The sequence below is a fragment of the Chanodichthys erythropterus genome, chromosome 9, assembly GCF_024489055.1.
Source record: "Chanodichthys erythropterus isolate Z2021 chromosome 9, ASM2448905v1, whole genome shotgun sequence".
In the NCBI taxonomy this organism is placed as follows: Eukaryota; Metazoa; Chordata; class Actinopteri; order Cypriniformes; family Xenocyprididae; genus Chanodichthys; species Chanodichthys erythropterus.
The window spans coordinates 36,791,918-36,912,864 of record NC_090229.1 but is presented as its reverse complement, the minus strand read 5'-3'; the positions used below and the strand labels follow the sequence as shown (position 1 = coordinate 36,912,864).

The 120,947-nt window shown below is 36.6% G+C and overlaps 2 protein-coding genes across 2 annotated transcripts; both read right to left on the bottom strand.

Moving 5' to 3' along the window:
- Positions 1 to 5,699: 5,699 nt before the first annotated feature.
- On the bottom strand, positions 5,700 to 16,355 carry tgoln2 (trans-golgi network protein 2). The gene is made up of 4 exons (XM_067395505.1): positions 15,845 to 16,355; positions 13,721 to 14,622; positions 13,532 to 13,615; positions 5,700 to 7,113 (listed from the first exon to the last, which is right to left on the bottom strand). Exons 1-4 carry the CDS (start codon positions 15,891 to 15,893, stop codon positions 7,111 to 7,113), a joined length of 1,038 nt encoding a protein of 345 aa, XP_067251606.1. The 5' UTR covers positions 15,894 to 16,355; the 3' UTR covers positions 5,700 to 7,110.
- Positions 16,356 to 38,731: 22,376 nt separating this feature from the next.
- On the bottom strand, positions 38,732 to 109,485 carry tcf7l1b (transcription factor 7 like 1b). Its single transcript, XM_067395504.1, has 12 exons — positions 108,705 to 109,485; positions 108,527 to 108,599; positions 106,057 to 106,184; positions 62,632 to 62,715; positions 52,849 to 52,981; positions 52,663 to 52,765; positions 50,184 to 50,267; positions 44,310 to 44,450; positions 43,910 to 44,069; positions 43,114 to 43,221; positions 42,279 to 42,330; positions 38,732 to 39,904 (listed from the first exon to the last, which is right to left on the bottom strand). The coding sequence occupies exons 1-12, from the start codon at positions 108,888 to 108,890 to the stop codon at positions 39,435 to 39,437; spliced, it is 1,722 nt and encodes a 573-aa protein (XP_067251605.1). The 5' UTR covers positions 108,891 to 109,485; the 3' UTR covers positions 38,732 to 39,434.
- Between the last annotated feature and the right edge of the window lie 11,462 nt (positions 109,486 to 120,947).

Genomic DNA, 120,947 nt, shown 5'->3' with positions numbered 1-120,947 from the left:
CTGGCGGCACGGCCGCCTGCGTTTCGGGGTCAATCAGGCCTGTTAGACAGCTCTGAAACCCTGGATGAACCCTGTATGGTTCAGTCAAGGTGTACCCCTATAGGCGGTGTTCAGAAGAACGGTGCTCTCAACAGATGCACCCAACACAGGTTGGGGTGCTCTTTGCAAGGGCAGACCGGCCTTCGGCTCGTGGTCTCATGAAGAAGCCATCTGCACATCAACTGCCTCGATGTTGGCAGTGATTCGAGCCCTTCGCGCCTTTTAGACACACCTGACGGGACGCAACGTCTTAAGTCCAGTCGGACAGCATGACAATGGTGTCATACATAAATCACCAGGGTGGTCTTTCGTCCAGCCGCTTATGCGCTCTGGCGAAGCGTCTTCTGGAATGGGCATTACCAAGGTTTAAGTCGCTCAGAGTGACTCACACAACCGGGAGAACAAACTTGGGAGCAGATATGCTATCCCGGAGCAATGTCCCCTCAGACGAGTGGATGCTCCACCCCCAGACAGTTCTCACGATCTGGGAGTTCTTCGGGAAGGCAGAGGTAGACCTCTTCGCCTCAGAAGACAACTCTCACTGCCCAATTTATTTCTCGAAGGAGGACATTGCGCTGGCTCACGTCTGGCCCAGCACCCTCCTTTACGCTTTTCCCCGATTGCTCTGATCTTGCAGATCATCAGATTAATCAGGGAAGACAAGCACAGAGTCCTCCTGGTGGCCCTGCTCTAGAGGAGCCAAGTTTGGTCCTCAGAGCTGTTCAGGCTTTCCACGAAAGCCCCGTGGCCGATCCCCCTGAGACGGGACCTCCTCTCTCAGGCGAACAGGACGATTTGGCATCCCCAGCCAGAACTCTGGGCTCTGCACCTCTGGTCCCTCGACGGGAGCCTGCTAACCTCCCCAGGGAGGTGCTGAATACCATTTCTCAGGCGAGAGCTCCGTCCACGAGACGCCTCTACGCCCAGAAATGGTCGGTCTTTGTTGACTGGTGTTCTACACGCAACATAGACCCAGTGGAGTGTGACGTATCTCCGATACTGTCTTTTCTCCAGGAGCGTTTGAGTCTGGGTTTCACACCTTCAACGCTCAAAGTTTACGTAGCAGCCATTGCAGCGTTTCACGCTCCTATTGCTGGCCAGTCAGTGGGACGAAACAACCTCCTGGTGCGTTTCTTGAGAGGTTCTAGGCGATTAAATCCTCCTCGTCCTCTCACTGTTCCCACCTGGGACCTCTCTTTGGTCCTCAGAGCTCTTAAAGGGCCTCCCTTTGAGCCACTGCGTTCAGCTGACCTCAGGCCCCTGACGCTCAAAACCGCTCTGCTACTTGCACTAGCATCGGTTAAGCGAGTTGGTGACTTGCAGGCCCTCTCCGTGAGCCCTGCATGCCTTGAGTTCGGGCCCAACGACTCCAAAGTCGTTTTGAAACCTAGGCATGGCTACGTCCCTAAGGTGGTCTTGACTCCATTCAGAGCACGGGTCATTTCCCTCTCAGTGCTTCCTCCCTCGTCGGACAAGCGAGAGCTGGAATTGGCCTGCCCCGTCAGGGCATTAAGGACCTACGTTGAGCGATCACAGCCTTTCCGGCAATCCGATCAGCTCTTTATCTGCTTTGGTGGCTGCACCAAAGGGTCTTCAGTCTCAAAGCAACGTCTTGCGTGTCGGATAGTCGATGCTATCACTCTTTGTTACTCCTCTATGGGCCTCAACTGCCCCATAGGAGTTAGAGCCCACTCCACTAGAGGAATTGCTTCCTCTTGGTCCTGGTCTAGTGGAGTTTTGATTAAAGACATCTGTGAGGCAGCCGGCTGGTCCTCGCCGTCCACTTTTGTCAGTTTTTATCATTTGGATGTCCCGACCTTACAAGCTCGGTCATCTCGGTATGATCCAGCGGCCTCTATTGAGCTCCGCTTCATGCCACTCTGGGAGTTAACTCCCCTTTTAGTAGTGTAACAAGGGTTCGACGGCTCCAGCCTTCTCACTTGTCCTCTGGTTCCCTCGCGGTGTCCAAGACAAGTCCAGTCGTTCCCTGCCGTGGCACGGCGCGGTTGAATTCGTTCCCCATACGCAGTACGAGTGAAGTATCGAAAGGGAACGTACTCGGTTACTAACGTAACCTCGGTTCCCTGAGATACGGAACGAGTACTGCGTTACATGCCGTGCCACGAGGCTGCGGCTTCAGTGTCGTCGCTTCAGTCGAATGACCTGAAATCCTATGGCGACGCGCCTGCTTATATAGCTACCCCGCCCATTTCGGCGGGAATATTCGCGGGCTTTGTCGCCATAGGCCGAGCGGCTATGCCGCGCCGTCATTGGTTCAACAACTTGTCTATGAGTGAACCAATGACGATGCAGTTACACTGCGTTATTGAAAAAGGCTTCAGTAACGGGGAAAAAGGAGACCTTTCCCCATACGCAGTACTCGTTCCGTATCTCAGGGAACCGAGGTTACGTTAGTAACCGAGTACGTTATGTACTGCCATTAAACCAGGAAGCATTCTTAAATAAATAATTTATAGGATATTATTATTATTATTATTATTATTTTTCTTGATAGTGCTAATAATGTTGCAGTTAATGTTGTATTAAATGTTGAAAGATTTATTATATTTTAGTTAGGCTAATTATATGGCATTTAGGTCAGTGTTATTTTAGAATCACTGATGTACTATTGTAGTTTGATAATATTTTGAATTAGATTTAAATTTTTGTTAAAGTTATAATAATTTTGTTGAAATTATTAGCTTTTGCTTTCTTTCTTCAATATGTTTGTAAAATGCAGCCATCCTCATCAACCTAACCAGCACTGTGGTAAACCACAAAACCTTCAACATAGTCTAACAGAAACTCTTTTAAATGTCATAGCCTACATAACTGAACATTAACAAGTCAAACACATAAAATAACACTTAATTTCAATATTTTGCTAACCCAGCCAAGCATGATGGGAATTATAATCCACCGCCCCAGTTTCACATGCTATCGGAATTATTGTAAATACGAGTTTCCTAGTTGGAAATTTGACATTAACACTCTCTCAGGTTGTGGAAGTTCGGGGATATCTCTGCCTTTACATGCTATTGGAAATTTCCGACCACTTCTGTAGGCATGAGCTCGTCGCATTCACTTGTCGTCGGAACGAACAGGAATCAAATCGAGGATACCATGGTTTATTCTTAGTTCCTGTCCTTGATTCTGATTGGTCAATAGCTGTATTTTATTCACAATAAAACATGGCAATCAGCTTCACCCAATGGTTCTGTGTATCACTATATAACACTCTTAGCAACGTAAATTGTTTGTTCTCAATTGATATTGTTCATTGAAGCTCACTGTATTATGTAGAAGAGTATTGTGAGAAAGAGATTGACTGAGTGAGCGAGTTTATTACCTGCATTCAGATTTAGCATTTTCTTTCAGGTTCATAATAAAAACTCTGTTTAAATGTCCGATGCGATATCTTGTCCTTTTAACAGTTAAGGGGATTTCCCATGACTGACAGCGCTAGTCAAAGCATTTGTCAGTTGCGTCTTGTTCCGTGTTTACAACAATTCAGTCTTTTCAATGTAAAAGTCTTCACTTACTGACTGACTCACTCATAAAGACAGTCTTTGCCGCCATCTAATGGCGTAATAATGTAACTTCTGTTGCTGGGACTATTTTTTCTGGCGGTAAGATAGCTTTTAGAAAAAGTTTACTTCATGAAAGTTGCATTGATACATATTTTTTGGCTTTAATATTTGTATTGTGTGGTAACCGTTTTATAAAAGCATTAAGGTACAAGAGGCTAGTGCTGTATCGTAAATAAGTTACGGCTTCGCATCGTGCCTAACAACGTCCATTAGCCGTGACTTATTCATGATACAGCACAGCCTCAAGTACCTTATTGCTTACTTAAAGCTAAAATTATATTTAGCGTCCCTTTCACTGACAACCATAAACATTTACCACACTATCTAGATAGTCTGCTTGCTGACGATTCTGTAATTTCGGTCAAAACATACAGTATGCGTCAAATGATTGTTCATATATGTAAATATGCAACACTTTAAAGGGTTAGTTCACCCAAAAATGAGAATTCTGTTTTAAATATGCTTTTTAGTAACTTTCTGGGCATTGAAAGTGTTAATTATCTTGCTGGCAATGGAGGCCTCGCCAAGACATCAGATTTAATCAAAAATAGCTTAATTTGTGTTCTTCAACTCACATCTCTTTGCTCTTGCATACACATAACACATTATCAATACATTAACATTTTTCAAATCCGTTAAAGGATTGTTACGCTGCAATATTTAGGTCGGCCGGAACCGAGAACATTTCCTATAACACTAGATATACCTGTACATCAGAATAAGAATGGCATCTACGCTAATATCTGTCTCTCTGCTTATCCTGAGGTTTGCCGGGTGCTGGATTCAGGCCGTATCCAGATCAGATGGAGAACCTGCGTCTGGACCTGACTACAACATAGCCCAGGAGACAATGGGCCTACAGATCCAGTTCTGGCTGCATCTATAATTCAGATTTTTAATCCCCGTATCCGCTTACATATATTTATATATAATCGATTTTTAATCTCTATAATAAAAATGTATAATTCAGATTTTGATCTCCATATCCATTTACATATATTATATATATCTTCCAAGGCGTTTTTTCCCTCCTAGGACTTTTTTCCCAGTGCTAGCACGCTGGGTTTTTCTCCTAGGGGTTTTTTTCCACCCCTGGGAGTCAGCCGACATTGGCTTAATGTAGCACCATCTTGTATATGTTACATATTACCACGCTTGCTTGTACAGTTTATTTTTAACCACTTCCCTTTTTCTGTGCTTCTAATATGTAAAGCTGCTTTGAACAATTACCAATTGTAAAAGCGCTATATAAATACATTTGACTTGACTTGAAGATGAACAAAGATCTTACAGGTGAAAAACGACATGAGGGTGAGTAATAAATGACAGAATTTTCTTTTTTGGGTGAACTAATCCTTTAACAAAAAGACAAGGAGATGTTGCTGTTGTGGAAAAAACTAATAAAGAATAACATTCACGGCAGCAATCGTTCTCTCCGTTTATGGCCCGTCCAACTCTGGCTTCCCGAACTTCCCATTGGAAAATATGACTTGAGAGGGTATTCATGTCCAATTTTTTACTAGGAAACTCGTAATTCCAATACGTGAAGGCAGCACATTTTTTGATACCCAAGTTCCATAGGTAAGAATAAACCTCGTGTTCATGGGTCCTATTCTTTCCGACAACAAAGCACTTTAACTTAAGTGGGACATTTCCGATAAAGCACATGAAAATCATTCTTGTAGTTCAAACACAAATTTCACAAAAAGTGGATTGAACACAATGAAATTAAGTTGGGGCAAAATGTATAGCAATTGTGTTGGTTTAGCTTATTTCAAGAATCAAAAATCTTTATTTTTTTCAGTGTAGTTTTTTTAAACTAAGTTTTACTTTAGTTATTTTATTACTTCAACTTAAACTAAGAGAAAATGAGAACCTTGGAGAACTAGCTAAAATATAAGAAGTTAGTTTTTTATATTGTATTTTATTTCAGTTAATGTTAATTTTATTATGAGCATTAACTATTTAAGTAATGAATTTTTTTATGGTTTTAGGTTTAGTCAATAATAACCCTGATTCAGGTGACAAAAATAGACGAGTCAGAGGAAAAAAAAAATCAAACCTTTATTTGATCAATTTTCTTTTCAGTGTAGAAAGAGTATCACTCGTGAAAAGATTGCAATAGTGGTAAAATATACACCACAGTAAATAGGTAAGTTAAACCCCGTCATATTTTGTTACCCAAGTAATAATTCAAAATAGGTTCTTTATTTCAAGAAAAATGGTTGTGCAAAGCCACTGGTTAAACATCAAATCACAGGCTCAACAGAGAATACACACAGTAGACACAACCAGAGTGACATAGCTTATAACACGGCACCCAATAAAATATCCTTTTCCCATCTTTAGGATCAAGAGGTGTATGAGTATCTTTCCTTTTGTTGCTCGTTTCTGGGCAATGTCTGGATTTGGCACAGGAGTCCCACTAAAAACATCTTTAAATTAATCATAAACTGCTGAAAAGAACAATAAAACAATCAGCTAAACAGTGGATTTACTCCGGAACAGGATGGCTTGTTTGAACGTCAAAGCTTTTTGATGAATGAAAGTGCATCTTGTCAGAATCGGAATCGGTTTTTCTTTCTCCAAGAAAGGGACGTTTAGAGGAGTTTTTGGACCATGGTGTTACAATGTAAAAGGTATAATTTATGGCTTTTTTTATTTTAAAACCTCATATATAATTGTACTTTTTTATAAAGAAAATGTAACGGTTTAACGGAAAATATAAATTTTATTTATAAATATATATTTTTTGTTGTGGGACCAGTGAAAAGGGCAAGTATGAATCTGAACTGAATAGCCAGCAGAAAATATCCTTATTGTTGAGCCCTGCGAAGATGATTTAGCATTCTTAGTGTGTTCAATATATGTAACGTAGGAGCATGTCAAAAGCACACTCCTTTACTAATCTATACTGATAGAAAGTGCAATTCACATTCCCTATAAATGTGATCAGCTCCAAGAACTCATACAGCACATCTCAGAGCAATTCAAAAATCAATCACTCCCAGTTTCCCATAAAACATCAACAGCTAACATATACTTTCAAAAATATATATTGTTTCCTTCTGTATGACACAATTCACCCAGCAATAAATTGAGAAAATAAAAAAAACAAACAAACAAGGAAACTCTACCAACAAGGCTCGGTAATTAAATAGAAAGAGAGGCCACAGATTGAACCAACATCTACAGTATGTACCGATTTAGGGAACATTATTTATGTAGTTAATTAACACTAAAAGATGAAAGATCATGACCCCAGTAATCTTACATCTACGACAGACTTTGTTTCCAACATACCTGACATGCTATGAACGGATGAGGACACGTCATTAATGTCATTTTAGATGAATTAGTGATGATTGCTGAACAATATTTATGAGTATTAATATATGCCGCATTATGAATAATTCAAGTTTCAAGATCACAGTTTAGATATTTCGGTTCATCCACTGCTGACTCATCTGACTGGGTCTTCTCACTGGAAAACAGAACACAAAAGACACAAAACATTTCATTTCAGTGGAAGAAAATTGACAAATTCCACACAAAAAAAAAAGTGTACATAATGTGCCATTTGCAGAGACTCATTATTTGATTACCTCTGATCAGTTTAATAAGCAAAATCAGACTGTTGTTCTAATGATTTAATTTAAACCATATAATATGGTGCAGTTCTTAATGAGGTTACATTATACTTTTTATTTACTTGCAATAGCTGAGTTAAACTTGCATTCGGGTTAAATGACAAACAAGAGCATTCATGATAAAGATAGGGAAAAATCATTTTAAAATCTACTTTAAAACACATTCTCTTTATGTTAACTTTTTAGATTCTCTAAAATTCCGCATTTGAAAATGTCATGTTGTGTAACCATGTAATGACATATTTTCCTCAAACACCTTGAATGCATTTGACAATATATAAATATATTTTCCTAAAAAACATTCTTTTTACAAATATTATTATGTTTTGGGAAGTCACACCACATGCCCTTTGTATGGAAACTTGTTTCCACCATGAAATGAAAAATAAAAAATAAAAAAAGGTAATTGCTAGTCTTTTTATCCCACAATTCTTCAGTTTTTCTCAGAATTGAGATCTAAACTCGCAACTCGAAAAAAAAAAAAGTCAGAACTTTGCAATTATCAGCAAAAAGCTTCCACACATTTTACTACCTGAACTAACCTTGACTTGTCTTAAAAAGGTCAAATATTTTAAGGGGGCATTTTCACAACACCATTTTCAACTAAAAATGAAAAAACTGTCTATGCGTTTAGCCATTCATTTACACAAAAACGGCATTTTGAGGGCCTGAAAGTGCAAACTTTTGAAAACGGGTTTCAAAGTGCACGTTTTTGAAAGCGATCCCGCTATCGTCTCTGTGTAAACTACAAAAACATTATACGTTCAGTCTATAGATGCGTAGTTTCTTTACAAAGTGACATCGCCAACTACTGGCCTGGCATGAATAATACCAGCGTTTTCATTCGTTTTTGCAAATCCATGCAAACAGAGACCGCTTTGACAGTGGTGTCATCTGTACGTGAAAGACTTTGTTGTGTAAACGTACCCTAAAGAGCTTTTCAGACTTGAAATAGTTAACCCTGGATCATTCTAAACCCCGGGTAAATGGAATCCTGGGTTATCTTGCTTCACGTTTCACACTGCTCACTGCTTAACAATTAGTCCTGGATATTCGTAAAATGACATTTCACAACTAAACCCAAGTTAACATTCTTATTTGCATATTTGCATATGTGTCAAGTCATTGATTGAATAAACGCAGCACGCGACCCGTTTACATAGCTCTAGCATCCTCGACACACAGAGCCATTGAAAAACAGGGTTGCCACATGCTTTGATCTCGCCGCCACGTGGTCACATGGTTCATGGAGCTCTCAATAGTTCCAAACAACTCCGCTCTGTCAATCTGTCTGAATGTGTTTAAGCAGGATCGATAGCAGCTTCACTGTATTTGCAGCATTTTCTGGTAAATATTAACACATAGCGTGCATTGATTACTATGCTGACGACATTTATTATGGGGGATGATAAAGAGACAACATTAGGCTAATATGTTTTTCTGGTCACACTTTAGATTAGGGTCCTAACCCTGACTATTAACTACAACTTTTGCCTCAAACTCCTAATTACTGCTTATTGATAGCTAGTAAGGTAGATGTTAAGTTTTTTTAAGGGATGTAGAATATTAAGTGTAACTTTCTATCTATTGAATAAATTTCCTATATTTTAGGTCAATAATATTTATTTAATATTTTTTAAGATTTAAAATTTAAGATTTTTTGATACTTAATAATATTTGTACAATAATTATAATCCATTAATGACCATTTTTCCAATACGTTTATTTTTTTATATTACAATTAGTGTAGTAGGCCTATTTAAAGTGGAACTAAGTAAGATTTGCGAAGCTCCCCCTACAGGTTCCTTCAGTGAATCACACTGTCGTAAATACTCCAAGCGCAGCTCTGGACTACAATGACTACAACGCTCACCAGCGCAGTAGTTTTGCAAATACAGTACAAGAAATCTCGGTGGAGGTGGGTCATTTTCGAAATTGTCTTATAAAGTCATAATATATACATTGTTTTTGTAAAGCATTTTGTCACTCTCGCGTGAACGTGAACATGAGGCGAGATTGTTTCGGGTCGGCGCAGCTCAACTTGCAAGTGCTGTTTTCTGGCGTAGACATGCCAGAGGGGGTTAGTGCTCGCCTCAAACACACCACTACAAGTCAATCAACCATCGTAAGAACTTAGAAAACTATTTATGAAGGTAAAAAAGTTAATTAGTTCTGCTTTAAGGTTAAAATAGAGTAAAGGTTTCAAAATTCCAATGCAAATTGGCTAATTAGAGACATCTGGTGGCCGGAAAAATAATATTCATATGTGCTGCCATGCTAGATGCCTGTATGTCTCTTTAATAAATGTACATGTATACTGTATAGCTCTAGACTAGTTGCTCAAAAGAGTATTTCCAGTCATAATAACTTGCATATTTTTTTTTAGGTTTTGCATTTGAAAATATATTTAGACATTATCAAACACTAGATTTTGATAAGTATAAAAAAGTTAGTTACTCACATCCTAATGTTATTTTATGATAGTCACATAAGCATAAATAATATTAATGAATGCAAGCAAATACTGAATTTAACCCAAGAAAGAAGCTTAAAACAGTGTTAAAAAACAAGGTAAGCAACTGCATTCAACAAAACTCTTTATTATGTAATATATCCAGTGAAGGGGTTAGATAAGATGTTTTTCCTTGTTCTTCATAGAAACTCATTCGACCTCCCACAGGGAGAGAAAGATTGCAGAAAGACTAAAACTGTCAAAAATATGACAACTAGCATCCGGTTAGGGTAGCTATTGAAGTGTTGCTCACGTTAGATATCTATTATCTCGCAATAAGCATTAACTATAGTGCTCTACATAAAATAACGCACCGACTAGATTCCCGAGAGGTCAACTAATGCGTTAAAATGTCAAATGTCACTCAACGGCATGCATGATGCTTGAGAAACTGAAACGAATGCAGTTCAATGCCAGAGATATCCAGTGTTTGGAACTATTGCTTGCCTCACGACACGCGTTACTTCCGCATTCCTATGGAAGTCTATGGGAGCGTTTTCAGTGGCTCTGGGCATATAGTGAGGTTTCTCTCTATGATATTATTTCCTGTTTTGTTTCTGCATGTTGGTCACACAACATGAATGATTTGATGGCTTTTTAAATATTAATAAGCATTTTTGTTAAATATATATAAGTATTTATTTTATTTTATTTTATTATTTTTCTTCATTATGATACTGGACAGTTGTATTACCCTGGAATTTGTGACTTTACCCACCCAAAAATAAATAAATAAATAAATAAATAATAGTGAAGTTTAAAGGCACAATATGTAAGTTGTCGTCACTAGAGGTCATTTTCAAAACAATAAAGGCGAAGCATGATGATGCTATGAAAGAGAGAAGAATGATGGGAGATGCAGAGAAGTATGGAATTCACAAATCATGTTCACAGATGAGGTAATGAATTAGTTTTTGTTTTACCTGCACGTTTGATCACACTATTTAATGTCATCGTAATGAATTTGCTGCAAGGAACGTGAAATGTAATGCTATATTAGCCTGTTACTGATGTGTGACTATTTGTCAAATGATTTGGTGGGTTAATGCTGCGCAGTTTTACATGTTTAAAACAATCATACTAAAAGTAAATTTGAACGAACCCACAGTATTTGAAAGTAACGGCTGAATATTTTTGTGCAACACGTATTGTATTTAATTTCACTGCCATAGACGTGTTCACCAGACTTGATGAAAAGCGTTACTGAAGTACAAACAATATGCAATATAACTATGTGTAATTTCATCAGCATAACCCACGCAGAATTATGTACAATTTATGCATTACTGTATCTTGCATTGTTTATATGTGCTATTATTGACATTTATATCTATTCAAATCATCTGTACATGACTATTACTTGTACAATAAATAATATATATTTGCTTAGCTGTCTATTAAAACATGCAAGAGTCTCTGTCAAGCTCTCTCAATCTCGAAAACGGCACGCCAATATTGATCCTTGCTTTATTTCTCCACTTGTCCAAAAGCGTGCTTGCCTTAGTTGACTTACGTTTACGTTTTTTTTTTTTTTTTCTGCACTCGCCAATGAATAATCGCGATCCATGATGACTGAACGATAACGGCTGCGTGCCTGATGCTGTATAACCAACACTTTCGCATTTTGTCCACATGAGTTGCAATAGTTTCTACAGGCAGAAACAGAGGATAGTGGGGATATTATGTCATTGATAGGTGACAATCCATTATCTCAAATTGGAATTTCTCTGAATTTACAAATCCTTTTGGGATAATGCAAGTACACAGCTGCATGAAATATATCACACTGTGGAAGTGATTTTGGGATATTTTATTAGAAAAAAGATTACTCACAAGAAGTAAAAAATAAACTAGTAGGTAACTAATTAAACTAGAGGTAACTAATTAAATATTTGAAAGGGGGTGTGGGAACATCCTTCCCCATGAGAAAATTGTGTTTTTAACATGTAAATGAAGAATTCTGGTGCATTTTTTGACAAGAAAATAAATAGAAAAGGCAACGTTGGTTCCAAGTAAAAAACATTTACTGACCGACTCAAATTTCACAATTGGATTGGATTTCAATTCAGGAGCTTGCGTTTTGATTTCGATTTGATTACCTTTGATTCAGTATTGATTAATTTGGGGCCTATCAGGTACAGTACATGGCAAATTCCCTCAAAGAAAAAAATATCTCTCAACTAATTCTGTAAACTATACAGGGAACCACAGTTGGTACATCATTATTTTATTAAAGGTTAAAATTAATTGATTTGTAAGCTACTTACATATATATTACACATAAAAAAAAGTTATTATAACTTTTAATAATACATTTTTAATAACATAATTATGTTTTTACTCGTTTTTAGGCTATATAAAACATTTAAATGGTGGCTTTCATAAAACGGATTTATTCAAACATGAATTCAATATTTAAGTACAAATACAAGGAATATGCGATAGCCTACAGTGCATATATTTAGCAAACTGCTCTTCTCTAAGTTCATTTCTGTAGTTGATTAATGCGTTTTTGGACACTGAACGGCTTTTCTGAGGTAAATGTGACGGTAAATGTGACATCTGTTTTATTGATGTTTTTCCATGATTGAAACACTCACTGACTGATTACATGAGACATGATACAGATTTCGCCAAGTTGTACTGAATCTTTCAACATACCTTCTGAGGTTCATGCATGTTTATTTCATGTTTTAACTAGTAAAGCGGAAGAGATGGTCAGTTCACGTGCACTCTGCGTGAACTGATGCGCTGTCAAGCGCCACAGAGCGGCAGAAAAGATTGCGACAGCTCAAGAAACATGACTTCTATGGTCTCACTCCAGTCTATGTCCATTTTTGATTCTTGTGAGGTTATTGTTGTGCTTGCTGACTCTAATTGCTGAAAAATATTTGAATTAATTATTTAAAAATGGTTTTGAGTGAATTCAATGACTCATTAATAAATACTTGTTTCATTGCTGGATGAATCAGTGTTTTTGAACAAATCAGTTGAATGAACGATTCAATGACAAATACATTTTTTAACAGTCAGTTGTCGCCACCCAGTGAAATTAGATGCATTTGATACAACCGTTATTTGACGTGCCAAGTTCATTTCATAAGGTAGTTTGTTCTATTAATAATTTTATAATATTATAGTTTAATATTAATAGTTTAATATTATTTTATAACATGTGATACTTTTTCAGGATTCTTTGATGAATGATGCTTTTATTCAGCACGGATCTGTTAAATTGATAAAAAGTGATAGTAAAGATTTATATTGTTAGAAAAGATTTATATTTTGAATAAATGCTGTTCTTTTTAACCGTTTATTCATCAATGAATCCTGAAAAAGTATCACAGGTTATAAAATAATATTAAGCAGCACAACTGTTTCCAACATTGATAATAAATCAGCATATTAGAATGATTTCTGATTTTCATGTGACACTGAAGACTGGAGTAATGATGCTGAAAATTCAGCTTTGATCACAGGAATACATTATATTTTAAAGTATATTCAAATAAAACCATCATTTTAAATTGTAATAATATTTCACAATATTCTTGATTTTTCTGTATTTATTATGAAATAAATGCAGCTTTAATGCGCATAAGAGACTTAGTAATGTTTCCAAACTTTTGACTGGTACTGTACGTAGAAACATGTTTTTCAATCATCGCATGTATGACATATTTTTGAATAAACTAACAGACAGAAGCGTTAACTCTCCGTGTGTACATATCGCTACTTACATGCTGGTCGAGTTTTTGGTAATCTGATGTTTTGGGTCTCCGTGAGCCTCTTGATCTCCGGCCCTCGACGACAAAAGCAATAATCTGTAGGAGAGGGTGAAAGGAAAAATAGGCATTTATTTGACATCTTTAAAATGCAGCAGTACAAACTAAACAACATCTCTCCAGGATGGAAGGAGGCGCACTAACCTTCCGCTTGTTGTGACTGGCAATATACAGCACCGCCACCAGAATGACGGCACACACCAGATAGGCGAAGAAGTGGCTGCTCTCTGCGCTCTCCTCGAAGTTCTGATTGACATTTTCTTTGTTACCGCCCCCGTTTACAATCTTGTGGTCAGATGCACCCTGGTTTGTACCATCAGTGCCATCTGAACCGTCATTATCAAAAACTCTATCGTCCTTTTGATCCTCTTCACTGTCTGTAGGAGTCTCAGGTTCAGACTGATTCTCATCACCCTCGTCAACATCTTCACCAGTTTCTGCATTAACATCTGCAATTCGGTCAGCTGTGGTCTGCTTCTTTTCTCCTCCATTTGGTTCATCTTCTTTATCAGGTGCAGGTGTGTTCTCCTTCCCTTCATCTTTTTTAGGATCAGCTTTTTTGTTTTCATCCTCTTTAGCAGCTTTAGAGGCTGCTTGTTCTACAGCAGCTTTGCCATCTCCATCTTTTAGGTCTTTCTTTGATCCATCTGTGCCATCTCCATCAGGTACAGGTTTGTCTTTAACACTTCCACTTTCTTTTGACAGATCTCCTTCAGCTTTAGCTGTGGGTTTGTTTTCTCCCACTGGTTTATTAGGGTTAGGTGGGGTTTGCTTCTCTTCAGCTGAATCATTTTTAGGAGTTTTAGGGGCAGTTGCCTGATTAACCTGTGTATCGTTCCCAGATGAGGTCTTCTCTTCTTTCTTTGAGTCTTTAACATCTGTTTCACCCAGTTGTCCATTTGAAGATGTTTTAGTTGCTTTATTATCATCATCAGAACCATTACTATCAGGGATATCCTTTGATGTTTGTGGCGGATCATCATTTTTTGTCTCACCCGATGTTACATGACTGTCCACCGGAGCGCCATTACTTCCATTGATGCAAACTGAAAAATCAGAGAATCACAAAAAAATCTTAAGTTTCAAGGGTAAATTCACCCAGAAATGAAAATAATGTCATTAATTACTCACCCTCATGCCGTTCTACACCCATAAGGCCTTCGTTCATGTTCAGAACACAAATTAAGATATTTTTGTTGAAATCCGATGGCTCAGTGAGGCCTGCATAGCCAGCAATGACATTTCCTCTCTCAAGATCCATTAATGTACTAAAAACATATTTAAATCAGTTCATGTGAGTACAGTGGTTCAATATTAATATTATAAAGCCACGAGAATATTTTTGGAGCGCCAAAATAAATAAATAAATAACGACTTATCTAGTGATGGCCGATTTCAAAACACTGCTTCAGGAAGTTTCGGAGCGTTACGAATCAGCGTGTCGAATCATGATTCGGATCGCGTGTCAAACCGCCAAACTGCTGAAATCACGTGACTTTGGTGCTCCGAACAGCTGATTCGACACAAGATTCATAGCGCTCCGAAACTTCCTGAAGCAGTGTTTTGAAATCCATCACTAAATAAGTTGTTATTGTGTTTTTTTGGCACACCAAAAATATTCTCATGGCTTTATAATATTAATATTGAACCACTGTACTCACATGAACTGATTTAAATATGTTTTTAGTACATTAATGGATCTTGAGAGAGGAAATGTCATTGCTGGCTATGCAGGCCTTACTGAGCCATCGGATTTCATCAAAAAATATCTTAATTTGTGTTCTGAAGATCAACAAAGGTCTTACGGGTGTGGAACGACATGAGGGGGAGTAATTAATGACATTATTTTCATTTTTGGGTGAACTAACCCTTTAAATGAAGCTGTTCTGAAGGCCCAAAACATAACTAAGACACTTCATGTGGGTTTTCGCCACCCGTCTGTCATTTTAAACTGATTTACTAAGAAATAGAGGGTGACTTTCAACAGGCAACACGTGTAAACAATGGCCTCGAACAGGAAGACACTGAAGCAGGAATGTGGATGATCCCGTCACACTCTTCACCACTTTTGCTTCAAATCTTGCAAAAGTGTAAAGAAATGTCTGTAGATGGCTAATGATTAGCTAACATGTGAAGCAATCTAACAGATTTCTCAGTACAGTGAAATGGTTGACAAGTAAACACGTCACGAGCTTCATCAATCTGTCAGCCAATCCCACATACATCATCTGACTAGCAGTGTAACTAGAGAGGAATACACTAACTTACCCTGAGAGAGGAAGAGGACAAAGAAACACAGCGTTATTGAGCGCATCATGGCTTGATTTGGTGATACAATAATTCAGGAGCACGAGACTGACAACCAACGCGATTCCGGTACAACGCAGCGACTTCCGTGTTTACACAAAGAGCGTCGTGGTGTGATATGAAAATGCGGACTGGAATCTGGTGACGGATGTCTTTTAAAATGCGATTTATTTCAACGCTGCATTTTTGACATGCTATATATGTTTGTCATACTTACATGTTTGGTTTGTAAATACGCACCTAATTAAAGAAAATTAAACTTACACAAAGAGCACCGTGGTGAGATATAAAATGTGGACTGGATTCTGGTGACGGATGTCTTTTAAAATGCGATTTATTTCAACGCTGCATTTTTTACATGCTATATATGTTTGTCCTACATACCTACATGTTTGGTTTCTGCAGTTTTTACATGCTATATATGTTTGACCTACGTACATGTTTGGTTTCTAAATACGCACATAATTAAAGAAAATAAAATTTACACAAAGAGCACCGTGGTGAGATATAAAATGCGGACTGGACTCTGGTGATGGATGTCTTTTAAAATGCGATTTATTTCAACGCTGCAGTTTTTACATGCTATATATGTTTGTCATACATACTTAAATGTTTGGTTTCTAAATACGCACCTAATTAAAGAAAATTGCATTTACACAAACAGCGTCGTGGTGAGGTTTAAAATGCGGACTGCATTCTGGTGACGGATGTCTTTTAAAATGCGATTTATTTCAACGCTGCATTTTTTACATGCTATATATGTTTGTCATACATACTTACATGTTTGATTTCTAAATACGCACCTAATTAAAGAAAATTAAATTTACACAAAGAGCACCGTGGTGAGATATAAAATGTGGACTGGATTATGGTGATGGATGTCTTTTAAAATGCGATTTATTTTAACGCTGCAGTTTTTACATGCTATATATGTTTGTCCTACATACTTACATGTTTGGTTTCTAAATACCCACATAATTAAAGAAAATTAAATTTACACAAACAGCGTCGTGGTGAGATATAAAATGCGGACCGGACTCTGGTGATGGATGTCTTTTAAAATGCGATTTATTTCAACGCTGCATTTTTTACATGCTATATATGTTTTTCATACATACTTACATGTTTGGTTTCTAAATACGCACCTAATTAAAGAAAATTAAATTTACACAAAGAGCATCATGGTGAGATATAAAATGTGGACTAGACTTCAGTGACGGATCATTGAGTTCAAAAAGTCCTTTTAAAATGCGATTTAATTCAATGCTGCAGTTTTTACATTTTATAGTTAAATCATTTAATGTTTACATGTTTGATTTCTAAATATGTACCTAATTAATTATAGACAATGCCATTATATTTGATATCATTTTATGTGGGAAAAAAAAAAAAAAAAACTATAGAACTCTAGAAAACTCTAATTTACTCTATATTCTGTGGAGACCGGGGCAAGTTGTCACAAGCTTCATCTGAGAGACTATGAGGCAGGGTTATTATATCATACACTAAATTAAATAAAATAAACATATAAGTTGAAAAATTCAAAATGTTGCATTGCCAATAAACTGGAATGAGTTTGAGATGAAGCACTAAAATTATTAACTGTAATTTATTCAAAACTAAAACTAAACTGAAATATAGACCTAAATTGCAATATTTATAAAACAAAGTAATAAAAAATTACAAGCCCATTTATATTATATTATATTATATTATATTATATTATATTATATTATATTATATTATATTATATTATATTATATTATATTATATTATATTCTTACAATAACTACTTTCAATTATATCATTATCTCTGTTATCCATACTAAAATTACTATCTATCTATCTATCTATCTATATATATATATATATATATATATATATATATATATATATATATATATATAAATTACAAGCCCATTTATATTATATTATATTATATTATATTATATTATATTATATTATATTATATTATATTATATTATATTATATTATATTATATTATATTATATTATATTCTTACAATAACTACTTTATCCATACTAAAATTACTATCTATCTATCTATCTATCTATCTATCTATCTATCTATCTATCTATCTATCTATCTATCTATCTATATATATTATTTATTTTATTTTTTTTATTTTTTTTTTTTTTAATGAGCACAATAAAAGCACCCTGACTTACTGTACATTCAAACATTTTTATAAAATATTCAGAAAATAATATGAGTGATGGATAGCCTAACTGTTTTGAATGATGTACTGAACAAGTCAAGTTAGTTGAGGAACACATCTATTATGATGGAATAAATATGCTTAATAAGCGAAAAAAAAAAAAAAGAAGGAATGACTATTAATGTAATAATTATAATTATTATTTATGTTTTGTTGCAAACATTATGCTGGACGAATCAAATTCCTGTATGAGGCCAATTCAATTTAACTCCAATCCCATGAACTGATATGGAGGTAATTCTAAAAGAATTCCAGCTCTAGAACCTCATAGGAGCGCTCGTCTCTCTTTCAGATCATGCCACACCCATAGGGCGTCAAATGTCACTCAATGGTTTGACGAGTATGAAAACGATGCAAGATATGTGTCACCAGATCAGGGAAGTTTACAGAGTGGCTAGAAAGCACAGACTGTTCTGTTTGTTTGTTCTGTTCCCACTATTGACACAGCAAATGTTTAGACAAATGTCAAACAGACAAGTGTGATTTCTTCAGTGATATCTGTCAGGTGATGGGTTTAAAAAGACTTCCCAGGTGGGAAAAAGTACTTGAATGCACTAAAAAATACTTAAATACAAAAAAGACATTATTATTTGTTTGTGCTGAATGAAAAAGTTATACATTATAAATCCACTAATCAAAAGTATATTTGTACTTCACTAGTAATTCAGTGCACTTAAAAAAGTATACCAAATACTATTAATAGTTAAATTGATTTTTAGTGCATTGAAATATACTATACTACCGATAAAATATAGTTTTATTAGTGTATTTCTTAAAAGTGTGCTTTGAGTGCTTTAAAAATATGTTCAATCTTAATAGACTTTTATATAGTAATCCTAAATTTAAATTAAATTGATTTTATTAAAAAATATATTACTAATGTACGAGAATACATTTTCCCAACTGTGGTACTTAAGTACACTTAATATAAATGCACTAATTAGTACTAACTCTTAAATTGATTTTAAGTATAGTCAGATAAAGTGAACCAAATATATAAAAGTGTTTTACTGAACGCTTTAGTGGATTTTTATCTATACTGTCACTAGTTCTATATGGATTTTCATGAAAAATAAAACATGCAGACTAAATGTGTACTAAAATTCACAATTTAACAGTAAGTATACGTTTAGCATAACATACGTAATATGCTATATTTTATATATTTTAATGTTGGGGGAAAAGTGCTACTAATGACATATTTATGATTGTACTTGTCACAGTTCGTGGGTTCACTGGTTCACATGTTGCTGCTGATGAGCTGATCAGGGTCAGCTGGGGCTCATCAGCTGCACTCTTTAATGTCTGTGCATTTTACCCTGTGTTGTCAGATTGTTGGTGTGTTCGTGCAGTGTTAGTCCTGGCTGTGTTTGAGTCTCTCGTTCCTGTTCTGGATATTCCCTGTTGAGACAGTTTTGGATTACCTGCTGGACTCTTGTCAGAGGACTGGTTTGCCCATTGCAGTCTCTGCACCAGGCACCTGCAGAGGGGAGGGCTTTGGGGCTCGAGCCCCTGCCCTTTTTCGAAATTTATCAAAAGTGCCCCTCTCAGCAATGATAATATTGTGGTCAATAAAACAAAATGCATTTAAATTATAATTAATATTTGGTTTGTCTCATTTTATAAATCAAATTGCATCGCTGACAAAATGGATGTTAACGCACTGCACAAAACCATGCAGCAAACACCATTTACTATTTGATGAAACTATCATTGTTAATGAAGCCCAAGTGCCACCTACAGGCCTATTAATGGTGACGTGAAAAGAACTTTATTATATTACCATTTTTGATAATTATGCGGCATTATGAAAAAGGTCTCTTAAGCTCATCCTGCATTTATTTGATCAAAAACAGCAATATTGTCAAATATGATTACAATTTAAAATGATGGTTTTCTATTTTAATATATTTTTAAATATAAATTATTCCTATAATTTATGCTGTTCTTTTTTAACGGTTTATTCATCAAGAATCCTGGGGGGAAAAGTATCACAGGTTATAAAATATAAGCAGCACAACTGTTTCCAACATGTGACTCTGAAGACTGGAGTTATGATGCTTAAAAATCAGTTTTGCTTCACAGAAATAAATTATATTTTTAAGTATATTAAAATAGAAAACCATTATTTTAACTGTAATAATATTTCACAATTTTACAGTTTATTTCTATATTTTTAAATAAAAAAATGCAGGCTTGATGAGACTATATATATATATTTACATTTGAGCCCCTGCCCCTGAACTCACATAGCACATCCCTGCTCTGCGCTACCAAGCAATACTTTGCCCTCTGCGCCCACAACACCTGACCCTTGCTATCTTTCCTGCTGCTATTTTTGTTAATAAACTGATATTTGCTGCTATTTCACATGACAGTACTATTTAAATACACCATTAACATATAGTCAAGAATATCATATAAAGGGAATATTAACAAATGAAATGAATTATTTAATGTATAAAAATATGTGGGCAATACATTATAAATACATTTTGTATATGTTTATCATATATTATTCTTATATTTTAAATAATTCATAAGTGTATTTTCGATGTCTGATGAGTTTATTTAAACGTGTATGAAAGATGGGTTCAAGTTTACTACAAGTGGTAACTAAATACATAAAAAAACCAATGTTAAAAGCACATTTTAGTTTATATTCATGGTGTCTCAAAATAGTACAGTTGAGTACACTTAGATGTTCTTAAGATTATCTGAAGAAACACTAAATAATTTTGGTATATTAAGTACAAAATTAGTGCATGAAAATAGAGCACTTTAATATGAAAGTGTGAAATAAAGTGTATTTTAGTGCACCTGGGTTAAAATGCATCAAATTATTTTGCATATTGGCTAAATTATCTACATTATTTTTTAGGTTTTATATATTATTTAGATTCAATATCAGTTTTACATAGACAGTTCTTGTATTTATTACTGTATCCTAAATGTTCTAACAATGTGGAAATCCTATAAACATTCATTGTCAGAGAACTGCTCACATTATATAATAATAATAATAATTGTCAATTCCAAAAAAAAAAAAAAAAAGTACAAAAAATAATAATGTGCATGTACTTCACTGTTGTTGGTCAGTCTATGGAATAACTTACCAATTTCAGTTAGAATTGCTTCATCTTTAACAAGTTTTAAGTATCTGCTTAAAAAACACCTTTTATCAATAGCTTTCAACCAGGTATAATGTTTGTATTGTGTTGTTTTGTATTGTATTGTACAGCACTTTGAATCAACCAGGAGTTGTGTTGAAAAAAAATGTACTTGTTGATAAATGAAAGGTACAAGTCTGGCCTGTAGAGGGCGTTGTAAGACCATGAATTTATCAAAAGTTTTTAGTTCACTGGACTATTCTGACTAAATTACACCACCAGTTCAGCTCTTCTTCCTTTCTCTCTCTCTCTCTCTCTCAAGAATAAGACCCTTTCAATTAGGCTGTGCTGAACTTCAAATGCTTCAAGAAATGCAGTTCATTTGAATTAATCATCTCACTCATGAACACAATGTTGGAGGCTAAGAGTGAAATGTTTTTAAAACTGATTGAACTTCAGCTCAAACTCGAGCATGCATTGATATTGCTCTCTGGAGACAGAACCAGCTCCTCCTACAGGAGAACAGAACAGACTCTGAATCGAGAATGAGCCAGACTCGGTCGAAACACAACGCCAATCTCTGAAATATGTGTTTCTGACAGAAGAAGAGCGAATGTGAGAATGCAAGCAGTCCAGCAGATTTATAATGCTTTCTAGTGTCTCTTTCACAGCAGATGTCCTCTTTAATTTTAATAACAAAACTGACCGCTTTATGTTTCTCCAAGTCTTGTGTCTGGGTTCTTAAAGGAATAGATCAGCCAAAATGAATCAGTACTAACCCTCAAGTCGTTCCAATCTCTCTGCCTTCTGTGGAACACTAAAATTTTGCATATTTTTCACGTTGCTTTTGTTATACGGGAAAGCGCAGCGTTCACATTCTGCCTTATATTTGCTTTTGTGTTCTGGAGAAGAAAGTCATATGGGTTTGGAACAACAAATGACCTCTTTTTGTCTTTTTTTTTTTTTGTATTGGGAAAAAACCACCACATAAAAACTCCTTTGTTATTCTCTTCCCCGTTCAGACCACGTGCCTGAGATTATCTTTTCCAATGTAAATATGTTCAACAGCAAAACCAAATCTTTATCTTGTCTGACCTTAACGACTGCCATGAATAATTTGTTAACAGCAACCAAAGATCTCACACAACATGCAAATCATGTTAATGTTAATCAATGTTTTACTCCTCATCTGGAGACAAAACCCCTGCAGCCTCAAATACTCCTAATTATAGTCCTGACATTTAGTACGGGAAACGATCCCTCTTACTCTTCATCTGCGTTTCCTTCTTTAAGGTCAAATGGTCGTAAATAAAACATTAAGAGAGGCAGTCTTGGGCACGTGGCCAGGTGATACCTGTCTCCATGAGGAGCTGCCAACTGAGACACGGCCAAATGCAATGAGAGTGTTGATCAAACAATCAATGCATATGTTAGCAGGAATGCATACGGTCACTGTCCATCACTGCAGGTGCAACAGCTGAGGGAAAGGGTTTAATGCCAAGGACACCAAATCTGATGTTCCTCTTATGACAGACACCCTTCCAAAATGATGAAGGCAGCTCTATATTTTCATTTTTAAAACCCTGTTTCACAAGTTCGCCTGCCCATTCAGTCTGAATGGTTAATGGTAAAACAAATTTGGCTTGCTGTCCTCGAAGGAGGCTCAAACCCAAGGCTCGGCTTAAAGCTTCCTGAAGCAGTGTTTTGAAATCGGCCATCACTATGTCTTTATTTTGTTTTTTTGGCGCACCAAAAATATTCTCATGGCTTTATAATATTAATATTGAACCACTGTACTCACATGAACTGATTTAAATATGTTTTTAGTGCATTAATGGATCTTGAGAGAGGAAATGTCATTGCTCCCAATGCAGGCCTCACTGAGTCATTGGATTTCATCAAAAATATCTTAATCTGTGTTCTGAAGATGTACAAATGTTTTACGGGTGTGGAACGGCATGAGGGTGAGTAATAAATTACATTATTTTCATTTTTGGGTGAACTAACCCTTCAAGACAAGTCATTTCACTCGGCGGTCATCTCTGAAACGCCTCTCGGGCATTCAAGTGCAGCTCCTATCTCTTTGAATGGGGAAACATCAAATTCTCCAAAGCTGCCAAGCTTTCGATTAAATTTCATATTTGAAATCACCTGTCACCTGAAAACTGTCTCATAAATTTCGTTTCAGAATGCACGAATCATGACGAAAAACGGTATTTTTCAGGCTGGATCAGGCTAATGCGCATGCGCAGGCCTAAATGCGCATCTATTGTGCCTCATTTCGGAGTGTTTCTATAGAAACCGGAGCTTCTAACGGCCGTTACAGTGACGCCATGACTTTACCATTTGGCGATTGGCTTTTATTTAGAAGGACTTATTCCGCCATATTGTGCGTTCGTGATGCGTCTTTATCGTGTTATTCTATAGTCTTTTGACTGTATGCAGAAATGAGAAACCTTTGTTATTAGCGACACCGCTGGCCGTTGAGTGAACTGCAGCCAGCAACGTATAGAGTCTGGGAACGTGACGTCAGCAATGCATTGCATTCTGGGACTTTAGGTCACGGACAGTACAGTAGAGACTGGGAAATAGTGGAGGAAGATGTTAAAATTTATATTATACAGTTAAAAACATATTAGAATGGTGAACGCTGGCTGTGGTATGAACTATCTGCATATACTGACCAGCGTGGAAAACGGATGTGAAATGAAGCGCCATTTTGTCCCATTTTCGGGACATTATAAAAAGCTTAATGTGGCGTAATGCTGGCGTAATGTGTAAACATCATACTAATAGCCCAGAATTTGAACGCAATGCGTTTAATTTCACGTTAAACGTTCTCCTCCCATAGAAACTATGTACAGCAAAGCAGATGAGCCCAGAATATGAACAGAACCCGTCTTATTACACGTTACACTGTCCATTAAGTGTTTTCTTTATGAGAGCAAAATGCTTTTGTTAAATGTGCTGCGTTCATATTCTGGGCTCATCTGCTTTTCTGTAGTAAACACCAAACTAATAAAGCATACTAAGTTTTGTTTGTCTTAGTAAATTAAGCCACGTTAAGCATGTTATAATGTCCCTCATTTTCTGCCTTCCAGCTTAGAAACGACACAATGGTGAAAGTGAAACTCAATGAAAATAAACTTGACCAAAATGTGGCTTTGTCATTTGTATCTATTACAGATTCATAACTTCTGATCTGTTTGAATATGTACGTGCACACCATTAATAATGTACGAAAACACGTTTAGAAATGTTATTTGTGAAATAGCTCATTGCGATCACTCTCTGTGTTCATAAAGCAGCACATCTTTGATTCATGGTTAAGCTAAGAAATCATGTATTTATTCCATTTAGGTCCAGTAAAACTTACTTGGTGTAGCGACTCCACAATATAATTCATTTCAGAGCTGCATTACAGATGGTCATGTTATCCCTTAATGCTTTAACATGAAGAAATCAGGGCGATATGATGATATGCTGGCTGACATCAATCTATATTGTGTTTATTATTTTATCTGGCAGATATATCGGTGCCACTTAGTTATTAAAAACTGAAATAGAGAAATCTCTTTTGTCCTGTGTGTGGTCCGATAGAAGGCGTCAGTATGATTTCTATGTGTGTATATATCGTGTCCTGGCCACACGACTGAGCGATCGAATGAACACAAGAGATTCAAATATTAGTCCATTTATTCTCAGCAAGTACAAGCAGCTCTTTAAAAAAATAACGTAATTACAGTCGTTTTTTCATCTGGTGAGTTGTATTTATTGTCATTGTACCATAGACTGTAAAAAAAGATGGACGACGCGACGTCGCTTCCTTCCATTGTAATGAACTGAAGCCAAAATGGCCGACCGAATGGGCGCTGACATGTTACGCAATACGTAAGTTTGGAGCCTGGGCATGCGCAGAAGGAACCGTCAGTGGAGCCGGAGGCGGAGTCGCGATATCAAACTTCCGCCCAGACGACTGCGTCATCATTCATGTATTTTAAATAGACTATAAAAATTATATACAATTTAAAATTCTACCTATAAAATAATAGGCTATTCTATTTCTAGAGCAATAATACTTTTAAAACAGCAAATTCAGTAGATAAAATCAATATAATATGCCACTAGAAACAACTCTAAATCGTCAGAAACGGTCCTGCCATTTTAAATCAAGTTCAACTAATGTGAGATCGATTGCTGTAATTAGAGTAAGCTATCATTAGTTTTGTCCTGCTAATTATTATTTTATACCCATAAAAATAACAAGTAACTGCCAGATAACGATCACCTGCTTTTTCCCGACATTGTTAACATTAGGTGTGTTATCTTAACTAATAACATTTATTAATTAGCTTATAACACCCATATTTAATGTTACAGAAAAAGGTTCAGTGATCCGTCAGATCCTGTAGGTCGGTTAGTACAGTTTACTGCTGAACAACTCATTTTGTTGGTGTTAAATAACAAAGAAATCGAAAATTAACAGTTAGTTAATACATCTTCAATCTCCCCTCGAAGCTCCGACAGTCCTCAGACAAGCTGTCAATCAACTTAGAATCATGACGACACGCCCCGTTTTTATAGCATCAAATTGCTAGCTAAAATCTAAATCATCACAAAAACGAACAATTGAATATATATCAGTGTGATAACAACCCAGCTAACCAAAATACGTGACTGTTACGTAACTGCAACGTAATTTGGTGACCAAACTTTCGTCGTGGCGACGTAACTAGTTACGTCGTGGCAACCGGAAAAGTGAAAGGTGCCTATACGTCGCCACAACGTAACTTTGTGACGTTGCCAGTTGGTAACTGCGACGTCGTGGCAACGTTGTGTATCAATAGTTGTGTGTTGGTCATCAGTTGGTAATTCTTATATTTATTTATTTTTCTATGGGCGGACATGCAGTAGTTTAACCTAATTTATGTCCTCATTTGCCCAAACTAATGTAAAGGCTATTCCAACAGCTGTGAACGATGAATGCAGACTCGAAATGAATTCAATTCATTTATTTTGAAAAACACACAGAACATGAACAAAACTCCAAATAAAAATAATGAAATACACTCAAACTATAAATAAAAACATATAGCCTACAGCGAAACATAAAATAAAAGCATTCAAGACGTTTTGCTCTCAGTATCATTAAAAACATATGCTATGCTAACGTAACATTTTGCTAACATATATTTCAGACGATCAAGGAAATCACAGAGGTAAAAATATTAACAAAAGTACTTAAAGTAGACTGTGGGTAATGTTACTTAACCAATCTGACGCAGTTGTTGAACTTTATTGCTATAAAACTGACGAGAAACACGGAGAAACGTCGACGCTGTCCTCTCCAGCAGCTTGAATGTTTTCCCGGTTGCCATGGCAACTCTAACGGCCACCTGCACTAACGTAAACATAACAATAAAAAAAGGTTTTGCGTCTTTCCAAAGTTAACTTTATACATTTTTATAAAAGCCATTTATTCGTTGTCACCTCGGAAAAATAAATTCTTCTCTCAGAAAAATTAACTTTACACTCTTATCAACATACTGTGGGCACACGCGCACTCCATTTGTGGAGGCGCGCGCTGTATGTCACGTCACTATATATAAAAAGCAGTCATCCATACTCTGATTTGGTGAAAAGAAACATTTTTTTTTCTTAAGGGGACATTTCAGTCTTGTGTCTGACATTTAATTACACGTTTTATATTGCAAATTCTGGTAATAATAACATATAAAGAATGTGTAAATGATGGTAATGAAATTACGAGCACATGACGTTGCTGTTACGTTGCCAGTAAGTCATGGAATGACCATTATATTACGAATAGAGGACGTATCTGGAACGTCCTTGGTAATCTTGTAACGTTAGGAGAACGTACTGACGACGTTGTGAGATGGTAATTTGATGGTAATATTATTACGGGCATACAACGTTGTAGTTACGTTACTAGTAAGTCATGGAATTACCAATATATTACGAATAGAGGACGTATTTGGAACGTTCTTGGTAATCTTATAACGTTAGGAGAACGTACTGACGACGTTGTGAGATGGTAATCTGAAGGTAATGAAATTACTGGCATGCGACGTCGTAGTTACGTTGTCAGTTAGTAAGTCATGACATTACCAAAAAGTACGAATACATTACGTAACTGTTACGTCGTGTGTTAGCTGGGAACTACCTTAAATGACCAAAACCATTTTTCATAAAGTTTTATTTGAAGCAGAATTTATTTTTAAGTTTTCACTGAAGTCTCATTCGACTGCATTGAGAGGGCAGTGTTTATGACCTGTACTGCATCCAGCCTCCAGGGGGCGATCAAAGAGCCCGTGGCTTCACTTTTCAGAACGTATGAGACACACCCGCATTGTACGCACAGCGTGACCTAAAACATGGCGGCGACTACCCAGAATGCAACGCGCAGTGACGTAGTTTGCCAAGCTCTATTGCTCGTGCTCATAACGTGATTCAGTGCCCCGATATACTCACAGAGAAGTTCTTTTCATTCTTGCCAAGTTCGCTTAGAAGTAAAAATAAGTTCCCTTTGCAGTGATATACTGTTAATGAACATCCAGACGCTGAGAGCAACATTTAGATACGCGCGCTTTCTTCTCGATAACAAAATAAACACAACAAAAACGACTGAGTAAACAGCAGTCCAGAAAGCATCTGATCATAGCGATGTGGATATGTTTGAACCAGCTCTGTGATTCACCGGCATCACGTCGAGAGATGAGGTAATTAAAATTACAATGATTATTTGAGACTATACTATATATGGCTATGTGAGACTATATCTTGAATTAATCCCTTTTCCTACAGCACAAAATGGCTCTTTTGGGATTATCCTGAACATTAAGCTTTCATTTTATGTGTCATTGAGTGCCTCTCGGGAGCGCGCGTAACCGTCACATCAATTCGATTTTCCCGGTAAAAACGTCCTTCTTATAAAAATCAATATACAGGCTTTCGTAGGAAGTCTGGGAAAGTCTCGATGTTCATACATTGGCAATAAAAAAGATTAATACATGAACATTATTACATATAGCCCCTTTTAATGTTAAATATGAACCTTTCAATTCAAATGATTTGTTTGTAAAGCATTTTTTACTGTAAATATTGTAAAAAATACATTATGGAAAAATCATTTTCTTTTCTTACCACTTTGTGGGCCCCTGTACTCTAGTGTGAAAACCTCTTATAGTATTGATATTTGTGTGATATATATTTATTACCATACAAAAAATGCTGGGTTAAAAACAACCCAAGTTGTGTTGAAAATGGACAAACCCAATGATTGGGTTGTTTTAACCAAGTGGCTTGGGTTAAATGTTTGTCCAACGTGTTGGGTAGTTTTATTTAACTCAACTATTGTTTAAAAATGACTATATGGCTGGATTAAAATGAACCCAAAATAGGTTGGAAATTAAAAATCAGACAAATAATTATTAGAGGAAACAATAATAATCAAAAGATGAACATTTATTAATAAGCAGTTTAACAACAGTTGACCTTATTAATACATGTTCATTCATTTAATGTCCAACATACTTTGGGTTCATTTTAAGCAAGCAATACAGTCATTTTTAAACAATAGTTGAGTTAAATAAAACAATCCAGCAGGTTGGGAAAACATTCAACCCAACCAGTGGGTTAAAAGAACCTAACTGCTGAGTTAAAACAACCTAATCACTGGGTTTGTCCATTTTCAACCCAACCTGGGTTACTTTTAACCCAGCATTTTTTAGAGTGTATTTCAAATACACAACCAGTCAAATGTTTAAACTCTTAACTGAATCATGAGCTTAAACACTTTATATATTTCAGGTTTCTGTTTCAATGCATGCAATGTAATATGTTACTATTTGTATTACTATTATTTATTTATTTTTGAGTAAATTAGTGAGTTTAAGTAGTTAATAAAGGAAATGCAGCCAACATGTGCGCAAAGATATAAACTGCCCATGAACCTGACAGTGAACCGTTTCTATGAATTGACAAGATCCAGCATTCAGTCCTGAAATAGAGTCAAGTTTTCAGCCTCACTTCATAGAAAATTATTGATGAAGCCATGAAAGGCTACAAACTCCCCCTCACACTGAACCTGAAGTCATATTCAGCCTTCAGTTCCTGTCATGACACAGTACCGCAAGTTTCATCAATTGTAGGTCAATGACTCTGCCTCAACCACATATGAATCGACCGTTCAGTAATCAGAAAATGGAAACGTCGCTGTTCCTCCTCTTTTAGAGACTGACAATCAGGCTGACGGTCTATTAATTTGGCATTGCACTCCAGACCTCCTCAAGCTGATTTATGTGTTCTTTTGTCTTAATATTGATTGTCGGAGTAGAGGAATGTAAACACAATGTCAAGTGATTCAGACACATCAAAGGCCGAACCTGGCATGAATTCAGGATCAAAGCCGAGCCCACGGCAGAAGCTTGGCCAGGGGCCAGTGCGCTCTAATGAGCTGAATTAACATGTATTAATTCTGACCTTGTGAGGAGCAGACAGATGTCTCTTATGAGAGAGAGTGAGTTCATCACACACTTTGTTCAATGCACACATTTAAAGGAGAAGGTCTCCTGATTATTAAAGTCGCAATCCTCCAAATGACAACAGATAAATGTTAGACAATTTTTGTACAACAACAAAAATAATGTAATCTTTTCCAAAAACAATAGACATAAATTAAAATATTTTAAATTTTATATGCCTGATATTTCTTATAACAGAACATATATTACAGCAAAAATTAAACAAGAAAGCTTGCCATATTGTGTTTGCAAAAAAGTTTAGGGTCAGAAATGTTTCTTGATCATCAAATCATCATATTAGAATGATTTCTGAAGGATCATGTGACACTGAAGACTGGAGTAATGATGCTGAAAATTCAGCTTTGATCACTAGATATAAATTACATTTTACTATATACTGACATAGAAAACAATTATTTTAAATTTTAATAATATTTCACAATATTACTGCTTTTACTGTATTTCTGGTCAAATAAATGCAGCCTTGAGAGAGACTTCTTTTAAAAACATTTTAAAAAATCTAACCAAAATGTTTGAACAGTAAATTCTCTGTATTAACTTGTTTTTATTATCATATTATTATCTATATCGGTATTGTAATATTTTCTAGTATTGGATATCAGCATCTGCCATCTGATTACCTGCAGCCTCGTGCCTATATATATTATTGTTGAATAAATCTATTTATATTATAATAGAATTTTTTTTTTATTTTGAATAAATAAAAATTTGGGATTACATTTTCAAATATTCATAAAAAAAAAAAAATCCTAATTAAAATTATATATATTTAATTATAATTTTATAAATATCAAAATTGAAAGATGTAAAATCAGAATTCAGAGGAAAAAAAAGTCAAAATTCCTAAATATTTAGAATTAAATATATTTTTTAATTTCATAATTAAATACATATATGGATCAATGACGTGTCTTTTTTTGTCCAAAGGTCTTAATAGTAATAAAATACAAAGATATGACATCCGAAGTATCTAAGGTAGTACAACTAGATCTCTTTTATTGAATCCAAAAGGTTTTAAATTATATTTTGCTACATATAAAAGTATTTTAAAGATTTTGAAGTGTCAAAAGGTCATTCGGTTTAACTGTCCAAAGCCCAATACAGCCATTTCATTTGTGATTAAAACATCTTAAAATGTAATAAATGTATATATTTTTTATTCTGGCATGATTTTTATAACATCATATATCAGTATAGTGCAAAATGGTATTAAAATTATGTGTAGAAGTCGTTGCTTTATGAGAAAGAATGTCCGGAAAAATTAATTTCATTGATGTCATTCGGAGTAACCAATATAAAGGGACAATTTTGGATCAAGTCATGTGGTCAATATCGTGTGAAGTATATCGTGAAGTAAAGTAACTATTTGAAAAATTAATGTTTTCACTTGATCATACGCATGTCCCGAAACATCAGGTCATTCGGTACAACCGCTATAAAACATGGAAAATGTTGTACTATTTTAAAAACTTGTACTAAATATAAAATGTTTGACTGTCATTTTGCTAGATATCAGTCTGTTAGCATTGTTTGAAAATATCATAATTCGGTATAACTTAAAGTGTCAGTTGGTAAAACCAAAATTTTGGTCAAACTGAATGACTTTTTTGGTGACAAATTTTGTCCATCTTGTAAAAAATGACAAAAACAGTGTTAATTGATTACAAAAACTGCATAATCTCATCGTTAACACTTAATAAAACTTCAAAAAGAATTATATCTCCATTGTTTTTTTTTACACTTTTAAAACCTTATTCATCAATGACCCATAGATTTAGTTATAATCATAGAAATTTATAATTAAACAATGAAATATTATACTATATATAAATATATGCTATTTATGAGGACAATAATAAATGAAATAAAAACACAAATTACTATAAAATATGTAAGAAAAAATACCATTACTGCTTAAAATACTAGCAAGGCATATTCAGCATAGCAGATATTTTATAATAAAATGGCTGCCAATGCAATGAAGTGCAACACAATTAAATAATGTCTGAACTCATCAGGTAAACACAAAATTGTGCTGCGCCTGCAACTCCAGCCGAGTTAACAAGCACTTTTCCAAGAATTGACTTGGAGAAAACAAGCTTGGGAGAATAATCACAGATATCTTTCTGCAGCCAATCTCTCTAACAGGCCAGTCATATTAAAGTCACTCAGCCCGGCTCGTGTGGGTCACGTAGTGTGTGTGTGTGTGTGTGTGTGTGTGTATGTGTGTGTGTGACGGTGGGCGTATGGAGAATAGGCCAGCGCATCAGAGTCCTAGCCTTAAGGAGCCAGGCTTTCTCTGTTGTCTGACAACTCATTACCTTTAATTTGGTTGATGGGTCTAGAGCTAAGGGTACACAGAGACACGGGGCCCCAGAGAGCATTGCAGGGCCCGAGATGATGCAAGCCATATTTCTCGCTTCTCTAATGACTGCAGAGCAAAATAAAATATAAGCTTTTGTGTGCATGTGTGTGCGTGTGACTGACAGGTCTGTACCTCACCTGAGGGCAGAGAGGGAAATGAGCACTCAACGTGTGTCAACCTGTCTGTCTGCATGCGCGCACACGCACACACGCGCACGCGGCGTGTCATCTGACAGAGAGGCCAGAGCAACAGTGTGCTGTTAAACCGCTCATAGTTGAGTCATATGGGAACCAACGCACACTGTAAGACATCATTAAGCAATTAGTGATAATGATGCGTTGGATTTCCTCATACTCGACTTGATTGGCTGTTGCTGGCAGTGTGAAACACGTCGTTTAGCTTCCTCTCTGAGCTGGCCTGAGTCTTGTTATGGCACATTAATATTATTCCAGCGTACACGCGGATGCGCTCGTGATAGGCGGCTCAGTATTTTAGCGTGGTGGTTGTGCACAAATGAGCATCAGCGGTGCTAATTTTGTCCCGTTTGAGACTGATGCTGAGATACGGAAGCTTGTTTTCAACACGGAATAAAAAAACTAAAACAATTCTGACCTTTTTTTCCCTCACAATTCTGAGGAAAAAAGTCTTTAAAAAAGAATTGTGAGATATAAACGTAGAACTCGTGATTCTGAGACAAAAATATAATTGCTAGATGTTAAAAGATGAAAATAAAAGATGTTAACTCAGAACTGTAGGTTATAAACTTACAAATGTGAGAAAAAAAGTCAGAATTATATGAAATAAAAAGTTGCAATTACCTTTTTATTTTTTATTCCGTAAACAAAAAAAATATTGCAAGATGGAAACGTGGAATTGCAAGATGCAAAAATGTGCATTTTTTAAAAGATATAAACTCAAAATTCTGAGAGATGTTAACTCGCAACTATAAGTTATAAACTCACGATTCTAAGAAAAGTCCAAACTGTGAGATATAAACTTGCAATTGTGGGAAAAAGTCAGAATTATATGAAATAAAAATGTGTAATTATCTTTTTATTTTTTATTCCGTAAACAAAAAAATTAAATTGCAAGATGGAAAAATGTGCATTTTTTTTAGATTATAAACTCACAATTCTGAAACAAAAATAAATTTTATTAACTCGCAACTATAAGTTATAAACTCCAAACTGTGAGATATAAACTCGCAATTGTGGGAAAAAGTCAGAATTATATGAAATAAAAATTTGTAATTAACTTTATATTTTTTATACTGTAAAAAAAGAAAGGAAAAAAAAGAACAAAACAGAATTGTAAGATGGAAATTTAGAATTCAGGGAAAAAGTCAGAATTGTAAGAAGTAAACTCAGAATTATGAGAAAAAAAGTTGAAATTGTGGGAAGTAAACTCAGAATTCTTACAAACTCACAATAAGTCAACAACTTGTGTTTTTTAAGATATAAACTTATAAGATTTATAAACAATTTTGAGAAGTCAAACTCGCAATTGCAAGAAAAAAGTCAGAATTCCGAGATAAAAATTTGCAGTTACCACAGTTACGCAATATTTCATAAATAAAGTGATAAATTATGGATTACTTTAACAATGTCTCTACTAACTTTCTGGGGCTTGAAAGTGGTAGTTGTGTGACTGTCAATGGAGGGACAGAAAGCTCTCAGATTTCATCAGAAATATCTTTGTGTTCTGGGGCCGGGTGCACCAGCTGGACGTAAAAGGTGGGTGTAAGCCCACGCTGAACTTAGTTACGTCCAGCTTTCCAATGAATATTTACACCTGTTGCACTGTATGCTGCGTCAAAGGAATGTGCACTCAGAGGTAAACATGCATGAGAAGCACATGGCGGAACGAGTGAAGGAGACGAGCTGAATGAAAAGTGCACACTCACTCTCTGACAGCAGAGGGCGCTGATGGAACAGCAGAAATGCAGCGGTTACCCCGGAAACAAAGCAGCTGCTCTACTGAACAGTTTTTAAAATGCTTCAAATAGCCATTTAGTTTTTTGTATTTACAACATTTCTTAATTTCTTAGTTAAAGTTTAATAACATTACTAAAAGTTGTAACTATTATTTAATGATCCTGAGTTAAAGCTAACATTAACAAAAAATAATACCTACTGTAACAAATATAGCTATTGTTCATTCTTAATCTTAGTTAATGCGTTAACTAACGTTAAATAATGAGACCTTATTATAAAGTGTTACCTGTTGTTCTTTATCATTTTTTTGCACTTTAATCTGTTTGAAACATTTTACTTAATAATTTGTGTATTGTGTTGTTGTATTTAAATGTTCAGAATTATTGTTATAAGAAAAAAATTCTTACACCTGTTAAACTATGACAACACTTTTTTTGCAACCTATTTCAATATCGTGATAATACCGTATACCGTGATAAAAGCTTCAGCAATTATCACAACATGAAAATTTGATACCGTCACATTCCTATTCCAATCCAAAGGGAGTGAAGTTCGAAGGACACTATGAACGGCATAGGGAATAAGGGAACATCAACGCATCAAAGGCCCTGTCCCAAATGGAACAGTTCATGTGCACTTACGGTCTTGTGGACTTACAATGCTGCTGCGCGCGCCTGTCCATTAAGTCCACAAGACCGTAGGGTGTCCCATTTGTCATTCTAGGTTTCAGAAGGGTGCTCGCGAGCTTAGTCAAAGCGGACTCGTAAGAAGATTGCGAGGGGTTTAGGGTTCCATTTGGGACAGGGCCACAGGAAGAGGAGAGGAAAAATCACCCAACTGTCATTGTGAACCGTGTAAAAGTGGGGAGAAACAGCTGTAGCTCAGTTATTCTTTTATTTTACTTTATTTACCTCAGGAGGATTTATTGTGCAGCTGCATGTGGAAAAAACAGCGAACGAGATGAGACCGCTGCAGTTTAGCTATTAAGACCATGGATTACAAACACATTTACACTTTGTTTAAGGGTTAGTTCACCAAAAAGTGAAATTTCTGTCATCATTTACCCTCACCCTCATGTCGTTCCACACCTGTAAGACCTTTGCTCATCTTCAGAACACAAATTGTCCCTCTATTGACAGTCTATGTAACTACCACTTTCAAGCCCCAGAAAGGTAGTAAAGACATCTTAAAGTAATCCACAAAATATGAATCTCCAACACACGTTCACGTAACAATGGCTGCTCTTGTGTCAACACATGTATGTATCGCGGTGCTCTCATGAACACGTTAGAGATCAATATTTCATAAATAAATTTTTTTTTTTTGTGTGTGCAAACTTGCGTGGCTTCATGAATTTGTGGTTAAACCACTGGAGTCACATGGATTACTTTAATGATGTTATTGCATGACAGCTTAAAATCTGTTAACAGTCAATTAAATATAATTATAATTATAAATACAATTAAACATCTAAGTTTTGAGTAAGCAATAAGGTGAGAGGCTGTGCTGTATCGTGAATAAGTCACGGCTGAAGGGAGTTGTTAGGCACGATGCGAAGCCGTAACTTATTCACGATACAGCACTAGCCTTGAGTACCTTAATGCTTTTATAAAACAGTTACCACACAATACAAATATTAAAGTAAAAAATTATGTATCAATGCACCTTTCATGAAGTAAACTTTCACTAAAAGCTTTCCTACCACCAGAAAAAATAGTCCCTGACCGTGAACAGCAACAGAATTACATTATTACGCCATCAGATGGCGGCAAAGACTGTCTTTATGAGTGTCAGTCAGTAACGAAGACTTTTACATGAATTGTTGTGAACACGGAACAAGACGCAACTGACAAATGCTTTGACTAGCGCTGTTAGTCACGGGAAAACCCTTTAACTGTTAAAAGGACAAGATATCGCAGCGGACATTTAAACTGATGTTTTATTATGAACATAAGACTGACCTGAAGGAAAATGCTAAATCTGAATGCAGGTAATAAACTCGCTCACTCGATCTCTTTCTTACAATACTCTTCTACATAATACAGTGATCTTCAATGAACAATATCAATTGAGAACAAACAGTTTACGTTGCTAAGAGTGTTATATAGTGATACACAGAACTGTTGGGTGAAGCAATCATAGCTGTGTTTTATCATGAATAAAAGTGTCCTTGAGCTCTGGAAAGGTGCTATATAAATAAAACTTATTATTAAAACACAGCTATTGACCATTCAGAATCATGAACAGGAACTAACCGTTATATATATATATATATATATATATATATATATATTAGATAGGCTTACATAATTTGTTTTGTATATGTATATTATATGTAATTTAAATTAAATTATGATAATTATTTTATATCTGTTGCAGTGTGTATGCAGGAAGAAGAAGGCAGAAGGTGCGATCCAATAAACGGTTTAATAGCAAACTCAAAAACTCAACATTGCATAACAGAGATCGGATATCAACTGAAAACCAAAGTACAACAAACACAATCAAGAATAATTGAACAAACAGCTGGTAATGAATGAATGAATGACAACTAAGGAGTGGCGGGAAACTGAACAAACAAAGGAACAAGGGAACCAATGAAAATCAAACAGACGTGTAACAATCATAATCTGCTCGTTGCAGGCCGCTCCAAATGAGCGATTATTGTCAGTGAAGTGCCCTTCAACGGATATCCCGAGCGTGGGGGAGCAGTGAACACTGCGTAGGGACCCTGTCAATCGGAACACACCTAGGGTCTCACTGCAGTGTTTTTGAGGGGTTCGACACCCGTCATGGCGCTCACGTGGCACTGCCGCCGCGGCTCCCCTCAGGAATATATGAGGTCTGTCAAGGGTGTCACCTCCGCCCGTTCCCCAGCTGAGGGGGAAGTGAAGGGGAGCGTTCTTGGCATCTCTGGCCGCTTCTAAAGTCCCTAAAAAGCAGAGGACCCTACCTTGTGTATTTTTCACTAATTGAAAAGACTAATGAGCTCCCTGGAGCTCCATCCTATTACCGCGCACTTAATTACAGCGCCAGCAGCAGCTCCAGCCAAACCACAAATAAAGACGCAATGCGAGAAAGTGCGAGAAAACGAGAAGGCAGGGGTTGACCTGCTTTTTTGTCGTTGTTTTGGGACTTTGCATTCCAGGAAGGAACAGATGTCTATTATTTTTTTTAAACCGTGTTTATTTTTGGCAGAAATTTTTGTTGCTCTGGCTCATCTGTTTATTTTCCAGTGCGGTTTGCCTAAATTCCACCTATTAAAGATTTAACTCGAATTCCTCTTATATCAGCAGGGTTTCTCCAGCAGCTTATTAAGCCTTCACTCTGGGCTCTAGATGTTGTTTTTAGAGGATTACAAAATCCCAACATTTTGAGGTAACATAATAAGGTTCTTCCCACAAATATGGTACATTTTGGTGTTCCATGACTTTAAAAAATCATTAGAGGAACTAATCTAATATTTTTAGTTGTGAAATATTAGATAATTATTTATCCAATAAAATGAAATGTATTTTGTTTTTTTTTTATGGTGTATTTAGAAGGTCTTGCCCTTCTTTTGTCAATGGGTCAAAGACATTTAGATGTGCGCATCAATAGAAATTTAAAAAAAAGTATTTTATATACATAGAAAGTGCATTAAATGCAACTAAAATGTTTCAAATAAGTTTTGGGAGAATAAAATGTGGGTGAAATAATGTTCCATTGTCATTCAGTGTAACTTATATTTATGTAAAAGTTGAAACAACATAATTATTCTGACCTGTATGTATTAAAATATATAAAAGAATAAGTGAGCATACTTAATTTTATTGCATTTTAAATGAATAAAAAATTCTTGCTGACAAATGGGCAAAACCTTGGATAGTGGCAAAGTTTAAAAATGTAAAATTACAAGTAATTATTCTTTAATATGACAAATAGATACTTCTTGTAAATATCCCTGACAAGATTGTTACACTGAATGACATTTTATTGGGTGTCTTCTGTAAATCATGGTAAAAATTTAATTTTAATTTCTGCTCAGAAAAAAGAACAAGCAAATTAAACAGGATCCATTCTTATATACTGAAAAACAACAATTTAAAGCTGTATTACACTTATTGTTTTGATGCTTTAAAACCCTTTTTCGTCTTTGACCCTTATACATTCAACAATTTAAATCATACAATGTAATCATTTTAACATATTCAATTGATAGTGAATACAAATTAAATTTATATTTGAATTACTTTATATTCAGCACATTTTGAGTGCAACCCTGTTACTAAATGATTTTTCCCCATTACAATTTTTTTTTAAGAAGACAGGAAAATAAAACAAAATTTTAAACAAAATGTAATGCCAAAGTTACTGCCATTTAGTACAAATGCATTACCGTTTATTCATTTCTTCAAAAAAATCTTACTTTTATTCAGCAAGGATACATTAAATCGATCAAACGTGACAGTAGACATTCATAATGTTACAAAAATATTTCAAATAAATGCTGTTCCCTTTCAAAAAAAAAATCCTGTTTTTAACACTGATAAGAAATGTTTCATGAGCATCAAATCATATCAGAATGATTTCTGAAGGATCATGTGACACTGAAGACTGGAGTAATGATGCTGAAAATTCAGCTTTGATCACAGGAATAAATTTTAAAATATGTTCAAATAGAAAACGGTTCCTTTAAATTGTAATAATATTTTACAATATTATTGTTTTTACTGTATTTTTTTAATCAAATAAATGCAGCCTTGGTGAGAAAAGACTTTTTCCCCAAAACATTTTACAAATCCTGTTTTTAGTGTATTTTTCATTTATGGGAACTAACTAGCTGACAGCTAAATTTAGGCTACAATTCAATCTTTTTTTAAAATTTTAATATTGATAGAAAAAAAAAAAAGACAACAACATCCATTTTTAGAAACAATTTACAAGTTTTATTTATCAAGTTCACACACTTCAAAACTGGGGTAGAGGGGGCCATTGCAAAGAGGTCTAATAAATTGCCAGAACTATGAATTAAACTCCAAAAATCTACCATTAATTACAGGCAAGCTTAAATTTTTTTGTTCCTTCTCGTCTTTTAAAAGTAGTTTTTAATACATGTATTCTTTATACAAGATTACTGAATAAATGCATCAAATAAGAAACCAGTTCCAAAGTAGACATTACAAAAAATACATTGTTTTATACAGACACAGAAAAGCAGATGATCAAATATTGACCAATAATATTTATTTCCTTTTCACTTATCAAAAAAGTTAACCTGACATCTATTTCTCCAAAAAGGTAAAAAGCAATATACAGCATTATTTAAAAGACATTAAGAAAGAATTGCTTTAAAAGAGTCAGTCAGCTGATTTGGTTACCAACGAGAGTGGCTGGGATTGGAACAAAGCATGATGGGAGTGAAGAGCGGCCTGATGGAACGGGGAGGGCGGAGAGAGCAGGGAGGGATGCAAGGAGGAGAAGGGGAGTGGCCGAGAGAGAAGAGGCGGAGTTGACTGACTGCCTGAGGAGCTGGTTGGGAGAGAGATGCTGGGCTGGGAGGAGGATGATGATGATGATGAAGAGCATGAGGAGGGGGGTTTGGACAGAAGAGGGAAGTGAGGCTGATGGTGGCGATCGGGTTTGGTGGTGAGCGACAGCGGCTGGGCCTGCTCGGAGTGAGTGGGGGCCGGAGCGGCGGGCGAGGCCAGGGCCGCAGAGGGCGTGGCTGGGGAGTCCAGCATGCTGCCGTGGGAGGAGCCTGGGCTGTCAATCATTTTCTCCTGAGGGAGGTACTGCATGCACGGCTTCTTGTTCCGTGCCGAGAAATCTGAAAGAGGACGGAAATCGCACAAGATCAGTGCCGGCGGGAATTTATAATACAGTTTTTCACCCCATTTACAGGGAGAAGATAGAAACAGTGAAGTCATGATACACTCACAGAAACCTCAACTGCAATTTCATCACAAATATTATATTTACAGACATTTTTGGGACAAATTAGTCAGATTTTCCCACCAAATTCTCATTACTGCAATGCGTCTGGAAATTTTAATATGCGGTCACATGATACTTTTCACTTCATTTGTATGTGTGTGAATGCTAAAAGACCAGAAAAGCAAAGTTCACGCAAAGATGATTCGCATTTTGCTGCGTTTAGTAAACTCCGGGTTTCCATCCAAACGTGAAGCGAATAAAAGAACAAAACAAAAATGGGCTGTTTCCATCAAGTTGTTTGAGCGAATGACGGTGGTATTGTTAAATAATCGTACAGTCAATAAAACACCATCAGTGGAAACAGCCGATTAGTCATGTGGGTTTAATTTATTTGGCAAATGTGTTTTCATCTTCCATTATTCGCATTAACTCTTTTTCACACAAGTCAAAAACCACCTCAAGCGAGCAAAATTTTTTTTTTTTTTTGCAAAATCAGATCTTCATTAACGGACAGCAGTGTTTATATTTGGGTGGAGCAAAGTTGTTATTTTGGGGTTTTTTTGGCGCACAAAGTATTCTTGTCGCTTTATAACATGCAGGCCTCATGTAGCCATCAGATTTCATCAACAATATCTTAATTTGTGTTCTGAAGATGAATGAAGGTCTTACGGGTGTGGAACGACATATAGGTGAGTAATTAATGAAATTTTTTATTTTTGGGTGAACTAACCCTTTAAATTTTTTTCCCCTGTAATTTCCATTATTATTCAAGGCACAGTATGTAAGTTTCGCCACTAGAAGTTGCTTATTCAAAACAACAACAAATGCGTAGCTTGATGGTGCCATGAATGAGCGTGGAATCATGGGAGTTGTCTTGTTCATCCCCACAGCTGATGGAAAGCAATCCGACGGGACTCAGACTGCAATCATGTATTAAAGTGGACCTATAATGTCTCTTTCACAAGATGTAATAGTCTCTGGTGTGTCCAGAATGTGTCTGAAGTTTCAGCTCAAAATCCCCCACAGATCATTTATTAGCTTGTCAAATTTGCCTCTATTTGGGTGTGAGCAAAAACACGCCGTTTTTGTGTGTGTCCCTTTAAATGCAAATGAGCTGCTGCTCCCGCCCCCTTTCCAGAAGAGGGCAGAGCTTTAACAGCTCAACAACAACAAAGCTGGAGAATCTCACGCAGCCAAAATGATGAATGACAAATAAAGCTCTTTATAATTACGCTGTTAGCCACTTGACAGAATAGTGTTTCAAACATGGCACTCGCGGGAAATCAAGAAAACAAGCGTTTCAAACAATAAGACTTACTGTGTTGAAATCGAGGAAAATGCAGATATGACGTCATTGACAGGTGGCGTAATGACACGAGACATCACTCCGTTTAAAATAGTGTATTTCTCTGGATTTAAACATTCTTGGAAACATTTGGGATAATGCAAGTACGCAGTCAACAAAATATATAACATTGTTCTTAGTGGTTTATGGATATTTTAATAAAAAAATCTTACATATTGTGCCTTTAATGGTTCACATTAAATTCTCAATGTAATAGTAATTTTATATATAGTCAACAAATTTAATTAAATATTTAAACTAAATAATATTATATAAACATTAAAAAAAAATCTTGCATAGTATTAATGAGAATTCAGTGGGAAATGTACTTAATTGTCATGTTGCTTCATTGTCTTTCTGCAAAATATAATTTATTTCTTCTGATTTTAGACTGAAATATGAATTTGACATGTTCTTCTTGACAGTTTTCATGAGATTCACCCATACAATACTGAACACAAAATGGAAATGGCGTCATGTGTCGATTTGTTGACGTCACGGTACTCAAACTGTGGATGAGATCACAACGCTGACACGGCCGTCCGAGGAGCCGTTCACACAGGACACGGCCTTGAGCGCAACAGAGCATTATAAAGCCTCCTAATAAACACTCAGTGCGCTTCTATCTCACCCACACGTCCATCTGAGCGTTTCAGAGCTGACACTGATTCACTGTACTGACACTGCTAATGGTGCAAGATGATGGAAGCACAGAAAGAAGTCCATTTGTAGTGCAATGACTGCTCAACAGAGAGGACGTCCTGTGTGAATGGCCCCTGAGCCTGCAGACGTACTGTACCTGCCTGCGCTAGCACTGCACCTCATAAGCTGCATGTCAGCAAGGAGGAGAGAGCGGGGTTAGAAACGCACAAGGCGAGAGAGAAAAGTGTGTGAGTGTGTGTGTGTGTGTGTCCGTCCTCACCCTCTGCTGTTGAGTCTGTCTTATTATCTCTCTTCCTCTTCTTCCGCTTGCCCTGGAGTTGATATATACAGAGAGAGAGGGAAACAGAGGGCGAGAGAGATGGAAACAGAGATACAGAGTCAGAAATACAGAAGGAAGTCAAAAAATACTGTGAGGACAAATGCAGGTTTAAAAAGCAGTGCAATTTTATAATAATAATAGTCCACTTTCTGTGAATTGGGTACAAAATAGAGCCTGAAATTCACACACAATTCGGTGAAAGGTGTGAATTTATTTGTATATCTTTATTAATTAACTACATGTACTTTCTATAGAGTTACGGTTAGGGATAGGTTTAGGATTAGTTGCAATTATGCATAATTAACTGTTATTACAATGGGAATCACCTTAAACTTGCCATAAAAACTTTAACAAATGTATTGCTAATTAATGTTAACAAATGCATTGACAAATGTGAACTTGCTACCAAAAACACAAATTGTGTGTAAAAATGCATGAATGAATATAAAAGGTGCAAATGTTATTTTTTTTGGGAGAACAAAAACTAAGGATTGTTATTTAAATTTTTTGTAATTTTTAAAAAAATCAATAAAATTTTCAAAATTATGATTCATAGGATGACCTATTTTGGCCATATTATATATATATATATATATATATATATATATATATATATATATATATATATATACACAGATATTTTATGTTTAACAAAATAAATTTGTGTTTTATTAAAAGAAGTCATGGGACACCAAAGTGAACCACATTCACAGAAAGTGTCAAATGTGAGTGTAAGGCTGTGTGCGCGCGGTGGATCCTGAAGCGTCTGACTCACGTAGTTATCTCGGGCTGACCAGCCAGGGTAGAGTTGAGAGTGCAGCTGCCTCTCTTTCCTGGCCAGCTCGTAGTATTTGGCCTGTTCCTCTCGTGATAGTGAGTGCCACTGCAAACACAAACACTACAGTCAGCCAAAGGGCAAACACACACACACATATATATACTGTACATACAGGCAGTGCTTACACGACACACACACTAGTGTGAACACACACCCCTGTCTTGTGTGTGTATATGCAACACGTGTGTAAAAATAGTCACTTAAACACTAGTGTATGAGGTCCGGGAGATGTTTTTAATAGACGTCTCATGTAGAGGTTGGGGGAAAAATCTATAAAGCACAGTATTGAGACATTTTGCATGTTAATATTGTATCAGGACACGGACGGCAAGCATCAATCTTTTATCAGGGCCTGAATTTCAGCACAGGATTGTGGGTAATGCATATAATTTTACTCATTACTGCAGGAAAACTTCAAATCAATATGATTTCTTTTTTTAAAACCGTAATTTTAGAAAGCGCTTGATTTATTCCAGCGATCAAAGCTGCATTTTCAGTCACATTATTCTTCAGACATCATTCTAATATGCAGATTTTTTTTTTTTTTTTTTTTATGAATATCAATGCTGAAAACAGTTGTGATGCTTAATATTTTTCTGCATATTGACTACACAATTTTGATTCAGGAAACATTTTGGACCACATTCAATATCAGCATTTGTTGCGATTGGTTCACTCAAAATGGATATTAATGCAATGGCGTAGCGGCATCACAAACACACTGTTCACTCACCCTGCGGCCGAGGATCTGGTTGATGGCGGCACTTTCTTTTAGCGTGCACTCGGCCACCACTTTGGCCCTCATCTCCTTCATATAGAGCATGAAGGCATTTAGAGGCTTCTTTATGTGAGGTTTCTTCTCGTCCTCTTTCTTAGTCGGGCCTGGAGACTTCCTGTAAACATACACCACAGGTGCATCAGTCATTGTACTGGATGCGAGGGAGTGACATTGAGAACGACGGATGTGGAGGAGTGTGGAGAGTTGGTAGACAAAACAACGATAAACTTATTTTTCTCCCAAATGATATTTGGAGGTGAGAGTGTGGAGCTAATGCTATTTAGTTGAATGGAGCATTAATAGGATGCCTGTCCATTTTGAAAAAGCAAGAAATGTGTTGTATGCTTGTGCTTACGTGTGAGCCGCTGGGCTGAGTTCTCCGTTGGGTTCTTGTTTGATAGCCGGAGAGACAATGGCTGGGTGAGGGATGCCTGTCTGATGAAGACCGTGAGGATGATGAGGAACAATATGAGGAGAAAAGCGACTGGACACCAAACTGTAAAGAGAGAGAGAGGTAAATTACCATTATTGCCTATTGAGACCAAGGAAATCACATCTCCTATCTTAAAAGATTTTGGACTTTGTGACCAGTGATATACTGTTAGTGAACATCCAGACACTGCTGAGAGAATTAATATGTAAATATGTGCTGCGCTTTCCTCTCAATAACAAAATAAACACAACAAAAATGACAGTGGTGAGAAAACAGCAGTTAAGAAATCATAGAGATGTGGATGTGTTTGCAACAGCTCTGAAATTCAGCCCTCTACACACTTTGTCAGTGTTGCTTTCAATTAGAATTACAATCAAGGCTCTGAACCGGTTCAAAACAAAAAACAGAAATGAAATTTTAACAGGAACAAAAACAAAATCAAGTTTAAACATTCTGAACAGAAATGCTTTTTGAAATGACTTGGGCTGCCCCCTAATAGATGATTAACCATTAGTCGACTAGATGAGGCTTGGTCGACCAAGACGGTTAACCGCAGAAAAATAAAAACTCCACAGGAAGTGGCAAAGTCACGCAGTCCGTGAGGGAGAGTTCGTTCACGGCAGGAAATTCAAACATTCGCCTATCATTCATCGACCTCAATTATGGCTTATCACTTGAAAAATGTAAGTAGTAGCAACTGTACAAGTCTGCTCGCTCTAATGTTAGTCTAGTCCTAGATAAATGTGCGCTATTATTTAAGGTGCATATCCAAGTGTTTGTGTGGAGAGCAGTGTTGGGCACTTTAAAAAAAGCAATTAGTTATAGTTACTTCTCACAAATAGTAACAGAGTTAGTAACTGAGTTACATCATTATAAAAGTAACTAATTACCAGGGAAAGTAACTATTGCATTACTTAAAAAAAAAAAAAAAAAAAAATCAAGTATGTCAATTAACTTTGATGCCCCCAATATTAAATACAAGTCTAAAAATAAATTATTTGTTTAAATAGGCCTATGTTATTTTTTTTAATTTGTCTATTTGATTATGAAAAGTGAAAAACATGAGTAAGATAGGATACATCATAAGATGCGCAATATATCGGGAGACATGGAGTGGGTCAAACATGATTTTGACCACTTCATTAAGTTTTGTTTTGTAGAAAGCCTCTCTTTAAAGTGAATTTCGTTTTGTAAAAATTGTATCTTAATTTTAATCAATGTTTCATCAACCAATTGCTAAGATTTAATAAATAAGAAGCAAATATAGCAGACAATATAATCATGACATGGAGGTGTCGGCGCGATCACTTGCATGTGAACTGAAGCACGTCTTATAGATAAATGAACCGAAACTCAGTGAATAGGCTGCTTGCCTCACAGACATGAGAAATATATCTATAGAGAGCTTGAATTGTCTACTTTCAAACAAAATAATAACAAAACGAAAAGATTATGTAATCCGAATGAAATGAGCATTCTCTAAGCGCGTCCACGGAGATGATGAGAGTCAGCAATGTCAACATCTTTGCAGCCAACACTGATTCAGAAAAGTTTAGTTTATTAATAAATCGGGCTGGGCGATATATCGCATGCGATTGTCACACGCATTTCGTCAGTAAAGCCGGTTCCCTGATTACCGCTAAATCTCCATCACCTGCTTTCAAATGGAGCGGCATTTAATAGACAGAGCCGTAGATCACTGACAAGCTACGCAATATTGCGTTCATTATCACAGATGAATCGTCTTTGATAATGAACGCGATATTGCGTAGCTTGTCAGTGAACTACGGCTATATCGCCCAGCCCTATTAATAAACAATTAAATTGTATCCTTTTTGTCACATTCATAATCATTACTTTTGCCGGTTCTTTATGGCAAGCTTTATGCGTGCACTTGAGTGCTACAGCCTATATTACGTAAACGCTCATTATTATGGTTTATTCTCTCCAGTATTTAAGAAATTAAATTCATTTAAATGTGATTAGTCAACTAATGGCTTAAATGAACAACTACTAGTCGACTAGAAATAACTCATTTCACATATTTTCGATCCAGCATTTCACAAAGGTTTGAGCTTGCGCTCCGCTCCCATGCTCTGACACAGACACACACAGAGCATCGTACATTATTATGAGTGTAAAATTATATTTGTGTATGACTAACCTGTACTATTTCTTAACAATAAAACGTTTTGCAGGTCTATCTAGTTACACACCATTAGCATGTGTCCCACCCCACCACACACAACAGAGAAAAAAACTTTGCAGGTCCTATGACTCAGAGAGAGCCTACTCGGATGAAAACCGCTTCAGTGAGCTCAATTATAGTAACGCAGCACTTTTTTGCCAGAAATGGTAAAGGCATTGTAACGGGGGGAAAGTAATTAATTTAATAATTAATAATTTAGTAATTACTGAAAAAAGTAACTCCGTTAGTAATGCCGTTATTCCCATTACTGGTGGAGAGTGCGCTTGCTGCATGACATACATGCGCCGGTGCGATCACTTGCATTTAACTTAAAATACGCCATAATTTTGGTCATACAGATAATAGTAATGCAAACTGTAAAGAGTCTACTTTTATTTCTGTAAACTTACAATAACAAAACGTTGTGCTTTTGTAAAACAATGAAAACAATCAGGATGCGATATCTGCCGTTTCAGTCTCAGTGAACTTGAGCGTGTAATAAAGCGTAAACTTGACTCACAGATGAAAAATATATCTATAGAAAGCTTGAAATGGTTATTTTTAAATTAACCAATTCAAATGGAAAAAATAAATGTAATCCGAATGAAACATGCATATATAGGTGCAATAAATTAAAATATTTAGACACAAAATGATATTCAAACTCACATTAGATGCTTTTAACATTAAATAAAGCACATAAACAGTACCTGAGATTATCATCATCATGCCATACTTTGTGTTGTTGTTCCAGTCTCGACGTCGCGGATGGTTAGGACACGGTGTTACGCACGGGCTGTATTGGCTAGACAGCAATTACCAGACTGAGACACGCTTCTCCGCTCCGCAAATACATAAAACCTTTCCCTTTGCACACATTGTGTTTCGAATAAAGAAAACGCAGTACTTATTCAAAGAACTAGTTTATCATTTACCCTTGCACTGCAAACGAGCAGAGACAGTCTCAAAAAACACGAGTGATGCTCACTGCAGAGCCAAATGAGGCGGTGGAGCTTCTGGATGAGGTTTGCCGACAGTTTGAGGATCCACTCGAGTTACAAGGTTTAGTCACAAGCTCTTAGTATAAAGTGTAATTCAAGCTCTGGTATAAAGTATAGGCTAAAAATAAAATAAATAACTGGTATTTTTTCTAATCAAGTTTTTGGAACGGTAATGGTACAGAAGGAACGCATGAACAAATGTTTAAATACTGATTCTGCTCGGAGTGAAGCGACTGATTTTTTAAATTTTTTTATTTTCTCTCCATTCTTTTTTTCCAGAAAGCTATTTCGGACAATTCCAGAAGCGAACTTTGTTTTCGCCTGATTTTGTTCACAATGGCATCACACTAGTTCTAAAAATCCTCTTGAAGTATATCAGGGCCTTTAAACTAGGGGTGTAAGAAAATATCGATACACATGAATATGGCGATATTATGTTTGGCAATACTGTATAGATTCTCAAAAACGCTGTATCGATATTTATTTATTTACATCCCAGGTTCGTGGCTTTGTGTTCAGTTTAAACCACAGACTGTATAAAACTCAACCGCTAGATGGCAGTTTTATCTCAGAACGTAAACTGACGCGTAGCCGGAGAAGCATGAGGTGCATCACTAGCGTTAGCAAACCCAGCTCACAAGACGATAGAATTATTCCACTCCAGCGACATACAGAGCTGAAATGTGGACTCATTTTGGCTTTAACTATAAAGAACCCACTAAGGAGATCGACAAGAGTCAGTTGTTTGCAAAATATGACATGTTAAAATTGAATCTGAGAGCTCACTTAACATCCCGACGCGACCCACGCTGCTGAGAGGCATTTAGATAGAATATGTAGTAACGTTATGTATTGCTGGTTTTCCTCTCAGTAACAAAATAAACACAAAACAAAAAATGACAGCGGTGACAGCATAAAGAAAGCATCTGATCATAACAATCATGTGAATATGTTTGCACCAGCTCTGTTCAGCAGGTTATTTAAATAACACTTTATATATTAGACTGTACAGTATTAAATATAAAACAGATATTTAGTCATGAAATGGACTATGCACTAGTTGTTAAATAGTTTAGAAATTAAAAACTGTTATACTGTGAACCTTTTAAAAACCTATACACAGAGAATCCTGCAGTACTTTACTATTTTCCCTTAGATTGCACAAAATAGTGATTATTGATATAAATGCAAATGATACTGTAATGATTAAATACAATAAAGTTGTTTGTAAGGTTTTATGCATATGGTGGAGTGTTCTTTATGACCGTTTTTTCTAAAATTGCATCCTTTTTCTAAAAAAACCCCAAGAAATATCACAATATATCGCCTTTCTTACAGTATCGCAATATATCGCATCGTATTGTATCGCCAGATTCTTGGCAATACACAGCCTTACTTTAAACATCCCTGAACAGCATACACAAAGACTCGGGTCTTAATGCTGTGCCACAACACACTCTTATTCCTGTTCAAATGTTATATATGGTCCAAATAAAGCACCAGCTAAAAAGCTCCTTTATCTGCTCCTGTTACAGGTAAAGTGCTGGGTTACTGTGGTAACAAAAAGTGTGCCACACTCAAGTCCATTCCCCCCTTACCAAACACATACGCCACTTTCCAAATTCCAAGGAAACCACTTCCTATAACCAGATGAATGGAACACGGTTCTGATTCCAGCGCTGAGAGCTTCTACTGAGGTGAACACAATAAAGAACTGTCGTCATCCAGAACCGGAAAAAATGACTAATGTTTTCTCTGCCCTCCTCTTCAAACCTCAAAAAGACAATTTAGACTGAAAGTATGACTTTCAGATATCTGCTTTAAGGTGCATTCACATTTACATTTGTTCGGCCAATTTTCGTCAACAAAATCAATTTTATTAGAAATCTGAAATTTTGTGTGAAGATTTCCCCACGCAGATTTCACAACAGGTTCAAGTTGACAAACAGAAAGCTACTTGTTTTCAAAGTGACTGCTGTATGAGCTTCGCATATTGCTCAACAATAGACCTTTATTTCTCACAAAATATTACCAGAACTTCTTGACTGTACCATTAAATCACAAGGCTATCTTTTTACTGTAAAGCAAAACCTTTTCCATTTAGGACTAAATGAAGGAGGGATTTAATCAAACACTATGAATAGGGCACTTCTCAAATTAGCTACAGAAAGTGTAGCCCACAAACACCAATGAAGAGACAAGCACGGCTGGGCTTGCACTTGTACTGACAACCGTTGTAAAGGTCTGGAAAACGGGCTATTGATCACTATGAACTCCGTATGAATAATTCAACAAATTACTCACACACACACACACAACAAGAGAAGCTCAGTACAGATGACTTTTATTTAATCCAGTGCTTCCACTATAGGAAGAGCTGTTCTTCATCAATTCAGATCCATTTCTTCTTGAGCGATTGTGAATGAACTCCAAACAGACATGGTTTTGCAGGAGCAGTGTAAATAACGCAGCTGACGTACAGAGGTAAAATACACTCTCACTCTCATCCACAGGAGTATGTGTGTGTGTGTGTAATGAACCGGAAATAAAAGTGTAGTGTGAAGAATGACATGGTATGGGAAAATGAAACTGGAAACACACACTCACCTGGACATGGATGCGTTCATGGCAAGAGTTGGGTAAGGGTGACGGAAACCACCAGCGGTGATGGGGTACATGTGTTGACCCTGCCTGAGATGAACAGAGACAGAAAGAGAGTGTGAATCAGTATGAATCAGACAATATGATTACTGTCTTCTGTTGAGCTGCTTTATAGCTGAATTTATTTTGATTTATAATTGAAGAATTTTGCAACATTGACACTCAGAATAGGTTGTTTGCACATGACGTCACAGCAGCAGCGCGAATGAGTCTGGAGGGCAGGGAGTGATTTTTCTATATAGGAAATCTATCAAAAACTCAAAATTCGTATGTTCTGCGTCGTTTAGGGTTGCTCAAATCGATAAAATCGAGAACCCAGAAGGTGTTTATATCGTTTACATAACTTATACCGTTTTTTAACTTTAAAAGTTGTCGCCTTTAATAGCGTTTTGCGTCTGCTGATACTGAAATGAATATGGATACCTGCTTACCTTATTTGTTTTTGACTTGGTTAAATATTCACATTCTTCATGCTATTGTTTGAGAGAAGCTATTTTATCCCATTTAATGGTGTTTTCACTTCAGTTTTGTAGTATTCCGTTCACAATGTTGATCTGGTTACCATGAGAGCAGTGTCACGCGCTGCTGCTTCAGCCATCATAGTAGAAAATGTCCAAATAAATGTTTAACAAGCTTACAGAAGTCGATTCAACAACAAAGATAACACTTTCAACTATGTGATTATTTTATTGAGTGAGAGGTAGTGGGTTAAATCAGTGACATTATTAAATTTGATATACGTCTTCCCGTCACCTCCTCAACCTGCTTCCCTTAATAATGTGTTTTTACACGTATAAAAGGCAACAATCGTATTACACAGTCCAGTTTTTTCTTTGAACGATGATGTGAGCTCCTGTTGCAATTCTCGATTCAGCATAAATTTATTTATCTACAATGGCGACATTTTTCACAATCGCGACAGAAAATCAAAAATACTTCCCTAACTTCACTAGCAGAAAGGCAGCGCGATATAAACAAACCCAGATTAAATATGTACGCAACGTGACGGCAGCTTTACATCCTCTATATCTACCAAAGTCTTTCAATTCAGTGGAAAAGTCACTCATCTTCATAACATAAAGATCACATCCAACATATGTTGTGATTTTCTGTTTATAACTTTCTAAACCAGCACAGAAAGGACTTTTCTCCATCTCTTCCATTCTAATTTCACTGCTTGCCCTCCAACGGTATTTTGCGCGTCACCAGAACCACGTGATTGCAAACAATCTATTGTGCTGAACCCCAAAACTATTGTCTTCTGTATAGATGCAATTAACTGGTTTCATAATTGATGAACCTAACAGGCACTGAACTAAATCAACGCTGAAATGACTTGAGCTGAATAATGACACTATTATCTTTTAGAGCTGCTTTATAGTTGAATAATTGGCAAATTTTGCGACATCAACATTGTTATTGAACAGAATCAATAGAGCTGCATAGATCTGAATTGAACTTTCAATAACTGAACTTTACAGTGATTGAAATGAACCGAATCAACTAAACCAAATCAACTAAACCAAATCAACTAAACCGACCTGAGCTGAATAATGACACTATCTTTTAGAGCTGCTTTATAGATGAATAACTGACAAATTTTGCAACATCAACATTGTTATTGAACTAAACTGAATCAATATTGAACTGAATAACGGCACTATTGTCTAGCTGCATAGAGCTGAATTGAACTTGTTTCATAATTGATTAACTTTACAGTTATTGAAATTGACTGAATCAGCTAGACTGAATCAGCTAGACTGAATCAGCTAGACTGAATCAGCTAGACTGAATCAGCTAGACTGAATCAGCTAGACTGAATCAACTAGACTGAATCAACTAGACTGACTTGAGCTGAATAATGACAATTTGTAGAGTCTTTGTAGAGATGGATTATAGCGGAATAATTTACAAATTGTGCAACATCGACATTGTTATTGAACTGAATGACACTACTGTCTTCTGTAGAGCTGCATAGAGCTGAACTGAACTTGTTTCATATTTGATGAACTTTACAGATAATGAACTGAACTGAATCAACTGAACTGACTTGAGCTGAATAATAACACTATTGTCTTTTAGAGCTGCTTTATAGTTTTTGAACTGAACAATCATGACACTTTTGTCTTCTGTAGAGCTGCTTAGAGCTGAACTGAACTTGTTTCATAACTGATGAACTTTACACAGTTATTGAACTGAACTGAATCAACATTGAACCGACTTCAGCTGAATAATGGCACTATTGTCTTTTAGAGCTGCTTTACATCAGAATTTGTCTAATATTCTATGAAGTTTGGATCATTGATTCATTGATCCTGTTTATCACTGTTAAGCTGCTTTAAAACAATCTGTGTATACAGTACTATAGAAGTAAAGGTGGTTTGACTTGAATCAGGGTGTATGGATAGTAACTAATAAGACTCACTGTGGGACGAGCCACCCCAATGGGTGCGGGATCTGCCCCATGGCCCCAGGGGACAGTGGGTAGTAGGGCGAGAGCTCTGAGGGGTGAGGGGTCCGAGGAATACCTGGACCAGAGGTACACAGTCAGTAATTCACATGATGGAAGACAAAAACACAAGTTAAAACGTGCAAGTAGATTTAGTAATACCTGTCTTTGGGTCCAGTATCTCTGGCGAAAGATGGGTTGGAGGAGTTCCTGGAGAAAAGTGTTCATTGCTGTAGGTGATGAGGGGGGTCAGGGGGTGCATGTGAGCATGCTGGACCACCGGGACCTTATTAGACTGAAAGAGAGAGCGAGAGAGGGTCAGATCGCGATGATTTAGAAATCCAAAATCAACCCTTTTTTCAGCATAAGCATCACTATTACTCGTATGTAAGGTTAGTGACAGCAAATAATTTAATAATTTAAGACCAAGTCAGTAAATCTACACGGTGCATCCATGCCCACACGCTTTTTTCCTGTGGTATTTGTTCCAGAAGTATTCCTCTCATATAGGGATTTAAAAAAAAAAAAAAACTTTGTTTAAGAGTTACAAGGCATGAACCTAAACAACCAGCCACGAGGTGAATCACAACATTACACACTTTGTTTTGAAGCAAAAACGTATTTTAAAATCGATAAAAAAAAGAAGGTACAAGGTACTTAATCGCTTTAGTGAGGGAAAGAACTACAATCCCATGAAGCAGTGCGAATGACAGTTGAATGCAAAGAAAAAAAAAACAAGGAAAGAAATACAATGAATTAAAGAAGCTGATATGAATTACATTTATTTAAGTAGTTTGAGAGCGTAGAAAAAAAGCTGTTGAAAGCATCATGATTCTCTGATTGGTCGAGATTTCTCTGCAGAATCATGGGTAATGTAGTTTTCAATCAGGAGTTCCGTCGTTCAACAATTATTTAAAAAATAAGTTAAAATCATATGGTCTGATGGCAAAAATCACATACCATGGATTCACATCCTCTGAGCTCACAGTATAAGTCATTGTTCAAAATCAATTCCCCTTTGGAGAAAATGAATGTGATTTTTACTTCCAAGAACCCGACTGTGGCAATACATTTCACATTTGCATACGACTCGAACACTTGATGCTGTTAGATACCCATAAAGCACTGTTTACTCAATTAGCATCTTTGTTTTTAGGCTATTTGTTTTATAGCTTGTAATTAGTTTCTTTGCCCTTTATTTTACTACAGACAGTTTGCTTGTCTTCAATAATTGAGAACCTGAAGCAATGACACTTAATTGAGAAATACTTGTCACTGTTTTAATTGAATTTGTTGTGCATTTAGCAGAATGTGTGTCCGATGTAAAACCACAATGGTTCTTGGGTAAAAAGAGGCCAGTGGTTGCTCATATATGAGGATATTTATCTGTATGTGTGTGAGACAAGGACTGCACGATATTAAAGAAAATGTGATACGCTTTAATTTGTTAAATAAAGCAGGATGCAATACGATAATGTACAAAAAAATGTAAAAATCAAATGTAAAAAAAAAACGTTATTCTTCATGGTATGAATTAAATAAACACTGATTCTTATTAAAGCTCTAAAAGTTATTCAGTCAAGAGCAGTGATTGATTTTCTCTGTCTTTTGTTGTTTGATTAACATTAATGACAGACTGCAGCAGGTTTATTAGGCTGCTGTCACTTTACGACCGAATGCACGGATCCAATATACTGTTACACATCCACTTAAGACATAAATGACTGCTTATGTGAATACTCCCCACGACAGGCATTTTGACATAAGTTTGTGTGTTTTCGGCAATAAGCTACAAAAGAGAACTGAATTTGTGATTGAACACTGTCCGAGAGTTGCATGCGAGTACCACATTGAGTTCTCTATTGCGCATAACATTTTTTTAACATTATGCATATCACACATATGTAACAGTCATGGGTTCAGACTGCATCAACCTAAAAGTTTGACTTTTCTAAGTATTAAAATCATTCAGTTATCACAAGCCATTGTGATATGCATATCACAAATTGTACATTTGATCTATTTTGATATATTGTGCAGCCCTAATGACAAGCATGAAGCAATCTGGCCATGCACCAAGGAATGCTGGAAGAGCTGAGCGCTGTGCCAGACAGCCTCACACCCAATGCCACACCAAAGCCCTGTGTACACAAAATATACCTGACAACCTCTCATATAACTGTCGCTCAATGCACTGACAACTCCAAGATAACACATAACACACACCAGTAGATCATGATATACATGCACAGCATGTAATTATAACACTCATTTAAGGTAACGAAACCCAAATCTCTGCAAACTAATGAAGTTGCACAAAGTAGTTCACATTTGACTGTTTGTTAGTAAAAGCGAGTGAGATGTTGTGGTTCGGGCAGCACATCTGTAGGACTGGGGAATGACTGCATCAATATTTCATCACCCTGAAAACATTGCTGAAACCACAGCGAACTGATTTTGGAGTTTGGGTGTGAGCAGAACTGCTTTAAGAGGTGTGGAGAGACACTATAGACCACCTCACTCATTTATATTTGCAGTCACTTCACAACCTTTATTTCTATCACTACGTGGTGGCAAAGATAATGTCGAATATCAAAAGTACTATGTATTATCGGATGTTACAACATTAATTTTATTTTTTAATGTTACAACACTGATATGCCCGTGTAATGCAGAGTAAAAAACTAACAATAAGGATATTGAAGTCACTAATTATTTTTGATGTTATAGCCTATCACAGATAAAATGGCCAGTTTTTAAAATATTGTGAAAAATAAAACTCAATTCAAATATTAGACGAAATTTAGAAGTGAATTTAGGCATTATTGGATAAACGTATGGATATTCATTTTGAGATCTGCTCAAATATTACATTTAACAGTGAATCTGACTATTATTTAAAACAAAAAGTCAAAGCAATGATTATAATAAGCTAAAAATAAAAAAATAAAAAAATAAAAAAATCAAGATCTCTAACTGAAATTCTCCCACTCGACAACACTGGTTCCAACAATCTATAAAATCCTTAGAATATGAAGTAGCCTTATTTTAAAAGCTTGATTTCTAAACCGGAAAAAGACAAATTAATAAAATCTTAAAGCTCCATGGGTATTTTCAATATACATTTACATAATTTTATTGGGTAGAAATTGCAATTAGAAAATATATTTTTTAAAATCCTTATGCAGTAAATCACGAACAACTGGAAAAACTATTTGATTATTGTTTATTTACAATGGAGGCTTTGGAGTCGAAATGGTTGAGAACCACTGCTCTAGTTCATTAAATGACAACAAAGCTGTGAGTACAATTATCCAATTTTGTCTGATATTGTTGATTGATTAACTATAAGACCACCGGGAATGTGTACAGATATCTTACATTCTGATGTCCTGATCAAAATCCTGTCAATAGGGGGCAGACTACAGTGGGGACGGTCGATCTGTGGCGCTGAAAGACTCAACAGCTTTTAAAATTCACTAACAAGCTGTCAACTATTCCCAGACTGCCAAGTTGAGGGCATTATGGTATTCACCATGTACAGGACACGAGTGTGAGAGAGTACGTATAAATACCAGAGCTAAAGGAAAGCTAAATAGTATTAGTGTCAGTCTGGAGCTGGCAGAGGGTTTGCGCAGACTGAATCCATGACGGTCTGGCCAAGAGGGCACGGCTCTGCTGGGACGGGCAAAGGAGACCGGCCTTCAGTTGGCTGTGGAGGCCGTGTTCAAGAGGGTAGGAGGATTTTGCTCAGCCAAACATGATTCTGAATCCTTCACATCTGAGATAAATTACTAGGCAAACAGCCCCTAGGTACAAGAGTTACCAACAACCTCCTGAGTTCTGTGTGTGTGTGTGTGTGTGTGTGTGTGTGTGTGTGTGTGTGTGTGTGTGTGTGTGTGTGTGTGTGTGTGTGTGTGTGTGTGTGTGTGTGTGTGTGTGTGTGTGTGTGTGTGTGTGTGTGTGTGTGTGTGTGTGTGTGTGTGTGTTTCTCTCTCTCCTTTCCAGTGGGAGGTTCTGAGTCTTTGTGGAGTCCTTTCAAAAAAAGGAGGAAAGAAAAAGAAAAGGAAAAAAGGAGAATGCATGGCATGCTGGGATAGCTGAGGCTTGTTTGTCACCAAGGCAGGAAGCGGATGTAAGAGTGGGCAGAACATGACATCAGCATTTAGAGGCAAGCACACACACACACACACACACACACACACACACACACACACACACACACACACACACACACACACACACACACACACACACACACACACACACACACACACACACACACACACGTACGTCGCCATCTAAATTGCAGAGGCTTGTATTGTTTTTATATGCAGCTAGTTATAAATACTATAACCTAACCCTAAGAGAAAACTTTCTGGTTACACTTTATATTAGGTGTCTTTAAATACTTATTCCCAAAATAAATAGTTAGTTTTAAATAGTTAATAAATAAGTAGATTTTAGAATTGTTATTATTAATCCTTTTTTAAGAAGGAAAGAAGGCAGATTCGAACCTGTCTTGCCTGCATGAGCAAGTCATGGACCACTAGGCCATGGGACGAGACCCTCAGAATGACCTTTAAATCCACCCTATTTAAACGTTGGCTGAACTGAATTGAATCAACACTGACTCGAGCTGAATAACAACACTTTTGTCTTCTGTAGAGCTGCTTATAGCTGAAATGAACTTGTTTCATAATCAATGAACTTTACACAGTTACTGAACTGACTTCTGCTGAATAATGACACTATTGTCTTTTTTAGAGCTGCTTTATAACAGAATTTGGATCAGAATTTAAAATTAAGGTGACTTGACTTAATGTAAAAGCTTGCATATACATTTTTACATGCCACTGACATCTTTTTTTCTGGATGGGACTTTATGAGTGAGAGAGACAGAGGATCATGGAAATGTACAACTGTTTCTTACTTCAAGAGCCACAATTCTCCACTGAGTTGTATTGAAAAACTCCCACGCAGTCGGTGGTTGGTTGTGTACAATATGGATCCCAATCCTCAAGCCACAAAGCTTTCCCATCTGAGGCCTCGTCGCTATGCTAACTTAATCAACTGGCCTAGCTTATCACATGCTGACACACACTAAACAGTGAGGGCCCTGTTGTATTCACATAGACACACACACACTAAAGGTGGTGCAGCAGAATACCAAGCAAACCTGTCTCCTGAATTATTGAACGTTCAGGAGTGAACAGAATAACACATTAGCATACTGACCTTATGGGCTCAATCTGACAAAGCTTAGCATGCGAGTGTATTTGTGGGAGGATGAATACTAACAGCGGATTGTCCTGTTTGTTTAAATCTAACTCTTTTGTTTTGTACAATCTTCAGGTTATACAATCTTCTTATAAATGCACTTGTAGTTTGCATATGTGCAATATAAAGTAACAATTATGAGAAAGTGTCAACTGTGAGATATAAAGTTATTAAAAGAATATGCAATTTAGTCACAATTACAAGAAATTCTTACAATTGCGACAGTTTCCTGTAATTAACTTTCACGTAATTTCCCTCATATCTGCTACTTAATTTCCTATAATTACACTGATAATTTGCATGATACATAAAGTAACAATTTTGAGATATAGTAGCAACTTTTAGATTAGTTGTTATTACAAATGCGAGACATTTACAATTTCGAGTTTCCTGTAATTGCAACTTTGCATGATTTCTCACATCTGCCACTTAGTTTCCTTTAATTGCACTTGAAATTTGCATACATGATATGTAAAGTAACAATTATGAGAAATAGTTGCAACTGAGATAGTTATTAAAAGAATATGCAAGTTAGTCACAATTACAAGAAATTCTTACAATTGCAACATTTTCCTATAATCAACTTTCACATAATTTCCCTCATATCTGCTACTTAATTTCCTATAATTACACTGATTATTTGCATATGTGATATACAAAGTAGCAATTTTGAGAAATAGTTGCAACTTGTAGATTAGTTGCCATTACAAGTAAATGTGAGACATTTATGAGTTTCCTGTAATTGCAACTTTTGCATAATTTCTCTCACATCTGCCACTTAATTTCCTTTAATTGCACTTGTAAGTGCACTTGTAGTCGCAACAGAGATATAAAGTTGTTGTTACAAGAAAATGCAAGTTAGTCACAATTACAGGAAATTCTTACAATTGCAGTTTCCTGTAATCACAACTTTCATGTAATTTCTCTCATAAATGCAACTTAATTTTTATAATTGCACTTGTAATTTGCATGTGAGATATATAAAGTAACAATTTTGAGAAATAGTTGCAACTTTTAGATAAAAAGTTGCTTTTACAAGTAATTGCGAGCGATTTTCCTATAATTACAACTTTTGCATAATCTGCCACTTAATTCCCTTTAAATCACACTTGTAATTTGCATATGTGATATATAAAGTTACAACTTAGAGAACTAGTCACATATGAGATAAAAAGTTGCTATTACAAGAAAATGAGAGTTACAATTATGACATTTTTACAATTGTGAGTTTTCTGTAACCGCAATTTTTGCATAATTTCCCTCATATCTGCTACTTAATTTCCTATAATTACACTGATTATTTGCATATGTGCTATACAAAGTAGCAATTTTGAGAAATAGTTGAAACTTTAAGATAAAAAGTTGCTTTTACAAGTAATTGCGAGCGATTTTCCTATAATTAAAATTTTTGCCTAATCTGCAACTTAATTCCCTTTAATCGCACTTGTAATTTGCATATGTGATATATAAAGTTACAACTTAGAAAACTAGTCACATATGAGATAAAAAGTTGCTCGAAAATGTGTTACAATTATGACATTTTTACAATTGTGAGTTGTGTGTAATCGCAATTTTTGCATAGTTTCTCTCATAAATGCAACTTAATTTTTTATAATTGCACTTGTAATTTGCATGTGACATATAAAGTAACAATTATGAGAAATAGTTGCAACTTTTAGATATAAAGTTGCTATTACAAGTAAATGCGAGACATTCTTACAATTGCGAGTTTCCTGTAATCGCAACTTTTGCATAATTTCTCTCACATCTGTTACTTAATTTCCTTTAATTGCACTTGAAATTTGAATAGTCGCAATTGTGAGATATAAAGTTGTTATTACAAGAAAATTTAAGTTACTCACAATTACAAGAAATTCTCATGTCGCAACTACAAAAAGAGTCACAATTGCCTTTTTTTTTTAACCAAGGCAGACGTGCTTCCATAGATTGCAACAATAAATTCTAATGGCCGAAATATTTAATACAATTTAATATTTTTTCTTTGCTGAATAGCTAACAATTTCAATAATGATAAAAAGTCAACCTATGATCAACAAGATGGATACACATCTATCACATTAGAACTGAGCTCCATCTTGAGTATCTTACATGTGATATTTTTCAGGTTCGCAATGGACACTTGATGTTTGGTGATAGTTTTCGCTCACCGGAGCAGGTCGTATTCATGGCGCCAGTCTGCTCTTTAAATAAAAACCATAAAGACACACCAGAGCTCACCCCTCAGTCACCCTACTCTCACCTTGACGCAAATTTCCCTCATCGCAGTCTGACGTTCAACATCAGATGTTGTTCTCAAACAACCCTCCAGCCAACGCCAAGGTTAAGCAAAAGCCAGAGGGGCGTCAGGGTGGAGGAACGCCACAGGAAGGAAGACTGCGTTCTCATACACAGCTAATTTGATTGCCATTACCCATCTACACTTCACATTTTCTGCTGATCCCCTAATGCGAGTGCATGCATTTTATAACGTTATATTAAGTAAATACAATAAAGGCCTAATGGCCCGGCTGGGTGGTGAAACAAGGCATGCTGTGTTTTTAAGGATTATCCCATGGTGCTTCAGAGGTTAGAGAGAGTTCAGGGGTTATTGTGGCAAAGCGAGTCTGAACCGGGTAGCGGAGACTGAAACAAACACACACACTGAATGCCCTCTGGCTGCCAAGAGTCAATGATGACATTGTCAGTCATCCTTCTGTATTTATTATGTCACAATTTATTATGTCTCCCTGTCAGAGGGGATTTCAGACTAAGTAAGAGCAACAAATCAGTCATTAAAAACCACTAATAGCTGCTAAGTAGCTGAACCGTTCTTTAAAGGCTGGAAATAACTGGGTATTATTTAATGGGTATAATAATTGGGTAACGCTTTAATCGGTTTCATTACTTTATTTAGTCACGCAATTTAAACTCATTTATTATCAGATAGAGGAATAATCAAATTGTTCAAAATGTCATGAGACTTTGATTCACATATTTTTAATGTATGAAAAACGTCACTCTTCCGCCCACTCTGCATAAACCGGTTTAGTACGGGTCAGTCTGCCTGCCTCGCCATCTGAGGTTCCTCATGTTGTGTGTTTGCATGTTTCATCCTGACACATACATACATGCTCCACCACAGCAAGAATGTAACGCTCTGTTTAAATTTATCAACCTCTCATCAGCTTACCAGAGGTGAATCAAACCTCACACGTCAGCTAAGGACACAAACTACCACCATGCAAACCCTCTGAACTCCAACCAGCCTGACTGGATTCACACAGATCTGGCCAACAGGGAAGTTTGTTCTTATCCCATAGCGATCACTGCACACCAAGGAGTGGCAAAGATGTACCACGTGTTCTGGTTTGAGCCAGAATCATTTTGGAAATATAGCTTTCATTACTTGTAATGTACCTGCAGGCAACCAAAATTGATTTTAAGACTTGATTTAAAACTTGACTTTAAGTGACCATGTGGAAAATTAATTCATTTTGTTTTCGAACACATTGTAGGTAGGAAGAAGTGGGCTTTTTAATTTGTCCTCTTCAGAAAAGCTGTTCTTAGTGCACACCAAACAACAGCACTATCAATCGCTTTGCATGGCCAACTGCATCAATTACACAAATCAATACAAGCTCAGGTAGTCAATAAAGATCAGCTGACAACACCCATTAAAAACCATCTCATAGATTTGGTACATCTGCATGTGATTAGCTTAATTGCAGCACAACCTTGTATACGTCAACAAAGAGAAGTGTGGCTCATCACGGGAAGATCAAGTTTGATTAAAGATTGAGGTCTTTTTTTTTTTTTTTTTTAAATGCACGGATGATTAATTCACTATAAAACCTGTAAGAAAATAATTAAGGATCAATAACAGGATCAGTTTTGATTCATGCTGACTTTAAATGGCATAGTTCACCCAAAAATTAAAATTGTCATTATTTACTCATCTTCATATCGTCCCAAAACCATAAGACTTTTATTTCACTTCAAAACACAATTGGAGATATTTTTATTATTACTTTTGCCCCTCCGTTGAAAGTCCACGCAACCAAAATTTTAAAGCTTGAAAAAGTACATCAAGACATTGTAAATGTAATCCACATGTATTAAGTGTTTTATTCTGAAAAGATACCATTTAATTTATTCATATAAACATTGATCAACGCACATACAGAGAGCACATCTAATATGAATAAAATCCTATATTAAATCTCTTCAGAATACAACGCCTGATTCATATGGATTACTTCACATGTCTTTATGAACTTTTTCAAGCTTTTAAGTTGTGTGGACTTACAAAATGATGACAGAATATTAAAAACATTTGTGTTTCAGAGATGAATGAAAGTCCTATGGACATGAAGGTGAATTAAATGACAAATTTTAATATTTGTGGTGAACTTACCCTTTAGGTTTGACAACCAGAAAGTTTTGAATTGAGTGTCTTAATTTCAGACAGTATATCCATTCTTGCATTATTCAAAACCATCATCATTTTTGCGAAATGCTTGAAAAGTGCATTCGTGTCATCTCTTTGTACAATAACTGTCTGTTAGTTTTAGATTTTTCTATCTGATACAGTGACATTGTCTTAATACTTTCTGTGGCCGCTGTGTGTGTGTGTGTGTGTGGTGTGTGTACTTGTGAGATACTCACTAAGTGTCCTGGAGTAGGTGACCGTGAGTCTTTGAGTGCTGCCGTGCCTGGAACATCCAGAATAGGCCATTTCATCTGCAAATACTGTGAAAACAATGAAAAAACACAGATTAGACACTAATACTATGTTTTAATTCACATTTCCTTTTACAGTCAGCATGAAACACAAGTCTTTTCTTCCCTATTGTGACGTATATTTGAGTTAAATGGCTTCTGGAACAAGAACAAATGTAGGGCAGGGCTTGATTTTTTTTCTCTGTGGGGAATTAATTGGATGGTTGTGCTTTGCTATTGGTGGATGTCATGTGAGTGACGGGTTGTTCCGCCCTCACGCCAGTAAACACGTCAGAGAAGAGATGTCACTGCAAGAGGGAGGGAAGTTATGGTAACACTACTTCGATAGTCCGCTTTAGACATTCCACTATCTCTAAGGAACTTTGCAACTACGTCAACTAACTCTCAAAGTACGTCAACTACATGTCAACTAACTATGAATATGTCAACTACATATCAACTAACACTAAAAGTACATCAACTACATATCAACAAACTGAATACGTCAACTAGGTCAACTAACTCTGAATTCATCAACTAACACTCAGAGTATGTCAACAACATGTCAACTAACTCTCAAAGTACATGTCGACTACATGTCAACTAACTCAAGTACATGTCAACCAACTCTGAGTACGTCAACTACATGTCAACTAATACTCAACTACATGTCAACTAACTCAAGAGGACATGTCAACTACGTCAACTAATACTCAAGTACATGTCAACCAACTCTGAGTACGTCAACTACATGTCAACTAATACTCAACTACATGTCAACTAACTCAAGAGGACATGTCAACTACGTCAACTAATACTCAACTACATGTCAACCAACTCTCAAAGTACATGTCGACTACATGTCAACTAACTCAAGAGGACATAACTACGTCAACTAATACTCAAGTACATGTCAACTAACTCTCAAAGTAGATGTCAACTAACTCAAGAGGATGTGTCAACTACGTCAACTAATACTCAACTACATGTCAACCAACTCTCAAAGTACATGTCGACTACATGTCAACTAACTTAAGAGGACATAACTACGTCAACTAATACTCAACTACATGTCAACTAACTCTCAAAGTACATGTCAACTAACTCAAGAGGACATAACTACAACTAATACTCAAGTACATGTCAACTAACTCAAGAGGACATGTCAACTACGTCAACTAATACTCAACTACATGTCAACCAACTCTCAAAGTACATGTCGACTACATGTCAACTAACTCAAGAGGACATAACTACGTCAACTAATACTCAAGTACATGTCAACTAACTCTCAAAGTAGATGTCAACTAACTCAAGAGGATGTGTCAACTACATGTAAACTAATACTCAAAGTAGAGGTCAACTACGTCAACTAACTATCAAGAGGACGTCAACTATGTCAACTCATTCTCAAAGTACATGTCAACCATGTCAACTAACTCTGCTTAATATCTGTTAACACGTTTTTGATGGTCCCCCAAAAGACATTTTACTGACTATAAGTAACATTGCATGGACTTTACATCAACTTATTCTACTTACACCTAACCTATCAGTCTACCAATACTCTCATGAGAGTATTGTGACATGTAGTTGCAAAGTTACTTATAGTTAGTATAATGTCTAAAGTGGACTATCGAAAGTGTAGCCAAAGTGATTTTGATTAAAGATTACAAGGGCATATTAATTAAAAAGAAATAAATGATGTGCACAGATAAATCATTTGTGATGAATACTGCATATTCCACAAAAAAAAGGTCAATTTTGACTTCATGGTGACTTTAAAGCTCAATGGAAAAATTCTTGTACAAAACAGGTGCAGAAACTTCACCTCAGTGGGTGGCAAAGTTAACCAACACGTTTTGTAAGACCTGTTTGCAAAAGCACCTTTTAAAACAGAGCAGTCTGTGTGTTTGTGTGTCTAGACAGGTTTTTTCTGATGACTAACTGTGATTGAATGAGTGAAACAAATGTCAAATTGAAAAGAGACTTAGAATCTTCCAGCATGAGATCTGCCTCTCAGAGGGTCATAAATAAGTCGAACGGTCAGCCGAGAGCAATTCTTCTGGCAGACACCTGTGTCTGTATCTTGTACGTGTGTGTGTGAGTGTAATGGAGAGAGAGTGTGAGTGTGAAATCTGTGTTTGTTGGAGAATGTGTTCCTCCCAGAGCCCAGCTGTGGGCTTCTATCGAGTGTGTGTGTGTGTGTGTGTGTCTCGTGTAGGGACAGCTGAGAGGAAATCCCATGGAGAGAGGTGGGAAAACTGGACCGTGGTAAAAACACAGCCACATCTATAATGCTCAAGTGAATAGCCCTGCACTTCTGACCTCTCTCTGTATCACTTTAACTATCAGGAGCAGAGCTAACACCATCCCACTCTGTTCGTGCGGCCCGTGTCTATTCCACAGGTGCGCTGATGGTCACTAATGCACAATGCGGCTTGTAATGAATGCAGAGGTTGTGCTCAGATCTTCTTGTTTTGCTCCATTTGGTCTTATGGTCAGAGCTGAAGTCTCAATGGAGTTCAGTTCAGACATCTGGTTTGTATATCAGTTTTTAACTGCCGGATACAGCAGATTTTCATGTGCACGAATTTCTTTAGGCTGCTCAGGAATTTAAAATTCATTAAAAACATTTAGTCGAAGTTAATATTCTCATACTAGTGTTTGAGCAGAATGCATTAAAGCGCATCAAAACTGATCCTGTTTACTTTAACGCGTGTTCCTGCTCCTAAAGGTACATTGGAACAGAAAAGTGTGTGGGATTTACTTTGAAATTACTTTCACTCAGAAATTGCTAGTAAATTTCACAAATAATTACAGGGAAATGACATGTAAAGTACAATTTTGAAATGGTAAATGGCTGATAAATGGCTAATATTAAATTCTGTCTATAAATAAATACATACATATCAAAAATTAATAGTTTTTAATGCTACAATTTAATTTAGGATTCACTTTATAATTGAAAATATGAAAGACGCATATTGATATTTGATCAATATAAATGAACAAAATTGAGTGATATATCATTCAACCTTAATAAAATGCTCTTAATTAACTATTTTATGACAATTTTATGCCTACTGCAATGTCCTATTGCAGTTAGGGGTGCATGATATATCAGCCACCATATCAGTATGGGCCGATATATGTTCGTTTTTAATGTTATCGTTATCGATCTGATAGGTAAATTTGGCCGCTATATTAAAGCCCATAAATAATGGATTATTTCCTTCAGCTGAGACACTTCAGACACTGTTCACCATGATGGTTTTGAATTGCTTGAAATATGATTGGAATCACTTTGAAAAGGAAAAATACAGTTAAGTGCAGCGTACAGCGCAAATCTGACATATAGACTACAAAAAATTATAATGAGAACATAATTGTGTGCTTGAGACATGGCTTTTAAATGGTGACACTTTTGTTTTTGTAATCAGGCTCTCAAAAATTATATAAAAATTTGGATTCAGATTTATAGGCCAATATATCGGTTTTGGCTTTTAAATATAAAGAATTATCGATATCTGCCAAAAGACTTATCGCTGCACACTGATTGGATGATGGCCTCTCTTAAAATCAAACCAATTGTGTTTCTTCTTAATGTTTATAGGTTAATTATCCACATTGTTTGCGCAATCAGCATCTGACTTAGTCAAGACAAACTCTAAGCACAAATAAACACGCCACACCATGTTAATATGATGTAAACATGATAAGTGGATTCAATAAACCGATCTTGGATGTCGCTCATGACCGCAAATCCAGCCGGAAAATGTGAAGCCTCATCCGTGCTGCTAATGAATTAATGTGGGGTCCGGTCCACTTTTACATCTTTGACCTTGCTTTCAAACAGAGCGATCATAGGAAGGAAGTTTACACGGCTATGGTTAAAAATGGAAAAGACATTATAGCACAAAAGGAAGAGGGGAGGGAGTGGGAGCGACAGAGAAAGAAAAAAAAACACTTTCAGGAATGAGTTTTGTCTGAACAGGCCAAGGGTATTGTTTCCTGACAGCTGGGTGAGTCGGGGGGGCAGATCGGGCCCCTCGTTCCCATCCACAAGAGAGGAAATTCTTGGGGTCGACATCAGTCATCTGCCCTACTATCCCCTGCCACACACACACACACACACATCCCTAAAGCTGATGTTAGGGAAGGAATACAGGGCCACACAACTGCTAAAGAGAAACAGAAGGCCGCCATTATTACTCTCTTTAGTTGGTCTTGTATTATCCCACACAGGACTCCAGGCCAAGATATAAACACTCACAGATCTACATATTAAGTCATAAAAAGTATTGTTAACATTACAGTGGCTTCCAGTAAAGATGCCTCGTTCCAGTTAAGGTCTCTAGATCTGTCTCCGATCATTACCAGTGCTTTAAACTACATTTTACATTGATTCGACATAAAATGCTACATTCTTAAGCCTAAAAACACATGGTTTAGTGAAAGAAAACTTGAAACTTTGAGATTTCCATAGTGACATTTTTGATCAGTCAAATAAATAAATTCAATTCACATTTATTTGTATAGCGCTTTTCACAATTCATATCATTTCAAAGCAGCTAGAAAGAAAATGCACGTCAACATGAATGATATTTTATCAGAGGTGAGTCTGTGCAAGTTATGTAATTTCAGAAATGTACATGTACAAATCACGCAGTTAGCTAACAATCTATTAATTTAAGGCAGAATCAACAATTAATAAATATTTAAATTCATTTTTTAAATTTAAGATTTCCATTATTGTGCCTCTTTCAAATATGTTCAATGAATAAATATTTAACTTGTAAATTTTGGTCATTTTTAAAATTTAAGATTTTCACAATAGCGACTATCAAATATGTAATTGTAAAAAAAAAAAAAAAAAAAATTAAATGTTATTTGGTAATTTTTTAAAATGTAAGATTTCCATGATGGGTTACTTTTTAAAATATGTTAAATAAATAAATGCACTTTTTTTTGTGTGTCATTTTTAAAATGTAAGATTTCCATAGTTATGACATTCAAATGTGTAATGTAAAATAAATCATTTTTAAATGTAAAATTTGGTCATTTTTAAATGATTAGATTTCCATAATTGTACCATTTTCATTTGAAAAATTCTCAGCAGGAAATTATGTAGGGCACAATTTAGTCGAATGGAATATCACTAAATTATAAAACAGAGAAGTGAAAGAAGACATTGTTTCAGAGGTGGAGAACGTTATATTTGGAGATTAAAGATTATAACAGTAAAAAGAATGACAAAACATTTTTCTAACAAATACTTAAATATCTAACAGGCATGAATTAAGAACAAGGATGTTAAATGTTCTCTATATGAAGCGCCTGACGGAACCCTTGAAGGTTCCATTTAGAACCTTTTCTTCTAAGAGTGTGATGGCTGCAGTTGACTTTGATGATTCCAAGAGCACTCGGAATGTGTCCAACATCACAAGTTCACCCCCGTTTTCAGCTAAAATTAATTCTTTTCTACTTTTTTGGGCTTTTCAGCCATTTTCAACACCTCAGCCCAACACAATTCCTGTCGCTGTTGCACGCTGGCATCCTGTCCATTTAGCACTTGAGCTCTATCCAAACACTGGTGCCGCTGTGGTCAGAACCTTGGCCCACTAAAACTATCCTCAAGTTGGCTCAGAGCGAGAGAAAAAAAGCCCTCTCGTGCTGGTCAGCAGAATTCAGCTCCTAAAGACAAGAGTGCTTAGAATCGGAAAAGTGCTTTGGGCGGAACGAGAAAGTGGAGCGTTTCTGCGCTGCAATCCTTTAGTAAGTGTTTACAATGACATGGGACTGAAACACACACAAACTCAATTTGCCAATTATCTTTTACAGTACACTTCAGGCGCTGTGCTAATGTGTTGCAGGTGCCCTTGAGTTGAGATTAAAACAAGACAGACCTGGCATGAAACAGAGTGACTCAGAAGAGGAGAGCGAAGGAGGAGCACCGCAAACATCTGTCAACCACTGCATTGAGATGATATGAACATGATCTTAACATGTTATCAAATGCATCATATGGATTATAAATGGACAGTCCTGGCTTTGAAAATAGGCAGCAAGGTGCATTTATACACAGTTGCACAAATTATGTTACAAGGTACACTCAAATTTTTTTTTTTTTATTTTTTTTTTTTTTTTTAGGATTTATGCATTTCAATTGATAGTAAAATTCCATCAGATTGAACAGAATAATCCTCATGTAAAAATATGTAAGGTTTATTTAATTATTCAATTAAAAATGAAAGGATTGTTCAATTCGATTACATTTTACTAATAATTGAAATGCGTAAATCTTGAAAAAAAGGCCCAAACTTTTTTTTTTTTTTTTTGAGTATGGAAGAATTGTTTATTGTGATTATAATGATATATAACATTATTTTACACTACATTATATTATATTTTGGCCTTTTAAAGCAAGCTTGAATATTACAATCTGGTATATATAACAAATTGTATTTACTACTGTTATTATTATTTTTTTATTTTTATTATTATTATTATTATTATATATCATGAGTATCTGTGGTACACAAACTATATTACAATGTCTAGGAATTGTTTATAGTGATTAATTATATTATATTATATTATATTATATTATATTATATTATATTATATTATATTATATTATATTATATTATATTATATTATATATTTTTTGGCTCTGTAAAACAAGCTTGAGTTTAAAATCTAGAATATAAAATCAAATATATTTACTTATATATGTATTATTATTATTATTATTGCAAAAGTAATTATTTATTTACTGAATATCCACGATAAACTATTACAAGGTGGAAGAATTGTTTATAAATGATACATTTTTATATTACATTATATTGCATCATATTTTGGCTCTGTAAAGCAAACTTGAATTTTACAATCTATATATAAAATGAAATGTATTTACTACCGTTATTAGTATAATCATCACTATCATCACAAATGTAATTATTTACTAAATATATGTTACACAAACTATATCACAAGGTGTAAGAATTGTTTATAATGATAATGTTTTACATAACAAACTATATTATATATTATGTTATATTACACTGTATATGTATATACATATGTAAATTATATTATATTATAATTACACTGTATATTAAATAACCATGGTTTACATGGTTCTTGTAGTTATTAACAATTAACAATGGTTTTGCTACAAAAACCATAGTTTAACTATGTTTTTTTTTTTTTGCGGTTAAACAAATGGTAGTCAAAACATATAATTTTGACTATGATAAAACCATGGTTAATTTTCATAAGGGATCATCATTATTACAAATGTAAAATGCTTTTGCTGACGCCGCATTATATTTCTAAACGGAATCAAACATTCCGATGCATTTGGTTGCTGGAACATTTTCCACCGTCGCATTAGAGACCCAACATTGTGCCTAAAACTTTCTCGCCAAGCCGCACAGACTCCATGCAGTGGGTCCCCGTTTCCTCATCCTACATAGAGTCTCAACTTCAAAACTAGGCCTCTCACAGGCCGTCATCCTCCAGCTATCTGATCCATTTCTCTCTCCTCTCTAATTGTCTTCCAGCTCTCTGCCTCGGCCTCCAACGCTCAGAGCGAACATCAGTCGAACGCTCTCCTAATGAGAGGCAGAACACAGATGCGACAAAAGGTGGTGGAGAATTTTCCAGAGAAAAGCCAAGCACCAGGCCCTTTGGTTTGGTGAACAGAGAGAATATGGCATATGCTCTTGGGCCCGCTAGGTGCCAGCGCCAGAGTCCAATTGTTCGGCTCCTTTCACAGAGAGAGACGCGAACGGGGGGCCAGGAGGCTTTGTCAGCTCGGAGGAGACGAGGCAGCGCTGCCAGGGATGCTGTGAGGCAGATGTGAGGGACATTTGTTACTGAGGGAAAGCGCGGCAGCTGCCAACAGCACCCAAATAGAATCGGCCTGACAAACTTACAGCTCTGCTGTCGAGGTAATGAGGAGCTGACATGCTTTCAATTACTCGCTCGAGATCTGTGCCGCTCGCTTCAGAAAGTTTTTAGGCTAAAAAGTTAAGTCTAAAAGCCTGGGTGATGATGAAATCTGTTTTAAGTTTTACCATCACCCTTTAATAACTTTAGCTTCTTAATGCACATACTTCAAATAAGTTATTACAGTTGTATTTTAATATGACAACACTGGCTAGGTAAGTGATAGGGAGGGCACATAAATAGCACAATTTCAAACACAGTGGTAATGCAAAGTGCTTTACATACAAATGACTTTAAAAAGTAACGAGAGCAAAAATAAAGACTAAAGAGAGAAAATATTTAGCTGGTTATACTGTGTTTTGTTGTACATCTAAACTCAATAACCAACAAAAATCAGCTCATTTTAAAAAGCAAACAGCATTTACATGCAATTTTGGTGATATCAAAATCATTAATAGATACACTACCGTTCAAAAGTTTGGGGATTTAAAAAAAAAAAAGGAATTCATACTTTTTATTCAGTAAGGATTCATTCAATTGATCTAAAGTGACAGTAAAGATATTTATAATGTTACAAAGGTTTCAATTTGAAATACAGTCTAAAAAGTAATTCAGGTTACCTGTTACCACTTAAAATAAAACTTAAATGCATGGTTGCAAGTTAAAAAAATTTATTTATTGTTTTAATTAAACCTTTTAAAGTCGCAAACATTATTTGAAGAGTTCTGTTTACATAATAATGTTGATCATTACATCAACTTAATATCGGCTGTAATTTAAACTCAAATTTCTGTTTATCGGCTTTTAAGAATAAATGTTGAAATTAAGTGTAAATTTATTTCTTTTAGTGAAGGGAAAAACCTGTTAGTGTTTAATGCCGTTACGTTTGACATTTAAAAGAGTTTCTGTAATATTGAAGTTTTTGTGGTTATCATTGTGCTGAAGAGTAGAAACATGAAGGTAAACAATAATGACTGCGCTAATGCCAGTGACAATAATATCTTACTTGTTCATTAAATAAGTAAACATGTTCTATGATATCTGTTGATTTGAACTGAAATAGATTAATTGGCTCCAGAGCTACAACTCTGTAGTTGGAGTGACTTAATTTTTTGAGTAATCAACTTAAAAATGTGTGTTTATGCTACAAATTAAGTTCCTCTAACTCAATGTAGCTTGTTGGTTGAACGTAAATTCACTCAAAGTTATAACTCAAAGAAATTGATGCAAACTGTTAATTTTTTGTTTTGTTTTGTTAAGCCAACACATTATTTTTTAAGAGTGTAAATGCTGTTCTTCTGAACGATATATTTACCAAAGACTCCTAAAAAATGTATCACGGTTTCCACAGAAAGCAGCACAACTGTTTTCAACATTGATAATAATCAAACATGTTTGTTGAGCAACAAGTCATCATATTAGAATGATTTCTGAAGGATCATGTGACACTGAAGACTGGAGTAATGATGCTGAAAATTCAGCTTTGATCACAGGAATAAAATACATTTTACAAGATATTCACATTGAAAACAGTTACTTTAAATAGTAATAATATTTCACAATATTACTGTTTTACTGTATTTTTGATTAAATAAATGCAGCCTTGACTTCTTTTGAAAACATTATAAACCGACCCTTTTGAACGGTAGTGTAAATAGATGTCTATCAAAATCAAATATTCAAGAGAACCAAGTAATAATGCTAAGTAACCACAGTTTTATAGTATAATTCTATTATCAAACCACAAAAATAATATAATGTAATAGCATACTTTTATTCTGCACAGAAAGTGATCATCTGCACACCCGTGGATAATGCCAATCACCCAGCGTGTGGCCTGTACTTATTTAGGACCCCCTGATGAACCCAAATGGGCCTCCCTGTGGCCGGTGTGTTAAAGTGTTAATCACATCTCTCAATCTGAGCAGCCCAGCACTGATAACACACACACACACACACACACACACCGTCCTGCCCCACATGACAGCCTATTGTCAGAACATGCCATCAGCTTAATACTAGTCATTTACACCTACTGTTAGTCTAACCTGACCACACACCTCACACAAAAGAGGCGAGAACAGCCGCCTGCTTCAAACCGGGCTCCTTTGTTTAAGTGTGTTGTGGGTAATTAAGCGATTATATAAATCATTCTTAAGCAAACAAGAAACAATCATGCTAATTGGAAACAGAGATTAACTATCAGTGAAACTGGGCTGAACTGATGCAGCACTAGATCAGCACACAAAGATCTGTCAGATCTAAAGGAATGCAACCAAACTTCAGAGATTAAACTTGAGCAATGATAGCGATTTGGGTAAAAGAGTCTGGCAGTCACAGACGAGAAAACACATGCTCGCTGGCACGCTAGGTGTAGGGTTAATAATAAAATCACCGGTCTATCTTCACTGGCCCGGATGCCGATAGATCCGCATCCCAGAGCGATTTCCCTGGACAGTAACACAATCCCATAGGTAAACTCTGCCACATTAGTGAGTCCGCTCAGCATGCAGGTATGTTTGTTTTGGCCGTTGGAGTTGTTTACCAGCGTGGCTAGACGAAACATTTCAATGAGACTATTTATTTATGCTTTCCACACCATAACAACGTCTGAGACTATTTTCCTACACGGTTCGACTGATTGTTCCAACCCAAAATTGATTCCACCTCTTTTTCCTTGTTCCACAGGATGATTTCCACGATGCAGAAAAATTTAATTTACTGTATATCACAGAATTTGGCAAAATTATAGATGAATAAATCAAAAGTATGGCTGTACATTTAATCAAATTGTGATCTGGACTAGTGAACTTCATCTCCAGAGCTGCTCGAGTCACATCACCAGCATTTCACCATTTCATTTCATAAAACGGCAACACTTTAGTTTAGGTCCAACTCTCACTACTAACTAGCTGTTTATTATCATACATATTAATAGGAAATTGGCCGTTTATTAGTACTTATAAAGCACATATTAATGCCTTATTCTGCATGACCATATTCTACATCTCTTAATTCTGAACAATACCTAAACTTAACTACCTTACTAACTATTAATAAGTAGTAATTAGGAGTTTATTGAGGCAAAATTTGTAGTTAATATTGTGAATTGGACTCTAATCTAAAGTGTGACCCATAAAACCATCATCAGATACATACAGAAACTCAAAAGTTATTTGACAACCCGTCAAAATAAAAGTTTGGTTTAACTTGAGGAAATTGTGACAGAAATACATTACTATTGCTCAAAGTAATAATAATAATAGTTTATTTAAACAGAATGTAAGGAATATCACAATTTTCTGTCCATATTTTAAATTGTAGGGTTGTGCAGAACTTTGTTGAAAGGAATTTGTTCAATTTAATTCGATTGAATTTTTACAACTTAATTAAATTAAGTTTTATGCATTCATTTGATTAATTGATAATAAATCTGTAATAAATAAAACACAGAACCCAGAAAAAATACACAATTTCTGATAAAATTAATTTCATAAGGAACTATTATTAATACACTTTTATTCAACTGTTCAAGTTTTATGAAAATCAATGGATTACACATCATTTTTGATTATTAAAATTGAATTAAACCATTAAAACGGAATACAGAAATGGATCTTATAGGGCTTGAACATGTTTGCGACCTACCGAAACTTTTTTTTTTGCTTTAAGTCCGACCGACTTGCCGTGTTAAGACTGACCTTTTTTTTTTTTTTTTTTACTCTTCAAACAACTAATACAAAAGCAATAAAATAATATTAATTATATTTTAGTAAGTATTGTAAATATATAAATAGCCTAGGCCTACATACAAACAAAGGATACGTTCTTTCTTTTAAATAAAAACCGTCATCTATGTTTACATTATTAGTTAACGGATGTCACACTATGGCCGGTGCGTTCGCTTCGTCTCAACCCGTTGAGAGGAAGACAAGGAGAGAGGAGACGTGCTGACAGATAAAATAATTACATGATTGTGATAGCCTACGTATATTTCTCTGATTTCTTCAAGCCGTCGTATTTAGGCTACCATGTTTACTATGGTAATAGCGCGCATAGTCTTGGTGATCAGAATCCACATCAGATCACAAACATAAGTTATTTGTCTGAAAGTGAGTTTTGAGCTAAAATGATTTTAAACGTCTTTAATGCTGGTGTTAGCTGATAACCTACATGTAATCATCGGCGCCTCCGTCTCCACACACAGATAAACTCCGCCTTTGCTCATAACCACTCCCTCCTCAAGCCCGAGCTGGCCCGCTTTGGACCAAGTTATTCAGCGGGCCGAAAAACCCGGGCCGTTGGCCCCGAGGAAGCCCCGATGAGGCACGATCAAGCTCCGGAAGTGACAGTGGAAACGCGACTGGCCCTGGCACGCACTAGCATGCCCGCTTTAGGCCCAACAGTGGAAACACGGCTGTGCCCGAAGGCACGGGTTGAAAGACCCAGTCAGTGACGTCACGATATGCTAATTTGTTTAAATTCATACCTAAGTAATCACCATCACCAGAATTTTACTTTTTTTTTTTTACATGGAAACTTGAAAAAAATATATAGGCCGACCTACCGACCCTTTATTTTTTATTTTATTTTTTTTTACTGTTACTGCAAACCAAAATATTTTTAAGGATGGCCTAACTATTAATTAGGAGTTCATTGAGGCAGAAATAGTAGTTATTAGTTAGTTAATAGTGAGAATTGGACCTTAAACTAAAGTGCGACCCATATGAGTTGCAAACTCCCCATACTTTATGAAACAATTCCCGGAGTTTCTTAGCAAGTTGACGGTCAGGAGAAGAGAGTCATTAGCTTGTCTCAAAATCTATGAGCTGCCTTCCTTGACAGCATTTCTGCATTTTGTTGGTGCCTTTACATATTAGGCCACCTACTAAACTCAAATCTAGTTTGGTTGCTCAATAGGTTGAGAGACGGACTGTTTTCAGACTATGTGCCAAACAACAAACTATAAGAGACACTGCAAGAAATTATTTTGAATATAGCATGCAACTAATCTGGTTGAATGCACACCTTTTCGCCAGCAAGATGGTGGTGCACTTCATCCAATTTCCCATTTTGCCACTTGTGGAGACATGACAGGAATGAGGGACATAAATGGGAAATGGTTGATTTAAACTGCATCACATGAGCACCATCCGCCACATTTTTGACAATTTCCTTCCTCTTTAAAATTTCCTTTAATGCATGAATGAATAAAATCAATGCCGAATGCTAAAAGGACGCAAATTACAACTATAGACTTCAAGTGTTTGGCTTGAGGTCACCATCAACAGTCCGACATCTGAAGTATGTATCTAGCACTAGAGTAATGGCTGCCATGTTTGAAGTATCCCTGAGTCTTTGGCCCGAGTGAAGTTAAGTGGCTTTGACAGGGCTCTGCTGCTCTCGTCGGGCGTCTATTGTGACCTGCGCGCCCTCCTTGCACTTCCATTCATTGCCTGAAAACACTAAAAACCAAGTCAAAGGTCAACCTGCCACGGTGCACACATTTCCATGGCAACATGGCCCTATTACGGCCGAGCTCACGGGCCTCTTAACACACTCTTGTGCACAAAAGAACTATTAGTAAGGAAGGACGCATGGAGATGCGTGTGAGCTTCTATGAGAGCAAGGGAAGCAGAGAGACGGGGCAAAGGTTTAACCGAACAATTGAGAGATTCCAAGGTCTGACCAGGACTGATGGATGGATCGGGCTTTTAAGGTAACCAACAGTCCATCAAAAGGGGCCAGGACAGCATGGAGAGCCCATTTCCCACTCTATTGAAGACCACTCTTGTTTATTATAGCTACGAAACAACAACGATCATTGAGAGCATCCTTTTAAAAAGCATGCCTTCATCTGTACACTTTAGCATGGATATAAGAGCGTACTTACAGTATCCTCAACAAAATGAAGTTTTTAGTAAACCATTTAGTGAACATGCAAAAAATGCCATGCTAAAATGCCTTTGAAACCATTTTCATATTAAAATAAATAAATAAATAAATAAATAAAAAGCAAAAGTTCTGGTGGAGATTTGCATGAGTTATATATCTGACATTATATATAATGGTTGGAAACTTGGATAACCAATTCTGATATTTATGCCCATGTTATCATATTAAACATGTCATTTCACTGCCATTCATTTTAAAGTGTCCTTATCGCATGGTTGTATCAAGGAGGAAATGTAGCCATGATTTGATCATCATCTAGAAGTGAATCAGAAGACACTTAAGACTTTATTTTTAAAAAGGAAAATAGCATAGTTTGAATAATACCATTTCATTTACTATAGAAGGGCTTTTATTCACACCACTCTCGTAGAAAGACAGACAGAGCTAATGGAGTCAAGCGCTATGGAATAATTGAACTATTGTATTCAAGAACACAACACAAGGTCAATCGAAACCTTACGCATAATCAGAAGCACAAGAAAATAATCGGGGCATCTGGCGAGAGCTGGCGTTCTGTCAGCGCTGAGGGCAGGCGGCCATATTGTTTAAGTCAATTACCAGCATGTTCTGAGATTTTTCAGTACCTGGCATATCTTGTTACAGATTCTTCTACAAATGCTAAGCTCACAAGAAGGGCAACATTTTTAACCCTTAATGATGATGGATAAAGACCATTAAACTATATTGATAGCTCTTGGGGAGAAACATGTACAGTACCAGTCAAAAGTTTGGAAACATTATATTTTTAATGTTTTTGAAAGAAGTCTCTTTTGCTCATCAAGGCTGTATTTATTTGATCAAAAATACAGAAAAATTGTGAAATATTATTACAATTTAAAATGTTTTTCTATTTTAATATATTTTAAAATATAATTTATTCCTGTGATGGCAAAGCTGAATTTTCAGCATCATTACTCTTCAGTGTCACATGATCCTTCAGAAATCATTCTAATATGATGATTTCTGATCAATGTTGAAAACAGTTGTGATGCTTAATATTTTTTTGGGAACCTGTGATACTTTTTTTCAGGACTCATTGATGAATAAAAAGATATCTATTCATTTAACATCCTTTTAATTTAACACATCCTTGCTGAATAAAAGTATCAGTTTCTTCCAAAAAAAGAAAGGGAAAAAAATTACTGACCTAAAACTTTTGAACAGTAGTGTATATAGTTACAAAAGACTTTTATTCATATTTTCTATCATCAAGCCTGCACTTGATGAGCATAAGAGACTTCTTTCAAAAACATTAAAAATAGTAATGTTTCCAAACTTTTGAACAGGACTGCATGTAAATACAAACACTTCTGGCTCAATTTACGTTTGAATGTGTGTCAGAATGCAATTTATGTTCAAAAAATATATCGGCATCAGCCAATAATCATATCAGATTTTATCAGTATCAGTCTGATAAGTAAATTAGGCTGATATATTTAAGCTAGGGGATGCATAATATTATTACAGCATGACATCGGAATCGGCTGATAGAGGCTTAAAAATGTAATCATCCGCCGATATGAAAAAAATATGCCGATATGCCTTGCCGATAAGATAATGTGTTGATTATGCGTTATTATGGTGATAATAAAAAGTGAATTTTTTTCCATATATGGTGTTGTTACCAAACAAAGGGGAAAAAAATATGTATATTGGTATCAGCTACCAGTCAAAATGAGTTCAAATATATAGGTATCAGCCAAAATGAGTTGAAAAATATCTGTATCGGTCCAAATGAGTTGAAAAATGTCGGTAATCGGCCAAAATGAGTAGAAAAATGTCAGTTATCAGCCAAAATGAGTTGAAAAATGTTGGTAATCGGCCAAAATGAGTAGAAAAATGTCGGTAATCGGCCAAAATGAGTTGAAAAATATCGTATCGGCCAAAATGAGTTGAAAAATATCGGGTATTGGCCCAAAAGAGTTGAAAAATATCTGGTACCGGGCCAAAATGAGTTGAAAAATATCGGGTATCGGCCAAAATGAGTTGAAAAATATTGGGTATCGGCCCAAAAGAGTTGAAAAATATCTGGTATCGGCCCAAATGAGTTGAAAAATGTCGGTAATCGGCCAAAATGAGTTGAAAAATGTTGGTTATCAGCCAAAATGAGTTGAAAAATATCACAAAAATCCAGTATTGTGCATCCCTAATTTAAGATAAACTATAGGCAGATGATTGTGAAATATTTACTCAGAGCCTGTAAGATTTGTATTTATGGCACACACACATTAATTTTTGCTGCTTACTTTTTTGTGAAAGTTATATTTTAAGTTTAATAAAAGAAAGTTGGCCATAGGCAAATACAGTTTCTTTGTTATAATGGTTCTGAGCAAGTTAGCTCAGTTAACCTTGTTAGTTAAACGTAACATTTATAGCTAGTTGTGAATAACAACAGATCTGGGTAAACAGATCCATCACAAAAATGCAAAAATGAACAATAAGAACATAAAACAAGTCAACACACTTGGCATGCATTGGGTACACATATTTGAATACTAGAATAGAGAACAATTCTGCTATAAAAGCAGTAACTTAATTTACAGCCTGACAAATTCTGTCCAGATGTGACCGTACGAGGCAACTTAATGGGGTTCATTCTACACGTCTGCTCAGTCAGCAACACAAATTATCCACATTTATAAAGCTTACACAGACTAAAGATTGCAAAATGATGCACAAGTATCACTTTAAAACCTCAACTTTAAAAAAAAAGCCTTCTAAAGGCCGAAAAAAGAGAAAATAAATATTTGCTCGAGTGTAAATCTGATCGTGCAGCTCCTCAATAAGGGCTTGTGCTACGAGAGGCTGAACACACACTGCTACCATTTAAACTGGTCTTTTCACTGCTATGACACATCATTTTAGAGAGAGAGACAGAGATGGTGGAAGGAACAGACAGGGCTAAATTAAACACATTTGTTTCTGCTCACACATACCACAAGCCTTATGAAAACAGAGCACTGATTGTGTTCGTTCTTAAGCCCCTCTGACAGAAACACACACAGCTGTCTATAGAGGGCTGGATGTATGTTTGGCTCAGCAGCAGAGGCATATAGAAACAGGTCCAGACCTCCTGTGTGCTCAGACTGAGCTTTACAACCCAACACAGCCTCTACACATCCACGAAACATGCGTACACACAGCAGTAAAGCTCCCTCACTGACTCTAGCGCCGCAAAAACATGTGTACTTGTAGTCACGCACATAAAGTCATGACAGAGAGAAAAACTATGTGCACAAATATGACATTTTTTTTAAACCCACATGTCTGTCTGTCTTCCACTGAACACAAAAAGAGACATTTTAGCTGAATGTCCAAGCTGCTCTTTTCCCATTTAATGAAAGTGAATGGGGATCACGGCTGTCAAGCAATGTTTCAGTAAATTATTTAACCCTATAAAGCCTAATGTATCATATTTCTAAGGCCTCTAAATTATCAACATGATCAAAATGTTGCTGAAAAACCTGTCTACACAATCTACTACAATGCCTTCTTTCATCTGATAAAATACCTTTTAGTATAGTTGTAAAAACATCCACCTTCAGCTCGTGGTTCATGTGTTTTTTGCTATGAAATGATGAACACTTACTGGACCGAAGCAACTTAGGTTTACTTCTTTATTCATGCATATTTTTTTAGAAAAGTCAAAAGTATTAAATATGATCCATCAGGTGTTTGAGAAACATTTATTTGTTCATCTCTCAATCATAATTGTATTGCATTAAGTGTTTCAAAACTACAGAGCTTTGATGACTGATATTTATATGCATTAGGGTTGGGTATCTATTGAATTTTAGCGATTCTGATTGCAATTTCAATTCTAAATTCTTATCGATTCCCAGTTTTGATCCCAATATGGGAAAAAAAAAATAAAACAAAGTCAAATATTTAGATATCAAAACATATTTATTCTGTCTTTTTGCTAAACATTCTCTTGCAGCTGAATAACATGAACAAAAATCAGCAGCCTGCAGAACAACCACCTAATAATCTAGACTAATATAAATAGCACAATTAAATACTTCAGAAACTGAAATCAAATATAATCTGACATTGCATCATTTTCGGTTAATACATAAAATACAGATGAATCCTTATTAAAGTTACAGAAGTTATTCAGTCAAGATCAGCGAATGATTTTCTTTTTCTTACTGCAGCAGGTATATTAGGCTGCGGTCACTTTAAGACCGAATGCACTGATCCAATATACTGATACGCATGCGTTTTCTTCAACTGTTTACGTTTACTTAAGACCTAACCGACTGTGTTTATGAGGATATTTTGACATGATTGTGTGTGTTTTTGTCTGTTCAAACACAAGAAGATGCAAAAGAGAACTCAATTCAGTATTCACACACTATATGTGACCCTGGACCACAAAACCAGTCATAAGTTGCATGGGTATATTTGTAGCAATAGCCAACACTGAATGAGTCAAAATTATGATTTTTCTTTTATGCCAAAAATCACAAGGATACTAATTTAAGATCATGTTCCATTAAGATATTGTGTAAATTTCCTACCATAAATATATCAAATTTATTTTTGTGAGTAATGTGCATTGCTAAGGACTTCATTTGGACAACTTTAAAGGAGATTTTCCCAATATTTTGATTTTCTTTGCACCCTCAAGATTTCAGATTTTCAAATAGTTGAGTCTCAGCCAAATGTTGTCCTATCCTAACAAACCATACATCAATGTAAAGCTTATTTATTCAGCTTTTAGATGTATAAATCCCAAAAAAGACGCGTATGACTGGTTTTGTGGTCCAGGGACACATATGAGAGATGGTTGAGTTCTCTTCTGCATCTTCTTCTTGTGTTCTTGTATTTTTTTCTCCAGTCTGAGCTCCATATTCTCAGTATATCATACTGTATGAGCCATAAAAGCCTGATGCATCAAATATGATACTCTACTAAACAGGTTCAAACTGATTTCTCTGACTTTTTTCATATTTTAGGCTTTCCCGAATTAAGTTTTAATCTGTTCCTCACAAAAGGCTATCATATAGCTTCAAAAGACTACTAAATAGAACTTGTGTTGTTTTGACTACTTTTATTTTTTATTTTTTTATTTTCTTTTTAAGACTTTGAAAGTTCTTGGTCCTCATCCAGTGATATTGTATGGAAGAGCAGCACCAACGTCCCTCAAAACGTGTTTTTCTTCCACTGATGAAACGTTAGAGTGAGTATGATGACAGAATTACCAGTTTTGGGATGAACTACTCCTTTTGTTACCCGCTGATCTCTTCATTCATGAGTAAGATAATCTTTATTCATAACGCCCAGGGCAAAATTTTTGGCTGTCAACACCAGTAGGCCTTCTTCAAAACACGCTCCATCATCGGTGTTGTTTTAGAGCAGAACAAACAGGAAAGCTCGCAACACAATGAGAAAAGCAAACAGCATCTAGCCCCAGTGACTGTGTGAGGTTTTGATGAAGTCCACAGAGGGTTTGCGTAGCATGGCAGTGGACCAGGTGGAGGGTCCGAGGGGTCAGGAGCCCTCTCACCTCTACACGGTTCAAAAACCTCACCCTAAGACAGGGATAATGGAGGGGAAACCAAACACAACCGGAATCGAGTTTTCGGAGAACGCGCTGGTCGAATGGAGCCGACTGTGTTCGTGACACGTTTGAGAAATTAGCTGGAAAAGTTAAACTAACAAGCTAACAAAGTCCATTGTTTTTATTCACAACTGAAGACTTTGAATTGGATTCGAAGCCTAGCGTAAGTGGAAATTCATTGTGTCGCAAGGTGGATTTGAATAGTGAGAACGTTTGGAACACAAATGCTATTTTGGCCTTATTTTTCCATCATCGGAGTCAAAATAAACGGACACTGAAGCACAAAAAAACTTTGCAAGTAGTCAAAGAATGAAACACATCCATGCCATAAACTGTAAACGGCTAATAAATACATTTACGTCAACACACTGGCATCCTGAAGGTCTCGTAAAAAAGCGCCAAGTAACTCTCTCAAAATCACTGCTCATGTGTTCATAACGTATTGGAAAAGAGAATATTTTATGACTTGAACTACCAGGATGAAGTCATGTAAAGGTGGAATTTGTTATTGTATAGAAAAGCAAGAATTTGTCACATTATTAAAATGAGGTGTGAACAATGGAGAAGGAATTAAGATGTCTAGAAGTTTTGATTCCTAAATTTCCTCAACACCCTATTACAGCGACAACTACATACAAACTACGATTGCACCAGCTTGCAGGTATTTACACCAAACCCATCCAGAGAGTCTGACTAAGAGAAAGAGGGCATGAAACACACAGTGAGACAAAGAATGGAACACAATGCGCTCATAGTAGAGGAACTGAGAAACCGAAGCCACACGAGACAAAAAAACAGCAGAATTTATAATGTAAACCTGCAAGATTTGGTCAATATCATACAGTAATTGTGATTTGAACTGCAATACGAGAATCATTTAATATCTTGTTTTGCTGTTGCTTAGATATCAAGGCTAAAAGAAGAAAAAGGCATAAAATCAAATTGAAATGATGAACAGGGTTTACAAAACTACAAACGAGCAAGAAAAGACAAATAAAGCTCAAAAAAAGTCAAGTTTTTCCCCAATGCTCGGATGCCAGTAGAAAGTTACTCTCTAAGGGTGAACACACTTGTTCTCTTTATTAATAATAACAATAATAATAATAATAATAATAATAAATAAATATAATATTATTTATATTATTATTATATTATATTATTTTTAATGTTTTTAAAAGAAGTTTCGTCTGCTAACCAAGGCTACATTTATTTAATTAAAAATACAGTAAAAACAGTAATACTATGAAATATTATTACAATTTAAAATAACTGTTTTCTATTTAAATATATTTCACAAAGCAATTTATTCCTGTGATGCAAAGCTGAATTTTCAGCATCATTACTCCAGTCTTCAGTGTCACATGATCCTTCAGAAATCATTCTAATATGATGATTTGATGATCAAGAAACATTTAATGTGTACAATTGTACAAAATATTTGTGTACAATATTTTTTTTCAGGATTATTTGATGAATAGAAAGTTCAAAAGAACAGTGTTTATCTGAAATCTAATCTTTTGTAACATTATAAATGTCTTTACTGCCACTTTTGATTGATTTAATGGGTCCTTGCTGAATAAAAGTATTCATTTCTTTAATTTCTTTTCAAAAAAATAAAAATAAAAATTATTACTGACCCCAAACTTTTGAACGGTAGTGTATAATGCTACAGAAGCTTTGTATTTCAGATAAATGCTGTTCTTTTGAACTTTCTATTCATCAAGGAATCCTAATAAAAAGAACTGTTTTCAGTTATAGTATATTAGTTATTAAGTCTTCAAGTAAGTTATTACTACTAGCTACAAAAAAATAAATAATTTATATGATGTTTTTTAGAAGTAGTAGTAGTAATAGTGGCAGTAATGTATATTTAACAATTTACTACTACTACTACTACTACTACTACTACTACTACTACTACTACTACTACTACTACTACTACTACTACTACTACTACTACTACTACTACTACTACTACTACTACTACTACTACTTTTATTTAATTTATTATTGTTATTCGTAGTAGTAGATAATTTTTTCAAATAATATTAAGACTTATAGTATGTTTAATACTAATAAATATTTTTTAATAAATTGCTGTTTATTGTTGTAATATTATAATAATTAGTAGTAGTAGTTTTAGTAGTATTAGTAGTATGTTAATTATAATTATATTGTTTATTATTATGAAATAAGTCATATTTAATATATTTCATAATGTTTAAGGGTAACAATTTTTCAATAAGGATTCATTTGTTACAACAATGTACAATACTTTAAGCATTTATCCATCTTAGTTAACGTTAATTTCAGCATTTAGGCTACAAATACATGATTAAAATCAAAGGTTGTATCTGTTAACATGACTTAATTAAAATATTCATGTTAGTGCATTAACTAACATTAACAGTTTAATAAATGCTGTAAAAATGTATTGTTCGTTGTTAGTTCATTAACAAATGAGACTTTAAAGTAACCATTATTTCTGCCGTGATTTCTTCAATTTGCAGAATTGAATTTCTTCAAACTTTTGAGGGAAAAGGTAGGAAAAACTGGCTGAAGAACTTTGAGTTTCAGGCTCCACATGAGCTTCATGACACTATGTGCCCTACACAGTCGTCATGAAGCACATGTCGAGAGATTTCTACAGCATATTCACAGCAAAATGGGCTGATGTCTTTAGCTCTGGCTTTCACCTTTAGCTCTTTTATTTCGAGGTCAGAAAGCATTTTGCATTCAAGGCTGTGAGCGGCTCACTTTTCTAAGGTTACATGAATACACTTCACTCTATTTAACTCTACTAACCAATTACATAGACACTCTGACATGAACGTCTTCAGAGAGCCAAACCTCATTTAGACCAAAGATATCAATTTGAAGCATGACAAGATCTAGACTTCAGGTGAACTGTGCAAGTGACAGAAGGATGTATTGAAATCAAGGTAAAGCTTCCACTTCAAATGACACAATTTCAACAAGACAAAGGCACATGCGATTTCTAAAGAAACTTCAGAAGAATCGGATGCAAGCATGTGTAAGGCTATGTGGGAACGACAGATTCATCTTCATGGTCATGTTATTGTAAAAACAAGAAGAGTTTTCTTCTAGAAAACCGTGATTGAGGAACACTGAACTGCAGTGAACCGATACATGAAAGAAATGTTTACAAAGATTAGTCGATTCATTGCGCGTCTCTACCCATCATGCTTTGTGCTCAGGAAAAGGCTTTGTGGGAGGGAAAAAAAAAAACAAACATTTATGTGGATGTTCAATCTTAAAAAGACAGATCGATTCAGACACACGTCTCGAGAAACCCACTCAGCTTCTGACCCTGAACCTTGACCTTTCACCGTTAACCTAAAGGGCAAACAAAGTAGTGACTGACAGCTAGTGTGTGTGTGTGTGTGTGTGTACAGGCCGTTGGCACTGGAGCAGCAGGCTGGAGCCCTATGAGGTGCTACATTCCCCCTGCGGCCCCAGCAGTGAATTCTCACTCAGTGAGACTAATTCTGGGTCAAAGTCTCTGTGCCATTTAATCACATTTGTTTGGCAACAATTCTGCATTAACCGAAACATGTCAAGAGATTAACTGCTAAAGAAAGAGCAGAAAAACAGACAGGAACGGAGAAAGAGGAGAGAGAGAGGAATGAGTTGTTATTAAAACAGTGCTGTTCCTGTTTAGGGTTTTTACTGAGCTTAAGCTAATATAAGTAATAACACAGCAGGGAACTGGAAGGGAAAAAACTATAAAACACAAGTGTGTTCCCACTGACTCAACTCCATGAGCATGTGCGCTATAATCTTATAAACTAAGGGTGCGTTTACACGACAATGATGTACTTCTGAAAAGTTTAACATACCGACGGCAATGTTGTCAAAACGATCCCCGTTCATAGGGATCCACAAAAATGGATGCATCATGCTGCCTGACCAGTAGATGGCGATATCAGAATTTGGCGTATGTAAATAATGCGTCTCCGCTAGTCGTAGTAGTGGTGCAATGAATCTACGCTCAATCAGTATCTTGAGCGGCACAAACACAGTCCTGTAGTTCGCCAGTGTAGTTTTGGTTGTCAAGTACTCACGCATGCACGAAATTTGCATGCGCATGACATCACCGTTATCAAATTCACATTTTTGTAGTTTACAAAGAGACTATAATGGTATCGTTTTCAGGCTGTTGTCATGTAAATGAATGGCCAAAGCCATTGACTGTAAAAAAAAAAGAAAAAAAGTTAGACGATGCATCTTCACTCTCTTCCAGAGTAGTAACTGAAGCCACCAGTGTGCCAATATGGTGCTGACATCTTGAGTCTCGAGTCTGCGCAGTAGTGAGCATGAAGTGCAGCCGCGATATCAAGGTCCCGCCCATACTCCCGCAGAAGCAGAACAACTCATTATGTTGGTGTGAAATAAACAGTTCTGGAAATGTAGTAATGAAAGTTAAAGCTCCAATCTCCTCCTGAAGATCTAGAAAAAAGTCCGTTGGTGCTTCAGTGATTACTTCGCTCAGAGAAGCTGTCAATCATGACATCAAAAAATGCATTTTTATAGCATCAAATAACTAAATCAAAGTTATTTAAAGAACGAACACTTTAACATCAGTGTGTTAAAAACTGCCTAAAATGACAAAACTCATCTTTGGAAATGAAATATTTGATGTGTAATTTGACTGTTTAGTTTGTCTCGCATCCCATTTCATTACATGAAGAGGGCAGGATTTATGACCTATACTGCATCCAGCCACCTGGGGGCGATATAGAAGCTTTGTTGTCACTTTTCAGGACTCGTGCGGCAAGCTTAACCAAAACGCATAAAAAGTTTTTGGGTGAAAACGGTGTCATGACAACATCGCAAAAGCAGCCACTCGTTTGATGCATTCAAACACACACATGCAAAATGATTACAATATTTGAAAACAGAAAGAGGCCAAATATTGGAGGATTTATCGGCAGATAAATCACTATTATCCAGACTTTTACAGTACCGTTCAAAAGTTTGGAGTCAGTAAGGTTTTTTGTTTTTAAAGAAATTAAGGCTTATTCAGCAAGGAGGAATTAATTTGATCAAAAGTGACATTATAATGTAAAGTATCCACAAACATATTAAGCAGCACAACCGTTTCCAACAAAAATAACTTTAAACTTTACATCAGAATGAAACTATTTTAAGTCTATTTTAATTCTTTCATAAGACTGAAGCAGGATGTTCAGTGAGTTTAGGAAGGGTTTTGATTATATCCATCAGGACTTGATTCAATCCAAAATGTGAAAAGTTACAGACTATAAATGTTGTCAGATGTCTGGACTGAAGCAGTTAAAAAAAAAAAAAAAATCCATCAGGGATTGGAGACGTCATCCGAAAAAGTAATTTTAGAGATGGTTGTAAAGTTGTTTAATTTTTTCTTTGGAATAACACACACTGATGAATCATGCCCAATCAATAAGACCAGTAATGTCTATTAAAGTAAACGGGATAAATTTTGATTTCAATCTGACTTTAATAGACACAAAAAAGAGGTCCAATGGCAAAAATAATATGCAGTATACATAATTTTTCAAATTCATATTTACCCTTTATGTTTGTATAATTACATCCAAGATTGAGGCATATAATTGCTACATAATTGAGTGAGTGGGAGTAACTTTAGTTTGTGTGCGTGCATGATGAGAAAAAGACAGTACTAGCAGTAAAGTTTAAATGAGAGTAAGGTGTATTATGTGTGTATGTGTGTGTGTGTGTGTGTGTGTGTGTGTGTGTGTGTGTGTGTGTGTGTGTGTGTGTGTGTGTGTGTGTGTGTGTGTGTGTGTGTGTGTGTGTGTGTGTGTGTAGGCCTGAGCTGTAAGACTCTGCGCTGCTGCTCTGGTTTCTTTGTCCTGTCAAACATGCCAGTCTAAAACACTCAAAGAGCCCATTCACTACCAGTGCTGCACTTGCCAACACACACACATACACACACACACACACACACACACACACACACACACACACACACACACACACACACACACTGTCCTTTCCTCTCTACACTCCAAAGTAACACACACATTCCTTTTTAAGTGCTGTGTGGACAACACACCATCTCCTGCTCTGCTAAAATGATCTTAGAAACTCAAATGCAGGCTAATTCCATCTTAGAAATTAACAATGGAGCGTCACGTGTGTGGGGAATCCCAGGGCCTGAACACACGCGCTAAACCAATCTTTATATCATAGGAAGTATGACAGGAAGAAACGGACCACTTTAATAATAAGTATTATTGCGTTTGTTTAACATAATTTGAGCTAAATAAGCAAAATTTATGATACCATTGTTCGCGGATTAAAAGTATAATTCTGGTATATAGGAACTGTGTTTGTTTGCCTACCAAGATGGCCGCCAAACCATTTCACTGGGGCACGAACCCAATTGACCCTTCGCAAAGACCCGCCCCCCTTAGTTACTGTTGCTTTGTCCGACAAGCCATGGCGCCGTCACGCCACACGCAGTGAAAAATACATCGCAGAGCAAAGAGGACACTGACAACACGTCGACAGACAAGACAGAGCAGGTTACTAAGGTTAATAAGTCGTGACAGATCGCCTCAGCTCAAACGGCTCGTGAACCGATCATCTCTTCCTACTAGTACATTTATAGCATCAAATAAACATGAATGAACATAAGAATGAATGTTGTTTAAAATGCAGAAAGACGCAATTACACACCATTTTTCTAGTTCAAATCTACCGAGGTTAATCTTCTCACTCCTGACTGCTTTGTTGGACAAAATGGTGGATTCAGCGTTATGACTGGTTAGATCGCTTGTCAATCAAACTCCCGGCGAAGGGTCAATTGAAATACCACTGTGCCCCAGTCAAATATTACTGATATTACCTTTTGAATGGAGACTCTTATACAGACCATAATCAATATTTCATCAATCATATTGCGCATTTTCTATCAACACTTTATAAATCGTAAATTGCAACGGCAGATTCGCGAATAAATCACTCCTTTGATCTAATATGTTTGCAAAAAAGTCTGAAATTTGCTCAGTTTGACTGATTTGGTTTGATTCATTTTGAACTGACTCAGTTTGATTCATTCGGGACAGTTCAAACACGCACTGAATCGTTTGCAGGGGTTTCTCACGTCAAAATCTAAACAGGATACATTTCCTCCAGTACGCAAGCTTCACACACAACTTATAAAGACATTTTATATCCAACATTAAACTTTTTGATGGGGGCATGTGACCCAAAATAAATACAGTGTGAACACAATCCAGCAGGGGCAGTGGGGAGTAATCAAAATCTTGTTCGGACCAACCAATCGAAGTGTAAAAGCACCCTGATATTTGTTCAAAGAATAAGTCAATGAGGTGATGGCAGTTTGATTGTGATGTTATTCTAGTTAACTGAATGCATTTCACCCAAGTCACACTTAATCCTGATCAAATCAGGAGTCCAGTGATGTCATTCCATGTGACGTACAGATTCACAACCACTTCCCCGTGATCTCACGGATCCAATGGAAATGGTGACTAGCATGATTTGATACTCTGTAAAGCTGCACAGAATGTCCGTCGACTGTTTGGGACTGTTGTTGTTGCAAAGCGTCTTGCCTGGAGCCGCCTTGTTAAACGAGCTAATCGTTTACATCTGGAGTTGCACGGAGAGGAGGGGAGGGAGTCGGGACGAAGCAGGAAAAACAGAGCAGGATATTCAGGAGGTGCTACATGAGCACAGAGGCATATCCTGTGACGATACCGAGAGCAAGACAAAACAAATAATGCGAGAGGGAAAGAATAGCTTCATTCTTTCTTCTACGTGTAACGTTGGAGGTGTCGTCTTATCATTAGTATGCTGGCACTGCTGTGCTTCAGCTGTCTTTGCGGGAGAATATCAGTGCCACGGCTCTCCAGTGTTTTCATGGCCTCCGTCTGACCTGTGGGCCGAGGAAGGCCCTTAAAACAAATATGATAGTGATCAGAGATCCTCATCTGGACGTGACTGTGTCCAGGAGCCAGAGGGCCACGTGTTTTCATACGATGACCTGCTCTTGCTGGGCAAGGAGACAACGCTGATAGTAGTGAAAGTAGAGGTCTGGGGAATGTTAGGCCAGAAACGTACTTTAAAGTCCACATGAAATCAAAATAGTATTTTTTTTGGCTTTCAGTATGAATATGTTAGCTTTACTGTTATCTAAAAGCTAGTGTGCTCCAAAACAATGACAAAATTCCTATTTAGGATATATAAGTGGATCAATGATTTTGATGACATAACTGCACTTCAGCTTCTCAGATTTTCTGTCCAATCAAATTCTCTCTAGAATCTGAAGCTCCGCCCTCCTACATTAAAAAACACGCTGAAGCTGCGGCTGAAATTGGTCATTTGTTCATACATTTACTAGTTACTACATGGTGAATGGCACAAAGTGCACTATATAGGGGATAGGGAACGATTCAGACAGTGTAAATATGCTTTCCATTTAGGCAAATGAAGTCTGGTTTTACATAAGTGTCACACGAACCGCAGCACACAGTCGGCTCCGGCCCGAAGACACGATAGCACAGAGCGGATCATATCCGCGAGTCGGAGCAGACCACGAAACATATCGAACCCAACTGAATTCTGCACAGAATGCTGTATTTTAAAGCGATATGGAGGAGATTGAGGAAACTGCGGCTTTACTGAGCTGTGATATAAACAAAAAACTATTGGCTAATTTAAAAAAAGGGGAGGAGCTGATCGATATGTCCTGCCCTGTCTTCCTGTTTCAGTGGAAATTACGTCAACACATTGAATAATGCTGTGTGTTTCAAGGCACTTTAAGCAACATAGACACCAATGCATGGCATTTCAAGTGGACAGTCCTGTTGTACATGATATGTGCTCTTGCGTCACTGTGGCGGCAACAAACCTCAGTTACCTTTAGATGCCTGTACAGTTAAACTAGTGTTTATGTATTATTTTCTTAAACTGTTGCTCCATCATGACAGCATTTGAGCTGAAAGGAAGCACTCGCTTGAAAAAACAAACAAATTTTAAAGAAGTATTTTTAACTTTTTTTTTAACCGAGAAAGAAAAATAGCAGGCTGTATAGTTAACATTGTTTATGAGAGAAAAAAAAACAACCTGAAAAAAAAAAAATGAAGCAGCACAATGGTTTTCTATCGACGCGTGTTTCTGCAATGAAATTAAAAAAAGGTCATTGCGACTTTTTATCTCACAATTCTGACTTTTTTTATCAGAATTGCGTGTTATAATGTCCAACCGTCAGCGAAAAAAGACGTTTGTTTTTCTTTCAACTGCATGTTATAAAGTCATGCATGTTACAAGACAAACTCATAATTCGGAGAAAAAGACAAACTTGCAAAAAAAAATAAAATTGTGAGATAAAAAGTTGCAATTACCTTTTTTATTTAGAGGCGGAAAACAAGCTTCCATAGTTTTCAAAATTGATAAGAAATGTGATCATGTGACAGTGAAGACTGGAGTAATGATGCTGAAAATTCAGCTTTGATCACAGGAATAAATTACATTTGAAAATATATTCAAATAGAAATGTACTTATTTATTTTAAATTGTAATAATCTCTCACAATATTACCGTTTTACTGTATTTTCAGTTTAAATTAACAGTTTTGGTCCACGTAAAAGACTTCAAGAACATTTTAAAACCTTCTGAACAGTAGTCTAGAAGCTGCTGGAAACATCATTCGATTACATTATTCGCAATGCATCATGGGAGTGGTAGGTCGCTATTGAGGTGTTTTAGCATGGTTCTCATATCTTAGGTAACCGCAGCTTCTCTGATTAGTGAAATGCAAGGTGTCTGGAAACTTAAATTAAATTATGCAGCAAATTACCTTAACTTAACCTGAGCAATTACTTAGATCAGTCCTGCTAAAAGAAATACAGGACAATATAAAAATATGCACATATTTACAAATACTCAACTTCCATGTACTATCATACCAAATTTTATTTCATGCAACTGTGAAACAACTACGCTTAATAATCCTTCCGTCCACACCTCCACTTTTTCCTCTCCTCCACCCGCTTCCCTTTTACTTATTTCCTTATCATCACTATCACTTTTCCCTCCTTCCACCCACCAACTGTGCAGCATGTCAGCCCCGCTCTGCCTCCTCTTTCCAACTCTCTCCGCTAAGCTTTAACTGAAACCATCTGCTTGGAATACCAGACTGATGAAGGTCTGGTTGGGAGTTGCCCCCGCTCGCACCCCCCTTCCCTCGCTCTCTTTCTGCACAATCAGATTTTATTAGCGTACACTCCAGCACTTAGTGTTCTGGTTTTAAGAGCACTGATGGCTCTTAATGTGAAATAAAACCCTGGTCTCCACGTGAGGGGCCACACATGATCCGGAGGGGGCCCGCTGTAGTCGAGGGGGTGGAGGGCGTGCGGAGCCCTGCTATCAATCAGCCAAAGAGCCCTTATCACCCTGGAGAGAGACGGATGACCCCCACACCCCGCCAGGCCACAGGGGGTTAACCTTGGCCCGCCGGTCGGGGGCTTTAGCCTAGTCTAACACTGATACCGCACGGCCTAGAGGGGCAAGTGGGTATTAGTGGGACATATGATAAGTGCATGCACGCATATTTGTATACTTAAAGGGCACGTGACAAGATGGTATTAGTTTGACATACGACAAGCATGCACAGAAAAACAAGCCTATATTTCATCATGGTCAGCTTTATTTTTGACCTGCGAGCAGCTGCGATATCTTGCTGGACCATCATAAAGTGCATTGCATTGTTTCCCCAAGCATTTTCCACATTTTATAGCAGGCTGCGCACTGAGGTATATGCATTCTCTGTGGGTGTGGATGGCAAACGCGGAGTAGGTCATGATTTGGTCATGTGTTTTGGTCCCTTATAGCCAGTGTTGTTATTGTCAACTAAAACTATTTAAAAAAAAACACACTTTTTTAATTGAAATAAAGCTGAAATGATATAAACAGGCGGAAAACTACTGAAAATGACAATTTTTATCATTTTAACAAAATGGCAAGCACAAATTTTCTAAAACTGAAAATAAAAGATCAGTCAAAATATTACCATCTCCTCATCCTATAATAAACTGGATAGATTCTAGTATGGATTCTGGAGGTATTGTGGTACGACAGTACTCAAATATTCCGATTGAGAGCTGCTGGGAGAGAGAACTTAACACTGTGATTGACTGGGACATTGTTTGGAGAAATTGTTTTGCTACCTCAAAGAACCCAGCACATCAAATGATTCATTATACCTATGCAACAGCGCAAGTCAAGGTACATATATGCATATGTTCTGGGATTGTTCTAGAATCGAGTTGTTTTGGTCCTCGGTCCAGGACATATTGATTGATCTTCTAAAGACTCAGATCCAAAAGGACCCACTGCTTTTTCTTTTGTTGGATGATTCTTCGCTATCACTGTCTGTCAGTCAAATGAGGATTCGGTCTGCTGCCAAAAAGGTTATCCTGAAACTTTGGATGGAGCCATCTACCCCAGCTATGTCTATTTGGATGTCCTATTTGCTGGACATTGCCCTTTTGGAGTGTACCACAGCCAAAGTGCATAGCGCCACCAGAAGGACAATACAATTTTAGAAATATTCGTTCTTATCTCTGTATCTTATGAATGTGGGCGGATCTTAGGCTTTTATGTAAATAGTTATAAAATTTAAATTGTTCAAGAAATAAAGAATAAAAAAAATCAAATACTATAGTATTAACCCTTATAGGGTCTTTGGGGTCTTTTTAGACCCCAAACGACGTTTGCTCAAATAAAAATAAAAATTCTCTTTGTCCAAATGACATGAAACTTTGTACCGTTGTTAACACTTTCTAGATCTATAAAGAAAAAAAAAACAAGAGTGATAGCTTGTTTTTATGTTAGTGTAAAAAAAGGTACACTCAGGGTCTTCAGGCAATAAAATGTAATTTTGTTATAAAATAACTGCTTTTTAAAAAAGAAATGTAATTTTAATCTGTTTATTAATGTTTTTACTTCATATTTGTGCAGTTTTTGGAGGATTTCTCATATCTTTTAAATTTATATAAATAAATAAATATTTTTACAAAAACAGCTTTTTATGTAAAATTCACTTTATAAAAGACCCACATTTCTAACTTTCATTCATGGGGATAACATGGATAATTTGACATGGTTTAGTGTAAGATTTTTGCCCATCTTTTGGAAAATGCAGTTTTAAAAGTAAAAAAAAAAAAATCACTTTTACCAGTAGACGGCTGCAGAGCTCCACTATTTGCTATGTTATTTGACTAACTGAAAGACATCTTTTCATAAGTTTTTTTGTTGTTGTTGGATTTATATCTAAATGTTATGAAATCACAATTATAACAATAAAAAATACTTTTTGTCAAAGTTTAGCATTTTTTGTACTGAAAAAAACCTATGTATAAAAACCTATTTAAAAACATTATTTTTTAATTTATTTATATAAATTAAAAAAATATGATAAATCCTCCAAAAACTGTACAAACATGGAGTAAAACCATTAATAAACAGAGTAAAATTACATTTGTTTTTAAAAAAACAAGTATTTTGTTACAAAATTGCATTTTGTTGCCTGGGGTCTGTGTACTTCCCAAACGAAGGCCGCATAAGGGTTAAATAAATAATACTATAAATAACACTGCTCAGAGTCTCATTTTTAATAGAAGACGGAGCACCACTTAAAAGAACAAGAAATAATGCAATTTATTCAAAAGTAAAAGGCACTTTTCAATAATTAGACATTTAAAAATGTAGTTAAAAGTAACAATTCATAAATAATTTCAATAAATGTAACAACGAACAAATAGAAATTTAAGATTCTAAATTTAATTTGTTGAAAAAGGGTTTAGTTTTTAACAAATTATAGGGATAGTTCACCCAAAAATGAAAAACTGTGTCATCATTTAGTCACTGACTTCCATAGTATGTTATTTTTCCATACTATAGAAGTCAACTGTTTGGTTACCCGCATTCTTCAAAATATCTTTTGTGTTCAGCAGAAAAAAGTAATTCATACAGGTTTGGTGAGTAAATGAGGACAGAATTTTAATTTTTGGGTTAACTGTCCTATTAAATAAAGGCAATTACATATAACACTAAAACATCTTTAGGTTTTAATATGTCTGTTTATATTGTCAATTTTAACATTTTTATTTTTTAATACAATGATAATCGATTTATTAATTTTATTTTAAGTGATACTATTAGTCCTCCATAAGTTTCTGTTCATCTCATTAAATATGACATCATCCCTGAACGAATTTAGGTCTAAAAATTCAAGGGAGTGTCGCTCTTCAAAGCACACTCAATAAAAGCATCACTCTCATACAAGACCGTTAGCAGAAACGCATCTGGAATATTCCATCAGTGAGACAGGGCCACGAGAGCATACCATCACAAGTAGTAAACTGTTTGAAAACACCCACAACACCACCAGCTAACAAATATAGACACTGAACTAACAAATCAACTCCCACAGCAATGAAGGCCCCTCTAAAGTCACTGCATCCTTTTGCACTCGTACTGTTTTTAGCCGTATTTTTTAATGTTAGATCATAGTGGTTAGTGGGTGTATTTGCTGAGCTAATGTTGATTTTAGCCAGCTCCCCTAAACTGAGCAAAACTAACACTGAGTTGAGTTAATAGTTAAGCTGCAGTCACATTGGAAAAATTTTGGCGAAATTTCACAGGCAAAAAAAGGTCCATTGTCGATTGTCTATAGTGTATCAATGTATGAAGCACAGATCACAACTTCGATACGATACCTTGAAAAATATCGATATTCGATACCACAGGGAAAACGTCTATATAAACCCTGCCATACATTTATCATCTCATAATTTTTGGATAATTTGGTTGCAATAAGCTTACACTCATAACAGGATGCAACAATATGCAAACAATAGCACAAATAAATACAAATATAAGTTTATTAGGTGGGTCTAACAGTAGTATTCAGGTAAGAAATAGGCTACTATTACAGAAATTAAAGTAGGCTAATCAAATGTAAAATAACACTGGATAGTCTTCATTGTAAAAATTAAATATGGATTAATGCTTACAATTAACATAAAATATATTCAGTTAAGAGCACAGAGTGATTTTCTCTTTGTCTTTTGCTCGATTAACATGACAGACAGCAGCAGGTTTATTAGGCTGCTGTCACTTTAAGAGCTTATGCACTGATCCAATACACTGTTACACCATGTCCTAACTACACGCAACCTTCACCTCAGATCTTGAAAATAAATAAAATGGGCAAAATTGTGAGATATAAACTTGCAAGAAAAAAAGTCAGCTTACAAATCTAACCTTATAACTCCCAATTGCAAGTTTATATCTCCAAAGAAAACCTCAAAATTCAGACCAAGCTGTTATCTGTTGGTCAACACAGTGAATCCAACATGAACCCGCTTTGAAATACGCATGGGGAAATTCCAGATCATGTCAATTCCTATTGATATAATCAGATTTCACCTGCAAAAATGTAATGAACAATGGTAAATATGACCACGCCTTAAGATTCAACACGCCACTTTTGTCATCCAGACACCTAACATGACAAATATCTACCCCGGCTAAGAATACTACAGATTTTGTTTATGAACTTGTTTACGAACAGCTCAAGAAAAAAAAAAAAAGAAAAAAAACTCAAGCTACTGTATCTCTACACTATTCCCTCATACATACATGTAAGTGGGAATCAGCACCACAGTCCGCTGAGAGCCCGAGAGAAACTTTAAAGATGGGATAAACAACTTGTCTTGTCAAAAACATCCCAGCGCGGAATTAAAGTGGGCGCGCTTCTGTCTGAACCTGGCCGACTCCGAAGCGCCTGCCTCAGATTAATAAATTGATGAAAAAATACATTTATACACATGCTCATCCCAAGCAGCTTCAAAGGCCTTTTCATTGATGTCACTGAACGCAGCGAGTGTGTGTGCGTGCGTAAGGAGGGCTGGTTGGTTTGCCAGTCCTCACGGGGGGTCGAATCTCTCCTGAAGGGCCTTGCTCTTGAAAAGCCAGTGAAGGCTATAAACAGAATATGTAATGGCAGGGACGGAACAGAGGGAGGGATGATGGGCAAGCTATGGGTGGCAGAAGGGGTTGACGCCAACTCCCGCTCTCCTAAGAGAAAGGAAGGAGGAGGGAAGGCCAAGCCTGGCAGTGTTTCACACAATTCAATGAGTATTGAGCTCGCGCAGTGCACTCATAGTTTTTCTAGGACGCGAGTTGAATGGTTGATGGGTTTATAGAGATGTTTGACAAGAACCTTCAACATCCTCCTGACTCCCCAACTATCTAACATAATGTGAGAGGTCACCGAGGAAAATCCTGAAAAAGTTTCTTCACCAGCAGTTTGCTGCTCTGCTGAGTTCAAATGTCTTTTCAAAAGAAGTCAGCATTCCAGTGCTAAGGTAAAACACACACATACACACACACACACACAATTATGCAAATGTATAGCTAGAATATGGTCAAAAATGGAGCTGTGAAAGACAGAAATACAACTTGTACATTGTGCCTCATTATTCTTGAAATCAAGACATAGTTCAACCAAAACACAAAAAAATTGTCATTTACTTTCCAACTAATGACTGACTAAAAACCAGGTACCATTTTCCAAAACATAACTTAAGACAATCAAAAAAAAGACTTTTTTTTTTTTTTTTTTACATGTTCATCTTTCTTTAAAGGGATAGTTCACACAAAAATGAAAATGATCCCATGATTAGGGCCCTATAAAATCCATTTTATTTATTTTTTGACTCCATTTTAATGGTTAAATTAAATTTTAGAAATCAAAAAGCATGTCTAATTTATTGAAATAATAAATATTGTCCAATTTACCAACAATTTAATAAAAGTTTAACAAAACAATTACATTTTTCTAGGGCCCTACGTTTTATTCTTTCCCCTCAAATTTTATTTTTACCAAATTCTGTTTTCTGGATTCCATTTTAATGGCTTAATTCCATTTTAATAATCAAAAAGCATGTCTAATTAATTGAATTCTTAAAAACAACAAAATTAATACAAAAAAAAAAAAAAAAAAAATTTCTCAGAAGTTCTGTTGTGTATTTAATTTTTTCTGGCAATCAAATGAACGTATACCATTTAATTTATCTTTTAATCATGAAATTAAACTTTTTTGTCAAACAATGTGCTGCACAACAGAGCTTTACTGTTAAAATTAAAACATGGAAGAAACACTGAGATTATTGTTTAAAATATATTTTAATAATTTATTATTAATTTAATTTATCTAAATTTTACTGTACAACAGTAATATGTTTGTCAAGTTAAATCAAACTTTTATTTTGACGGTTTGCCTAGAGCTTCTCTGTATTTATGACGGTAGTTTTCTCAAACGAAGCAGTTAAATGCTGATGAAGTGATTTTCAGAGCAGCTCTGGAGATGAATTTGTGCGTTCATATAGTGAGGCGACAGAGGACGAAAACGCCGCGAGCGTCGCATGTGCTTCAACTTGCGTGCGCCGGCGCGACTGTGTGTGAGACGGTGTGATGTAAATGAAACTGACCTGCCACATCATTAATTTCAGATTCACACAGGCATGCAGGATTCATGTTTAAATAGTCTTTTTGCGGTTTAATATTCAGTCACTAGTCTATATCACGATTTAATTTACGTGTGCTGACCTGCTTTTAATTCATCAAAAATGACAAATTCCGTGACATTCCATGTTATATTGTAAATTCCGTTTTTATGACTGGATTCCGCAATTCCGTGATCGCGGAAATTATAGGGCCCTACATGATGCCCTCATCCTTAAGCCATCCTAGGCATATATGACTATCTTCTTTCAAATAAACACAATCGAAGACACATTCAAATATTCTTAGTCCTCCAAGGCTTATAATGGTTGGGAATGGGGGGGTTTAAGTTTTCTTCTGGGAACGAACACGTCTCAACATTCTTCATTTTAATTATTACCCTCCCAAGGTATATGCAAAATAAAGGAATAGTCCAGCCATCCAATCAGAAGGAGGGGCATCATAGAGACAGAAACTAAACAGAGCGTGAAAACTTATTCTAGTAGAGCCCAGAAACAAAATCACGACTTTGTAAAACGGAAAAATATGGCATAGGACTGTATTAAATGCAGAGTACAAAATGATTCAGGACACAAATGAACATCAATCTAATGCATGTTCTTTTATACAAAGGTCACATGTTTACCAAATGACATTCGCTTGTTTCTAAGGGTGAAAAACCATGTAGAAGTCAGTCAAGACTGTTTACACAGTTGTGATAGCATCAACAAAGAGAACATTTGGCAACTACCTTTCAGGTCGCCTTTGACAGATCTGGTGAGCAAACACACACACACACACACAGTGTATAATCATGCCAGTCAGTCTGTTGAAGTTACAGTTACACTCAACACTGAAGACATGAAGGGACAGTTCAACAAGAAGTGATGATTCGGTCACCCTCATGTCAGTCCAAACCAGTGTAAGCTTTATTTCATGGAATAAAAAACATTTAGAAGAATACAATATAGAATAGAAGACATTTAGAGGAATGCTTACGCTGCTCTTTTACATGCAGTGAAAGTGGCCAGGGGCCGCACAGCTCCAAAAATGACAAAAGCAGCATAAAGTATCATAAAATAGTCTATGACACATGTGCTATATTCCAAGCCTATTGATTACTGTTGATTTTTTTTTTTGTTTGTTTTTGTTTTTGGAATTTGAAAGCAACCATCTCCATTCACTTTCATCGTATAGAAAAGAGCAGAGAGAACATTCTGCTTTTTGTGTTGGAGGAAAAAAAAAAAGGGCGATATGAGGGTGCGTAAATGACGACAACTTGCCTTTTTCCTATTTAGAACCAAACAGGTAGGGCCCACTTACACACACTAACAGTTTACTCACACAAGGACAGGATATTTAAAAAATAAACACACACACACACACACACACACACACACACAATAGCACTATTGACTCAAATGTGTCTCGAAGATTTTAAGTGCTAAGAGCTGCTGGCAGAGTAAGAACACCTGAATGTGGAAAAATGCCCAGCGGAGGCCTGGAATGCCGTAAAAGACATGTGGCATGAGCTATGATGATATGCTCAGGCATTACAAAAGTGTGTGTTTGTGTGTGGGTTTGCCCTGTGCTATTCTTCCCCAATAGACAAGACTAAACAGTTTAAAAAGTGTTTCCACTGAGGTGTGTTTGTTTGCCGGTGTGGGTGGCGCAACACAAAAGCCGCAGTTACAAGGTTTGGCGAGTCGCTCGGTTCCTTGTTCTGCAGACGTGAGGGCCCAAAACCCGACTGCGTTAAAATAACACGGGATTGCGCTGAAAGCTTTTGCACTGGGAGGTAGAGACCAAAATTGAATGAAAAAGGAGCCCGAAAACCGATTACGACCATGTGCTTCAATGGCTTTTCCAGGAGAGTGAAGACTTGACCAGAAAATCATTTCAGCATGTAAATGTGCATTAAAATACAATGTCAGAAACCGCCACAGGCCCTTCAAAAACATTTAGGATTGAATGCATTCAGTGCGTTTACAACACATGACTACGCTACATGTCAAAACCTGTCATCTAAATGAATAGAGGCATTGCTGTGGCTTGAAAAGGGAACAGGTTGTAATACAGGACAACGACTGATATGAGATTATCTTTGACAGTCTATACTGACAGTTCAATATGTTCTACCTGCAATTCACAAAACAAGGAAGGCGTTTAAAATCTAATGCCACACCAAATGAAAGTGCATTTAAAATTAAAGGGGTCCTCGATTATGACTTTAACTGTAGTTATTAGTGTGTAATGTTGCTGTTTGAGCATAAACAACATCTGCAAAGTTACGACGCTCAAAGTTCAATGCAAAGGAAGACATTTTCTTTTAAAGAATTCTCTGTTTAAGGACTACAACAAACGGCTGGTAGGGACTACAACGAGCTTCTTCCTGGATTAGCGACATCACAAACCTAACATTTATATAAACCCCGCCCCCAAGAACACACAACAAAGGGGGCGGGGCCATGTTGGGTTGCTTTAGAGAAGAGGAAGAGTTGTTGTAGTCGAGTGTTGTTGTCATGCCGTCATTTTACGCCGGACTGCTTCACAAACGAGGGTCAATTCAACACAAAAGATGAACATGACGGCACATGCTAGTGGATGAGTTGAATCAACTCCACAGCAACTACATAAATTTATCCACTAACCATTCAGAAACGTCTAAAAGTTGTAACTTCTTCCTGAGTCTCTCCATCAGTGTCGACTCCGGTTTGAACAATGTAAGGCTGAACACTTTCCTCATTTTGGCTGCGTGAGATTCTCCAGCTTTGTTGTTGTTGAGCTGTTAAAGTCCTCTTCTGGAAAGGGGGCGGGAGCAGCAGCTCATTTATATTTAAAGGGACACACACAAAAACGGCATGTTTTTGCTCACACCCAAATAGGTGCAAATTTGAAAATTTGAGCTGAAACTTCACAGACAGATTCTGGGGACACCTGAGACTTATATTAGCTTCATCTTGTAAAAGGGGCATAATAGGTCCCCTTTAATATATTTACAATGTGGCTTCATTTTATTTTGCAACAAATGCACTGTAAATATACTCTCAATTTCTCTCGATTTACAACACGAGCCCTAAGTAAGACGATTCCTCAGGCCAAGCTTGAGCATTCATCACAGTGACAAGCATTGAGAAGAGTAAAGCTGGTTGGCCGACACACTCGATCCTTAAAAACAGTCCCACTGGATTATTGAGGAATGTCAGCTCCGAGCAGGCCCTAAATCAATTATGGGAAATCTGCACGCCTGCATTTCCCCATATCTTTCCCTTCTGTCACTTCATACCTCGGTTTCTTTCCATCTTCCACTTATTTCTGTCTTCTTTTCAGCTCTTTTTCTCCAATCTCAGTTTCAGCGTCTCCTACACAATGCTTTTTTAAGTTATCTGGACGGTTGTCCTCATGGCTAGGAGAATAGGAATGTGAAATATCAAACAACTTTGGCTAATTTTGTGCAGATCTGACTGTCAGGCCACAAAACACTCAAAGAAAAGTTCAGGTTTTGGTGGGGGTGGCAATTTTTTTTCTTTTTACCAATTTATTTCATTAGTGTGACGAAAGCCTTTGGCATTCACAATTACATTCAAGGTTTTTTATCTGAATTAAAGTGTAGGTCTGAACACACACTCACTTTTCACCAATGGATGCAACAGATTTCAGACTGATATTTAAATGCCCCAAAGGAGGGATGAGCAAAATGACAAATTTTCAAAAATCGGCCAGTTGGAGTGGTGCCACGTTTACACAAGACACATTCTTGCATTCATTGACAGATGGAGAAAGCACAATGAATGAAAAATAAATATTTGCAAAAAACTAAAGATTTTTATTAAGTTCGTAATAAATAAACAGTCTAAATGACTAGTTGGACAGTTCCTATCGCAAAACACATCATACACTAAATGTAATGCGACTGTCTTTCAACAACAGTAACCTAAATTTTACGTGTTTCTGAAGAAAGTTTAAAAAATTCATTTACTCACCGTCGTTCCAAACCTGTAACAATTTCACTCATCCATGAAACAAAAACTATTTTGTCTCTCCAGTGACAGTCCTCACAACTACCACTTTGTCGCTTCAAAGAGTTCGTAAAGAGATTGTATATAAAGAGATTCTATATGAATTGAGCAGTTTAGTCCACTAAATTAAATTTGCAATAAACCGCTCAATTCATATGGATTAGTTTTACAAGCTTTTTATAAAGCGTCAAAGTGGTAGTTGCGAGGACTGTCAATGGAGGGACAGAAATCTCACAGATTTCATTAAAAAGATCTTCAATTGTTTCTGAAAATGAATGAAGGTCCTACAGGTGTGGAACGACATGAGGGTGAGTAATTAATGACTGAAATTTCATTTTTGGGTGAACTAACCCTTTAACTAAAGCCACAGGTATTTCAAACTCCACATTCCCTTTGGCATTTTTTCACATTTCCCCCTTTTTATACACAGCAGAGGAAAACTATAAATATTCCATGAAGTCTATGAATTCAGAGGAGCTTTTCAATTCCACCTCAGGGATATCAGAGCAACAGCACAAGAAATGTACATATTAGTTTAGAAGTGACAAGTTTACTCTTTGCGACTGCTTTAGGCTTCACTTTGGCATTCAAGGCCTGCCTTGAGTGTTGTGCAACCTCAGATACCTTTAAAATGATTTCTGCACTTTATAGTAGTAACCACACAGTTGTTTGGTTAGGAAAGTATAAATATAAACAAACCTCACAGAACCCGAGACCAATTCTATTGCATTTGCACTGTTACAAATACTATGCATGTAATGCATCATATAAATGCAAGAGACCAAAATAATTTTAGTAAAAAATCTATTGGAAAAAAAAATTCTCTTTTGAAACAGACTCAATCTTTCATCCTGTGGTAAATGTTTAATAGCTTTCATCCTGACAAAGAACATTCTCTGAAGCCTTTTATATATTCAGATTCTCCACTTTACAAAACATCCAGCCGTCTGTAAAAAAGCTGAACCCATTGAATACCTGGATGGCATTGTCAAATTACTCAAATTCTGAATGAAAAAGGGGAAACGGCACAGTCTTATGCTTTTCCTGGCAAACACACTCTACATTTGAGCATTTGTTTAAACGTTAGAGCGTAACCACAGAAGATCACTCCGATTCTGACGGGCTCCTTCGAGTTCTTCAGCTTTGTTTGGAAACTTCCTTATGTGATTTTGACAGCTGTGGCTGAGGCTGTCTGAGCGAAAGCTTAAGATTAGTGTGTAAATATGTGAAGTATGCCAACTACTCATTGTCTGACGCGCAGCTCACTCTAGAGGTGCCGACTGACAGGCTAAGCCCATCTGCCTCAATGACCTCCCGTTTTACTTGGTCCACACTGGGCTAGATCTGATAGGCTTAAGGGCGAGAGCCGGAGATATCGCTTACTCCGGGATGAACTTTCAGGAACTTTCAGATAAAATACGAGCACCAATGTGCTCGGGTTCTGGAGGTTATGAACTTGTGCGATGCGAATACCGCGAGGAATAATAAGAGTTAGATGCCTCTTTTTCAAAACAGGATGAGGGAAAAGATTAGATATTCGTACATCTGCATGTACGCGGTTATGGGGCCATTTTCTGTGGGAACAAAATCTTTTGACCGTCTCCAATCAGCTAAACGAGTTAAGTTATAATCCTTATCCTGAATGACATCATCTGAATGTTTGCAAGGAAGCTCATATTAGCCTCTGGCTCTTTAATGCGCATTATATTAGCGGTAACAGAGGGCTTCTGTGTTTGCGAGATGTGCCCGACATTGGCTTAATTCACCAAAATTTGAGTCAAGCATGATGGGAATCCTTCTGCAAATACTTGGCCATGGTGTACGAATCATAACGGAAATCTCGAGAAAGTTTGCGAGTTGCAGGTACTGCCCAAGGCGACGTTGAGGGTGGGATGAACCATGTTCCTTCAGGATCATTTAAGCAATAGGCTCTTCCCACAACAACACTCCATAGGCCGAGGAACAAAAGAGATCTGGGTACCACTACTACTATGCATCTAGTCTGTAAGGAGCAGCCATTAGGCTAATGAGGGCCTATGGAGATCCCAATGAAGCCATCAGCATTCACTCAGAATGACAATGTAAGACTAACGCCTCAGGAACTGAATGGAAGGGATTGGGAAGGAGGGAGAGCTCGTACGGACGAGTGAAAAGAAACGGAGAGGCCAAGTAAAACTTGCGCGAGTGTCTGGAGGGAGGAGGCGGGGGGGTGTTATCGCAACTTTTCGCTCAAACACTTGGCCAGGTCCAATCAAATCACACTGCGATTCAGAGTAAAGCAGGAGGATTTGAGCTTTGGAATAAACAATGGCTGTAAAACGTGTTGATTTGGGGAGATGGCTTACGGTGTAGCCAAAAAACACTCCCGGTAGAGGCGTTCTCCTTTTTTTCTGTGCAAAGACCCAACCGTTCATTCTCTTTTTCTGCAGAGCGCTGACGCATAACACCACAGCAAAGCCATACATGAATGCCTGCTGAGTTCTTTGCAAATTGGGTTGAAAAGACCCAACGCTGGGGCTAAAAGGGCAGTCAACCTTTCCCAGACACGGACACAAAACTCAAAACACATCTATAGGCAAACTCTGCAGCCCTCGGAGAAGAAGAACGAACACCCAGATAGAATTTCAGTGTGACAGACCTCTTCTCTCGGCCAGACTAATCTTATTTTAAAGAAAGCTAAACAAGCAGCCCGAAAATGCTTAATTACGGCCCAGTGGCAGACAGCACTAAATTAGATTCACTGGGTATTAGATCAATTAGCCAACCATTTCACAGACAAACATGAGGAATCCTTAGCGCCTGAACACCATAAAACACTTTAGACGCAGAATTTTGCAAATCTGATCAAGTAAACCAGTGGCATGATCTCTTGGACCACAAATAAATGAATACAAATCTGTCAAATGCAAGTCACACAGCTAGAGTACACAATTAAAACCAATTAAAAGAGTTTAATAGACTCACACATGAACTAACGATAAAGTGACATCAAGTCCCCGCAATCCACTTCCACATGCATATTCCTTAAATAACATGAAATTATAAAAAAACAGTCTACATTGAAAGGGCTAAAACTCAATTTCCATTTTTTATGCTCTCAACTAGGTGGTTGTGGAAAGTGGTAGTAAAATAGACAGTGAAGGAGTCAACCTTACAATATTCAAAATTGTGGTTGACCCTGTATAGATTCTCAAAAAAGGTATCCTTTATAAGGAAACTTGTTGGTTTCTATCCACACGAGGGCCATTATTAACTCTCAAAGAACTCCAGAGATGCACTGAGACAGACAGCATGTTTAATGGCACTCACCGTTCTTGCGCTTGGAGACAGGGCGCCGTTGGACAAGTAAGGATTGGTAAGATCTGGGATCATTAGAAATGGGTAGCCTGGATAATGGGGGCTCTTAAAAAATCCTCCATCTTGCTGTCTTCTTAAAGCTTGACAGTGGAGAGAGGAAGGATTAGGGATCCATGTGTGAACAAAAAATGTAAGTAAAGTATGGCAAGCTGGTTTAACATTTATTCTGATTATTAATAATGCAAGTACTTATTTTTGGAACTAATATAGTATCATTTTTAATATCACTAAAAACTATTAGTTTAACACTAGTTCTCATTAGTGACAAGTAACAGTTTCATTGTTACTGGTAACAAACTTCACATGTTTACCATTGAATTGTGGTTCAGATATCATCTATTCACTTCCAACCAGTATGTATTGTAATGGTTTCTGCTACCTAGTCCAACTCTACAAGAAATTGTTCATTAAACGGTACTATTCAAATAACAGCACCTACTCCAGATTTACACTTGGTGTCATAAAGATTTCTTAGTTGTTTCTTTACTTGTAATGATTAGTCTAAATAGCTATCTTAAAGTTTAAATGATTACATTTCTACATGAACAATAGATAGGAATTGGTATGCACACTAAAAATAGGTAATAGAAATACTGAAAAAAGATACTAAACTGTCTGAATAATTACAATACTATTTAAGTAGAGAACAAGTATAGCAAGCCGTTTTAACATTTATTCCTATTATTGATAATGCTACTAGCGCGTATTTTTGTAACTAATCTAGTATCTTTCAATGTCACTAGTAATCAATAGTGACCATTTCATTGTTACTGGTAATAAACGTCACATTTTTACCAATGAATTCTGTGTATAACTGCGGTTCAAATATCACCTATTCGCTTAGATGTCACCTATTCACTTCCAGCTAGTATGCAGTGTAATGGTTTCTGCTTCCTAGTCCAGCACTTATACAGTAGCACTTATTTTTTTTATGACTAATAACTAGATTTACACTTGGAGTCATAAAGATAGGTATTAGTATGTAATTTCTATCCCTATTCTCTCACTAGTTTTGGTTGTTTTTACTTATAATATATAATGATTAGTTTAAATGGCATTTAAATTTACATTTTTACAGAAAAAAAATTAGAAAACCGATTTAAAATTGCTAAGAATTGTTATGCACACTAAAAAATAGGTAATATAAATACTGAAATATGACACTAAACTGTCTGAATAGTTACAATACTATTTAAGTAGAGAATAAGTATGGCAAGCCGTTTTAACATTTATTCCTATTATTAATAATGCTGCTAGTGCTTATTTTTGTAACTAATCTAGTATCTTTTTCAGTGTCACTAGTACTCATTAGTGAGCATTTCATTGTTACTGGTAACAAACGACACATTTTTACCAATGAATTCTGTGTATACCTGCGGTTCAGATATCACCTATTCACTTAGATATCACCTATTCACTTCCAACAAGTATGCATTGTAATGGTTTCTGCTACCTAGTCCAGCTCTACAAGCAATTGTTCATTAGACAATAGTACTTATTTTTTATGACTAATAACTAGATTTACACTTGGTGTCATAAAGATATGTATTAGTATCTAATGTGTATCCCTATTCTCTCACTAGTTTTGATTGTTTTTTTACTTACAATATATAATGATTAGTTTAAATGGCATTTAAATTTACACAGAATAAAATAGATTAGAAAACAGATTTAAAATTTTGCTAGGAATTGGTATGCACACTAAAACTAGGTAACAGAAATACTGGAAAAAGATACTAAACTGTCTGAATAGTTACAATACTATTTAAGTAGAGAACAAGTATGGCAAGCCATTTTAACATTTATTCCTATTATTGATAATGCTACTAGTGCTTATTTTTGTAACTAATCTAGTATCTTTTTCAATGTCACTAGTACTCATTGGTGAGCATTTCATTGTTACTGGTAACAAACGTCACATTTTTACCAATGAATTCTGTGTATAACTGCGGTTCAGATATCACCTATTCACTTCCAACAAGTATGCATTGTAATGGTCATGCATTGCAATGTTCATTAGACAACAGTACTTATTTTTTTATGACTAATAACTAGATTTATACTTGGAGTCATAAAGATATGTATTAGTATCTAATTTCTATCCCTATTCTCTCGCTGGTTTTAGTTGTTTTTTACTTATGATATATAATGATTAGTTTAAATGGCATTTAAATGTACATTTTCACAGAAAAAATGTTGCTAGGAATTGTTATGCACATAAAAAAAAGCTAATAGAAATACTGAAATAAGATACTAAACTATCTGAATAATTACTATACTGTTTGGGAAAAAAAGTACCATGTGAAATTACTCAGAGTTAGCTTACTTCCAAGTATTTTATGCGCAAGTACTCGTAACAGAAACTACTTTTCAAAGAATAATTGTTAAATCGGAATGCCATAGCACCAGCTCTTTCTCTTACCTTCAGCGAAATACTCTCGGGCTTTCTCATAACTTTCATGATCAGGTCTTGGTTGAGGTCGCCTCTCGGTTTGCTGAAGGAAAGACGAAGAACGGAGAAAAACAAAGCAGAAAGTTATTTTTCCGTCGGCAACAACCACATCCATGTGTCTGTCAACATGCGGTTGTGTCTGACTTACCTCAGAATCGGATGAACTGCTGTTATTTTCCGACTCGTTCACTAGAGAGGACTTCACATCGTCCAGATCTCTTTCGGCAGACACGTTTTCGGAGATTTTGTCCTCTTGTTCGCCCTCATCTTTGAATGAGATCATTTCATCGTTCGCTCCCAACTCATCCCCTCCACCTCCGTTAAGCTGTGGCATGTTTACGAGCGTCTTGCAACAGTAACAAAATCTAGAGTTTGTGTTGACGAAAACGGTGCAGTGCAGGAAAAACACTCGAGATATTTCAGAAATAATCCTTGACACATGAATTTAAATCCAATTTGTCCATGATTACTTGTGATCACACAAAGCTCGACAGTTTCATCGGTATCCCTGCAACAAACTCTGCAAACTCCAGTGAAGCGATGCTGCTTGTCGTCCTGACAAACTTACCAAACACGAATAAAAGAACTAGAAACAGACGCGATTCTACAATCCACAAATCGAGCGCAAAAAGTTGAGCGACTTTTTCTTTAAAAAACGCAACCGTCAGTAAACGCGCGTGCTGATTGCAACAAAAGTTGCAACGGTCGCGGCGCCTCCGGTAGTCTCTATCCCAAAGACGTGTTTTAGTCACGAAAAACAGATTCCTCCTCGGATCAGCTGCTCGTTTCTTCCACGTTTCGAATCGCAAGCGTCATGTTTGATCAACTGAAGCACGGACACTGAAAACGGTGCGTTTGGACGCGAAGAGGCTCCGGTGCGTTGAGCTGCTGATGGGGAATGCGCAAGCGGCAGCGCGTGAGAGTGTGTGTGTGCGCGCGCGCTGGACGAGCAGAATGCAGAGGAGGAGTTAAGCGCTGAAAAACGACACTCCATTCAGCACACACACTCTCAGAGAAGTTTAAAGGAACAGTTTGTTCAGGACTTGATTCTTGAAATAGTTCAATGACACCAGGGCTTGGGATTGTGTTATTTAAGCAATATTACAAGCGCTGTTCTTCAGAATTTCAATAACCGCAGGATTGTTTTTTATAAAACAGTTCAGTAAACAAGTTATTAACCCTCTAATGCACACATGTTGATGGCACAAGGGAAAAAAATATATTTCACATCATTTTTTGGTTCATTTGGGAACATTTTATTGATAAAAAAAAGTTTGCCCTCCCCCAACCCCAAAATATTTTTATAACAATGGTACAGAATCATAGAGAAAATTATCATCATAATCAAAAATATTAAAAAAAAAAAAAATTCAAGAAATCATTAAGTAAAAAGGGAAAACACTTGAAAGACATTGATATATTGAATTTGATACATGCATAGGTCTGTATCATGTAGTGTGCTATGCCATCCAAGGTGAAAAAAAAAGTACAATTCTATTTTCGTGCACTATTTTTTGTACTTAATATACTAAAAATTCTTCTTTAGTACTTCTAAGTGGTATTTTGAGACAACATGAAATATGAACTAATATCTCTATATTTAAAAAATGTATTTACATACTACTTATAGTACATTTGAACCCATAGTATACAAGTGATAACTAAATGCTTAATTTTTTGATAACTATAATTTTTTGAATACAGAGATAGTATATTAAAAGCACATTTTAGTTCATATTTCATGCTGTCTCAAAATAGCACAGTTGAGCGCACTTAGATGATCTTAAGAAGTACTAAAGAAGAATTTTTAGTATATTTGGGTGTTCCTGCACCATCTTCCCTTCTTATAATACATTATGGCCAATGTGAGGTATTGACAAAAACATCCTCGAAATGTACCCCTTATTGCACAACGTTGCCCTGAGGCAACGAAAAGAAAAACTGAATTTCTGAACATGCAAATAAATAAAAGACTTCATAAAACCTGACAAAAGGCTTCTTTAAACCTTCATACACACACATATTTTTTTATGTACAGTTCATTTCATTTTAAATAAGATAACTAAAGCAAATAATCTTGCCTTCTTCTCACACCATGTGCTCTTGTGACCATGTGTCAGAACAGGACGTCCCACCTTTAAATGGTTCTTGATAGTGACTCTCAGATTGGACTGTTCTTTGGTACTTTCTCAACCTTTCTAATTGGTTGTAATCATTTACAGAAAAATGTACAAAACATAGGGCTTAAGAAAACTTTCTGTGTGCTGTAAAGGGTTAATATCAAGTAACTTACATTTCTGACCAAATTGTCAAGTTTGTATATTTCTTCTTCATGAACTAAAAGTTCCAAATGAAGCGTCTATTGCCTCACCAAGCAGACTGGAAGAGTGTGTGTGACTGGACCGGAGTGGCAGGAATTCCTCTCTCCACTCAAAGCGTTCTGAAATCACTCCACTCCAACTCCACTCCCCGTTTTCCGTTTCACGCTATAGTGAGAAAAACCCACCAGTCGCCATGTTTTTTTACGGAATATTGCATTATTATAAATTATTTAACCGTGCACATATTTTTTTTTAATTTGTGTGACCTTGTAATCTTTAAACAAAACACGACATTTCTTGAAGACAGGACAACCTGTCACTCATATGAGATCGACCAATAGCAAACCATCCAATCAATTCCCCATGGACAAAATCAAGTCCCGCCATGTTTTCTTGTTCGAGAAGTTGGCTGCGTCCGAAATCGCATACTCTCTTGATTAGGCTACTTATTGTGAATAAGTAATTGACCCTTCGCCGGGAGTTTGATTGACAAGCAATCTAACCAATCATAATGCTTAATCCGCCATTTTGTCCGACAAAGCATTCAGGATTTAGAAGATTAAAGAGTTAGTTCACCCAAAAATGAAAATTCTATAATTCTATTATTAATTACCCTCATGTCGTTCCACACCCGTAAGACCTTCGTTAATCTTTGGAACGCAAATTCAGATATTTTTGATGAAATCCGATGGCTCCGTGAGGCCTCCATAGGGAGCAATGACACTTCCTCTCACAAGATCCATAAAGGTACTAAAAACATTTAAATCAGTTCATGTGAGTACAGTGGTTCAATATTAATGTTATAAAGAGAATATTTTTGGTGCGCCAAAAAAACTAAATAACGACTTATTTAGTGATGGCCGATTTCAAAACGATTTCACAAATCCTCTCCCGTGGCCTCATGGGATAGTAGAGTGTCCATCATACACTCTAAAAACAATGCTGAGTTACAAACAACCCAAGTTTTAAAATGGACAAACCCAGCAATTGGGTTGTTTTAACCCAGTGGTTGGGTTAAATGTTTGACCATCCTGCTGGATAGTTTTATTTAACTCAGTTATTGTTTAAACATTACTGTATTGCTTGCTTAAAATGAACCCAAAATATGTTGGAAATTAACATTTATTAATATGTTTAATAACAAAGACTTATTAAACATATTAATAAAATAACAAAGAAAATACTTCTGTGTGAGCTGTGCTTCATACATCGCTACATTTTTGACAATACACAATAGACCTTTCTTGTCTGCAAAATTTCACTTATGTAGCCACACCTTTAGATACCATGCATAGATAAGTGATTGTGATGGCAGAGAAAACACCAAAGTGCTGGCATTCAAAAACCTAGCTGCTTGAACTGTTATAATCATATTTATTAAGTTATCTCTGGAGTTAATGTTATGGAGTGAAACCTATAATATGGCTTGGTGGTTTTAGCAGTCATATGTTATAGTTACAATTACATACATGTACTTAGTTAGAAGTGTATGATTATTGCTTATACTTAAAGGTGTAATTCACCGCTGACAAATGGGCTTTCAATAAAACTTGGCTGCCTATAGAGTAGAAAGGCAATTAAAAAAAATTGTGCTATCTGACTAGAGAAAACTGAAAAAAGGCTGTTGTTTCCCTTTTGCCAAATAGGTAGACAGATAACATCCATAATGCACTGGGCATGCTGCCATCCAAGGCCACTCTCACCAGTCTGCTCTGGATACGCTCACCAGAGTCAAATACCGCTTTGCTTTAGTAGGAAATACTTCTTAGCAAACTTTTAGTCATAATGCTGTCATAATGCTGTGCTCGTATAGCACTTTTGCTGGAGCTGTCAAAAGTCTGATGAATAAATGTGAATTTATTGGTCCAGGTAACAGAGAGCAAGGATACATTGTTCATTTACATATACTACCGACATTGTAGGTATACAAAACGGGTTGAAAATCGTCAAAGTTTAAGGTAAGGGATTTTAACAAAAAGTATTAAAAGTTTGCAAAATTTCTGCTACTGACGTGAGTGATGGATGCTTCAAATCATGCAGCTTGTTTATATATATATATATATATATATACATTGGGCTCGGTAAGATTTTTAATATTTTTAAAAGAAGTTTTGTCTGCTCACCAAGGCTGCATTTATTTAATTAAAAATACAGTAAAAACAGTAATATTGTGAAATATTATTACAATTTAAAATAGCTATTTTCTATGCGAATATATAGTGAAATGTAATTTATTCCTGTGATCAAAGCTGAATTTTCAGCATCATTACTCCAGTCTTCAGTGTCATTTGCTGCTCAAGAAACATTTCTGATTATTATCAATGTTGAAAACAGTTGTGTACTTTTTTTTCAGGATTCGTTGATGAATAGAAAGTTCAAAAGAACCGTATTTATCTGAAATACAAAGCTTTTGTAACATTTTACACTACCGTTCAAAAGTTTGGGGTTAGTAAGAATTTTTATGTTTATTATTTTTTTTAAAGAATTTAAAGAAATTAATATTTTTATTCAGCAAGGATGCATTAAATCATTCAAAAGTGACAGTAAAGACATTTAAAATGTAACAACAGATTATATTTCAAATAAACGCTGTTCGTTTGAACTTTCTATTCAGCAAAGAATCCTGAAAAAAAATATTGTACACAAATATTTTGTACATCTGTGCACAATAAATGTTTTTTTAGCAGCAAATCATCATATTAAATCATGATAAATAATGATCCTCTTCTTAAGGATCATGTGACACTGAAGACTGGAGTAATGATGCTGAAAATGTAGCTTTGCCAACACCGGAATAAATTACATTTTCAAATATTTTCAAATAGAAAACAGTTATTTTAAATTGTAATAATATTTCACAATATTACTTATTTTACTGTATTTTTAATTAAATAAATGTAGCCTTGGTGAGCAGACGAAACTTCCTTATAAAACATTAAAAATCTGTATGTATATTGTATAAATATGTATATTACCATTTTTGCCTTTATTGGGACAGGAAAGTATACAAAGGATTGACAGGAAGCAAAGAGGGAAAGAGAACGGGACAGAATTGGGAACGGAACACAAGTTGAGACTTGACCCGAATGGGTCGCTACATGTCAGAGCTCTGCCAAAAAAGTCTATCAGTTCCGACTCATGCGGCTTTTTGAGAAGAGGAGTACTATTACTTTACTAAGAAAAAAATCTGCTTACATTGAAAGAGGGATGTTTTTTTTTTTATTACAATAAAAGTGAGGTTTTTGTTCACATGTCATGGTCCATTGATATGTGAGAAAAAAATCAATGATGTCAAGCTTTCCCAGACTGTCAGTTCATGTGTCACTGGTCGCCCCCATCACCACAGATCACAAAAGAACAACTAGGGCGTAACTAGTAATGAAGGAGCCAGACACCAACGTTCACCCCCATCCAAATACTTAATGGAGCCTCAACAGTCATAAGTGGAATCGCGGAATCTGCACCCTCAGAATTCTCCAGAAAGATCCACATATTTCCACAGAACTGGAATGCTTATCATTTACAAGATCATAAACATCTCTTGCAGGTGTGTCTAATTTTAAATACTGCAGCCAAGCTGATTAGGCTTTCAGCTACTGATATGAGTGTAATACTCTCAGCTCAGTTTAACATATTTAAACACATTTAGTGACCTGTGAAGTCATGCAGATTTGACTGATAAAAAAGAGCACAGACAGGTCCATATGTAGCACTGTTCATGGTTTTATTTGTTTGTTTTTCTTTAGAATTGTGTATCTTATTCATAGTTCACTTTAATGCTCCCTGTCTGTGAGGGTGTAATAATAGGAGTCTGTGTAAGTCTCTAATGACATGGTGTTCTCATAATTGCTGGTTACTGCTGTGTGAGGCAGTGTGTACATGTGAGAGTGTGGAATAGTAAGGTAGGGCTTGTTGTAGGGATAAATAGGTCTGTTGGTGAACGCTTTACCCTCATCGGTGATAAAATCCTCTCTCAGAACAGTGATCACCAAACCTCCCACTGAGAGAGAGCCCGAGGGCCAGTCACACACACACACACACACACACACACACACACACACACACACACACACAGGTACACTAAGTTCATTCTATGACATTTTTTCAGGGTGATTTTTAAGGAAAATTTGAAAAGAACATTTAATGAACAGTGAAATTAAAAGTTTTATTTTTAATCATTTGCATTATGGCACCGCACCGTTATTGCAAGTTTCCACACCTCACATTTTCATATGTTGGGATATAACTATATTCATAAAGGCAGCACGGTTGAAAGTTACATTTTAAATTAGAAGTTTTTAGAAAGAGAATGAAATGTTGATAATTACTAAAGTTGCCTCGTCTACTATATATGTATTATGGCAAAAGGGTTGACAGTTTTACAGGTGCCTTTCATATTGTAAGTCTTGTGCTAAAGGTCATAGAAAATACAACATGCCTTTTAGAAAGATTATTTAATTCGACAAAAATCCACTTTTCAATGATCAGTCTTACCATTTAAAATCATAGTAACAGGGTTGATATTTTAAAGGGGACTTATTATGCTCCTTTCACAAGATGTAATATCAGTCTCTGGTGTGTCCAGAATGTGTCTGTGAAGTTTCAGCTCAAAATCCCCCACAGATCATTTATTAGCTTGTCAAATTTGCCCCTATTTGGGTGTGAGCAAAAACACAACGTTTTTGTGTGTGTCCCTTTAAATGCAAATCAGCTGCTGCTCCCGCCCCCTTTCCAGAAGAGGGCGGAGCTTTAACAGCTCAACAACAACAAAGCTGGAGAATCTCACGCAGCCAAAATGGTGTTCAGCCTTACATTGAGTCGACACTGATGGAGAGACTCAGGAAGAAGTTACAGGGCGGGGTTTATGTAAATTTGGGGGTTTGTGATGTCATGACATTTGTTGTAGTCCATAAAAAGTGATTTCTGTAAGAAAATATCTCCCTTTGCATTGAACTTTGAGCGTCGTAACTTTGCAGATGTTGTTTATACTCAAACAGCAACATTACACACTAACTAAATTTAAGAAAAGTGAAATCATAATTAACCACCCCTTTAAAAGAGAATGAAACATTGATCATTACTAGCTGTATATATTATGGCAACAGGGTTGACAGTTTTACAGTTGACTTTAATACTTTTAAGATTATTTAATGCCTGTTTATATTAATTCTACATATATCCACTTTTCAATGATCAGTTTTACCACATAAAATCATAGTAACAGGGTTGATATTTTAAGATCAGTCCTTACAAAGGTTGCAAAAATAAGTTAAAGTGCTCAGAGGACACTTTTCAGAGTAATATAATTATACATAAAGACATTAAAGACAAATTCATTAGCTTCTTTTTCCATTGATCTTTCATTAAAATGTGCATATTTATTAATATGGTGTGAGCTTTTTTTTTTTTTTACACATATGTATTTAAGGAGCACAAGTTTTGTGGGATCTGCTGGCCATAAGCGTATCAAAATAGAAAGAGGCGATAATAAAAGTTAATTCAGGCAATTAAAGAACTTATGCAAGCACACCTATTGTGACTCATTGTACATTCAGATCCATAATACGAAAACAAAGATGCTATGTCACAATCGTGTGTGAAGTTAAGCACATTCTCAGTTACAGGCTCCTCCTCTGAGCTGCTTTTTCTGAAAGTAAATCTGCTTAAGAATCATGATGGGAACTCTCCCGTGTGGTTTTGAGAAGCTAAAAATGGAGAATAAGCTGGCATATAAGAATCCGCCTTCTCAAAGAATGCAACGACGCCACTTCGTTTGGACTAACTGCTGTAAATGAGCACTGGAGGGTGCGTCTGAGTGCAAGCGCACAAACACGTGTCAGTGGTTGTGTGTTTTATTGTGTTCTTCTTGTATTTGTGCCTTCCAGTGTTTATGCAAATCTCAGCTTCAGGTTTATGTCTCTCTCTCTCTGCTGATGAGGTGTTTGTTGAGGTGATTACTCCGTACGGGTCATTGGTTTTTGGAGCGTAGTGCTTCTCTAGCAAATCCAGAGTATTCTGTGTGTCCGCTGCTCATCACGGGACTGCTTAACTCAGCCGCTGCTGGAAGACGACGCTTTGGCCCACCAGGTTCGCTGATTAGACTGAGAGAATGAAAGGAGGCCTCTGAATGATTCATGTTGTTTGATTCCACACGCGGCGGTTTTGTTTTTCTGCTAGTTAGTAGATTTAACAAAGCAAAATTCAAGTCTTTTCAAGTACCCAGATCAATGGCATGATGCTTTTTTTCTTTTTTTTTTTTTTTTTTTTTTTTGTCCAGATCTATTAAAACAACATATCAATATTAAAAACAAATTAATAAGCTACTGTTCAAAAGTTTGGGGGTCACTATGATTTTTCTCTTTTGAAAGAAATGAATACTTTTATTCATCAAGGATGCATTAACTTGATCAAAAGTGACGGTAAAGACATTTATAATGTTACAAATGATTCGGTTTCAAATAAATGCTGTTCTTTTGAACTTTCTATTGAACAAAGAATCCAACTGTTTTCAATATTGATAAAAAAAATATACCATCCCAGGAATATATTTATAGAAAACACTTATTATACTTTGTAATAATATTTCACAATTTTACTATATTTTACTGTATTTTATGTATGTAATTCATTAAATAAATGCAGCCTTGGTGAGCAGAAGAGATTTCTTTCAAAAACTTTAAAAAAAATCTTACAGACCCCAAACCTTTTAACTTAAAAACCTTAAGGTCTGTTGCTGCCTTAAATTTTTTAAGTATAATTAACTTGGTTGTACCTTGTTGGACCTATCATGCCCCTTTTCAGAAGATGTCTCTGGTGTCTCCAGAATGTGTCTGTGAAGTTTCAGCTCAAAATACCCCACAGATCATTTATTATAGCATGTTGTAAATGCCTATTTTTGAGTGGAAGGAAAAACATGCTGTTTTTTTGCATGTCTTTAAATGCAAATGAGCTGCTTCTCCCCGCCCCTTTCCAGAAGAGGGCGGAGCCTGTACGGCTATATCTGTTTGGTTTTGATTATCTTCTCACGTTATTGAGCACGTTATTATCTATGCAGTTTATTATGACAGAGTATCAAACTAATTTAGTAACTAATTTTTAGCTTTAATGATAATACATTTCTTACTTGAATGCTGCTGTTAAATGCTCTGGCGAGGAGATGGCGGACTGTGTCCAGCTCATTTAGGGGAGGAGCTAAGCTAATAGGGCAGATTCCCTCACCAGTCGTGGGCGGGGCTTGTTCTAATGTGACGTCACATTGGAGTAGATTCTTGAACGACTCATTTTGAGACACTCGCTGCATCCGAAATACTTCCCTACAATGCGAAAAACAAAGTCTGAATACGTAGTAAACAGAAGGTGAAAAGTACCAAGATGGCCTACTACTTCTTGCGAGATTCTGAAGTGTGTTTACTATGGACACAATTTGTGAATGGCAGTGAAGAGACGCAACTGACGCTGGTAGGTCACATGATAATGACAACATGGCAGATGTAGTACATCCGGATTACATTCAATTTAATTCATAATAAGTTTAGATTTACAGTGCCCTCCACAAATATTGGCACCCTTAGTAAATATGAGCAAAGGCGGCTGTGAAAATAAATCTGTATTGTTTATCCTTTTGAACTTTCATTCAAAAATAAACAAAATTCTAACCTTTTATTGAAGGAAAACAATTGAAAGTGGGGAGAAACTGACATTATGAAATAAATGTTTTTTTCCAATTTATGTTGGCCACAATTATTGGCACTCCTAGAAATTCTTATGAGTAAAATATAGTATATTCCCATTCATATTTACATTTTTTTAGCACACCAGGGTGATCATGAACATGAAATTGTCCAGCCATGGACAAGTATAAACATGAGGAAACACAAAGGCCAAATTCCCTTAATCATTCATCACAATGAGTAAAACCAAAGAATATAGTTCTGATGTGCAGCAAAAGATTGTTGAGCTTCACAAAATAGAAAGTGGCTGTAAGAAAATAGCGAAAGCACTGAAAATCAACTAAAGATGATTTTAGTTCCAATCAACTAAAGATGTTGCAAATCTGCCTGGAAGAGTACGTGTGTCTAAATCATCCTAATGCACGGTGAGGAGGAGAGTTTGAGTGGCCAAAGACTCTCCAAGGATCACAGCTGGAGAACTGCAGAGATTAGTTGAGTCTTGAGTCTCAGAAAGCTTTAAAAAATGATCAAAAGCACCTACATCCCCACTGTTACGGGTGGCTGGTAGAGAGATGAGGCAGATACGGATTTCCACGATAATAGAGACTTTACTTCAAACAATGGCAATGAACAACAGACAGACACCTTAACAAAACAGAGAACGGACGAGGAGTGAAGGGAGTGAGTGCAATATATGGGGAGTGCTGACAATAGAGTCCAGGTGCAGGTGATGAGTGACGATGAGGAGCTGACGAGGGAAGTGAGTGCAGGTGTGGAGAACAGGAGGATTCTGGGAAATGGAGTCCAGGGAAACAAGGGATCTGTAACAGTACCTCCCCCTCCCGGTAGGCGCGTCCTCGCGCCGTAGATGTAACAACCGGGAGGGGGGCGGGCGCCCTGGAGACCTCAAACCGGAGCAGGGGAAGGAGTAAACTGGAGTGGAGGTCTCCAGGGCAGGTCCAAAAACCATGGCGGGTCAGGAGCCGTGGGCAGCCATGGCGGGTCAGGAGCCGAAGGCAGCCATGGCGGGTCAGGTGCAGCGGGCAGCCATGGCGGGTCAGGTGCAGCGGGCAGACATGCAGCGGGCATACATGGCGGGTCAGGTGCAGCGGGCAGCCATGGCGGGTCAGGTGCAGCGGGCAGCCATGGCGGGTCAGGAGCCGAAGCCTTCGAGGCGTTGAGCCCAGGCGTCGCTGAAGGACTGGCGGGTGATGGCGGAACCGAAGGCTCCGCCGACCGAAGCGCAGCCGGGGCTCCAGAAGGCCGCAGTGCAAGCAGAAGGACAGCCAACAAAACGAACACCGGGGGGAGTGAGGAGGCCAACTGAATCCGAGGGACGGAGTGACGGAGCGGAGACGGAGGAGTGAAGTCCAGAGGGGAGGGCAGGCTGATGAATGACCAAGGTGTGAGTGGAGGCAGGATGGAGACTGGTGAAGCTGGAGGACTGATGGGCAACGGTGGAGCAGAGGGAGGTTGGAGCCGGGGTGAAGGTAATCGCCCAGAGGTCCGAGGTGGAGATCTGGGCGAGGGGCTTGAGGTGGAGGTGCAGTATAGACATGACTTGGAGGAGGCGGGAGAGGGAGGCAGGGAGGAAAACAGTCCTTGGGCTGGAGAGTTCAATCACAGAGACCATACTAGGAGCGGCAGGCTCGGCGGCGGCGGCTGGAGCGGCAGGCTCGGCGGCGGCGGCTGGAGCTGAGGGCTCGGCGGCGGCGGCTGGAGCTGAGGGCTCGTAGGCGGCGGCTGGAGCTGAGGGCTCGTAGGCGTCGGAGACTGGAGAACTTTGCTCGGCGGCGGAGACTGGAGAACTTTGCTCGGCGGCGGAGACTGGAGAACTTTGCTCGGCGGCGGAGACTGGAGAACTTTGCTCGGCGGCGGAGACTGGAGAACTTTGCTCGGCGGCGGAGACTGGAGAACTTTGCTCGGCGGCGGAGACTGGAGAACTTTGCTCGGCGGCGGAGACTGGAGAACTTTGCTCGGCGGCGGAGACTGGAGAACTTTGCTCGGCGGCGGAGACTGGAGAACTTTGCTCGGCGGCGGAGACTGGAGAACTTTGCTCGGCGGCGGAGACTGGAGAACTTTGCTCGGCGGCGGAGACTGGAGAACTTGGCTCGGCGGCGGAGACTGGAGAACTAGGCTCGGAGGAGACTGGAGAACTTGGCTCGGAGGAGACTGGAGAACTTGGCTCGGCGGAGACTGGGGTTGAGGGCCATTTCATCCCCTCAAATACAATTAAAATCCCCACAGGCACTGGAGCTGGCTCTGTGGGGACTGGAGCTGGCTCTGGAGATACTGGAGCTGGCTCTGGAGATACTGGAGCTGGCTCTGGAGATACTGGAGCTGGCTCTGGAGATACTGGAGCGGGCTCTGGAGACACTGGAGCGGGCTCTGGAGACACTG

Excerpts from the sequence above, each read along its gene's own strand:
- tgoln2 (XM_067395505.1), bottom strand. The coding sequence starts at position 15,893 with ATGATGCGCTCAATAACGCTGTGTTTCTTTGTCCTCTTCCTCTCTCAG. Across the intron at positions 14,623-15,844 it reads TGTCCTCTTCCTCTCTCAGG|TTTGCATCAATGGAAGTAAT; the intron begins GTAAGTTAGTGT and ends CTGATTTTTCAG. Across the intron at positions 13,616-13,720 it reads CCAGTCACAACAAGCGGAAG|ATTATTGCTTTTGTCGTCGA; the intron begins GTTAGTGCGCCT and ends CCTCTCCTACAG.
- tcf7l1b (XM_067395504.1), bottom strand. The coding sequence starts at position 108,890 with ATGCCACAGCTTAACGGAGGTGGAGGGGATGAGTTGGGAGCGAACGAT. Across the intron at positions 44,070-44,309 it reads CTCAGCCCAGCGGCTCACAC|GAAGTCTCCAGGCCCGACTA; the intron begins GTAAGCACAAGC and ends GTATGTTTACAG. Across the intron at positions 43,222-43,909 it reads ACCAGATCCTCGGCCGCAGG|TGGCACTCACTATCACGAGA; the intron begins GTGAGTGAACAG and ends TTGTGTTTGCAG.